The sequence below is a fragment of the Vipera ursinii genome, assembly GCF_947247035.1.
Source record: "Vipera ursinii genome assembly, chromosome: 4".
In the NCBI taxonomy this organism is placed as follows: domain Eukaryota; kingdom Metazoa; phylum Chordata; class Lepidosauria; order Squamata; family Viperidae; genus Vipera; species Vipera ursinii.
In genome coordinates, this window is record NC_139514.1 from 17,855,057 (window position 1) to 17,968,388 (window position 113,332).

General features: G+C 40.7%; 4 protein-coding genes across 4 annotated transcripts; all 4 read right to left on the minus strand.

Moving 5' to 3' along the window:
• Positions 1 to 460: 460 nt before the first annotated feature.
• LOC310640393 (vitelline membrane outer layer protein 1-like) lies at positions 461 to 64,278 on the minus strand (the record flags this gene model as incomplete). The annotated part of the gene is made up of 3 exons (XM_083362602.1): positions 461 to 761; positions 9,615 to 9,718; positions 64,108 to 64,278. The coding sequence occupies 3 exons, from the start codon at positions 64,276 to 64,278 to the stop codon at positions 461 to 463; spliced, it is 576 nt and encodes a 191-aa protein (XP_083218728.1).
• A 13,952-nt stretch (positions 64,279 to 78,230) lies between these two features.
• On the minus strand, positions 78,231 to 81,651 carry LOC310640322 (vitelline membrane outer layer protein 1-like; the record flags this gene model as incomplete). Its single annotated transcript, XM_083362537.1, has 3 exons — positions 78,231 to 78,522; positions 81,076 to 81,170; positions 81,481 to 81,651. 3 exons carry the CDS (start codon positions 81,649 to 81,651, stop codon positions 78,231 to 78,233), a joined length of 558 nt encoding a protein of 185 aa, XP_083218663.1.
• A 15,493-nt stretch (positions 81,652 to 97,144) lies between these two features.
• On the minus strand, positions 97,145 to 99,189 carry LOC310640323 (vitelline membrane outer layer protein 1-like; the record flags this gene model as incomplete). The annotated part of the gene is made up of 3 exons (XM_083362538.1): positions 97,145 to 97,436; positions 98,467 to 98,564; positions 99,019 to 99,189. The coding sequence occupies 3 exons, from the start codon at positions 99,187 to 99,189 to the stop codon at positions 97,145 to 97,147; spliced, it is 561 nt and encodes a 186-aa protein (XP_083218664.1).
• Positions 99,190 to 105,254: 6,065 nt separating this feature from the next.
• Positions 105,255 to 106,673, minus strand: LOC310640324 (vitelline membrane outer layer protein 1-like; the record flags this gene model as incomplete). Its single annotated transcript, XM_083362539.1, has 3 exons — positions 105,255 to 105,543; positions 106,095 to 106,189; positions 106,503 to 106,673. The coding sequence occupies 3 exons, from the start codon at positions 106,671 to 106,673 to the stop codon at positions 105,255 to 105,257; spliced, it is 555 nt and encodes a 184-aa protein (XP_083218665.1).
• Positions 106,674 to 113,332: the final 6,659 nt, after the last annotated feature.

The following is a 113,332-nucleotide window of genomic DNA, read 5'->3' on the forward strand; positions in this document are numbered from 1 at the left end:
TGAATAAGGAATTGATTAACTGGTTTGTCATTCAAAGCTGATATTGTGGGGCTGAGAGAATGTGACTGGCCCAAAGTCACGTAGTTAGCTTTCATGCCAAGGGTAGTGCTAGAACCCACTATGTCCTGGTTTCCAGCCTGATGCCTTAACAACTAGATCAAATTGGTTCTCAAATTATTTGTTCGTTTATGAGTTAGGTTAATTATTCTGTCTTATTCTGGGAGCTCCAAGCAATGAACAATGCACTTTGTCTTCCATTTCTCCCCACAACCATGATCTCTCAAGTAGGTTAGACTGAGAGAATGTGACTAGTCCACATTTATGGAGTGAACTTTCATAATTGAGGATGAGCCTGAATTTGAGCTCCTGGAAGACAAGGGGGAATATACATCTAATAAATAGAAATAGATTTAATAAAGCTACCTGACAAAAGCACATTATATTTGCATCTGCCGTAGAGTTAACTACAACAGAAAAACCTCACATCATTCAATGCAGTATCATCCTCCATTCCTTGTACTATTTCCACCTTTGTCTGGAGTCCACATATATAAGTTCCAGGACCACAGGAGGAACTCCATAAACCAAATTTCCCCCATTCATGGGAATTACCTACCAATATTTCATTATTACTACACTTGAACTGAATATTGTTGGCTGCGGTATCATCTGATGGCCCCCTAGGTCGTTCCACTCTTAGGGAGAAAGCCACAAGTTTGGCATGTCCTCTGCAATACTTTATGTCAGACCAGGCACCCCATCTGCCAAAGAAAACATTAGTATTAGCTTAAGCAGCTTATCCAGAAGTGGACAAAAGAAACTTCAGAAGGAGTAATCAAGATAATATATTTATTGTAGTGGTGGATCAAAAAATTGGTAGATCAAAAAAAAATCAACTGGCATTCATTTTTATGGTAAAACACAGTACATTCAAAGCTAAGGAACTGTGATAATCTATTCTTAATCCCAGTTTCCAGTGGATATAAGTATTTTTTTAAAATGACTGCTGATATTCAAATCTACCAGCTACTGACAGGAACTGAGCTTTTATTTCTATTTTTGCTTCTTTGCAAGTTACCTGTCTGTCTACGGGGAGTGCAGATGTGAAATCTAAAGAGATGATCAAAAAACACACATCTGAGAGTACTGTAAATTGTTGAAGTTTTATTCAGAGCTGAGAAGAAATAGATTTCTTAGATCCTCCAGCAAATTTGTGGGCAGAGAAATTGACCAGGCCCAATTTTTCTAGGAGAGAATTATTAGCAGCCTTGCTTTGATAGCAATGAAGACAAGAATAGAACAGAACAGAACAGAACAGAACAGAGCAGAACAGAACAGAATAGAGTAGAATCTGGAAGGTACCTTGGAGGTCTTCTAGTCCAGCCCCTTGCTCAAGCAAGAGAACCCATACCATTTCAGATAAGTGACAGCCGAGCCTCTTCTTAAAAGCATCCAGAGATGGAGCCCCCATGATTTCTGAAGGCCAGCTGTTCCACTGGTTAATGAGAAACCAGAGAAGCAGCAGTCTACTCAGATTCCCCATATATTTCACTGACATTCTTTTAAATAATTTTAAAGCAAATTAATTTAATAAGATATAAGAAAATAAGGTATTATTTTCACAAGAAGAGAGTTTGCTGGAGAGACAAAATCACCCACCTTCTCTGCATTTTAAAAAAATGAATTCAAAGTTTTTTTTTTGTTTTTTTTTATTAAATTTTTATACCGCCCTTCTCCCGAAGGACTCAGGGCGGTGAACAGGGCATATAATAAAAATACAAAAATACAAAAGTTAAAATAGAATTAAATTAATGCCCGAAATAAAACAATAAAATATACAAATATTTAAAACCCTAAATTAACTCCCCATCAGGCCAGGCCAGCTTGTTCAAATAGGTGGGTCTTTAACCCGCGCCGGAAGGAGCGGAGATCCGGTGCCATCCGGAGCTCAACCGGCAGTTGATTCCACAGAGCCGGGGCGCCCACAGAGAAGGCCCTCCCCCTGGGGACCACCAGCCGGCATTCTCTGACCGGAGGTACCCTGAGGAGGCCCTCTCTGTGGGAACGCACAGGGCGGAGGGGAGTTGATGCGGGCAGCAGGTGGTCCCCGAGGTATTCCGGACCCATGCCATGTAAGGACTTAAAAACCATCACTAAGACCTTGAACCTCACCCGGAAGACAACTGGCAACCAATGCAGCTCGCGGAGCAAAGGTGTAACATGGGAGTACCGGGAAACTCCCAAGACAACTCTCGCGGCCGCATTCTGTACCAGTTGGAGCCTCCGAGTGGTCTTCAAGGGAAGCCCCATGTAGAGAGCATTGCAGTAGTCAAGACGAGAGGTCACGAGCGCATGAGTGACCGTACACAAGGCATCCCGGTCTAGATAGGGCCGCAACTGACGCACCAGGCGAACCTGAGCGAAAGCCCCCCTAGTCACGGCTACTATATGATCTTCTAAGGTAAGCCGCGAATCTAGGAGGACTCCCAAGTTGCGCGCCCTATCCACGGGGGGTAAAGACTCACCCCCCATAAAAAGAGATGGAACATTTTGAATGTCCCGGGATGCCGGAATGCACAGCCACTCAGTCTTGTCAGGGTTGAGTTGAAGTCTGTTCCTCCGCATCCAGACCCGAACCGCCTCCAGGCAACGGGACATCACAGCGAGGGCATCACTGGGGTGGTTTGGGGTCGAAATAAAAAGTTGGGTATCATCAGCATATTGATGATACCCAACTCCAAAACCACGAATGATCTCACCCAGCGGTTTCATGTAGATGTTGAACAGGAGAGGCGAGAGAACCGACCCCTGAGGAACTCCACAAACGAGAGACCTAGGGGCCGATCTCTGCCCCCCTGCCAACACCGACTGCGAACATCCCAGGAGATAGGAGGAGAACCACCGAAGAACCGTGCCTCCCACTCCCAATCCCCTGAGACGCCGCAGCAGGATACCATGGTCGATGGTATCGAAAGCCGCTGATAGGACTAGGACAGAGGAACATCCCCTATCCCGGGCCCTCCAGAGATCATTCACCAGAGCGACCAATGCCGTCTCCGTGCTGTACCCGGGCCTGAAACCCGATTGGTATGGATCCAGATAATCCGCTTCATCCAGGACCAGAGGGAGCTGATGCGCCACCACACTCTCAACAACCTTTGCAAGAAAGCGAAGGTTGGAGACTGGACGAAAGTTGTTCAACACAGCTGGGTCCAAGGCTGGCTTCTTGAGGAGGGGTCTCACCACCGCCTCCTTCAAGACGGTGGGGAAATTACCCTCACTCAAAGAAGCAGATATCACCGCCTGGAACCAGCCTCGTGTCCTCTCCCTAGCTGCATAAACCAGCCAGGAAGGGCACGGGTCCAATAAACATGTGGTGGAGCTCAGCCTCCCCATAATCCTGTCCACTTCATCAGGGGTCACAGAATCAAACTCCTCCCAGATAACATTGACAAGACCGCCCGTGTCCTGATCGTCAGACTCTGCCCAGCTGGAGTCCAAACCGGTCCGAATCCAAGCGATTTTATCCGACAGATGCTGACCAAACTCCTCGGCACGACCCTGTAAGGGATCCCCCCTCACCTCCTGATTAAGAAGTGAGCGAGTCACCCTAAACAGGGCGGCCAGGCGATTATCTGCGGACGCGATGAGGGTGGAGAAGTAATTACACCTCGCCGCCCTCATCGCTGCGAGATAAGACCTAATATAGGTTCTTAACCGCAACCGGTCGGATTCGGATCGGCTGGACCTCCAGCAGCTCTCTAGGCCCCGTTTCCGACGCTTCATCTCCCGGAGCTCCGCAGAAAACCATGGAGCTCGCTGGGATCTGCACCGGGTCAGGGGCCGCAAGGGTACAACTCGGTCCAGTGCCTCAGTGGCTGCCCTTTCCCAGGCTTCCACTAAGGCATCCGCCGAGTTGTGAGCGACGGAGGCAGGTGGGGATCCCAGCGCTGCCTGGAACCCGTCAGGGTCCATTAAGCGCCTGGGGCGGTACCATCTGATTGGTTCCGTATCCCCACGGCGGGGGGTGGTAAAACGGAAGACCAGCCGCAGGAGGTGATGATCGGTCCATGACAGGGGCATAATAAATGGAGAGCCCCCACCAAGATCATCCAACCATCGTCCAGATAAAAAAACTAGGTCCAGGGTGTGGCCTCCCTCATGAGTTGGTTCAGAAATTACCTGCGTCAGGTCCATGGCCGTCATGGAAGCCATGAACTCCCGAGCTAACTCAGATGACCCTCCCAGGGATGGTAGGTTGAAGTCACCCAAAACTAAAAGTTTGGGGAACTCAATCACCAAACCGGAGAGGACATCGAGTAGCTCAGGCAGGGCTGCCGCTGTGTGACTAGGCGAAACGTACACCAGCAGCAAGCCCAACTGCGCCCCCGAACCAAACCTCAAAAAGAGAGACTCACACCCGGCTATCTGAGGGACGGTGGTCTCCCGCGGACATAAGGTCTCCCTGATAACTACCGCCACTCCCCCGCCCCTACCTTGAGCCCGAGGCTGGTGTAACGCTCGGAAACCTGGTGGGCAAAGATCAACCAAAGGGACCCCACCCTCTGGGCCCAACCAGGTTTCAGTGATACAAGCCAGGTCCGCATGCTCACCCTCCACCAAATCCCGCACAAGGGGAGCCTTATTAACCACGGACCTGGCATTCAGGTAAACCAGCCGGAGCTCAGGAAGCTGCACATCCTCGCTCCCGGCACCTCGGGGAAGAAACAGAGGGTCGGAGCACCTCACCGCTTGTAAACAGCGGGGACGGCCCTCCCGATAACGATACGGCCCTCTGTCCATACGCCTGCTGCCATACCCCAGTGTCGTGGGAATCGGTAATCCCACGACCCGCTCCAGAGCCCCAGATGTAACCACACCCCGCTCCCCCCGAACGCAGTCAGACCCAGGCCTGGCCTGCACCATGGTTGTATGGTCACCCCCCATAGTCAAACAACCATTACCCCCCACCCCTCTCCCTAACCCCCTAAAAAATTTAACTAAAAAATTAACCAGGGGCCTCCTATTAAATTTGGATCGAGAGCCCCTGACCTTACCTGGCCATCTCTCAGGGTCCCAATAATTGGGCCCTTCATTGAGACTGGGAGTGGCAAAAAAGGCGGGACGCACCCAGGAGAGGGGGGCACCCCTGAGGGCGAGCAAGTCTGTGCTGGAATATCTGTACATAAGTCCAACAAGTCCAGATAAGGCAGTCCCATAATGGAAAAGTCCAGTAGGAGGTTCTAAAGGAAGGGCGTGAAAAAGTTGTTGTTGTTAGTTGCAAAGTCATGTCCAACTCATCGCGACCCCATGGACAACATTCCTCCAGGCCTTCCTGTCCTCTACCATCTTCTGGAGTCCATTTAGGCTCACACCTACTGCTTCAGAGACTCCATCCAGCCACCTCATTCTCTGTCGTCCCCTTCTTCTCTTGCCCTCAATCTTTCCCAACATTAGGCTCTTCTCCAGTGAGTCCTTCCTTCTCATTGGGTGGCCAAAGTATTTGAGTTTCAACTTCAAGATCTGGCCTTCTAAAGAGCAGTCAGGGTTGATCTCCACTGGGACTGACCAGTTTGATCACCTTGCAGTCCAAGGGACTCGGAGGAGTCTTCTCCAGCACCATAGTTCAAAGGCTTCAATTCTTTGGCGCTCAGCCTTTCTTATGGTCCAACTTTCACAGCCATACATTGCAATTGGCAAGACCATAGCCTTTACTATATGCACTTTTGTTGGCAGGGTGATGTCTCTGCTTTTTAGTGTGCTGTCTAGATTTGCAATGGCTTTCCTTCCCAGGAGCAAGCATCTTTTCATTTCTTGGCTGCAGTCCCCGTCTGTGGTGATCTTGGAGCCCAGGCAAATAAAATCTGTCACTACCTCTATTTCTTCCCCATCTATTTCCCAGGAATTGAGAGGGCCAGATGCCATGATCTTGGTTTTCTTAATGTTTAGTTTCAACCCAACTTTTGCACTCTCCTTCTTCACCCGCAACAAGAGGTTCTTCAGTTCCTCTTCACTTTCTCCATTAGAGTGGCATCATATGCATATCTTAGGTTGTTATTTCTCCCGGCAATCTTAATTCCAACTTTTGATTCATCTAGCCCTGCCTTTCTCATGATGTGCTCTGCATATAAGTTAAATAGGCAGGGTGACAGTATACAGCCTTGCCGGACTCCTTTCCCAATTTTGAACCAATCAGTGGTTCCATGTCCAGTTCTCACTGTTGCTTCTTGACCCGCATATGGAGACAAATAAGATGGTCTGGTACTCCCATCTCTTTAAGAACTTGCCACAGTTTGTTGTGATCCACATAATCAAAGGCTTTAGCATAGTCAATGAAGCAGAAGTAGATGTTTTTCTGGAACTCCCTAGCTTTCTGCATGATCCAGCATATGTTGGCAATTTGATCTCTAGTTCCTCTGCCTCTTCAAAATCCTGCCTGTACTTCTGGTAGTTCTCGATCCACATACTGCTGAAGTCTAGCTTGTAGGATTTTAAGCATAACTTTACTAGCATGAGAAATGAGTACAATGGTGCGATAATTTGAACATTCTTTGGCACTGCCTTTCTTTGGAATTGGAATGTAAACTGATCTTTTCCAATCCTGTGGCCACTGATGAGTTTTCCAAATTTGCTGGCAAATTGAGTGTATAACATTTACTGCATCGTGTTTTAAGATTTTGAATAGCTCAGCTGGAATACTGTCACCTCCACTAGCTTTGTTGTTGCTCAGCTTTCCTAAGGCCCATTTCACTTCACATTCTAGGATGTCTGGCTCGAGGTCAGTGACCACCTCATCATGGTTATGAGGGACGTTAAGCTCGTTCTTGTATAGTTCTTTGTGTAATTTTTCCACCTCTTCTTAATCTCTTCTGCCTCTGTTAGGTCCCTGACATTTTGGTACTTTATCATGCCCATTTTTGCATGAAACGTTCCCTTCATCTCTCCAATTTTCTTGAAGACATCTCTAGCCCTCCCTATTCTATTGTTTTCTTCTATTTCTTTGCACTGTTTATTTAAGAAGGCATTCTTATCTCTTCTAGCTATTCTCTGGAATTCTGCATTCAATTGGGTGTATCTTTCTTTTTCTCCCTTGCCTTTCACTTCCCTCCTGTCCTCAGCTATTTGCAAAGCTTCCTCAGACAGCCATTTTGCTTTCTTGCATTTCTTTTTCTTTGGGATGGTTTTAGTTGCTACCTCTTGTACAATGTTGCAAACCTCTGTCCATAGTTCTTCAGGCACTCTGTCTATCAAATCTAATTCCTTAAATCTATTTGTCACCTCTACTGTATATTCAACAGGGATATGATTTAGTTCATACCTGAGTGGCCTAGTGCTTTTCCCTACTTTCTTCAGTTTAAGCCTAAATTTTGCAACAAGAAGCTCATGGTCTGAGCCACAGTCAGCTCCTGGTCTTGTTTTTACTGACTGTATAGAGCTTCTCCATCTTTGGCTGCAGAGCACATAGTCAATCTGATTTCTGTGTTAACCGTCTGGTGATGTCCAGGTGTAGAGCCATCTCTTGGGTTGTTGGAAAAGAGTGTTTGCTATGACCATCGTATTCTCTTGACAAAATTCTATCAACCTGTGCCCTGCTTCATTTTGTTCTCCAAGGCCAAACTTGCCTGTTATTCCGCTTATCTTTTGGCTTCCTACTTTAGCATTCCAATCCCCCATGATAATAAGGACATCATTTTTGGAGTTAGTTCTATAAGGTGCTGTAGAGCTTGATGGAAATTGTCAATTTCATCCTCTTCAGCATCGGTGGTTGGGGCATAGAGCTGGACTACTGTGATATTGAATGGTTTGCCTTGGATTCGAACTGAGATCATTCTGTCATTTTGTGGATTGTATCCCAGTATTGATTTTCCTATTCTTTTATTGACTATGAAGGCTACTCCATTTCTTCTGAGGGATTCTTGCCCGCAGTAGTATACCTGATGGTCATCTGAGTTAAATTCACCCATTCCTGTCCATTTTAGTTTGCTGATTCCTAAGATGTCGATGTTCAGTCTTGTCATCTCTTGTTTGACCACGTTCTGCTTTCCTTGATTCATAGATCTTACATTCCAGGTTCCTATGGAGAAAAAATCTTTACAGCATCAGACTTTCCTTTCACCACCAGATACATCCATAGCTGAGCATCCTTTCGGCTTTGGCCCAGTCACTTCATTCTTTCTGGTGCTACTAGTACTAGCCCTCTGCTTTTCCCCAGTAGCATATTGGATGCCTTCTGACCTGAGGGGCTCATCTTCCAGCGTCATATCTTTTTGCCTTTTGGTACTGTCCATAGGGTTTTCATGGCAAAGATACTGGAGTGGGTTGAAATTTCCTTCTCCAGTGGATCACGTTTTGTCAGAACTCTCTGCTATGACCTGTCCATCTTGGGTGGCCCTGCACAGCATAGCTCACAGCTTCATTGAATTACGCAAGCCCCTTCACCATGACAAGGCAGTAATCCATGAAGGGGGAATTCAAAGTACTACCACGTTCTGCTTTCCTTGATTCATAGATCTTACATTCCAGGTTCCTATGGAGAAAAAATCTTTACAGCATCAGACTTTCCTTTCACCACCAGATACATCCATAGCTGAGCATCCTTTCGGCTTTGGCCCAGTCACTTCATTCTTTCTGGTGCTACTAGTACTAGCCCTCTGCTTTTCCCCAGTAGCATATTGGATGCCTTCTGACCTGAGGGGCTCATCTTCCAGCGTCATATCTTTTTGCCTTTTGGTACTGTCCATAGGGTTTTCATGGCAAAGATACTGGAGTGGGTTGAAATTTCCTTCTCCAGTGGATCACGTTTTGTCAGAACTCTCTGCTATGACCTGTCCATCTTGGGTGGCCCTGCACAGCATAGCTCACAGCTTCATTGAATTACGCAAGCCCCTTCACCATGACAAGGCAGTAATCCATGAAGGGGGAATTCAAAGTACTACCTCAAAAAACAAAGGAGCCTCATTTTGCTTAAAATGATACTGTCTTTCAGATGAAATTGATAATGTTCCAATTCATCTGTTTATATGTTACCATTCTGGATATTACAATGTTAAGAGGAGCAAAATATTAGATAATTTTCATTCTAGTACATGATCTGAAACAGATAAGATCTGATAGCTATAACATTTCATATCAAGATGCTGAAGACGAAGCATACTTCCAGATTTATCATTTTGTAAGACAATCCTCCCCAATTTAATATATCACAGATGTACCAGGATTCTGACTCTTTCAACTGTCCAGGCTCAGTGGATACTGCTTGGTTGGAAGGAATTCTGGGAGCTGTGGCCCCCACAATGTAGAAAGAACATGTAGAAGATAGTTATAGGGACTGTAACTGTGGTTGACCTGAATGCCTAATCCAGCTCAGTGATATGGTTGACATAATTGGGATGCTCTCTCATTTAATTCAACCAATCCCTGACTAACATTGGTAATAGGGCTACACAACATACAGGGTTACACGTGTTTAAACAGTGATAGTGATAATTCAGAAACCAGAGCAGAGCAGAGCAGAGCAGAACAGAACAGAACAGAATAGAATATTCTTTATTGGCAAAATGTGATTGAACACACAAGGAATTTCTCTCCGGTGCATAAGATAAGATGATACTCACCTCCCAACAACAGATGAAATAAACTTTTTATCATTACAGAACAGGCGTATGCCATTCAGGGCTGTATCATCCTCATGACTTCTGCCACCTTGATATGGCTCAACCTAGTGCAGAAAAGAGGGGGGGAAACCAGATCAAAATAACAAGCATACTTTAAGACACTTCTTTTAAAAATAATGCCACCCTTTTTAAAGCAGACTGTGGAGATACTGTAGAGCAGACATGTCAAACACAAGGCCCGGGGGCCGGATCCGGCCCGTGAAGTGGTTTTATGCGGCCCGCGAAGCCATCCTGGAAACAGTGAGGGAACGGCCCCCACTGCCTTGGCCCTGGCCCAGAGACCCTCCTCCTGCCAGAGACCCTCAGATCTGTCCCACTCCTGCCCAGGCCCCTATAGGCACCCTTGATGCGAACGATGTAGAGCTGGCCACGCCCACCCAGTAGGCCATACGCACTTTAGCCACGCCCACCCAGTAGGCCATGCCCACCCTGGCCATACCCACCCGGCCCCCTGAGGGCAACCGCAATGCTGATGCGGCCCTCAATGAAATTGAGTTTGACACCCCTGCTGTAGAGAAAATTGCCCTTTTCTCTAGGAGTGAAGCTCTGTCCAAAGACCTGTTCTATTTTCTTTTTAATTTAATTTGCTTTTTCAAAATCCTACAGAGAAATGGATTTTACTGTATGTGGTCCTTCAGCAGAAGGTATCTCCCCAGGACTAATCTGTAGCCTTCAAAATATCCCCAAGTCATGTCCTTAGTATTTTGTAGCACAGTCAATGATTTTCAGAGACACAATTTTTTATCCATTTAAAATATTGAAAAATATGTGTGATATTTCCTAAAACCTAATGGGTAAAATTTATATTACTTCTAAACACTCTCAAAAAAACATCTCATTCCATCTGCCGATGACATAGAATCTTTGAATCCAGACACCTCAAATTTCGACATAGTCTTTTACAGAAGTGTGATTCCACCCAAGACTACGACAGGAGCCAATAAAAAATCTAACAGTTCCAATGCCAGAGCCTAGTTAGTTAGTTAGTTAGTTAGTTAGTTAGTTAGTTAGTTAGTTAGTTAGCTTTTGTTTTTCTATTATTTTGTTTGTTCCACCAAACCATCATGGCTATCAAACAACAAGTAAGGGCAACTATTACAATTTGTGGGGTAAAAATGTATAACTGGTTACCATCCACATATCAATGATTCTTATAGGTGAACTAATAGATGCAGAACACATACATTAACACCCACTAGCAGTCAGAAGACATGGTAAAAACTCTAATTTTCACAGCACAATGATATACTTAATTATAGTTTTAACTGGGAAACTTGAGCATCTTAGACCAAACCAATTTGAAAATGGTAGAGAATTCCTGGAAGCCTGGCATTCAGACAAATCACCATCAACAGGCACATAGACATAGATAACATCTACATACCATGCAAAAGAGACAATCAAGCTAAAAGGGGAACAAAAACATCAAAGCAGCTCCCCACCCTCAATCAATACCCAAATGTACATAGTTTAACATCAAGATTAATATCAGACCAGCAATCAAAAAACAAGCAATACCCCAATCAAGGAACTGACAAAAAAAGCTAACAGTAAACAGCCCAACCAAAGAACCACCTAGGTTGCTCCCAGCAACGCTGACAGGGCAAGCCACTAGAATACAGTATAAAGCCACTAAAATTGATGGTGTTACCTATTTTGGGTAATGAAATGTCTTCATGAAAACATCAAAGCTCAGAAGGCACTAAGAACCCTTCATTTCATTCCTGAGCTACAACTATTCTCCTCTGTTAAGGTAAAGGTTCCCCCCGCACATGTGTGCTAGTCGTTTCTGACTCTAGGGGCTGGTGCTCATCTCCGTTTCAAAGCCGAAGAGCCAGCGCTTGTCTGAGGACATCTCCGTGGTCATGTGGCTGGCATGACTAGACGCCAAAGGCGCACGGAATGCTGTTACCTTCGCACCGTAGTGGTCCCTATTTTTCTACTTGCATTTTTACGTGCTTTCAAACTGCTAGGTTGGCAGAAGCTGGGATGAGTAACAGGTGCTCACTCTGTTACGTGGCACTCGGGATTCGACTTGCCAAACTGCTGACCTTCTGATCGACAAGCTCAGCGTCCTAACCCACTGAGCCACCGCGTCCCTCTGTTAGCAATGGATAATTTTTCTCAATGCTTTCATGAAGGTGTTAATCAATAATAAGTGTAAAAAAAACCTGGTGTCTGACATCTCACACAGCAGCAGTAAAGGAATTCATAATTGTGTTCCTCATCAACTAGTTCAGGAAGAAGTAGAACCACTGTAAAACAACACCTTCTTATTTGCAACTCTTTTAGTTAGTCCAGAAAGATGTCATGAATAATGACAACAAACGCAAAATTATAATAGGACTTGGACTAGGAGTCTCCAGTTTTTCCACCCAAGTTCAGATGAAGGACTTCCACAAAACTGATTAATGCACTTTCTATCCTTCAGCCAACTCTGGAGCTCAGCTCAGAGGGAATCAAATAATTTGCCTCCTCCAAGGTTTTTTTTCTGCAGTTTTTGCTCTACTACTTTCTCTAAACTTTTCTCTAAGAAGGGGAAATTGGATTTCAGTATATATTGTCCAGCAGTTAGGTTGGGAGTTGGGTTCTTCAAGAGTGAATGCACCACTGGTTCCTTCAAGGTAGTAGGAATTCCACTCACTCATAGAAACAGTAACCATCTCTCAGATCACCCTAACCCTGCACTTCATTGTCTCTGTGATCAAATACCAACAAGACATATGGCAATGTGTCCTGTCAGATCCCTAAGAAAATACCCAAGTACCAGCTAGGAATATATCAGATCAATCAAGAATCTAATACTAGAATTCTAATCAATCCCCAACTTGTTCAAAGGATCCCAGCCATAGATTCAATCCAAATTTGCCTTCCTGTTTAAAGCCATTAATTCATTTCCTCCACTCTGGCACAGAACAGTACTTGACCATCGGCCACATAATCTCCTTTCAGTGTTTGAAGAATGCTATCATCTCCTCCCTCAGCCTTATTTTCTTAGGACTAAACTTACCCACCTTTACAGCTTTTGATTTATTGACCCTAGTTACCCTAATTTCCCTTCTCTGAATCCTAAGTAACATTAATGTATATTTCTCAAGTTCTAAAACTATTCCAAAGCATTAATTAATGTATAAGCCTCTGAGAACTATGCAGAGTTTTGCAGAAGCTTCAGTGATAATGGGAGGTACTTGCTGTTCATCAGAAAGCTGTTTGAGGAAAAAAACTGGTACAGTAAGGACAAGTACGGTGTTTATATTTGTGTTTACCTTCAATACAAAACCAGAAGCGTGGCCGCTTGGACAAAATTCTTTTCTTCCCCAAAAGCCCCAGGGTCCTCCATTTTCCACATAGATGACAGAGTCATGAGCTTTTGCCCCTTCATCCCTGAGACAGCAGGAGAGGATCAGAAAGACCACAACACTGATGGAACTTTCCATTACTAGGTAGTCCTCTCTGTAACTGTGGAAACAGCATTAAAGAATAGCAACTGTAAGAAATAATAATTTTGAACACCTAGAAGCAAGCAAAGTTATAACCAGAAGCCAACATGGGTTTGTCAAAAACAGTTCATGGCAAACAAATCTTATTTCATTCTTTGACATAGTGATTAAATTAGTGGACCAGCAAAACGTTGTGGACATAGTTCAATTTCAGTAAAGTATTTGAGAAGAGAGAAAAACATGGGATAGATAGCATCATCACTAGGTGGATTTGTAACTCGCTGACACATTACATTCAATGTATAGTCCTTAATGGAACTGCAACTACATGGAAGGAAGGAAGCAGTGGGGTACCCAAAGTTCTGTTTTAGGCCCAGTACTCTTCAATATCTTCATAAAACATTTAGATGAGGAATTAGAAGGGGAACTAATCAAATTTGCAGATGACACCAAACTGGCAGGGATAGTCAACACCTCAGAAGGTAGGGTTAAGATCTGGATGGATAATGACAGACTTAAACAATTGGTCCTATCTAGCAACATGAAATTTAATGGAGAAAAAAGTAAGGTTTTACACTTAAGCAAGAAAAACCAAATGTACAGGTAAAGATTAGATCAAACTTCACTCAATAGCAGTAACTGTCTCTGTGTTTTATTCTTGCCCTGTACACCGCCCTGAGTCCTTCGGGAGAAGGGCGGTATAGAAATATTAATAAATTAAATTAAATTAAATTAAACTGCAAGAGGAATCTTGGAGTGGGAGTGGTTCCCCCGCACATGTGTGCTAGTCATTTCCGACTCTAGGGGCTGGTGCTCATCTCCGTTTCAAAGCCGAAGAGCCAGCGCTTGTCCGAGGACGTCTCCGTGGTCATGTGGCCGGCATGACTAGATGCCAAAGGCACACAGAACGCTGTTACCTTCCCACCGGAGTGGTCCCTATTTTTCTACTTGCATTTTTACGTGCTTTCGAACTGCTAGGTTGGCAGAAGCTGGGATGAGTAACAGGCGCTCAACTCTGCTATGCAGCACTCGGGATTCGACACGCCAAACTGCCGATCTTCTGATCAACAAGCTCAGCGTCCTAACCCACTGAGCCACTGCGTCCCTTGGTAGTGGACAGCCACTTAAATATGAGCCAGCAGTATGCAGCATCAGCCAAAAAGCCAATGCAATCCCAGGCTGCATTAACAAAAGGATAGAATCAAGATCACACAAACTGTTAGTATGCTTTATAAGGCCTTGATAAGACCACACTTTGAATACTGCATTTAGTTTTGGTCACCATGATACAAAAAGGTGTTGAGACTCTGGAAAGAGTACAGAGAAGAACAATAAGGTTCATAAGAGGTGGGTGGATAAAACATATGAAGAACAGTTGCAGGAATTGGGTATATCTACTTTAGTGAAAAGAAGGAGTATGGGTGACATGATTGCAGTGTTCCAATATTTGTGCCACAGAGAAGAGGGGGTCAACTTGTTTTCCAAAGCAATAGAAGTCAAAACAAGAAACAATGGATGGAAACTAACCACGGAGAGAAGCAACCTAGAACTAAGGAGAAATTTCCTGACAGTGATTGATTAATTAATCAGTGAAATGGCTTCTCTCCAAACGTTGTGACTGCTCCAATACTAGAGGTTTTTAAAAAGCAATTGGACAACCATTTGCCTGAAATTTTTTATTTATTTATTTATTTTTATTTTTATTCCATTTATATCCTGCCCTTCTCCGAAGACTCAGGGCGGCTTACAAACTTAGCAGTAGCCTTCATTCTATGTATATGCCTGCTTATTAGGGCTTTCACACACACCCCAAGCGGCATTATTACAAAGTCAGCTTAATTGCCCCCAACAATCTGGGTCCTCATTTTACCTACCTTGGAAGGATGGAAGGCTGAGTCAACCTTGAGCCTGGTGGGATGCGAACCTGCACTAATTGCAGGCAGCTGGTGTTACTTAAGGAGGCATTAGCCCACTGCTCCACCAAGGCTCTGTGTATAGGGTCTCTTGCTTGAGCAAGGGATTGGACTAGAAGACTTCCAAGATTCATTCTAACTCTGCTATTCTGTTAAAAACAGTAATAAATTTGGTTATTTATGTGACTGACCCAAGGTCACCCAGCTGACTTTCATGTCTGAGACAGGACTAGAACTCACAGTCTCTTGGTTACTAAACTGATGCCTGACTCTTCAGGTATCTAATGCCAACTGCACACGGTCAGCCCTTCCATGAGGTGGAGTTGATATTTTAACCTGCAGATCACATTCTTCACCACACCCTACAAAGCCAGAATTACTGCGTCGCTCTGAAGAAGGAATCTCAAGTTGTCTCTGTTTGTTTTGAAAAACTGTTGTGGGAAGTAATGCCAGACTCAAATACCTCACTCTTGGTGACATTCCATGGAGCAGTATTGGACCCAATTCCTCCTTTTATCACGCCATTTTATCCAGTGAGATACCTTATTTTTTACCAGTGAATTGGCTGTAACAAACTTGGCCATCAAAAAAACATTAGGTGCTTTTCCATTTTAGACCTAGTCTCACTATAGTGCCAGACAGTCTGTCATATTAAACAGGTCTCTTGGTTTATTGCACAACTTTTTTAAAAAATGAAAAAGTCTGTTTGGGGTTATATATTCATCAGAATTATCATCTTGGTGGAAAAGGAATATAAAGTATTCCTCACGTTCTACAGTCCTGACAAAAATCAAATATCATTTTCATTTGAAGGAAATCTGTGTTTGTGAGGAGCACTGGCTGAACAGAATGTGGCAGAGCATTTCCATTGTCCCTTTAGAATAGGGGTAGGCAATCTTGGCTCTTTTATGACTCGTGGACTTCAACTCCCAGAATTCCTGAGCCAGCATAGCATAGCTGGCTCAGGAATTCTAGGAGTTGAAGTTCACGAGTCATAAAAGAGCCAAGGTTGCCTGCCCCTGCTTTAGAACCTTATTCGGGTTGCCATTTTTATTTCATGAAAACTGACTCTGTCTAGTTATTTTATTGCAACTTTCCAAACATTGTTCCGCTGTACAATTTATTTTACAATCCTATCCTTTGGCTCTGGAAAGACTTGGGATCCCAGTTCATTAAAAGTGTTAACATGAAATAATTAAAATAAAATCTGCAAACAAGGAACACAAGGTTCTGCTCTGACTGATCAAAAAGTTGGACCACTCACTGTTGTGCCTCTTGACAATCTGAAAATTGCACCTGTGGAACTCGTATTTCCTTTTAGAACATTGCTTCTAGATATATTGTTTCTAAAAAGAGAAGTTCTCACAGTAATTATTAACTATAAACAAGCATTATTTGAATAAGCAATTTTCTAACGAAGGAAGGGGTGAAGATCAGCCTGAAGATGAGAGGCAGGATGAGTGTAGAAATCAGATCCCTGTCACGTACAATATTCTATGGGCATATATTGTATGTAAGGGGATCCATTTAAGATTTAGTTTGATAAAATATCAACAAAGGGGTGTATCAAATTTATGTTTAGCAACCAGGAGACTGGGTAACCAATAAGGTCATAGAAGGCCCCATACCAGAACCACACTTTTGAACGAAGCTTTCACAGTATACATATACTGAGAGAGAGAGAGAAACATGGAGTTTTGCCATACCATCCTCCAGTGCTTTTTTTGTAAAAGAAAAAGGTGCCGGAACTCACACATGTTATACAACCTGCCTTGCCTACCCTACAAGGTTCCATCCAAAAAAGGTGCCGGAACTCCGTTCTAAGCGTTCTATGAGAAAAAAAGCCCTATCATCCTCCATTCCATTTGTCACTCAGCAATAATATTCTTCAAAGGCAATATCTAATCCCCATAGTCGTTGCCTACTTAGATTTTAAAAAAAACAAATGGTATGGGATGCTTTGTGATGCTGGACCTTGCAGAAGAAAATTTCAGCCAAAAACTACTCAGCCCAAGCCAGCCAAGGGTTGAGTGTTGAGCATGCCAGATAATCAGTGTACTTTTTAAATTAAACTTGCCTGTTGCTGAGTTTACTGCCTGAATCTTGAGTTTCCAAGACTCCAAGAACTAAACAAAGGCCCTTTTGTTTTCCCGCATAGAAAGAGAAATAAATAAGTTGCAGAGTTCATGTATTGCATTGCTTTGGGAAACTGAAAGCATTCCCACCTAGGGGATGGGAAGGGGTGGTGCCAATTTGCTTGAAACACCAGCAAATGCACTAAGAAGCCAGAGAACCTTTCATTCTTCAGTGGTGCCAGATCAGCATTGCAAGTGGGGCAAGTTAGCTTATGAAATGATATAGCAACAAAACAAGAACAAGTTCCATGCTGGGAGATTCCATTAGAGGTTCTTTCCCTAACCTCTGCTGAGTAAAGTGAGAGAAGTGCTCTCTCTGTGTGATTGTTTTTGTGTGCATGTGCATCACTGGCATCCGTAATCAAATGAGAAAGAAAACATCCACCAATCAGGATTGCCATTTTGTGTTGTGAGTTTTATCTATAGTAGAAGCGTGGTAGGAAAGGTAAAAACTAATTCTGCAAAAATTGTGAGGGACTGGAATTTTCCAACATTTGAAAAAAAGCAGCTATGATTTACTGATTTGCTCCAGTTCTTAAGAATCTTTTATGTTGTAGTGGCATGGTAAAATCAACAAGGAAGCCCACTCAAAACCACAAGTCTGCAGAATATTATCCATCTCTATATTGTAGTTTCATTTTACGTACATTATAAAAAAAGTTTTTCTTAAAAATGAAAACAATAAAAGGTGGTAGCTGTCTTGATTCTTACTAAAGATCTGAGCTAACTAATTTACACTGTTTTTGAAACTATAAAAGAAAAGCTACATATTTAGGATAGAAAACTCCCAAATAGCTTAAATACTTCCACTTCGATAAAATTCCCATTAATCCGGCAACATGGCAACTTAGAAGTCTTTTGAAAGTGCATTTAAAATAACAATGGCAATATAACGCTTAGGCTGATTTATGTGAAATATGCAGTTGAACATTATTTGATCTGCAACCAATTTAAAAATATTTTCAGACCTTAAGAGCAAGAAGCATTAAAATAAGGAATGGTGTCAGTGAAGCACTTCACATGAATAGTGTTAATTATTTAATCATGTTTTACCCAGCTGAATTTCAGGAACTCAGCCTGGCTTAAAGTAAGAAAACATTTTAAATTCTACCTAGTGTTCCATTACAGAAAACCTCTGCTTTGAATTATCTTTATGCCATAAATTTTTTGTATAATATGCTACAACATAATAAAATTCTTTGTGGTTCAGTACGTTGTGAGAACTAGTAATAGGTTTACTCTGTTGTATGAATGTGGGCATTAAGCCATAATATAATCATTGAGTGGAAGGGTGTCACAGTATGTTATATGCAAGCAACAATTGTGAAACCTCTAAATAGGAGAAAGCTTTATGGTATATGTTTGTTGATGTAAAGAACGCACGTGCACTTAAAGTATATTACACAAATATAGAGTTGATTGCTGAATGGGACCAGAGCATATATAATAGAAATTTAGCATTTCTAAAATAAAAGGGCTGCTTAGCAAGTGATTCAACACTGAGTAGGGAGTAAGTCAATGATATATAATATTCTTCTGGTTGTTTAATGTATTTATGGATAAATGTGTAATGGATGCTTGTAGTGACATTAGAAGAGTGTTGGTTGGGTTCTTTAATTGCATATGTTGTTTATGGCACAGGAAAGTAATAGAATCAAGACTGGTTTGCACTGATAGAAAAGATTACTTCTTTTCAGAATGGACAACTTTAAGGAAAGAAGAGAAAGTTGTTAGTAATCAAGAAGATGTTAGTAAAAGAAATTAAGAGAAAGGGGAAAGAGAAAATTACTTCCACTAAATCTGAACTACACCAACACCATTCATGTATTCTTCCATAGCTTTCCATCTTTCCAATGTATTACATTGTTGGTAATACAATGATTATTATGGGATTGTGGTAAAATTCTCAACCAGAATCTTGTTTACCTGTTCAATGAGTAGGATAAAAGAAAGCATGATTTCACCTTCTCGATTTTTCTTATGACTGAATGTTCTTGGTGGAAGGTTTGCAAAAGACCATAACTGCACATATAACTATAATTTATGTACAAGTATTTCATGACATAGAATCTCATTTTTGCAAGGTTTCCAGTCATGGCTAAATATAGATAGGTCAGGTGCAATTAACTTATAGTATTTATATGCCTACCACACTATTAATGGCATCTCTAGAACTTCATTATTATTCATTATAATAATAATAAATATATTATATAATATACAATATATATTATAAATCAGTGGCAAAAGGAGAAATAAAAACACAGCAAAACAAGATGATCTCTCTCTGTTTGTAATTTTTCTTACCCTTCTTGTAGGCTTGTCATATTTACACAAATAGATATAAAATTTTACACCACTGTTTCAGTCAATGGCCAAATTTCACTGTAATTGTCCATACATAATCTATGTCTGTTATCAGCTCATGATTAATTTTCAGATCACATCAGATCTTCATTCCAGAGTAACTAATAAATCTTTCTGGCCTCTGAATGACCAGTCTCTTAATTTCACAAAGACTGCTGAATTATCACGAGGTGTTTTTGAGGGGAAGGGATCTGCAAACTTAATTTCTTACTGAATTCTTACATGTTTCTACAGAAGTTGATAAGATCTATTAATATCATGAAATTTCAGCCTTAGTTTTTAGGTTTTTGGAAACCCCACCATAATGTCCAAGATTAGATTAATACCCTGGGTTGAACATGTAAAGGTGGGGACCAAAGAACATATCAGTAGTGACACTTAGTATGATCCCTATGTCTTTTACTGCATTTAACAGAACTTACATGACAAAGAAAGCATACTTATGAAGCTCTTTAAAAAGTTAAAAGCACTACTAAAGGTAAAGGTTCCCCCGCACATGCGCTTCCGACTCTAGAGGCCGGTGCTCATCTCCGTTTCAAAGCCAAAGAGCCAGCGCTTGTCCAAGGACGTCTCCGTGGTCAAGTGGCCAGCATGACTAGATGCCAAAGGCGCATGGAACGCTGTTTCCTTCCCACCGTAATGGTCCCTATTTTTCTACTTGCATTTTTATGTGCTTTCGAACTGCTAGGTTGGCAGAAGCTGGGACGAGTAACAGGTGCTCACTCTGTTACGTGGCACTCGGGATTCGACCCGCCAAACTGCCGACCTTCTGATTGACAAGCTCAGCATCCTAACCCACTGAGCCACCACGTCCCTTCAAAAGCACTACTAGGACTATGCAAAGAATTTGAAAGGTCACTTTCCGAAATGTGAACCAAATGATTTGCCACAAAACACTGAGGCTGCTTCATCTTTGAGGAGCAGTCCCAGGGAATGGGCTGCCTGTGCATACACTGATGAGCTGCAAGAGCAACTTTGCTGAACCTTGAAGAGGACACAATTATCAAACTTCACAAAGCACTGCTTTGTAATGCTTAGAAAGGTATAATTATTTAAGGAAAGAGATTTCCAGGTGTCACTTCTTCAGAAACAGATAAAACATCATCACCATAGGGATTGTTTGCTGTCGACCTTCTTACATCCCACATTTCCCTCAACAGAGTCTGTTTGTGAGTCACTTGGCTTCACATAAATGCAAAATTTCATACAAATGTCAAGTTTTCCCCCATGTTACAAAAAGTCATGCATACTTCTCAAATAGAGAAAGGGGTTTTTTTGTGCCCCCTTCCAATTCCATTCTCTTAACTAGAATAGGACCAAATACTGTGTGTGTTAGGGGGGAAATATCAAGTTCAAAAATTATCCAAATTCTGCCAGGAGCTGCAGAGAAAAAATATTCAGATAATATTCCCTCAATATATCTCAAGAAAGAAATAGTGGAACAGCAGCTCAGCATATTGTCAACTCTGTCCTCCTTAATTAGGGGTCCAAAAGAATTCCAGAAACAATGGTCTTCAAGCTTTCTGTAGCTTGCTTAGCCCTTCTTTAAGTGACCCATTTCTTTACCTGCTCCAGGGAATATTTAGGCTTCAACAGATTGTTCTCCCATCATCTTAGAACCTATTAAAAGAAAGAGAAACCCACAGTCATCTTAGTTCCAAAGAGTAAGTTATATTGTCAGACTGCTGTGTGGGTTTTTCCCCCTGGATTAATAAGTTTTCTAAAGACAACATCAGGAGAAACAAAAGCTGGAGATCTTTGAGATTTTCCCAGAAAATCTGCCATAACAAGTACAGGGACCCCGACACTGAATGTGAGCATTCCACTTCTTTTTTCACACTTAATGGAACAACCAGGCCTTGTCCTCCTACTCTTTGTCAAAGTTATCTCATACTGCAGAGTGAGAACAGGTAGCCAGTAGAAAGATATTATAAGAGACAGCTCCCACATAGACTGGCATGCTGGTAACATATAATCCTTTTTTTTTTGTATGAAACCTTTTCTCAGGGGATAAAGTACCTTTTGACTATTTGTACATCCTTTTGAAGTTACTCCTCCTTATTCTGTGTTATTTTAGTACAGATGAATATTCTGTGTTATTTTAATACAGATGAGTCTCTTTGTGATAAGAGGAGCAATGGATATATCAATTCTAGGAAGATAGATCCCAAGTAAATCTCAACACTATCAGCAGCTCAATAGTGTATGGGGGTGGTGGTTCCCTTTTAATGATTGTATTCAAGCTGAATTAGATGGTCATCTGTTTGAGGTGCTTTGATTCGCATTCCTGCACTAAAAAAAGATTGGTTTCACTGACCTAAGTGAACTTTTTCAACTCAGATTTTAACTCTTTTTATACAAAAATATTTTCCCCTAGTTATGTCACCTGAGTCAGACTTTCCTAATTCTGACCCCCTTTTAATCTTTGCTCCAAATAACACTGTGCAATCTCTCTACTTACAATCTCTCCAGGTACCTGCAGGAAAATGTGCGACTGTTCTGAAGAACAGGAGTCCCTATGCTCTGCTAAATCTACCGTTTTCAGCTTTAATTAAAAGGGGGAACAAACACTTGATTTTTGGAAAGGAATGAGTTACAGGAGGGATTTGAATTCATCATAAGGATGATCTAGTTTTTAGAAAGTTGTGGTGGGTTTCTAGGCTAATATTCTGGTTGGCATATACAAAGGCAAAGGGATCTCCTCCATAGCATACTTGTCAAGAGTTGACAGGCTACTGAGGAAGGACTTACTCAGCTTTGTATTTATATCTGGGCAATCTGTTACAGATTCTGATTGATCTTTTTTGTAAGTGGGTAATCCATTACAGATTCTGGGCATTCTGATTGATCTTTCAGTTGAACAGACAAAGAGTTGTCCATGTCACCAGAATCTAAAAAATGCTGGTTCCTGGTTGGTTTTTTGGTCCAGGTAAGCTTCAGATTGGTTTATTTTGAGGAAATTCTAAGAGAATTAATTCCTGATTGACCTTTCTTTGAAACACCTACTGATTGGTTTTCTTGTATGTGAAGCTTCCACAGACTCTTTTGCAGTTGGTTAATTAAGGGCTGTTCAATCTTGGTGTAATGTAAAGTTGGGATCCAAATTTTGTTGACTTTCAAATTCCCTTTCTTCTTGTTCAAGTTGTGGGGATGTTATGTATCTCAATAGTTTCTATGTGTTATCGTATGTCATGGTCTGAAGTAGTTGCCAAAATTTATATGTTTTTGAATTGAATTTTCTGTCTATTATGAATCAGGACATGTTCCATTACTGAATGTTCAGCCTCTATTGAAAAGGCAATGCCTTTCATATACATTCAATAGAATATTTCAAAGGGCTGCAGTGGCTCATGTGGTTAGAACACCAAGTCAAAAGACCATTGAGATGTCAACAGCTCAGCCGTTTGAAACCCCATATGATGGAATGAGCAGCTATAAATTTGCACCAGCTACTGCCCTTGCAAATGCAAAGCACATAAATAGGTACCACCAGAGGGAAAATAACAGGGACATGAAAGAACTCCCCTTGGGCATCCCCTGGGCAATGGTGGTGTCACCAGCTAATCCTTTCAGCCCAGAAATACCTTGGAAGGTCCTGACATGAATGTAGTAGTAGTAATAGAATATTAATGCTACATTTTGTGGTTCCAATATATACCTGTCCACAACTACAGGATATGTGGTAAAGTCCAGATAATTAAAATGGATTTCTGCCATCTATGGGTAATGGAATGATTTCTTAGATTTTCTTCATTGTTTTGAAGATGGTTTTTAGATTGTATTTTGTCTAATAATTTTATTCAATTTGGTCTGTAATGATCTCAATATAGAGATCATTTACATTATTACATTTCCATTGGTAGTGCTTTATCCTTGACTATATATTTATTATTGTTTATTATTTTGGATTGCCTCACCTGTCATTAAACTAGATTGTGGCCATACAGCCCAGAAGCACGTCACTACTTGATTGACATCAGCACATCTGCCTTTAATGGCTTTTAAGAAGGGAAAGCACACACAGGAGCAGTTTAGCATTCAAATAATGAAGTAAGCAGCCAAGTGGCCATCTGGAACCAACTTTCCTGGGATTTGATACATTTCTGTTTAAATCTCGGTAATTATTTTTAAATGTGCATTTCTACCTAGGCAGTTCTTGGTCTGTGGGTTACAGATGTTACAGATGTTTCATGTACCTCATTGATCCTCTCTCTCTCTCTCTCTCTCTCTCTCTCTCTCTCTCTCTCTCTCTCTCTCTCTCTCTCTCTCTCTCCCTATCCCTATCCCTATCCCTATCCCTATCCCTATCCCTATCCCTATCCCTATCCCTATCCCTACCTCTACCTTTGTCTGTATGCATGTCCATGCTTGTGTGTTTTGTAGGGATGGAAAGGTTAAAGGAGCAAAATGCAGAAGCTTAAGGTATACACTTTGATCCTTAAGGCTACCTCAAAATCAGGTTCTTTTCCATTTTGAGAATCAAAAGGAATGCTTTGAGACTCACTGAAAAAGTAAAACATTTTACTTCAGGTCAGTTTAATGACAGCAGCCTCTAAGTCAGAGAGAGGGAGAGAAAAATATGTAAAAATTGAAACGCCTTTGAATTATCCACTGGTATATCCTTTAGATTAGTTTTAATTCTATTAAATGGCCATTCAGATTAATCCTTGGCAACATACAGAAGAACAATAAAACAATCTTCAAGAAAACAATAATATCACCTCTATTAAACATACAATTAGGTACAAGGGCTCCTTTTTCAAAAAGAGAGCATGAAGCATACATTTTTTTTTAAAGTCAGGTAGCATGTATTTTGGAGAATTCCAAAACAATGATACAACACTGAGAAGGGGTTACCTTTCTTCTTGGGCACTACCCCAGTGATCTGCACCTTCTACTAAAACCACAAATAGGGTCCATCCAATTGATTGAAGACATGAAATTAAAACTATTACAGAACTGGAATGTTTTGATACATTTCTTAAAAGTGTTCATATTTCCACTAGTGCTTCTAAAAAACTTTTTAAAGATTAATATTACGATCCCATACTTTTATTTCATTTTTGCCATCTAATCCAAGAGCCAATGGCTCATACCATTTTTGGCTCCACATTTAATTATCGATAATGTTCACTTCAACAAACCATCAAAATGCAGGTCACTCCTTGGAATTCAACTAACTTCTAGTTCAAGCACAACAGAGGAATTTCACATCATTCAGTCCTGTTGTATCAGTGTTGCCACTGAATAGTTCCCCATCTCCATTAATGCATCTTTGAAATTTTTGTAGTTAAAAAAAAATCCTGTTAGGCTGGCAATATAAAGTACTATTATTTGTTCTTCACTTATTTTAACCCTTATTCCCATACTATCTTTATATTCATATTATATCATATCAATATTGTAATACCAAATATTTTTATTTTTAACAGGCATAATAATTTTAAAATATAGTACAAATCCTGCTTCCTCTGAATCAAGGCATACATTTTAGTGACCATTTTTACAATATATGTTAGTCTATGACTAAAAGATTTCATTTGTTATTTCAGAGTAACTTGTTAGAGAGATGGACAGCATACAAATTTAATAAATAAAGTATTTACAATCTATACAAAATATACTGTACATCTTTCTATAGGTTTAGGAGCCCCATGTATGAGGGTTATTTATTTCTGATCAGCCACAAAATATCTAAAATGTTCCCCTTTCATTAGAACAAACCTAGATATTTTTTAATCTATGAAAGGATTTAATTGAATAAATAAAGTGTTGCTATTTTTTTTCTCCTTTTGAGTCTCAGTGTCTTCTTGATTTCATTTTTTGCAGGAAAATAATGCTGGAATAAAAAACAGACAATTCTCTCTCACGTTCCTCAATGGCATTTTAGTTGTTGTGGAGCTCTCTAAGCTTGGTTGTTTTAGTAGTTCTTAAGAAGACCAACAAAAGTGCTTTGATTAACAGACAAGACTGGTAGAGAATTTGGGACAGATTCCTTTGGGGTAACAGCAGCCATCACAGCCATCATCTTTCCTATGTGTGAGCAGCTGGACTATCATCTGGTATATAAATGCACAGTATTTTCTATGCCAGTTTTGGAATGGCTAAACTAAAGCTGGATTTATCTATAAAACTTGGGTTAACCAAACAGTGACTATGTTACATGCTATGCCTGAACTAATAAGCCATATTAAATTGGATCAAATCACTGTGCTTTAGTCAATGACCAGCTCAGTTGTGACACTGGGGGAAAATATTCAGTGATAACCTCTTGAGTGGTTCTGGATAATAACCTCCAGGACTTTTGGCTCATCCATGTGCAGACCTGAAGCATGTACACCATAAAGCCAAAAACTACTTAGAACATAAGAATATTGTGAATGAGTCTATTTATTTTATTCCACAAGGAAGCAATATATGTTTGAAGATCTGATCCAGTTCATTAGACATGACTAATGCGTCAAAAAGCAAAAAGGTTATTTTTTTTCATCCACATTGGAACTTAATAATTTTTTGGGTGGACAGAAAACATCCATGGCTAGCAACTATAACTACCTAGTTCCATCCAAATAGGGAGGTAAGCACTCTCTGGCTGTGTAGTCCCAGTCATGACCATTATAATTGTTCTCAAAGCAAGGTTGTATTTCAGGCCTTCAGTTTGGTATAGTGGTTAAAATGCCAGCCTAGAAATCAGGAGATTGTGACTTGTTTTTAGGGAGTATTCATTATGCCCCAAATTTTACTTGACCCTTCACCAATTTGAGCCACTCCTCCTCCTTTGAGGCCAAAGTCTGTAAAATAACTTTCTGTCTATCTTCACAATGTGACGCTTTCTTTTGAACAGCTTTTTTTAATAGTAATTCTGTTGTTCCTTTTGTTCATTTCCTATGTCCTAATATCAGGTTACAAGACTAATACCAGTAAGCATGAAATAGTATTTTTAATCGGTCCTCATCTGAACAAACTCAGATATTGAATCAATTAGATTTTAAAAGCATTAACCAGCATGAAAACTTCTAAAGCATAAAATTATACACCAGCCCACATCAAACTGTTAAAGCAAATTACAATTCCTTAATGACTAGCATTCAAGTAGATAGGTAAATGCAGCTAAAATTGTCATGATAATCTAAAATTGCTGTTAGTAAAGTACCTATTTTTCTGACTTCCCCCCTCCCCATATCATACCTTACTGCAGATTATATAGAGAGGTAAAGAGCTGGAAGAAAATTGCAGTATGCTTCATGTGACACAATAAATTTTGCCCTAAGAAAATTTTCACATTGTCAGTGGATTGTATGAGGCACCACAAATTTTTAAATATACTGTATACTTTTATAAAAACCCAACAGGTTCTGATTATTTCTTGACAATATCTCATCGCTGATTTTTTGCCATTTTGCTTCATGATGGTGCAGTAAAGGAGATGACCAAGCTGAACCCAAGGGAGGGATCAAACATGTCATCAGTCACGAGTTCCTGCACACTTCCAAGAGATCTAAGTCCAGCTCACCTTTAATTTCTTTCTATCCTTAACTTCCACAAATTTCCCTTGACCATTATTAGTTCAGATTTTTTTAGAGAGCTAAACCTTGCAATAAATATTTACACTCATTTGAACTGCCTGAATCCCCTAATTTCCCCAGCAATTGACCTTCTGCGAGTCATTACTTGAATTATTTTAGTCCCTCAACATCTCAATTTAAGTTCTCAAATTACAGTGCTCAGAATCCATTGAAGGAAGCCAGATCATGAAAACTGGTATAAGTATTATGTAGTTCTATGATACACAGGTAGACCTTGACTTACAACCATTCATTTAACAATGGTTCAAATTTACAATGGTGTTGAAAAAGGTGATTTATGACCTGTCTTTGAAGTTACAACCATTGCAACTCCCATAGTCAAGTGTTTGCAATTTGGGCACTTGGCAATCAGCCAACATTTATGAGGGTTGCAGCAGTCTACAACTATTGCAATTTGCAGCCTTCCTGGCCTCCTTGCAACAAGGAAAATCAATGGGGAAGCTAGATTAACATAACAATCATGTGATTCACATAATAACTTCCTGATTTGCTTAATGTCTTTGGTGATTCACTTAACAGCTATGAAAATGATCATAAAATCAGGACCAGTCATGTGATAAATTAATTAATAACTGCATCAGTTAGTAATTAAAATTCCAATCCCAATTATGGTTGTAAGTCAAGGACAACCTGTACATTTATTTAAAAAGCAGGATTTTTTTTAAAAAAAATGTCCAGGCAGTTGTAGTGATAGCACTTAGATTTATACCTCTTCATAGTGTTTTATAGCACTTTCTAAGCAGTTTAGAGAGTCAGCGTATTTCCTTCAACAGTCTGGGTCTTCGCCTGAGAAGGATGAAAGGCTGAGTCAATCTTGAGCCAGTCAGGATCAAACTCCAGGCTGTAGGCAGAATTAGCTTGCAGTATTTGTGGTACTATTAAAAAAAGATTCTCATTAGGTAAAATCCTTCAGATGTATGATTAATTGCATCTTAAACAAGTGTACCAAATTCAAAACATCTTAAAGCTGCCAAAGTGGAACAGTTTCCTTTCTGTTGTTTTGAAAACTAGGAGAAAACTATAAGAATTAATGTAATTTGCTAAAGTTGTTTTCTAAGTTGTACCTTAGAAAACCCTGGCAAGTTGGAGTTATTGCTAGTCCATGATATCTCATTCACCCTGAAATATCATTTCTAGATCTGTAAATAGTGAAAAAGGAGCATATCTGTCACTCATAGAGATTGTGGGGTCCTCCTGGACCTGTAAGTTCTCCTTGAGCAGCATGTAGGTCTTATACTGATTTACAGCCTCACCCGACCTAGAAAGCATTGGTGACAAGGACACATCCTTATCATCACTCAATATCCCCTCTAGAGGACTTCCCTTGAAGGGGAAAGGAAAGTTTATAGCAGATAAAGAATTCAATAACCAAATTCTGGTAGGCAGATCTTACCTTGACAGAAAAGATATCATTTTCATATCAGTAGGCTTCCAGGTTCAATTCAAAGTGTTGATTAATATCTACCAAGTCTAACATTACATGACACTGGCTTACGCTGGAGTCTGCCTTACCCAAAATGATTCTGGCTATTCTAAAAGGAATATCCTAAAAGGAGCCTTGGTGGAGCAGTGGGCTAATGCCTCCTTAAGTAACACCAGCTGCCTGCAGTTAGTGCAGGTTCGCATCCCACCAGGCTCAAGGTTGACTCAGCCTTCCATCCTTCCGAGGTAGGTAAAATGAGGACCCAGATTGTTGGGGGCAATTAAGCTGACTTTGTAATAATGCCGCTTGGGGGGGCCCAAAAGCCCTAATAAGCAGGCATATACATAGAATGAAGGCTATTGCTAAGCACATTGGTTTGTGCTTAAATTGTAAGCCGCCCTGAGTCTTTGGAGAAGGGCGGGATATAAATGGGATTAAAATAAATAAATAAATAAATATTCTATCTTGTTATCTAGAAAAGGCCTCCTTAAGATCTCTCCGATATGGATCTTTTAAAAATCCATATCTTCTGGGTAGAAGGAAAATCTTCTTGGTTGTGGCCCCTACCCCAGGAGTCCCCAACCTATGGGCCGTGGCCCATTACTGGGCTGCAATCTCTTGGCCAGTGGGCCGCGTAAATGGCTGGCCGGTGCTAGCCATGGCTAGCTGCCCACTCGCGCTAGTGCCCTCTGCCCCATTTGCGCATGCACACAGGCATAAATGGAACCGCTAGTGCTGGGCGAGTGTGCACAGCCCATTTGCACATGCATGAACAGGGCTGCTAACGCCGAGAGGGTTGCATGCCCATTTGCACATGCACGAACGGGGCTACTAGCCCAGGCAGGTGTGCGGCCCATTTGTACATGTGTGAACAGGGCTGCTAGCATGAGTGTGTGTGTGCAGCCTGTTCGCACATGTGCAAACAGGGCCGCTAGCACCGGGTGGGTGTGCATGGCTCATTTGCACATGCGCATGGTGCCAGTGCATGCCACATGCACAAATGAGGCCACTAGTGCCGCACCATTTACATGCGCACACATGCACTAATTTGAAAGCTGCTCTCCGGAAAAGACCTCTGCCTTAGAATGTATACAGCTGTTGTGAAACATTTATTGTTCAGTGAGGACAGAAAACCTTTACATCATTAAGAGCTGTTGCTCTCATTCAAATTCATGTCCAATTTAGTTTGAATTTTACATATGGCACCAGATTTGCAGTGATTGCTCCATGGACCAAAAACACCCAATCAGTTGAGGAGTCTGTCAGTAGAGGTGAACTGAATATTATTAGCTGCTGTATCCTAACCAGCTTCTCATGGTACTTCTACATGTAAAGGAATGTCAATGCCTGACATTCCTCAGGCGTTGACCAATATCAGTGCCAATGTCAAGAAAATGTATATGTATAGCCGTCTAAATAATAATAATAATAATAATAATAATAACAATAACAATAATAATAATAAAAGATGGAAGTGACCATGGAGGTCATCTAGTCCAACCACTTGCTCAGGCAGGAAACCATATACTATTTTGGACAAATGGCTGTCCAGTCTCCTCTGAAAAACTTCCAGTGTTGGAGCATTCACAGCTTCTGGAGGCAGGTTGTTCCACTGATTAATTGTTCTGACTGTCAGGAAATTTCTCCTTAGTTCTAGGTTGCTTTTCTCTTCGGTTAGTTTCCATCCATATACTGTAGAGAACCTGTTTGGCCTAGTGATTAATGTGCTGGCCTAGCCACCCGAAGACTGAGTTCTAGTCCCACTTTAGGCATGAAAACTGGCTGGGTGACTTTGGCCAATCACTTTCCCAGCTCAAACCACCTCATGGGTTTGTTCTGGAAAAAATAGGAGGAAGACGATGAATTATGTATATTCTTTGCTCTGTTACTTATAAACAAAGGCAGGATAAAAATCTAATAAATACATAGGTACATCCTCTGTTTTTCAAAGTCTTCAGGTAAATATACTACATGGAAATGCATACAAGCCTCTGCACATGCATAGGTCATCTTAGATTTTTGCACATTTAATTAAAGTCTACAATATGGGCTTACAAGTGCATTTAGTTTAATGAACATCCATTCCACATAAAAAGAAACACATTTTTCATTTTGAACACAGGATTGCTTTCTGTAAGCAAGAATGGTCTTTTTTGAAAGATGTAGTAATATTCTTCACTGTTCTTCACTGTTGGTATAGTATACTTTGGGTTATGTTGTTTTTTAGGGACGCGGTGGCTCAGTGGGTTAGGACGCTGAACTTGTCGATTGGAAGGTCAGCAGTTTGGCGGGTCAAATACCGAGTGCCGGGTAGCAGAGTGAGCGCCTGTTACTCGTCCCAGCTTCTGCCCACCTAGCAGTTTGAAAGCACATAAAAATGCAAGTAGAAAAATAGGGACCACTACGGTGGGAAGGTAACAGCGTTCCATGTGCCTTTGGCGTCTAGTCATGCCGGCCACATGACCACGGAGACGTCCTCGGACAAGCGCTGGCTCTTCGGCTATGAAACGGAGATGAGCACCGGCCCCTAGAGTCGGAAACGACTAGCACGCATGTGCGGAGGAAGCTTTACCTTTACCTTTTTATGTTGTTTTTGCACCAAACATACTTCTTGGAATTATAGCCAACTCCTGCCTTGGGAAGGGAATTGGACTAGATAGAAGTTCTCCAAGGCTTCTTCCAGTCTTACGATTCTATGAATCCATGAGTCCATGATCAAATCAGACCATAATATATTTTCCCAGAAGCTTTTGTAAAACCTAATGTTGTTTTTTGAAAAATGTAGATTGGCTTGGATGTTTTTCTTTGTAATAAAAAAGCTTCAATCTTGTCACCCTACCTTCTAGCCAGACATATGTAGAATATGGGAGATTGTCGTCACACATAGTACACAATCAATATTTGACATAAACTACTACAGCGACTTTAGTAGGCCTCTTAGCAGCCTTAGCAGTTTTTACTGACTGTATAGAAGCTGTATAGAAGCTCTATACAGTCAGTAAAAACAAGACCAGGAGCTGACTGTGGCTCAGACCATGAGCTTCTCCTTGCAAAGTTTAGGCTTAAACTGAAGAAAGTAGGGAAAAGCACTAGGCCACTCAGGTATGAATTAAATCATATCCCTGTTGAATATACAGTAGAGGTGACAAATAGATTTAAGGAATTAGATCTGATAGACAGAGTGCCTGAAGAACTATGGACAGAGGTTCGCGACATTGTACAACAGGTAGCAACCAAAACCATCCCAAAGAAAAAGAAATGCAAGAAAGCAAAATGGCTGTCTGAGGAAGCTTTGCAAATAGCTGAGGAAAGGAGGGAAGCGAAAGGCAAGGGAGAAAAAGAAAGATACACCCAATTGAATGCAGAATTCCAGAGAATAGCTAGAAGAGATAAGAATGCCTTCTTAAATGAACAGTGCAAAGAAATAGAAGAAAACAATAGAATAGGGAGGACCAGAGATCTTTTCAAGAAAATTGGAGAAATGAAGGGAACGTTTAATGCAAAAATGGGCATGATAAAGGACCAAAATGGCAGGGACCTAACAGAGGCAGAAGAGATTAAGAAGAGGTGGCAAAATTACACAGAAGAACTATACAAGAATGAGCTTAACGTCCCTGATAATCACAATGAGGTGGTCACTGACCTCGAGCCAGACATCCTAGAATGTGAAGTGAAGTGGGCCTTAGAAAAGCTGAGCAACAACAAAGCTAGTGGAAGTGACAGTATTCCAGCTGAGCTATTCAAAATCTTAAAAGACAATGCAGTAAAAGTGCTACACTCAATTTGCCAGCAAATTTGGAAAACTCAACAATGGCCACAGGATTGGAAAAGATCAGTTTACATTCCAATTCCAAAGAAAGGCAGTGCCAAAGAATGTTCAAACTATCGCACCATTGCACTCATTTCTCATGCTAGTAAAGTCATGCTTAAAATCCTACAAGCTAGACTTCAGCAGTATGTGGATCGAGAACTACCAGAAATACAGGCAGGATTTCGAAGAGGCAGAGGAACTAGAGATCAAATTGCCAACATACGCTGGATCATGGAGAAAGCTAGGGAGTTCCAGAAAAACATCTACTTCTGCTTCATTGACTATGCTAAAGCCTTTGATTGTGTGGATCATAACAAACTGTGGCAAGTTCTTAAAGAGATGGGAGTACCAGACCATCTTATTTGTCTCTTGAGAAACCTATATGCGGGTCAAGAAGCAACAGTGAGAACTGGACACGGAACCACTGATTGGTTCAAAATTGGGAAAGGAGTCCGGCAAGGATGTATACTGTCGCCCTGCCTATTTAACTTATATGCAGAGCACATCATGAGAAAGGCAGGGCTAGATGAATCAAAAGTTGGAATTAAGATTGCCGGAAGAAATATCAACAACCTGAGATACGCAGATGATACCACTCTAATGGCAGAAAGTGAAGAAGAACTAAAGAGCCTCTTGTTGCGGGTGAAGAAGGAGAGTGCAAAACTTGGGTTGAAACTTAACATTAAGAAAACCAAGATCATGGCATCTGGCCCTCTCAATTCCTGGCAAATAGACGGGGAAGAAATGGAAGTAGTGACAGATTTTATTTTTCTGGGCTCCAAGATCACTGCAGATGGGGACTGTAGCCAAGAAATCAAAAGACGCTTGCTCCTGGGGAGGAAAGCCATGGCAAATCTAGACAGCACACTAAAAAGCAGAGACATCACCCTGTCAACAAAAGTGCGTATAGTCAAGGCTATGGTCTTCCCAGTTGCAATGTATGGCAGTGAAAGTTGGACCATAAGAAAGGCTGAGCGCCAAAGAATTGAGGCCTTTGAACTGTGGTGCTGGAGAAGACTCCTGCGAGTCCCTTGGACCGCAAGGCGATCAAACCGGTCAGTCCTAGAGGAGATCAATCCTGACTGCTCTTTAGAAGGCCAGATCCTGAAGCTAAAACTCAAGTACTTTGGCCACCTAATGAGAAGGAAGGACTCACTGGAGAAGAGCCTAATGCTGGGAAAGATCGAGGGCAATAGAAGAAGGGGACGACAGAGAATGAGGTGGCTGGATGGAGTCACTGAAGCAGTAGGCGTGAGCTTAAATGGACTCCAGAAGATGGTAGAGGACAGGAAGGCCTGGAGGAATGTTGTCCATAGGGTCGCGATGGGTCGGACACGACTTCGCAGCTAACAACAACAACAACACTACAGCGACTTTAGTAGGCCTCTTAGCAGCCTCTCAGACCAGTTTTTTTCTTGTTTTTTCATCAATTTTGGAAGAACATCTAGTTCTTGGTAATATCACTGTTGTGCCATATTTTCTCCCCTTGTTGATGAGTGTCTTCACTGTGATCCATGTTATACCCAATGCCTTGGAAGTTGTACCTTTCTTCTGACTGGTATCTTTCACCAAGAGCCTTGGTGGAGCAGTGGGCTAATGCCTCCTTAAGTAACACCAGCTGCCTGCAATTAGTGCAGGTTCTTATCCCACCAGGCTCAAGGTTGACTCAGCCTTCCTTCCTTCTATAGGTAGGTAAAATGAGGGCCCAGATTGTTGGGGGCAATATGCTGACTTTGTAATAATGCCACTGGGGGAAGGGGCGAAAGCCCTAATAAGCAGGCATATAAATAGAATGAAGGCTATTGCTAAGCACATTGATTTGTGCTTTAAATTGTAAGCCGCCCTGAGTCTTCGGAGAAGGGCGGGATATAAATGGGATTTAAAAAAAGAGATCTCTTTAATGCTTTGTAAGCTCTTTGCAGCCCAAGACCTTTGTTGTTAGAGGCAACTAAATAAATGTCAAAAGTATCTTACTACAGCCACTGAACTTTATATGGGATTGATCAAAGTCACTTTAGTTCAGAGGTCTCCAACCTTTCCAGGCTCACAGCCCAGAGGGAAGGAGAACAGCTTCCAAATTAGTGCACGCATGCACACGCAAATGTGGCTGTGTGCACTGGTGTGGCACTAGCAGCCCTGTTTGAGCATGTGGCATGCACTGGTGCCATGTTCATGCATGAATGGGCCATGCACATACCCACGCTAGTGGCCCCATTCATGCATGCACAAATGGGCCACACACACCCGCCTGGGCTATCAGTCCTATTTGTGCATGCGCAAATGGGCCACGCAATCCACTTGGCACTAGTGGCCCCGTTCACGCATGCGCAAATGGGCCATGTACACCTGCCAGGGCTAGCAACCCCATTCACACCCACATGCAAGCACAAATGGGGCTGTGGGCACTAGCGTGAGTGGGGGGCTAGCCATGGCTAGCACCAGCCAGCCATTTTGGTGGTCCACTGGCTAAGAGATTGCTGCCTGGTAGTGAGCCATGGCCCATAGGTTGGGGACCCCTGCTTTAGTTGATTGAAGGTATGTACTATTATTTAACTTTAGTTTGAATGTGGTTAGTTAATTCTGAACACAGTGACATCCCTACTTATAAGAGGGTATGCACACTTTTCAATCATAGTCTTTTAATGTTATAAGTTTTTTATTGTTACTTTTTCCCCTCAAAGATTTTTTGTTTGTTTTTCAATTAAATATACAGCTTATACATTATATTAAAGGTACAAAAAAATCCAAAGTGATTTATATTGGTCTGATTTTTTTTACCTCTTAAAAACCTGTCATTTTAACAGAGGTGTGCAGACTTTTCATATCCACATATGTGATTTATGCTTAGACATTCATTTGTGTTAAAATTCTTGACACTGCCAAGACCTCCTCCCATTAACATCACTTCATTATGTTTCTGCTAAAACCTTTTCTGCCCTCATTCATGCATTTACCCTTGTGTTGGGTGGGTGTTCCAATAATGCATCCCATCTGCCACTTACTTCCCTATGTGCAATAGCTACTACTGCTATGATAGAGTCAAAATGGCCATTAATATCTTGTCCTATCTACTAAAAAGGACCTCTACAATGCTAGAACCAAAGTTGAACATATTAGATTACACTGAAGATGGTGCACTCCTCAGCCCTGGGATAAATTTTTAACCTGGGCAAACCTAATGGTGCAACTAATGACGAATGCCAATAAATACTCTAGAGCCATGATGCACTCTACCTCTTTTCTGTGCTAACCATACATATTAGAAATCCAAAAAGATGGAAGAGATGCTTTCACTGTACACAAAACATGAGATAAGAAACTAAATGTACTTAGTGCTCACTAATAATGGTCTACAAATGTATGAGCACATAAAAGCATTTTCACTCAATCAGAATAAATTGCTAAGCACATTTGATTTGTGCTTAGATTGTAAGCCGCCCTGAGTCTTCGGAGAAGGGCGGGATATAAATGGGATTAAAATAAAAAAAATACAAATATAACTGGAAGAGACCTTGGAGGCCTTCTAGTCCAACCCCCTGCTGAAGCAGGAGACCCTCTACTGTGGGAACGGCCAGAATTTGGTCTCCCAAGAATTTGGTTTTTCACCTTTCAGCCTTTCCGTGCCTCCCTAGTTGGGCCTCTCTGTAGCTTCAGTGTAGAGCACAATTCTGGCGAAGAAGGTGGGATCCTTCTTCTTCGGGAGAGCTGAAAGTCACTAAGGGGTGAGGCCAGCAAGCGCCTGGTAGGGAATGTGTTTTCCCCCCTCTCGGTCGGCCTAGCATGCAATGCTAGCGACCACCAGCCCTGCGGACCAGTCCCAGGGCCCCCGAAGAAGCAGGTCAAGGAAGATGAGAAGCCCAAGCTGTGAAGACTTCCCGAGATGGCAAAAGTCAGAAAGCTTGAGGAGTTTGATGTCATTCACCCAGAGAGATGTCCATCATACATCTCCAGGGTCAAAAACTACCTCCGCACCAACCAAGTCACCAAAGACAGCCTGAAGGCCACAATGCTCCTGTGTGTCTGCGGGCCTGCAACCTTCGATATTGCGGAGAACTTGGTCACACCAGTGCAGCTGGAGTCTGTAACATACACGGACTTGAAGAAATGGCTCAGCGACCATTTCCAGCCCATTGGAAAGCATTGAGACAAGCTTCATGTCTGTGCCAATTTTCTGACTTAGAAGAAAGGCTTTGAGACCAACTCATCTGTGGATTTTGGAGCAGAGAGCTGCAGCAGAAAGAGACTCTGTCACTCCAGGAAGCCTTGAAAGAGATCATGGTAGGCGAAGCCGCTGGCAGGGCCATGAAACCCATGTGGCCCGCCAAAACCACTCAGCACAAGGAGGCTGTCCACCACAAGAACACCGAGCTCCCAGAAAACATCGACTGCAGCCACGAAGTGGACAAGCTTCACCGGCACAACAACAAAGAACAAGGGACTACTTACAAGGCAGTTCCCTTTCCTCGGTGCCCAGGTTGTGGCGGCCAACGTATGGACTGCAGGTTCCAGACAGCCACGTGTCAGGCCTGCGGGAAGACCGGCCACATTGCTTCAGTCTGTAGAGGTTGACAGAAGGACGCCAATTGGACATTCCGATCAGGAGAGGTACCGGGGCCCCAGGGCAGCTTAGCATAGGATTTTGCTCCAGCTGTCAGAGCGTTTGCTGCACGGGAGCTTGCTGCCCCCTTAAGCCCAAGTGGTGACTTCAAGTCAAGCTGCAAGGCATCCCTTGCAAGATGGAACTGGACACTGGTTCAGCCGTGTCCATCATTTCCCTCAAAACCTTCCATTTATATGCAACTGCAGCAAGAGGTGGGCCAAGCTTAGGCCATCCGACATCATCCTGACTGACTTCCAAAACTCTCGAGTTGCCGTCAAAGGTGAGGCCACATTGGCTGTCAAGTTCAAGGGGTTTTTCAGGGCCTCTGGACATTATTGTGGTGGAGGGCCAGTGAATGAGCTTAATTGGGCATGATTGGTTTGATGCTCTGGGCATCCAGGTCATCAGAATACACCGGACACAAGCGGCAAACTTGGCATCAGTATGCAAGGAGTTTGCGGACATTTTTGACACTACCCTAGGAACGTACAAGGGTCCTCCGATAGCCTTTAAACTTGATCCTGCTGTAATGCCTATCAGAATCAAACCCCGCAGAGTGCCATTTGTGCTTAAACATAAGATTGAGGCAGAGCTGGATAAGCTAGTTGAACAGGGGGTATTACAGCCCGTAAATGGAGGTGAATGGGAAACCCCAATTGTCACGCCACTTAATGCCAACAGGGAGGTCAGGATTTGCACTGATTGCAAGTGCACTATAAATAAGGCACTTAAGCAGCATGCGTACCCGGTGCCAGTCGTTAGCCACATCTTGACATCATTGCAAGGGGGTACTGTTTTTGCAAAGTTAGATTTGGCACAGGCTTATCAGCAGTTACCTGTGGACAAGGCCACAGCAGCTGCACAAACCATTGTAATGCACAAGGGGGCTTTTAAAGTAAAGCACCTCCAATTCAGGGTTAGTGTAGCCCCTGGCATTTTTCAAGGTGTTATGGAGCATACACTCAAGGGCATTCCAGGGGTTTGCCCCTATTTTGATGATGTGCTCATCGCCGGTGAGTCCACTGAGGTGCTCGCAAGGAGGCTCAAAGCTGTCCTTCAATGGTTCCATGAAGCGGGCCTTAAACTTAAAAAGAATAAGTGTAGCATTGGGGTCCCCTCTACTGAGTTCCTGGGTTTCCGTACTGATGCTCAAGGCATCCACCCTACAGAGTCCAAGCTGAAGGCCATTCAGCTGGCACCTAGCCCCAGGTCAAAAGGAGAGCTTCAGGCATTCCTGGGTCTCCTTAATTTTTACCATGTATTCCTTCCTAACAAGGCCGTAGTGGCAGAGCCGTTACACTGGCTCTTAGACAAAAACACCCCATGGAAGTGGACCAAGGTTCACAAAAACAATTTTAAGGCAGTAAAGTCACTACTGTCTTCCAATTCAGTGCTCACCCACTTTAAAGAGTTATTGCCTGTATGCCTTGCAAGTGACACATCCCCTTATGGGGTAGGGGCCATTTTAAGTCATTTGGAAAAGGATGGGACTCAAGTCCCAATTGCCTATTACTCAAGGACATTGTCCTCTGCTGAGCGCAATTATGCGCAAATTGACAAAGAGGCCATGGCCATTGTGGCCGGGGTGAAGAAATTCCATGATTACTTGTATGGCAGGGAATTCACGGTCTTCACTGACCATAAGCCACTGTTGGGGTTATTTACTACAGATAGGCAGATGCCCCAAATTCTGTCCCCTAGGATGTTAAGACGGTCCATTTTCTTGTCAGCCTACAGCTTCAGGCTGGTTCACAAGCCCGGCAAAGACATGGGCCACGCAGACGGCCTTAGCTGGTTGCCATTGCGACAGATAGAGCCAGATCTGGCTCCTGCAGCTCGCATTTTGCCAATTCAGGATTTGCTTGAGTTTCCCCTCCATGCTGGGGATATGGCTGCAAAAACTGCTGAAGACAAGGTTTTAAGCAGGGTGCTGTCCTGGCTTGAAAATACTCCTGGACCCGAGTTCCAGAGCTACTTCACATGTAGACACGAGCTTTCAGCTCACAAGTATTGCATTTTATGGGGGAGCAGGGTCATTGTCCCCAGTTCATTAAGAGATAAGGTACTTCAATCTTTGCATGAGGGACATCCGGGCATAGTCTGGATAAAGGCATTGGCACGAAGCTCCCTATGGTGGCCTGGGTTAGATAAGGCTATCGAGGCTCAAGTACACAGGTGTTACATGTGTCAACAGTCCAGATCTGAAATGCCATATGCTTGTGTCCACAGATGGGAGGAGACTCATATCCCTTGGTCAAGGATTCATATCAACTTCGCTGGGCCCTTTCAGGAACAGCAATTTTTGATAGTGGTTGACAGCCATTCTAAATGGCAGAAGTTATTCCTATCACAAATATGACTACTGCTAGGACCATCCAGGTGCTTAGAAAGCTTTTTGCAACACACGGGCTGCTGGACGTCGTAGTATCCGATAACGGGGCCCAGTTCACAGCGGCAGAATTTCAAGCCTTCTTGAGGACTAACCTCATAAGGCATGCTACCTTGGCTCCCTTTCACCCCTTAACTAATGGACAGGCCAAATGGATGGTGTGCACCACAAAGGATTTTTTTGCTTTGCCAGCATACTACGCCTTGCACAGCAACAGGCAAGATCCCAGCAGAGCTTCACTGGGGAAGAAGGCTCATCACTAAACTGGACAGGTTGCATTCAGACCGGGTGGCAGCAGATACCTATCGCCCAAAGCCTCCGAGGGGGATGCAAGTGAGTGATGGGGTGTGGGCCCGGAACTATGGGCATGGGAACTTGTGGGTGCCAGGTAAAATTGTCAAAGTCTCAGGCCCCCTCTCCTTCGAGGTGGCTCTGGATAGCGGATGAGTCATTCGCTGCCATATTGATCAGCTGTGGAAGCAGTTCCCAGAACGGCCACAAAGCAAGGACCTCATGAAGGGTCCGCTCCTAGAGCCAGAAACCAGCAGCCAAGCCGGGTAGTTCACATGCTCTGAGGCCTCCACCAGTCAGTACAATGGGGAGGTGGTTATAGATGGGCAAAGCCTGGGAGTGCAACATGTGTCCCCTGATGGGAAAAGTCAACCTGACCAAGACAGCTGCTGTGCTAACTCTGCACCTACATTGGACTTTGGTCTGGGCCAACCTGGAATGGCCAGCCAAAGGGACTCGAGTCAGTCTAACTCTTGTGGACTCATGAGTCCTGGTCTACCCAGCTCAGCAGGCAAGCTGGTAGACTGGGAGTTGCCTGGATCCCCCAAGTGATCTGCAAGGTCACATAGATCTCCAACCTATTTGCAAGATTTTGTTCTGAAGTGATAGTGTTATTGCAAATAATTGTATCAGTGCTGTACTTTATTTTCAACTATTTTTTATAATGCTTGTACATTCTAGGAGGGAGGGGTGTAATGTATTGGGCCTGTTTCACTTGAACTGTACCACATTTCTTTGAATGCTGTTTGAGATTGCTTAATCAGGGAGTCTGTGTAACGGTCACTGGCTTCTCAGACAGGCAGTCTCCAGAACAACCACTGATAGGCTCTAGGGTGGCAGTAGGCTCCGTCAAACCTATTGGCTGCCGCCTAGTGGCCAGCAGTATAAATAGCTGCGTAGAAGCCTTGGTTACTAGTTCAGTTCCTGTTATTCAATAAAGCATATTACTGCCTGAACTCTCTCGCCTCGTCTCCTGCTTACAAAGAACCCAGTACACAATAGATGTTATCTCATTTTCTTGCTTATTTTAATTTTTATTTCTAGTCTGTCTTTTATTGTTAACTTTTTGGTAGGTTAGGCTACTGATGCAAAGAATGAATTAAGCAGTTCTGCTTTCTCTCTGCTTCCTATTACTTCCTTGCCATCTTCTCTCTTTAGTGGGCCTACTGTTTCCTTTATTTTTTCCCTTGTTATTTGTATGTTGAAAGAAACCTTTTTTTATTATCCTTGACTTTTGTTGTAACTCTTTGTTCATTCTCAGACTTTGCTTTCCTGACTTCATCTTTGCAGGTAATGGATAATGGGGATCCAAGATGGTGGCAGCAGTATCAGATCATGGGGAGATAAGTTACCAAACTAAGTAGGAAGGTACTAGGAGAGGGGGGGAAAGGAGGGAAGAGAAGCAGAAAGTTAGATAAGGAAGATAGAAAGGATAAATGAAAAGAAGAAATTGGGCCAAGGAGGAAAAAAAAACAGCAAACAGGAGCCCAGTGAATGAATGGCTGCACATGGAGTCGGAGGCAGCCGGCAACAGAGAATGAGAGAGCCAGCTCTGGAGCACAACCAAGCAGCCCAATGCTGGGGTGGGGGGTGGGGGGAGGCAACTGAGAGCAGCGAACCAGCAGCTGAATAGCAGACAAGGAGGCAGACTGTTGGAAGCAGTGAAGCGGTGGGTCACAGCATATTCTGTAATTGCCTAGGCTCACACCTAAATCAAGGCAGCCCAGTTTGAGGGGTCAGCCAGGCAGCCCAACCCAGGGCCCAGCAAAGTAGAGACAGCCCGACTACTACTGCCCTCTCCCTGCCTCCTTCCAGCTCCCCAAACCTCCCCAGTGGAGATTTGCCCCAGGTGAAAAACCAGACCAGCATTCTCTCCCCAGGAAGAACAGCAGCCCCCTCCCCTGCCTCCTGCTATCCTAGTATGGCAGCAGACAAAAGGCCTATAGCAATCTGTCAGCTGTGAGGAATCGGTGGTGGCAAAACCTGAGGACTGGAGAAATGCAGCAGCAGCAGCAGAAGAAGGGAGCTCTGATCTCTGAAGCTGAGTGGCCGGCTGAGAGGAGCAGACCAGACAGCAGAGCTGACCCAACCAGAAAACTAAACAGAGACCTCACCAGAGCAGAGACAACCCCCAAAAATGAAAGGAGCCAGCAGAGAAAACAACAACAGGCTAGAGCATTGAACAATTGAAGTGAAGGCAACAATTAAGTTTGAAGTCGCAATAGGAAGGGAGGAAAGACCCCCCCCAGGAAAGAATAAAAAGGAATTGGAACTCAAAAACTTTTTTTAAAAAATAGAGGGAAGAAAAGGATAAATAAAATTAACATAATAGTAAGAAGGTTAAATAAATAACAAGGTAGAAAAACGAGCACAAACAGGCAGAAAAAAGAAATCAGGCTACCTTCTGATATACTGCCTTAGTTATGTGTCTTTCTTTCCCTTTTTTGTACTTGTCCTTTTTTGTCTTTCAGTTTAACAGATTTCTTGCTTTTCTTTTCCAGTGGTATTGTGCTGGACTGGGTTCTTATGATCATATCCTTCTCCCGAAGGACTCAGGGCAGTGTACAGGGCAATAAAATGCAATAAAAATACAATATACAAAAGTTAAAATGAGAATTAAATAGAATAGCCCAATTGCAGTAAAAAGTTAATTAAAATTACAATTAAATACCCCAAACCCATCAGACCACGCAGCCTTGTTCAAATAGGTGAGTTTTCAGGTCACGGTGGAAAGAGCGAAGGTCAGGAGCCATCTGGAGCTCAACTGGTAATTGATTCCAAAGATCTGGCGTGCCCACAGAGAACGCCCTCCCCCTGGGGGCCACCAGCCGACACTCTCTAACCAACGGCACCCTGAGGAGGCCCTCTCTGTGGGAGTGCACTGGACGAAGGGACGTTGATGCCAGCAGCAGGTGCTCCCGTAAGTAATCCGGACCCATGCCATTTAGGGCTTTATAGGTCATTACCAGCACCTTGAATCTCACTCGGAGGGCAACTGGAAGCCAATGCAGCTCGCGGAGTAGAGGTGTTACATGGGAGTATCGGGAGACCCCCAACACAACTCGCACAGCCGCATTCTGCACCAGCTGAAGCCTCCAAGTGGTCCTCAAGGGCAGCCCCATGTACAGAGCATTGCAGTAGTCTAAATGTTGAATTCCAATATGACATGGTCACTCTCACCCAAAGTTCTGGCAAGTTCAAGTCCTTTATATCACTTCTTCTTTATTACTAAGAATTAGGTCCAGTATAGCTTTTCCTCTAGTTCCCTCCTCTATCTTTTAGATGACAAAGTTGTCAGCTAGATTGGCTAGGAATCTGTTTGATCTCCCACTTGCTACCGAGTTTGTCTTCCAGTTGATATAAGGGTAGTTAAAGTCTTCTATTATTACTGTGGTATGTTTCCTAAAAACTTTCATTAATTGATTAGCACCTAGTTTCTCACCTAGTTTCAGTAATGGCAACTATATCCAGTGGTGGGATTCACACCACTTTGGCAGAACCAATAGCTAATGTTTTGTTGCCCAGGCACAGAATGGACTTCTGGAAATGGCATCCACACAGAGAATCAGTTATTCACATATCTGAATCCCACCACTGACTATATCATACATATTTTGCTTACAAATATGACATCATGCCCTTTTTCCCATTGGTTCAGGATCTCACTTTCGGTGAATTTGCTATAGCTGAAGTTCCCAGGAAACATAAACATAGCATAATGTGAGGGAAGTTTGTAAATATGCAGGGGCTTCAGGAAACATGATTTTAAAAAGAGACATGCAGCTTTTTAAAAATTTCAACTGTAAGGGTTTTAAAAAATGTTCTATATACTTGCATACACCCAAACGTTGTTCAGTAACACATCAGTAAAGCTTAAAAGATAGTTGCATGATGAAACATCTAAGTTTCAATCACAACAGACAAACTGCACATCATTAAGCCCTGTGTTATCAGAAACAGGTAAAGTACTCAAAGGCTCAATCTTGGTCTGGATACCACATATGGCCCCAACTTTGCAGGAATCACTCCATGGACCATAAGTACCCCAATTATTTGAAGAACCTTTCAACACTTGCCGATTTTGGCAAGTGAACTTAATATTATTAGCTGCTGTGTCATCACCCGGTCCTTGAGGCGCTTCCACCTGGAGAGCAAAGGACATTAACTTGCCATCGGAACACTTCTCAACATCTCCCCAAACTCCAAACCTGTAAGAAAATACAATATTCAGAAGAAACATAGAACATAGAAGAGTTCTCAGAGATCTTCTAGTCCAACCCCCTGCTCAAAGGCAAGAACTTTATACCAGTCAAATGGTTGTCCAGTCTATTTTTCATCATCCAGTGATGAACAACTCTGGGAGGCAAGCTATTCCATTGATTGATTGTTCTCACAACCAGAAAATTTCTCCTTAGTTCTAAGTTGGATATCTCTTTAACAAGCTTTCCCCCCCCATAACTTCCTGTCCTGCTCTCTGATGCTTTGGAAAATAAGTCAATCCCCTCTTTTTTGTGACAGCTCCTCAAGTACTGGGAGACAGTTATCATGTATCCCCTAATCCTTCTCTTCGTTAAGCTAGACATATCTTGCTCCCTCAATCATTTACCATATATCATACTGAAGTTTTGTTCTGCATAAATTTAGTGTCCTGGAGCACTGTACATCATGGGTGACTACTCATGATTTGTGATAATAAATCAGCACCAAAACTTTCTGTATAACTAGCTGTTCTCATGGACTAAGAATACGGTGGATTTTTTGCTCCTCAAATTCAGCTTCATTTTTGACAAGCAATTTAACATTGGAGTTGAGGAAGACAGTGATTATTGCTTTCTCTGTCTTATTTTCTTTGGATTTATAATATTAGCACAGACCAGAGAATGCCATGACTAAAAATTATCCTATTTTCTCACATCAGTTCATGTAGCATTACATATTTCTTCCAACCCTACAAAGTCAAACAGAGAGACAAATCTAAAAGATACTTACGTTCCAGTAGCAGACTGAATCACTTCACCCTCTGTACAATAAAGACGGATGCCATTAAGAGATGTGTCATCTATAACACCACCTTGAGGTGGCTGAACCTAATACAACAGAAAAAAACAAGACTGCAGATAGTCCTCGACTTATGATTGTAACTGAGTCCACAATTGGTCATAAGTTGGTCATTAAGCAGGTCATCACATGACCCCACCTGATTTTATTACCTCTTTTGTACCAATGGAAGCTGGGGTCATTAAGTGAACCCACTGTTCACTCTGGGGCATTTTTTTCCGGAAACTGAAAATAAATACCGATTTATGGCAAAATGTTGTAAAGCAAGATAATGTGATGGCAAGATGCTGCAAATGGCCATAAATATGGTCACATGATCCCCAGGGGGGGCAGCTATTATAACTTTGAATCCAGGTCATAAGCAGAATTTTTGAGGTCCCTCATAACATTGAATGCTCAATAAGTAGCCAGCCATACATTGAGGACTACCTATATTATGAAGCAAACAAAGTCATAACTAGTAGCTAGCATGGTTTTGTTAAAAACAGATCATACCAAACCAATCTTATCTCATTCTTCAATAAAATGACTAAACTAGTAGATCAGCGAAATGCTGTAGACGTAGTATACTTAGATTTCAGTAAGGCATTTGACAAAGTAGACCACAACCTACTCTTTGGTAAGCTAGGAAAAGGTGGAATAGACAACATCACCACCAGATGGCTCTGTACCTGGTTGGCAAACCCTACTCAATGAATAGTCCTCAATGGCACTACATCCACAAGGAGAGAAGTAAGCAGTGGGGTACCACAAGGTTCCGTCTCAGGCCCAATACTCTTTAATATCTTCATAAATGACTTAGATGAGGGAATTGAAGGGGAACTCATCAAATTTCCAGATGACACCAAACTGATAGGAGTAGCCAATACCGCAGAAGAAAAACTCAGAATCCAAAAAGATCTTGACAAACTTGAACAATGGGCCCTATCCAACAAAATGTGGAAAAAAGCAAAGTCTTACATTTAGGCAGGAAAAACCAAAGGTAGAAATACAGATTAGGTGAGACTTGGCTCAAAAACAAAAACTGTGAGAGGGACCTTGGAGTCCTAGTGGATGATCACTTGATTATGAGCCAGCAGTGTTTAGCAGCAACCAAAAAAGCCAATACAGTCCTGGGTTGTATAAACAGAGGCATAAAATCAAGATCACGTGAAGTATTAGTACCGCTTTATAAAACCCTAGTAAGACCACACCTGGAATACTGCAGCCAATTTTGGTCACCATATCACAAGAAAGATGTTGAGAGTTTGGAAAAAATTCAGAGAAGAGCAACTAAGATGATCAAAGGCCTGGAGACTAAAACATATGAAGAACGTCTACGGGACTTGGGTTTGGCCAGTCTAAAGAAAAGAAGAAATAGGGGTGACATGGTAGCAGTATTCCAGTATCTGAGGGGCTGCCACAAAGAAAGGGGATCACATTGTTCAACAGAGCACCAGAGGGAAGGATGAGAAACAATGGTTCGAAACTGATCAAAGAGAGAAGCAACTTGAATTAAGGAGAAACTTCCTGACAGTGGAACAGCTTACCCCCAGAAATCATGGGTGCTCCATCACTGGAGATTTTTAAGAAGAGACTAGACATTTACCTGTCTGAGATGGTATAGGTTCTCCTGCTTGAGCAGGAGGTTGGACTAGGAGACCTCCAAGATCCCTTCCAGCTCTATTCTATTCAAAACTGATTCTGTGGTATCTAATTAAGACCTTTAGCAAACTAAGTGGAGAAATTCAATCTTCTACTGACTTGTCAAGATGTCCCCAACCCCACACTATTTCCTTGGAGCAGGGAGCTGGAGGCCTGAAACTTGCAATGAAGCATCATATCTGAGTTGGATTACTTCATACTTCAATGTAATCAGGAATTGGGATCTCTTTTGGGGGGAAGGGGAGGCAAGGAAATTTCTACTGCCCTTTCCTATCTACCCAACACCAAGTCCTGATTTGTGGTGATTTTCTTTTCTTTTAAATATAGTGAAGTGTAATGCTGTCCTTTGGGAATTGACAAAAAAGTATTAAGTTTTTTTTTCCAGAACAGTTTTATCTTTTATTAAAAAAATCTCACTTGAAGTTTCCATGTTTATTTATTCCACTTGAGCTTGCTGTTTTAAAACCAACTGAAACAGCAATCAGAACTAATACATTATTAACTTTCTTCTATTTTCTGTTGCCATAAAACAATAAACTGATGTGAAGTAATAAAAAGGGTAATTAAGAGACTATTACTCAGTAATCTTAATGTTATGCTCAGAAAATGTGCCTCTAGGTTTGCCACCAAATACTGATGATATAATCTCTGGAGACTACAATGAAAGAAGCTTAGGATCATGAGTTATCTATTCTTCTCACATGAATGAATGAATGGATGAATGAATGAATGAATGAATGAATGAAAATCACCTTAAGAACAAAGTTACTAATTACAACTGCAGAGAATCTTGGCTAGAGTGGACTGACCAAATATAACACAATAATATTGGCCAAGTGAATGGCAATATAGTATAATCTACTTTTTAATGTTGCTTCTAGAGGACAATGAAAATCAACATTATTAGAAAGCAATGAGTAGTGTTCAATAAATTACGGCATCTTGAATAGTCTCTAGATTTCTTGCAGCCATTATGCCTGAATTAGGTACAAAGAATGAACAAATGGAACATAGCTACTTCCATCAGACCTACAGCTGATCTAAATATTTGTAGCAAAACACTTCATCTGACTATCACTCAAAACTTTTTCTTTTCCTTTACTTACCTCCCCATTTTTAGTACTATCACATCAAGTTCCATGATTTAGTTTCCCCAAGCTTGAGGGAAGTTTTAGCGGATCCCAAAATGGATTAGGACTACTTTAGAGAGACAACTGCAAGAGTGTTTTAGCCTCATGAGGTCTGAATAGGACAGGGGTAGGCAACCTTGGCTCTTTTATGACTCGTGGACTTCAACTCCCAGAATTCCTGAGCCAGTGTGGCTCAGGAATTCTGGGAGTTGAAGTCCACGAGTCATAAAACAGCCAAGGTTGCCTACCCCTGGAAGAGGGTAAGACCCGGAGACTTTTACCTTCAAGGAGAATCCATTTGCATGGCCTTTTGAACATATGGCCATTTTCCCCCATTCTCCCCACTGTCCGCCATTTGGCACTCTGAGGACCAAGTTATAATCTCGACATTCTGCATTCCAAAGCCAAGAGCAAAGGATCAGGAACACTGCAGAGCTGAAGTAGGGGTCCATTGTCAGACAATTCTGTGAAGATCAAAATAAGAAATAATACTTATCAAGGTTTTGAGTGTGCAGCTGATGAGCAGGTTAGCTTGCCCACTCAACAGTGAGACACTGGTGAAGTGGGCACAGCAGTACCTGCATTTTCTGTGTCGTATCCTTACCACTTTTTACAGAGGGACAATTGAAAGCATCCTGTCATACTGTATTACTGAGTGGTTTGGAAGTATTACTGTTTTGGACAAGAAGGCTTGCAGACAGCAGTGAGGATGGCAGAAAAGATTATTTGAGGTTCATTTCCTTCTATCCAGGACATAGCACTGGTTGACCAGGGTCCTCAGTATTGTCTGGGATGTTACACATCCTCTCCATCACCAGTTTTCTTTGTTAGCTTCTGGGAGGAGACTTCACAGTGTCTGAAGCAGAACAAACAGATTCTGTAATAGCTTTATACCATATATAGTACCAACCATGTTTATTCTCAAGATTCTTTTTTTCTGCAATGTATTCTGTAATTAGTTTGTGTGTGTGTGTGTAAGTGTGCATGGGCATGGTATGGGTATGGTGTATATATATTCTTTTGAGAATTGTTGTTGTTGTTAGCTGTGAAGTCGTGTCCAACCCATCGTGACCCTATGGACAACGTTCCTCCAGGCCTTCCTGTCCTCTACCATCTTCTGGAGTCCATTTAAGATCACGCCTACTGCTTCAGTGACTCCATCCAGCCACCTCATTGTCGTCCCGTTCTTCTCTTGCCCTCAACCTTTCCCAGCATTAGGCTCTTCTCCAGTGAGTCCTTCCTTCTCATTAGGTGGCCAAAGTATTTGAGTTTCATCTTCAGGATCTGGCCTTCTAAAGAGCAGGCAGGGTTGATCTCCTCTAGGACTGACCGGTTTGATTGCCGTGCAGTCCAAGGGACTCGCAGGAGTCTTCTCCAGCACCCTTTTGAGAATAGGTATCAGAATTTTATTTTTTAATGTATGCTAGTGTGTTCACAGAAAAAAGTGACAATAAAGCTTATCTCATCTCATCCTGTCCTTTCTCTTATCATCTCTTATTTCATCATCTCGTCTCTTGTCTCTTATCTCTTGTCTCTTATCCATTATTCATTATCCATTATCCATTATCCATTATCTATTATCTTAATAAAAGAATCAGAGCTTTCAAAATGTATAGCCTAGATATTTTAGCTGAATCTCTGGTTCTACTTTATTTAACTTCAACCTATCTTCTTCCAACCCACAAATCTTTTCTCTACTCAGACACAAGTTTCCTCTTTTCCTTCCATCCCATTGGTAATGTTGTTCTCCGTTCATTGCTTACTTTACTTTAGTACGTACTCATCTTAACCTCCCTTGTTTAACCCTCTTTCTTTAGTCCAGTGTTTCCCAACCTTAGGAACTTGAAGATGCGTGGACTTCAACTCTCAGAATTCCCCAGCCAGCATAGCTGGCTGGGGAATTCTGGGAGTTGAAGTCCACGCATCTTCAAGTTCCTAAGGTTGGGAAACGCTGCTTTAGTCCATATCCCTTTATCAGAGTCTTATTCTCAGACTCTACCTCATTGTTTCCCTTCTGCACCTATAATCCAGGGCTGACATGATACCCTTAGATCTTAAACCATCTGCAAACCCTGAGGTTTTTTTTCCCACTGTTTATTGATAACACTACCTTTCAACCCTATGGAAATACCATGCCTTCAGATGCATGGGTTTCTTTTGGGATTGGTCATGCCCACATGGCCATCACTTTGTGAATGCGGGAGATTCCTAAGCCAGCTATTTTGAAAGTGAAGAACTGAAGAAGTAATCATACAAACAGGAGAACAGAAAGAGAAACTGGATCAAGAGAGTGAAGGAACCGCCAGAGAACAGAGGATTACGAGATCAACTAGGCCTAAATATAAATAATTGAAATGGAGAAAGAAAAAGGAATTTTTTCCAGTGAATATAAATGAACTAAACCCACCATCAAAAAGAAACAACATTTTTAGAAAGCTACAGAAAATAAATATAGATATAATTTGCTTGCAACAGACACATATAAAAAGACAATATTATAAGCTGTTGGACTACCCCAAAATTGGGAACCTTTACCATGCATCAGCACAACAGAAAAAAGAGGTGTTGCTACAATAGATTCTAAAATGATTTATTCAGATGAAGAAAGAAGAATTGTGATGGTAGAAACATACTTACATCAAAAACAAACATTGTTGGTAGTAATCTATGCACCAAATAATAACCAGGAAGAATTCTATAGAAATCTCCATAGAAAAATAATAGAAATGGAGTACCAAAACATTTATTTAGTAGGAGACTTTGATGCGATAGTGGATGGGACATTAGACTATGAAAGTAGTAAAACAGGAAAAACTGGAAGAAAAAGATTACCTAAGACCTTTTTTAATATGATAGAAGAAATTGGAGTACAAGATGTTTGGAGGGAAATCAATCCAGGAAAATTACAATACACATTTTATTAAAACAGTCAAAAATCCTGGTCCAGAATTGACATGATCTGGATGACATCTGAACTGAGGGCAAATATGCAGGAAATTGAGCCAGAACCATGTACATGAGCAGATCGCAACCCTTTAAAAGTGACATGGAGAAGAATACAAAAAAAAATCAAGATGGACTTTGAACCAATCTATATTAAAAGAAAGAGATGGAGTTTTTTTTCCAAAGAAAACAAAAAAGAAGATACAACATTACAAAATGTATGGGATACAGCCAAAGCATATTTTAGAGGTATAGCTACAACATACATGTCCCAAAAAAACAGACAGCAATATATACTATTTAAAAGAAAAATTTGAAAAACTAGAATTAGAACTGCAAACAAACTGGCAAAAGAAGATTCTGAAAAGAGAAATGGAAACAATAAATTAAATCTGTTGCATTCAGAAAAATTGGCACAGCAAATAAAAAGAGCAAAACAAAACTTTTTTTGAAAATGAAAATAAACCAGGAAGATGGTTAGCTTATAAACTTAAAAGACAGGAGAAGAAGAAAATGATAAATGATTTAGTAGATGAAAAAGGTTGCCTACATAAAAAAAGATAATTAAAGAATATTATAAGAAACTGTATGACACAGAAGAAATTCCAGGAGAGAGAATGATCCAATATCTGGAAGAAAATAATTTTCCAAAAATTTCAGAAAACTGTAAGATTATTTTGGAGGAAAAAATAACAATGATGGAAATAACAGAAGCCATAAGAAGACAAAACAACAACAAGAAAACCCCCGGGCCAGATGGACTAGCGGCAGAGTTATATAAAGCTTTACAAGATATACTAAGTGAACTGCTGAAAGACATTTGCAATGAACATTTGTTGGAGGCTAAACTCCCAAATACATGCATAGAAGTAAATATTACCTTAATACCAAAAGAAGACTCAGATTTGACACAGATAAAAAATTATAGACTGATATCGTTACTAAAAGGGACACGGTGGCTCAGTGGGTTAGGACGCTGAGCTTGTCGATCAAATGGTTGGCAGTTTGGCGGGTCGAATCCCAAGTGCCGCGTAGCAGAGTGAGCGCCTGTTACTCGTCCCAGCTTCTGCCAACCTAGCAGTTCGAAAGCACGTAAAAATGCAAGTAGAAAAATAGGGACCACTACGGTGGGAAGGTAACCGCGTTCCGTGTGCCTTTGGCGTCTAGTCATGCCGGCCACATGACCACGGAGACGTCCTCGGACAAGCGCTGGCTCTTCGGCTTTGAAATGGAAATGAGCACCGACCCCTAGAGTCGGAAACGACTAGTCAACATATGCAGGGGAACCTTTATCTTTACCTTATTGTTACTAAATGTGGATTATAAAATAATGGCAGACAGACTGAAAAGATTCCTAACTGAATTTATACATTCAGACCAAAATAGGGTTTTTTTGCCAAAGAAATTTATTTATTTATTTATTTATTTATTTATTTATTTATTTATTTATTTATTTATTTATTAAATTTTTATACCGCCCTTCTCCCGAAGGACTCAGGGCGGTGTACAGGGCAATAAATATCGAAATACAAAATACAAAAGTGAAAAAAAAGATTAAATAAATATGCCCAATATAATACAGTAATTAAAACTATGCTAAAACCAAAACCCAAACCCCCAAACCCATCAGACCAGGCCAGATTGTTCAAATAGATAGGTTTTTAGATCGTGTTGGAAGGAGCGAAGTTCGGGGGCGATCCGGAGCTCAACCGGCAAGCGGTTCCATAGGTCTGGTGCGCCCACAGAGAACGCCCTCCCCCTGGGGGCCACCAATTGACATTTTCTGATCGGAGGCACCCTCAGGAGGCCCACTCTGTGGGAGTGCACTGGACGGAGGGAAGTTGACGCCGGCAGCAGGTGCTGCCATAGGTAATCCGGACCCATGCCATGTAGGGCTTTATAGGTCATTACCAGCACCTTGAATCTCACCCAGAGGGCAACTGGCAGCCAATGCAGCTCGCGGAGCAGAGGTGTAACATGGGAGTATCGGGAGACCCCCAACACCACTTGCGCGGCTGCATTCTGCACCAGCTGAAGCCTCCGAGTGGTCCTCAAGGGCAGCCCCATGTAGAGAGCATTGCAGTAGTCCAAACGAGAGGTCACGAGCGCATGAGTGACTGTATGCAAGGCATCCCGGTCCAATTTAAGAGTGATAATGGATGTATTGGAATATTATGAACTTTCCATACTCTATAGATTCTTTGTCCATTTCTTTTTCTTTGCCTTAAAGTCTCAGTCTCTCCTTCCTTCTAAACCGTGAAAGCCATCTCTCACTTTTATGTTCACACTATACACAGAGCAAGAACAGTTATCCATATTCCACTTGAACCAGGTTTTCTACTTTTCCAAACTGCATGTGTGTAATTCTGACTCAATCACAACCCCTTCCCAGCTCCCAGCAACCCACTGCAGCTCCACTTACCGTCTTCCTACAGTCAATTGTCTCACAGCCAGAATGGAAAAGACTTTAAATGGAGACCTTTGTGTAGGCAGGACAAGAAATATGGGCAGGGTCATGAAACCCGAGCACCTTCTATTGCCTTCAGTGGATGGAGCCAGGAAATAAAAAAAATGACTGTGGTTGCTAACTGAAAACAAGATCTAGTTTATTTACATTTTGCTTTAGTGCATTGAATGCTTGGCTAGCACTTGGTTTAATTATATTTTAAATTAATTACATTTATTAAAGATGCTGAACAATATCTAAACAAGGTATGGGCGGTCTTTCAGTATTTATTTATTTATTTATTTATTTATTTATTTATTTATTTATTTATTTATTTATTTATAGTGAGACTTGTATGCCGCCCTAATCTCCCGAAGGACTCAGGGTGGCTAACAACAATAAAATACAATAAATACAAATATGAAAAAAGAATTAAATTATGTCGAAGTCCCACTAAAACCAATAAAAATATTTAAAATCATAATTAAAACCCCATTATCATCAGTCCAGGTCGGCCTGTTGGAAAAGATATGTCTTAAGGTCACGATGAAAGGACCAAAGGTCTGGGGCCATCCGGAGCTCCTGGGGGAGCTGATTCCACAAAGTAGGTGCCCCAACAGCAAAGGCCCTCCCCCTGGGGGTTGCCGGCCGACATTGTCTGGCCAACGGCACCCTGAGGAGGCCCTCTCTGTGCAAGTGCACAGGGCAATGGGAAATCATTCCTGGCAGCAGACGGTCCTGCAAATATCCCGGGCCTAAGCCATGTAGGGCTTTATAGGTAAGGACCAGCACCTAGAATCTCACCCGGAGGGCAACCGGTAACCAATGCAGCTTGCGCAGGAGGGGTGTAATATGGGAGTATCAGGATGCTCCCATCACAACCCGCACGGCCGCATTCTGCACCATCTGAAGCCTCCAGGTGGTCTTCAAGGGCAGCCCCATGTAGAGAGCATTGCAGTAATCTACACGGGAGGTGACGAGTGCATGAGTAACCGTACGTAAAGCATCTTGGTCCAGATAGGGTCGCAACTGGCGCATCAGGCGAACCTGTGCAAATGCCCCCCTGGCCACGACTCCAACGTGGTCTTCTAAACTGAGTTGTGCATCCAGGAGGATGCCTAAGTAGCTGTGAACCATATTTAACATCTAGCAAGGAAGGGGAGAGCTCCATATTAAGTATGCTGCTGGTGGTGGTGGTGGTGGTGATGATGATTATGATGATGATGCAAAGTGAGTAGGAATGAGGCCATTATTTGTGGAACAGAAGATAACATATTTGTGTAGATGCTTATTATTTGGTATATTATGAGAACCCAGACTATTAGTTTTACACACTAAATTGTGCTTAAAATGATCACACATGGAGATCTTATACAGTTACACCCTTGAAATAACAGGAAATCAAATTGCAAATTTTTAATAATTACAGTCAGAAAAGACTTGAGAATCCCACAAACGATGGGGGAGCACAAGTTGCCTACTTCTGCAATAAGCCATAGTCTGCTCAACACAACAGTAGTCCCCATAGCACTAGCTCAAACAAACCATATTATGGGTTACCACCATGCATGAATCCAGCCACTAGAAGGCATACATTTCCTTCTTTTTTACTAAATCAAATAAAACACACAGTTTTGTGTGTGTTGTATTTGAGGGAAGACAACATTATTAATCATGTGTCCATGCTAATGCCACTATTGCATGGTTATTCCAGGGATTGCTGCAGAGATGCAGCAGACTCAACAGCTACTGTATAACTATGCAGACTGTTTTTGCTAGAAAAGAAAAAGTGTGTAAAATTCCCTGGAATTCTTGCGCATTTTCAAAACTAAAAGCTCCTTTATCCCATTAAGTTCTTAATTTTGAAAATGTGCACATATTTATTTATTTATTTATTTATTTATTTATTTATTTATTTATTTATTTATTTATACTTGTCTCATACAGTCTTGGTATCATAGCCATTCAGTTCAACAATTTGCATATCTTGTTCTAGAAGTGGGGTGTCTATACAGGTCTTTTCCTCTGGAATAGTTAAACAAGAAATTCTACTGACTCTACATTTACTGCCTTTAAGTTTTCAAATGGATTATCTAAGCAGATCTAAAATAAATACTGAAGCTAACTGTTCAAACTATGTTTTTTTAAACAAATTGCTGAAACTAATTGCTGAAATGATTTTAAAAAATTAACCGTCAGAACAAATTGCTGAACTATCTCATGGTGAAAGCAATAATCTCATGGAAACTTATTTTTTATCAGTTTAAGTCAATCTGCCATATTTAGTGTAACTTATGACCTGAAGAGAACATGCCCTAAGGTCTTGTTCCAATAAATATTTTGTTTGGATTGCATCAACTTCTGCAAAAAACAGCCTAGCAATGGCATTTATCAATAAGAGTAGATAATCACCAAAACATTCTGATGGCAAGTGTTGTTGTTAGCTGTGAAGTTGTGTCTGATCCATTGTGACCCTATGGACAACATTCCTCCAGGCCATCCTATCCTCTACCATCTTCTGGAGTCCATTTAAGATCACGCCTACTGCTTCAGTGACTCCATCCAGCCACCTCATTCTCTGTCGTCCCCTTCTTCTCTTGCCCTCAACCTTTCTCAGCATTAGGCTCTTCTCCAGTGAGTCCTTCCTTCTCATTAGGTGGCCAAAGTATTTGAGTTTCAACTTCAGGATCTGGCCTTCTAAAAAGCAATCAGGGTTGATCTCCTCTAGGACTGACTGGTTTGATCGCCTTGCAGTCCAAGGGACTCGCAGGAGTCTTCTCCAGCACCGCAGTTCAAAGGCCTCAATTCTTTGGCACTCAGCCTTTTTTATGGTCCAACTTTCACTGCCATACATTGCAACTGGGAAGACCATAGCCTTGACTATACGCACTTTTGTTGACAGGGTGATGTCTCTGCTTTTTAGTGTGCTGTCTAGATTTGCCATGGCTTTCCTCTCGAGGAGTAAGCGTCTTTTAATTTCTTGGCTTACAGTCCCCATCTGCCGTGATCTTGTTTGCTTTTGTATCTTTCTTATATACCTTATGGATCCTTGAGCTGTTAATAATAAGCAATTAAATATTAGTCAAGCACCTTTATGCTACTTGTAAATGGATTCATTCTGACTGAAAAGTCCTGGTTGAATGGAAAGTCCATGTCTGTCCTGAAAGTAACAAAGATACTGAAGAATCTTTTCATAGCTTTGGAACAACTCAGGAGATACCGTAGTTCTCTTAGTGTTCTAATGTTGACAAATGGACCTTGGAACTTAAGCCTTATTCAACAGTGGCATGGCTATAAAAAAAACTTAGAAGAAACCCTGGAGTGGTCCTTCTAAGTTTTTGGATTCTAATTCAGTTCCCTGCCTGGATCCCTAGCGTACCCTGGACAGATGGCCATCCAATCTCTGTTTAAAATCCTTCAGTGAAAAAGTCTACAATCTCTCAAGCAAAGTGGCATTACTGCTTCATTTGCCATTTAGGAAAATCCTCTTCATAATATAAACTCATTATTTCTTGTATCCTCTTATACAATTGTGGGAAGTCACACACACACACACACACACACACACACACACACACACACACACACCCAAGAAAGAAATATTCTTGGAAATATTTAAAAGGCAGAATATATTTTCCTAAAGGATTTTAAAAGCAGAAACCAACCCCGCCCCCAAGTCTCTCTGTCCCAAACAGAAACCAAGTCTGCAGAACTGCAGATGTGATCATCTTGTCAGAAAGACTGGAGTCAGGAAACTGGGATTAGGAAGAAAGATCCCTAGAATCAACAACCCCTCACACCAAAAATCTAAGAGTCATCAGCCACAGCCACAGGGAAGCAGGATTAACCCACCACCATCAGAATACCAGAAGGCCAGCAGTGTTGGGGTTGGCCTTACTTCAAAGGGAATGATGTTCCAAAAGGCAGGTATCATGCAGAAGAAATTCTGTTCATGGTCCCACCAAATACAGTTCCTTTACACCCCACTATTATCAGTTGTTATGCTTATTTCATTTCAGCTCAGTTTCCTTTTGTGAAAAAGAACTTTTTATTTATTTTATTTTATTTATTTATTTTAATTCCATTTATATTCCGCCCTTCTCCGAAGACTCAGGGCGGCTTACAAGCTTAGCAGCATTTTAAAATAATGGTATAATCAACAATTCCCTTTTTGTTGTTTTCCTTAGCTTTCTTTGGCAATTTGTGTCTGTTTGTGTGTTTCTGTATGTGATTTAGCCTGTTATGCTATCTTGATGATTACACCCATCTCTTATTTTCTATATACTGTATATATCCCTTTTAAATCAATTCCTTTAGCCACATGGCCAATCAATCAAGAATATACTTCTATAATGTAGCAATAATAATTGCAGAATGATTATTAAACTACACTGCTTTGAACATAATTCCAGATACATCATACATTTTAAGATGTATATTAAACATTTGCCATGTTGGTGTGTACAGATAAAAACTAAACAATTCATTTTTAATGTAATTAACCATGCTATTTACAGTAGAACTGTTAAATCGCATAAAACTCCTAGTTTAAGGTTAAGATTAATTGTGCTTGGATTCATTTCAGACAAATCCAGTAGAGCACAGGCAGATGCACTTTAGTGGTCTCAAAGACTCAAAGTCTCAAACACAGCAGAAAAACTTCACATCACAGAGTGTTGTTGTATCATCTCCCCGTCCTTGAACTTCCTCAGTCTTTGCCTGCATTCCACATATGGAGCCAACATGGCAAAGTTTGCTCCATGGACCAAAGTTTTGCCCATTATGTGATGGTCCCATTAGTACAGTTCCTTTTTCACAACCAAATTTGATGTTTTTAACTGCCATATCATCAAGTAAACCTCCATGTTCGACCATATTGAGAGCAAAAGAAATGAAGTTGCCTCTGGGGCATTCCTGAAAATCTGTCCAGTTGCCCCATCTGTTAAAAAAAAAACATTTCAAAGTGAATTAAGATCAAGAATCTGTGAATCATTAAGAAGCAGAAATAACATGAGTCCCGTGTAGATCCACTTTTCTTAATATTTAGGGCTTAATAATGTACACCATGATATCCTGAAGTTTAACTTCAAAGGTTTGGCTGAAAATAGGGATCAAATATGCCTCCATTAGCTTCAGTGTCAATGTAACAATCAGAATGTATATAAGCTTTCCTGGGTATAACTGCATATGTGAACTGCATATCTTAGGGAGGCTTGCATCAGGGGATGGCGGTTCCATTCTGCCAGCATGTTGCATTTTTTTCTGACTTTCCATATTTTCTGAGCAAGCCTGAAAAAAATGTACTTTTTACTATTATAACAAATTTGTCTTCCCTTTAATCATGCAGCAGTATGTAGCATACTACCACTCTTTAAATATAAATGAAAATGAAGGACAAAAATATTGTGATTTCATTGCAAATATGTAGGGTAGTAGGAGAAGAAAAATAACCCATTATTGGAACTGGGTGTTGTGATTCAGGGTCAGCCTGTGGGTTCGGCAGTTGGGTCGGATGACTCAGAGGAGGAGGGGGGTGTTGAAAAGCTTGCTGAGGGGGTTGAAGATCTTGCTGATGAGAGCCCTCAGCCAGGCCCCTCCCACCTGGTCACAACGGAGACCCAGCTGTGTGAGCCTGACAGCGTGGATGAAGATGACCCACAGCTGGCCCTGTTCAAGGACGCCCGACACAGGAGGCAGTCAATCAGGAGTAAACAGAGGAAGGCAATGGGGCACCTTGGAAGGAGGCAGAGAGAAGCCACGCCCTGAACTGTATAAAAGGGGAATGCGTGGGAGGGCTGGTTTGCTGAAGGCAACCGCTTGATTAGTTCCTGTTTCATAGCTCCTGTTTCATGGTTGGTGTTTTGTTTTGCTCTGCTTTATGTTAATAAATTTGGCAGGCTTAATTCCAGCCTCTTGCCGTTTGTAAAGGGGTTGTCCCTGCCTTTTCTGCAGGGCCGGTAGCAGGCTGGTACAGAACACTGGGTGTGGCCAAATGCAGTTGACATTCCTGAACAGAAAACATGTATGCTTAGGTTGCAGAGAAGAAGATTGAGAGGAGAGATGATAGCAAGGCTAAAAAAACTAAACCATTGTCATATAGAGAGACTACATTGGTTCTCTGGCACCCTATAGAACAGGAACATAGACACTGGATCAGAAAGAGATAATGTTATCGAGTTTCTCGGAGAAATTTTCTGATGGAAAGAGTTCAGCCAGTGGAAAAGGCTGACTCATAAAGTAGTAAGTTTTCTCTCACTAAAGGTCTTCAAAACAGAAGCTAGACACCCATTTGACCAAAATACTTGGTCAGATCATGTCCCAAGAAGGAAATGTAGATGTCCAGCTCTTTGCTTCTGTAATATTTCCTTGAACAATTAAAATAGAGAGGAAGATTATCAAATGTCAGCTATGTGACAGTTACCTAGTAGTTGTAGCCATTCTCCTCCCAGACAGTAGAAAAGAATATAACTACTGTTGCCAAGTTCAGTTTGAACATTGGCAGATATTCATTTTCTTATATTACTCAGAAGATATTTCACCAATAAATAGCAGCTGTGAAAACCTACACTCTATAAAATAACCATTGGTAGACTCCAGTCATTCAAAAGCAATCAGAAAGATTTGGGACTAGTATCATTTGCTTTTCAATCAGCAATGCTGATTTTCCTTTAACCTCCTCTTTCTATCCATTTCCAGGAAAACAAAGTCAGCAAAAGAAATGAAGTAAAACCAATTTACCGTCCACTCTTAGTTTCAATGATGGTCCTATCAGTACATTCAAGACGAACACTGTTGACACCTCTTATATCGTCACCCCATATTGTTTGGGATGGTTGGATCTGATGGAAAATAGGAAATGTCAATTAAAATTTCTGCCCTGTCGGATACTGATGGTAATCCTACAACCAGGCTACATCAAGAATGAACCTTATTTTTTCAAATCATATACACATTATTGGGATACAAATGTGAATGTGTATGTAGCTCAACTGTTTTGCAATAATATATTCTTTGCTTCAAAGATGCATGAAAATGCAACTTTTCTGTGTACTGATCTAGACGTTCCACCACCTCTTCATATGTCTTTATGCAAGAAATTTTTGAAACTTCAAGATGCTGTAGTCAGAAAGCTTCCAATTTTATTCCAAATAGAATGTCTTCCACCATTCTAATTTCAGATTCTAAGATTATTTCAGTTGCTTTATGAAGGAATAAGAACTGCCATTTTTCTTTCCCAGAATCCTCCTGGAAATATGCCATATCCTGATACGCTAAGGAGACATACTATACTGAAAGAGAGAAAAAGTGCATTAGCCATTTAGAAACTATTTAGAAATGCTAAGCAATTCTTATAAGTGATTGATTTGTTAGGATCTGTCAAAAACAAAGACAGAAAAAAAAAGAATTGCTAGCAGAAAATTCATTGATTAAAAGCCTTTTCCCGGACTTTTCACAGACCTTTGCCACATACTGCCCTGAAATGAGCAGTGGTTTGTTCCCAAAATCATCACCAGCCCATTTCTACTAAAATGTTCCTGAGTTGAACAATAAATGAAACTTAATTTGGGATGCTTTCAACTCAAATTGCTATTATGCTTTCTTAAAATTTGTATGCGTGTGCCTTTAAATCAGTTTTTGATTCCTGCCAGCTGCCTGGACCTGCAGTTCTCCTGGCAAGTTTTTGAAGGTGGTTTGCCATTGTCTCCTTCCTAGGGGTGAAAGAGAGGGACTGGCTCAAAGTCACCTACTAGCTTCATACTTAAGATAGAACTAGCACTCTCCAGGTTTCTAGTCTGATGCACTAACCACCGCACCAAACTGCCTCTCTCTTGACTCTTTTATGTTGCTTTCTACATCTGATTTATAATGAAGTATTATTTCGCTCTCAAAATCTATGCTTTTAATCAAACAGTTAAAAAAACCATAACATTTTGTGTTTTCCCTCTTTGATACTTTGTTCCAGTTAGTGCTTCTTTGGCTGGAATTTGTTTATTGTTTCTTTTGATGCCTTTGAGTCAGTCTTGACTCCTCCACAACTGTCTCTGAAGTTGGCTTGGCAAGATTTCAGAAGCAGATTCTCACTGATTGCTTCCTAGGACTGAGAGAGAGTGACTGGCCCAAAGTTGACTTCCGGGTTTTGTTCCTAAGGTGGGCCTAGAATTCATGGGTTAGTTTTCCGTTATTTCCCAATTAAGATTTCTCTCCCTTCACCAAAAAAGAATCAGAGTCCTCAAACTACAATACTGGAAACAGGCTGGGAAAAAGTCTTCTATTTATTTTATTTTACTTATTCAATTTCAGTTCAGCCTCCCAACTCAACCAAGAGATTATCGATAATTATTATTGATTATTAGTAAGGTCACACCCAAAATACTACATCCAGTTTTGGTCACCACATTACAACAAAGATGTGGAGACTTTGGAAAAAGTGCAAAGAAGAGCAACTAAGATGATGAAGAGCGGTTGCAGGATTTGGGAATGGCCAGTCTAGAGAAAAGAAGAAATAGGGGAAACATGATAGCAATATTCCAGTATTTGAGAGGAGGGGGTCAAGGAGGAGGGGGTCAATTTATTTTCCAAAGCATCAGAAGGCAAGACAAGAAACAATTGATGGAAATTAAGGAGAGGAGCAACCTGGAATTAAGGAGAAACTTCCTAACAGTGAGGACACTTAACCAGTGGAATAGTTTGCCTTCAGACATGGTGGGTGCTTCATCACTGGAGGTTTTTAAGAAGAAACTGGACACCCACTTGTCTGAAATGGTATAGGGCAAGGGTGTCAAACTGCCGGCCGATAGGCCGGACGCATCACGAGGAAACTGTGCCCACCCTATTGCCAGCAATGGGGGGAAAGTTCCGATACGTTACACGATGTCACGTGACGTCGCGAGTTTGACATGTCTGATATAGGGTCTCCTGCTTGCTCTATTCTGATTGATTGGTTAATTGACTGATTGATTGAAGCAAGGGGAATATGAAATGGAACATCCTGTGGTCTAGGGTAGGGGTAGGCAACCTTGGCTCTTTTGTGACTTGTGGACTTCAACTCCCAGAATTCCTGAGCCAGTATGGCCCAGGAATTCCTGAGCCAGTCCACGAGTCATAAAAGAACCAAGGTTGCCTACGCCTGGTTTAGGGTATCAGCAGGGGCACTCAAAAGAAGTCTAGATACTGCCACAATGGCACAAGACTAAAAAGTAAGAGACTTTAATCAAATGATCACAGCCACCATTTGACTGTTTTTTTATTGAAAAGTTTTAACATACAATTTTCCTTTAAAAATCCCCCCTTCCCCCTCCATTTGACTGTTTTGACCCTTCCTGTGGACACCTCAGTCAATGGTACTACTAGATAGAATAGTGCTGTAAGTGCCCATTTAAACAGCTGTGTGCCTTATAGCAGAATAACCACTATGCATTTTGGAAGAAAATTACATTTTTAAAAAGAAAAATAATGGAATGGGCTTCTGTAATTCTATGCATGCCTCTCTACATGTTTTAAAAGTGAAAAGAGAATGAAAAACATTGGTTTGAGTCTGCCAATGTTTCATTTGAGCTGTCATGTTCCTGCTGTTTTATTGTCTGGTTTGAAGATAAGTAGTTTAATATTTTCTCTAATTGTTTTTCTTTAAATTGAAAACTATGCATATTGTTCATGTTCATATCTAAAGGACTACAAGGTGAAAAACAGCATAAAATAATGTTTCAACTGTTAATGTTATTCTAATTTTTACTGTCAGCCCATGTCATGGAAGCCAAGTCTTCATATTTTTACCAAAATGCTTGTTACTCTTTGATGGTCACATAGATGATCCCAGGTTCCTCAGATTTTGCTCTAAGTCCAGTGCAAACCACTGCTACATCTACTACATCAGAGTATTTGATCATTTATATTATCTCTGTTCTGACTTACTAAAGTCACAAAATAGAACTTTTCCCTATGTGATATACCTGAAGATACCATTAATTGTGGGAAGCCTTAGGCAGGCCCTTGACAAAGGCTTCCAGAAGTCATCAGGACAGCAACGGAAGCAGAAGAATCATGCGGTACGTCCAGGGAAGTGGGAAAGTATTAGAAAAAGACTCAGACTGATCCCCTTGAATCCCACGAGTATAAAAAAAAGGAAAAGAAAACACAAATACAGGTAATCCTCGACTTAAACCATTACAATCATGAATATTCGAAGTTGTTAGAACAGCACTAAAAAAAAGTGAGTTATGACTAGTCCAGGCACTTATGATTATCATAGCATTCCCATGGTTGCATGATCAAACTTTGGACATTTGGCAACCAGCATGTATTTATGATGGTTGCAACATCCCAGGATTATGTGATCATCTTTTGCAACCTTCCCAACCAGCTTCCAACAAGCAAAGTCAATGGAGAAAGTTGGATTCACTTAATGGGGCCATGATTTACTTTGCAGCCACAGTGATTCACTTAACAACCATGGCAAAAAAAAAATTTGTGAAATCAGGCACAACTCTCTTAACAACTACAGTACCTTGCTTAGCAATGGAAATTCTGGTCCCAGGTGTGCTTGTATGTCGAGGACTACCTGTAATGTATAGTTCTAGCTTTCTTGTGGAGTCAGTTTCCTGACCTGGTCTACCATAGGACTGACAGAAGATGCTCAGAATTTCAACCTGCCACCTTATGCTTGCAAAAACATTTCTGCTCTATCACTATATTTATATTTATTAAATTTTTATACCGCCCTTCTCCCGAAGGACTCAGGGCGGTGTACAGGGCAGTAAATATTAAAAAGCAAAGTACAAAAGTTAAAAACAAATAATTTATGCCCGATCTATACAATAGTTAAAACCATATTAAAAACCCAACCCCAAACCCATCAGACCAGGCCGGATTGCTCAAATAAATAAGTTTTTAGATCCCACCGGAAGGAGCGAAGGTCGGGGTCCATCCGGAGCTCAACTGGCAAGCGGTTCCACAGGTCTGGCACGCCCACAGAGAACGCCCTCCCCCTGGGGGCCACGAGTCGACATTCTCTGATCGGAGGCACCCTGAGGAGGCCCTCTCTGTGGGAGCGCACTGGACGGAGGGAAGTTGATGCCGGCCGCAGGTGCTGCCGTAGGTAATCTGGACCCATGCCATGTAGGGCTTTGTACTAGCCCTTTGTTCTCTTCTTCCTCCCTTTGTCCCCTACATAATTTTTGTTTAAGTTATTATGCCATTCTGTATTTGGAGGAACATGCTCATAAACCAGAAGAGTAATAGGGTGGCAGAAGTAAAATACCTTCAGTGCAAAGCCATTAACATGTCCTGTGGGACATAATATTATCTCTCCCCAGGTACCCCATCGTCCTCCATTTGGCACCTTAAGGATGGCTTCATATTTTCGTGTTTCTGAATCCCATGGCCAGTAAAGTAGGATTAAGAAGACCCAAATACTAATGGTGAAGTCCATGAGTATCTTCTGGATCCAGAACAAGAATCTTAGGAAAGAAGAGTATTATTTAAGCATGATCTGAATACTTTGCTTCTTCCCCCTTTTCCTCCCCCTATAATTTTGATTGTCTCTCTTCTACTTTAGTTAAAATCCAGATTTTGAGATATTGGCACTGAAGAGACATGCAACTATTTTGGGTTGAGATATTTTTTGGGGAGTAAGATCATTGAAAAGATTTTTTTATTACAATAAGATGTTTCTAGGAAGCTTAGAGTGACCGGACAACTGTTTTGGAATAATTCCAACATTTTGTAAGCACTTTGGAGTAATGGTGATGGATGGATCTTCCATTTTTTGGAAGATTGCACTTTTTAGAGATCAGTGCCATCCCAGATATTTATCCAGATATTTATATTTATCCCAGATCTCTTTTTAGGGGAATATCCTCAGATGTCATCTTCAGGCCCCCAAATTATATTTTTCACAATTATAAGTTAGCAAAATGATGCAATCTTATCTAAAATGTCTGGATGATCTCACAATATTTTGAGTAAGAATGCAAATATATTTCACTTCAAAACATTCCTGACACCTGGTAGCTCTGTCTAAATCTGTCCCTAATGGGTGAAGCAGTAAACAGTTTTAATTTCAACATTCATTCAGATGCTCTTTAGGAATATATAGCAACTGCAAAATACAGAAAGCCAACTTTGTTGCATTTGAAACACTTTCTTCTCTTTCAGCTAAAGATGGAGAAAGCCTGATTAAGCCTGTATAATTCGGTCCATATTCTTGCCCTTCCCACCTACCTTGTTATTATCTTTTTAACAGACTGCTAATAATAAAACAGTGAAGTTCTACTTACTCTTACACAGGACTCAGTACAACTAGCATGAGGAGAAAATTGGACTGAGCAGTGATATATGAATGTGGGCAGAACACTGAAGAGGAACAATTAAGTAGATTGGTATTTATGATGAGCCGTACCTCCTGCCTGAGGGGGAAGATGAAAAAGGTGGAATGAAAGACATGAAGACATGAATCTACTGTATTAAATGACGACTACATTTAAGAACAGTAACCCTTTCAACATTAAGTTCTTAACTTTCAAAAACCATCAAAAATAGTATGCCTGGAATGCTCACATCCCAGTAACAACAACAACTTTTATTGATTAGCTCTTGGGCCATATCAAAGTACAAAGTTCCAGCAACAAACCGTCACCAAAACTAGATAAAAGCAATCCGAAATGGAATTTGATAAAATACAATTTAAAATGGAATTAAAATACAATTTAAGTTAAAATAGTAATAAAATGCAAATTTAAGATATAGATAAAATATGGAAACATTATATTTCGGAGTCGCCCTTACAATCTACCCCAATCAGTCCCACATATGCAGATCTTAACTGGATCATTTTGTTCAAATATTGTGCTACGTTGGATGTTATTTTCAAGTTCTGGCCGGACATAAGGTAAGTTATTTTGATATGGGGATCCCAATGGGTCATTCGTTTGGTATATAGACCAAGATACCTGTCTCTCACCCTCTTATACAAACAACAGTCAAATAGGATGTGAGCCAGGTCCTCTACCTCTGCCGCTCCGCAAATGCAGAGACGCTCATTGTACGGTATAGCATGAAATCTCCCATATCTGACCATTGTGTCAAGCTGTTCAAATCTTGCTCTCGTAAATATCTCCCTAAGATGTTTTGGAAGTTGTGACTTCAAATAACTGTCCACTTGAAAAGTACATTTGTATTTACTCAGCCATTTCAAGTTACCCACCTTACTAAGGATAGCTATATCAGTTTGTGCTTCTATATCCTTAATTCTTTGGGCAACTCTTTTTTTAGATTGTTCTCCTGTTACGCAAGAAACAGGAAGGCCACAGCTTCTTACAAAATTTGTTAGTTTGGTGATCCAGGAGATTTGTGATTGTAGTTTTATTTGCTCTAGTAGGCATAATTTGGGGAGTCTATCAGTCTCCATTTCATTAACTTTGCACCAGTAGTTATAAGCTCTAATTTTAGATAATGCCTGAATTGTATGAATTCCCAATTCAGCTCTAACTGCTGCAGCAGATGTTCTTGGATCTACACCCAAAATGCATCTCAGATGCTGGGACTGTGTTCGTTCTAAAGCTGTGGTTGAATAAAGACCCCAAATTTCTGCTCCATACAAGAGCATTGTCGTAACCTTAGCCTTATAAACTTTGAGTAGTGGAGCTAGGGACCCTGGGTAACTATGATTCTTTAGTTTGAGCAATAAATTCAAACAGGCTTTTGCTCTAAATGTACTTCGTTGATGATGGCAGGCCCAAGATCCAGTCTTGGAAAAAGTTACTCCCAAATATACAAAGGTATTAACCTGTTCAATTGGTTCACCGTCTAATTGCCACATGTCTCTGATGGTTTCTTCCAAACACCATTATTTTTGATTTGGATTTGCTAATAATTAGGGAGTTATCCTGGCAATAAGAGCTGAATCTTCTTAATAGCCTACGTAATCCTACTTGTGAGTATGATAATAAAATCATATCATCAGCATAAAGCAAGCTGTTACAGTAAGTATTTAGGATCATCGACATGTGTACCATGGTATCCTTCATTAACCCTGGCAAATCATTGATGTATAAATTAAATAATAATGGGGCCAGGATACACCCTTGCCTTATCCCTTTATTTATGTGAATCCTATTAGTCAGGGCCCCATTAACCCCATACCGCACCCTCAAACAGGTACTTGTGTAAAGGGCTTTAATCAAAGCCAGAAGTCTGGGTTCTAGTTTAAGAGATGTCAATTTACTCCATATTACGTCTCTATTTACCATATCAAATGCTGCTGTAAGGTCTATAAAAGCAGCAAACAGGGGTCTCCTCTTATAGGCATATTTGGCAATTAGATGGTTCAAAACAAAGCAGTTATCAATAGTAGATCTGTTCTGTCTAAAACCTGCTTGTTCTTCTGTGAGGATGTTGTTTTCCTCTACCCAGATTTCAATTCTGTTCAAAAGGTACCTAGCATATATTTTTGCTACAATGTCAATAAGGCTGATGGGCCTATAATTACTAGGATCCTTTTTATTCCCTTTTTTATATATAGGGACAACTATTGCCATCTTCCACCCGTCTGGTATATGGCAGGTGTTATTTATGTGTGTAAAAAGACCTGCTAATACAGGGCCCCACCAGTTGGGAAATTTCTTAAATAATTCTGCTGGTAAAAAATCCTCGCCTGGGGCTTTATTGCTCTTTAAGCTTTTAATGATGGACTGTATCTCCTTTTCTGAAACTGGTGGCCAAGGGGGGAGGGTTCTAGGATTTACCAAATCACTGTTTAAAAATAATTTCTTTACCGGTTCGGTAGGGGCAAACAAGCAGCACCACACAGCAGCACGGTGTCCCGTTTTGCACCCCACAGCACAGCAGTGGCCCATTTTTGCACTGCATGGTGCAGCATCCTGTTTTCGTGCCCCGCAACCACAGTACTAGCACAAGCAAGGGATGCACACACATGTGCGCACACTGGCCAGCCTATCCCACTACCCACAGGTTGGAGACCTGTGCTCTAGGACTTAAGACAGAATGCATAATGGGAGAAATTAAATCTATGCAATGTACAAATATAGGCTTCATTATCCAGGGTCTTCTCTTTAAAAGTTCAAGATCATTAAATCCAATTACATCAAACCAGAAGGAAAAGAAGTGACAACATTATCTTGTTTTCCAATCTGATATATTTTAAATGAGCCATTGGTCTGTCTGTTCCCCTTGTTCCTCTGAGTGTGGAATTGGAAATAGAAATCAGCTATATACATTTACTATGAACTAAGTTCCATATACAATTAGGGTTTCTCTGCTGAACTCTGACATTTGAGGATGTCAATTTAATCTCATCCCTTTTCCATCACCTTAGTAAAAAAAAAAAAGCAAAATGGAAGAGATGTCAAGATGCTATCAGTACTTTTTTTTTAATTGAAAAGTTTTAAAATACAGTTTTCCTTTAAGAATCCCCCTTCCCCCTCCCTCCTCCCCCCTCCCTACCTCCCCCCTCCCCCCCTCCCCCCCGACTTCCCAGAGCTAAATACAAGGTATATATATAAAAAGCAATCATAAACAATCATATACTAACAATTATAAACTCTAAAATCCATCACTCTCTAGCTTATATAGGATAAAACAAATAATAATAATATTAAATATGTATAAAAAGAAACTAAGATAAGAAAAGAAAAAAAACGAAAGAAGACTTATTCAAATGCTACATAAAACTTCTTAACCCTATACTTGTTCTGGATAAAATCAATCAATTTTCTCCATTCCATAATATAGCATTCTTGCGAATGATCTTTCAAATAGTCCGAAATCTTCGCCATCTCTGCCAGGTCGGAAACCTTTAAAGTCCACTCCTCTATGGTCGGCAATTCCTCTTTCTTCCAGTATTGGCCTATCAAAAGTCTTGCCGCCGTAATTAAATTCAACATCAACTTGGTGTCCACAACTGTGGCATCTGTAATTATTCCCAACAAAAAAAATTGCGGACAAAACTTTAACCTCTGTTTAAAAATCTTCTGCATGTTCCACCAGACTTTTATCCAAAAAGCCTTAACCTTTTTACAAGTCCACCATATGTGAAAATATGTTGCGTCTTCATCACCGCACCTCCAACATTTAGGCTGATAATTCGGATACATACTTGCAAGCTTTTTAGGATCTAAATGCCATCTATAAAACATTTTGTAAAAATTCTCTCTTAAATTTTGAGCTTGTGTAAATTTTACGTTCCTCACGCAAATCTTTTCCCACGTGTCCATTGTGATGACTTCCTGGATATTTTGGGCCCATTTTATCATACAATCCTTAACAAGCTCTGCTTCTGAGTCAATCTCTATCAATGCAAGATATATCCGTTTGATATGTGCTGGTCCCTGATTCCTAATTTGCTTTATCAAATTTTCATCAGTCATTGTAAATCCATTTTTCTGGTCTTCTTTCCACCTGGCCCGTAACTGAGTATATTGAAACCAATTTTGAACAACCTTCTCTTCTCGCAAGAAGCTATATGATTTCAAACACCAAACGTTTCTTTCCAAACTGAGAATCTCCTTGTACGTAGTCAGATCATGTTTGAAGCCAGCATGTATATTTTCTATTGCGTGTTTTGGAATTGCCCACAATGGTATCTTGCAACTTAACTTATGTCTATACTTCTTCCAAACTCTCAGCAATGCCTGTCTTAAAATATGCACCCTAAACACGTTGTCTACCTTCTTATCATACAACAAATATGCATGCCAGCCAAACAACAAATAGTGGCCCTCAAGATTTAATAACCTCCCTTGTGTCAAATTAATCCAGTCACTTATTCCTACTAAGATGCTATCAGTACTTTAAATGAAGATTCGGCTACACTATTATTGCCATCTAAGAATTGATGCTAGTTAGAAATGTGCCCTATCACAGAATAAAACCATGGATTTAATATGTGTAATTGAGAATTAATAATAATAAGTTGGAAGGGACCTTGGAGGTCATCTAGTCCAACCCCCTGTTCAGGCAGGAAACCCTATATCATTTCAGGCAAATGGCTGTCCAGTCTCCTCTTAAAAACCTCCAGTGTTGGAGCATTCACCACTTCTGGAGGCAGGTTGTTCCACTGGTTAATTGTTCTAACTGTCAGGAAGTTTCTCCTTAGTTCTAGGGTGCTTCTCTCCTTCACTAGTTTCCATCTGTTGCTTCTTGTCCTGCTTTCTGGTGCTTTGGAGAATAGCTTGACTCCCTCTTCTTTGTGGCAGCCCCTGAGATATTGGAACACTGCTATCATGTCACCCGTCACCTTTCTCTTCATTAAACTACACCAGGGGTGTCAAATTCAATTTCATTGAGGGCCGCATCAGCATTGCGGTTGCCCTCAAGGGGCCAGGTGGGTATGGCCAGGGTGGGTGTGGCCTACTGGGTGGGTGTGGCTAGAGTGCTTATGGCCTACTGGGTGGGCGTGGCCAGCTCTACATCGTTCGCATCAAGGGTGCCTATGGGGGCCTGGGCAGGAGTGGGACAGATCTGAGGGTCTCTGGCAGAAGGAGGGTCTCTGGGCCAGGGCCAAGGCAGCGGGGGCCATTCCCTCACTGTTTCCAGGATGGCTTTGCAGGCTACATGAAACCACTTCGCGGGCCAGATCCGGCCCCCAGGCCTTGTGTTTGACATGTCTGAACTACACATACCCAGTTCCAGCAACCGTTCCCTATATGTTTTAGCCTCCAGTCCCTCAATCATCTTCGTTGCTCTTCTCTGTACCCTTTCTAGAGTCTCAACATCTTTTTTACATTGTGGTGACCAAAACTGGATGCAGTATTCCAGGTATGGCCTTACCAAGGCATTGTAAAGTGGTATTAGTACTTCACGTGATCTTGATTCTATCCCTCTGTTAATGCAGCCTAGCATTGTGTTGGCTTTTTTGATAGCTGCAGCACACTGCTGGCTCATATTGAAGTGATTGTCTACTAGGACTCCGAGATCCCTCTCACAGTTACTACTATTGAGCAAGGTACCACCTATACTATACCTGTGCATTTGATTTTTCCTGCCTAAATGTAGAACCTTACTTTTTTCACCATTGAATTTCATTTTGTTAGATAGCGCCCAGTGTTCGAGTCTGTCCAGATCCTCCTGTATTTTAAGCCTATCTTCTGGAGTATTGGCTATTCCTGCCAGCTTGGTGTCGTCTGCAAATTTGATGAGTTCCCCATCTATCCCCTCATTCACATCGTTGATGAAGATGTTGAAGAACACTGGGCCCAGAACAGAGCCCTGGGGCACCCCACTACACATTTCCCTCCATGTAGATGCAGTTCCATTGAGGACCACACGCTGAGTATGGCCTGTCAGCCAGCTATGAATCCATCTGGTGGTGATGTTATCTAACCCACATTTTTCTATCTTATCAAGTAGTAGGTTGTGATCTACTTTATCAAATGCCTTACTGACATCCAAGTAAATTATATCTACAGCATTCCTCTGGTCCACTAATTTTGTCACTTGGTCAAAGAATGCAATAAGATTTGCCTGGCATGATCTGTTTTTGACAAACCCATATTGACTTTTAGTGAGGACTTTGCATCAAGGTGTTCGCTGATTTGTTTTTTGAGTATCTTTTCCAGAATCTTCCCATGTATTGAGGTCAGGCTGATAGGTCTGTAGTTTCCTGGATCTATATTTTTCCCCTTTTTGAAGATGGGAACTACATCAGATCTCTTCCAGTCCTCTGGTAGTTCCACAGTGCTCCAGGATCTTTGAAAAATATAGTTCAGCGGTTCTGAGAGCACGTCTGCCAGTTCCTTGAGAACCTTGGGGTGTAATCCATCTGGTCCTGGTGATTTGAACTCGTCTAGGCTGGACAGGTGCTCACTTACCATTTTCTTGCCTATCTTAACTTGCATTTCTATTCTGTTTTTTATGGCACTGGTTTTGATAGGTTGGACTGTTTTTTCCCTTTGTGTAAAGACAGATGCAAAAAACGAGTTAAATAGTTCTGCTTTCTCCCTGTTGCTTGTCACCTTCTTGCCATTTTCCCCCACTAATGGACCAATCATTTCCTTAACTTTTTTCTTGTTTTTTATATGTTGAAAGAAGCTTTTTTTGTTATTTTTGACTTTGGTCGCAAGCCTTAGTTCATTTTGAGCCTTAGCTTTCCTCACTTCATCTTTGCAGGCACGGGCTATTTGCTGATATTCTGCCTTAGTCATGTGCCCCTCTTTCCACTTCTTATACTTGTCCTTTTTATAAGTGGCAGTTTGATAAAAGACCACAAAACAAAAGAATGCAGGACAGGTCCTGATATTCCTAATTAAAATTCAACTGAATAGATACTTTCAGTACAAATGATCAAGGCTAAATTACTGAGGAAGCGCCTCCAGTCATTGTTACTGGAGACCGAAGTGATCTCCACTGTAATAGGAGTACCTATTGCTAATTTTGGTTGGATCAATGGTGCCCTCTCTTGGATAGGATAGCTAATTATAATTGTTCATACACATTTAGATTAATATAATGTATTTTGTGGGAGGCTATCAGTATGCTTCCTCTAAAAGTTGCTCCAGTGTAGAATGTGGTATATTATAAAGGTAATGGTTTTCCCTATCCAGTGATATTTGACTCTAGGGTCAATGCTCATTTCCGTTTCTTAGCCGAGGGAGCCAGCATTGTCTGAAGACATTTCTGTGGTCATGTGACCAGCATGGCTATATGCCAAGGGACACAGAATGTTGTTACCTTCTTACCAAAGTTGTACCTATTTATCTACCTGCATTTATATGCTTTCAAACTGCTAGGTGGGCAGTTGGCATAAGTAACCAGAGTTCATTCATTACACAGTGCCCAGTTCACAAACCCAGGTTGTCTGCTGAGCCATCAATCCTCCCCTTGTGGTATATTAAATGTATACATAAATTCATAGGGAATAATCTAACAAGCTTCTAGTGATACAGTTTTTGCTTGTAAAGCTCCCAATTGACAAAGCTATGCTAGTCAGTTTTCTTAAGAATACAGAAAAAATTAGCTATTACAGGTACAGCAGAGATCAGTAACAACCTGCTAAACACATCATATGGAGTCAAAATTTTCTTGCCTGTGATTTGTGAAATAAGCCACATTTAGTTGAATTCATACAATACACTGAGACAATAGTTAAGCAAAACATTATTCCTCAGCAGAGTGTGTGGCAATTTGAAAAGATATTGATGTGCACTGTAAAAAAATGTCAAAAGCATTATTTTACCTAATAAAGACGTAATAAACAATAACAATAACAATAATATTAGATTGGCACTAACTTAAAGAATGTGTTAAAAATCCAGGACCCATTACTACTTTAGAAATTAAATCCCCATGTTTTGAGAACTGCTCACAAAATTATGACCATTGCAGCATCCCTGTGGTAACATGATCATGATTTCCAATGTTCCCTGCTGGCTTCCCACAAGCAAAATCAATGGAGAAGCCTGCAGGAAATGAGACATTGCTTGGATCCCATTGCTTTTTTGCCCACCCATGGTTATTCTGTTTATCTCTTTAGGTAAATAAATATTGACTGATTATGTGTGTGGTCATAGCAAAATCAAACAATATGATAAGTTTAGCTGACCATCTCTCCCCCTATTGCATATAACAGGTGTTACCCCCTGTTGATAGGGCCCGCAACTTGGGTGTCCTCCTGGATTCACGGCTCAGTTTGGAAGATCATATAGGAGCCGTGGCCAGGGGGGCTTTTGCCCAGGTTCGCCTGGTGCGCCAGTTACGACCCTATCTGGACCAAGATGCGCTACGCACAGTCACCCATGCGCTCGTGACCTCCCGGCTAGACTACTGCAATGCTCTCTACATGGGGCTGCCCCTGAGGACCACTCGGAGGCTTCAGCTGGTGCAGAATGCAGCCGCGTGAGTTGTGATGGGAGTCTCCCAATACTCCCATGTAACACCTCTTCTCCGCGAGCTGCATTGGCTTCCGGTTGCCCTCCGGGTGAGATTCAAGGTGCTGGTGATGACCTATAAAGCCCTAAATGGCATGGGCCCGGATTATCTAAGGGAACACCTGCTGCCAGCACCAATGTCCCATCGTCCTGTGCGCTCCCACAGGGAGGGCCTCCTCAGGGTACCGCCGGTCAAGGATTGCCAACGGGCAATCCACAGGGGGAGGGCGTTCACTGTGGGCGCGCCTGCCCTATGGAATCAACTGCAAACAGAACTCCGGACTGCCCCCGACCTTTGTTCATTTTGCCGGGACCTAAAAACCTGGCTTTTTGAGCTATCTGGTCTGGACTGAGGGGTTTAATGTTTTTAAATTGTGATTTAATTTTTGCGGCTAGACTTAATTTAATTTTATTTTAATTTTATATTGGATTGTTTTTAAATTTTGCCTTGTAAACCTCCCTGAGTCCTTTGGGAATAGGGCAGTATATAAACCGAACAAATAAATAAATAAATAAATATAAAATTTGGTCCCTTTCTTTGATTAGATTGAAAAGAGCTAAATATTCCTATCAGTTCCTTCATGCTAATAAAAATCATACTACTTTATTAAACTTGTATGTTGTCAATTCTCAATTATTCTGTGGCAATGTTAGTGTAGCGCTACCCCTGAAAGGGCCACTGGAGTTTGGAACCCTCTGTTCCTTTCTCCAGGCAATTAGTTTCTTCCCCACTCTCAGTCACTGGTGTCTCGGTGTCTCTTGTTCTGCCCCTTGCCCTGGCTGTCATCCCATCCTGGTTGCTTGCACATGTGCCTCCACTCACCTGGCTTAATTCCCCTCTGATCTACTGTGGCACATCCCGTTGGCTTGCCCACTCACTTGGATCAGCCTTCTGCATTCCTTTGGTGCCTCTGGCACGCCTTTTGGTCACTGGCTCACCCACTGCCTGATTCATCTCACTCTGCTGTCTTCTAATGCATCTGGCACCCACTCTGGTCACTAGATTGCCCACTTGCCTTCTTAGCACTCTCTCTCTCTCTCTCTCTCTCTCTCTCTCTCTCTCTCTCTCTCTCTCTCTCTCTCTCTCTCTCTCTCTCTCTCTCTCTCTCTCTCTCCTCAGTCACTCATTGTGCAGTCCCACCAGCAGAGACCACACTGTGGTATGGTTGCAGGACAGGTCAGTAAGCCTCTCTTCTCCTCTTGTCTCCTTTGTTATGCTATCTCCCAGTCATTCTTGGTCCTGTGCTGTATTCTCCCACCTCTCACTCTCTCTCTTCTCCTCTTTTTCTATTTACTTTGCCTCCTACTCTGCTTGCTATTCTGCTTCATTCACCGTCTCCTTTCCTCCTCCTCCTCCTCCTCTGTCCTCCTTTATCCCCAATTTCTCTTTTTATTCTCCTCTGGCCTGTGCCACCTCTTTCCTCCTCATTTCTGGAGATTCCCTCACCAGGTGTTCATCCCAGGATGCCCCAACCGGTCACAGGCCACACCTAGCCTGTGCCACACCTCAGGTGACTGCATCCAGTCACTGGCTGACCACCACTGTCCCAGGAAACCTGATTAGTTGTGCACCACTGCCAATCTTGCAATGTATGGCAGTGAAAGTTGGACCATAAGAAAGGCTGAGCGCCAAAGAATTGAGGCCTTTGAACTATGGTGCTGGAGAAGACTCCTGCGAGTCCCTTGGACTGCAAGGCGATCAAACCGGTCAGTCCTAGAGGAGATCAACCCTGACTGCTCTTTAGAAGGCCAGATCCTGAAGCTAAAACTCAAATACTTTGGCCACCTAATGAGGAGGAAGGACTCACTGGAGAAGAGCCTAATGCTGGGAAAGATTGAGGGCAATAGAAGAAGGGGACGACAGAGAATGAGGTGGCTGGATGGAGTCACTGAAGCAGTAGGCGTGAGCTTAAATGGACTCCAGAAGATGGTAGAGGACAGGAAAGCCTGGAGGAACATTGTCCATAGGGTCGCGATGGGTCAGACACGACTTCGCAACTAACAACAACAACTGCCAATCTTGAGATCAGCCAGCTGCTACCCAACTGACCAGCTGTTGGCAGGGGCTCCGGCAGAGCTCTGATGAATGCTGCCACTCTGCTTTCCCCCCCCCCATACTACATCAGTATTACAATCTTACCATTATTAATCACACACCTCTCATTCTTGGGGCAGGGGGGGGAAATATCATGTAAAGCCACACTGAGTTGTTGAGTGCAACTGACCAGGGTATATGATATTAACTATGTTAATATTTATATCTATGTTAAAGTATGTATATTGTTTTGTTTTCTTTTTAATATATTGAACATAGATGTTTTAAACTGCTCTATTTAGCTAGCATTTATTCACTAACCTCATCTTTACTCAAGATGAGGTTTATGCATCTACTCTGTTTCCCAGCTGTTCACATTTTTAAGTTTTGCCAGAATTTTTGCTTGCAAAAGATCCAGAAAGCCCCCCAAAATAAAAATAAAGATCTCCTATTTGGTAGAAGAATTTGCTTGCAGAGATTCATGTGGATGTTTTATTTGATAGTGTAATTTCTGCATAGTGTGTTCATACACCATGTTTTAATATCTAACAATATTATCAAACTTTGATAAAAAATTCAGAGATCATGGATTAGATTTCAAGTTCATCAAGCTTAGAGGAATGGTATTGGAAGCTATGGTTTGGGTCTAATCCAACACAATTAGCTTGGGGAGGGTAATGTGAAAGTTGATATTGTGAAAGTTGCTGGTGATTACCTATAAAGTCCTAAATGGCATGGGTCTGGACTACTTACAGGATCACCTGCTGCCGGCGTCATCTTCCCTTCATCCTGTGCGCTCCCACAGAGAGGTCCTCCTCAGGGTGCCGTCAGCCAGAGAGTGTCGGCTTGCGGCCCCCAGGGGGAGAGCATTCTCTGTGGGCGCACCAGCCCTTTGGAATCAATTACCAGTTGACCTCCGGATGGCTCCCGACCTTCACTCTTTCCGCTGGGATCTGAAAACCTATTTATTTGAACAGGCTGGCCTGGTTTAAGGGTTTGGGGTATTCTTAATTATTTATTGTTAGGGCTTAATTAATTTAATTTCATTTTAACTTTTGTATGTAAAGCTTTTACTGCCCTGTACACCGCCCTGAGTCCTTCGGGAGAAGGGCGGTATAGAAATTCAATTATAAATAAATAAATAAATAAATAAATAAATAAATAAATAAATAAATAAATAAATAAATAAATGAATGAATATTACTCAACCTCATAATAACTTGTTTAGACAGCTGCAATCCACACTGAATCTATGTGGGTCTGCTTTCAAAACCATAGAGAATCTTTAGTTAGTACAGAACATCATGCTCATATGGTTGTCAGTTTAAAAAATCTACTCCAGTTGAACCAGTGAAATGTCAGCCTTAGGAAATACCAAACTTTGAATACCTGAAGCTGAACACAGGCAGCGTTAGGGTAGCTGGAGAAACCAGGTGATGCAGTACAGCCTCCAAGCAAAGACTATCAATTGGGGTCCTTCCCAAGCAAAATCATGCCTATTTTAACTAAAAAAAACAGAATGGGGCCTTATTGAAGAGAAGCTCTGACCCATGTTTTCTTATTGGAAACAATTCTCTGATCTCCTGAGTTTCATATAAGAAATTGCAATTCTGCTGGTTGATTTATTGCAGATGTTTCATTATCCAACTAGGAGACATCCTCAGTGCTTCAGTGCTTCTGTTTACATACACTGATCCTGATTAGGTTGGCATGAGTAGAAATCAAATCATTAAATACATAAATAAAACATTCAGAGCAAATGAAAGGCATGGGTTTGGAAGAGAGATTCTTTTATGTAAGTGTTGTGTGTGTGTCATGTATGTGTTTCACTTTGAGAGCGGACAGCTAAATTTCATTTTTGATGTGTGCCATTGTACCCACAGTAAAAAAAAGACAATAAAGGTTATCTTATCTTATCTTAAGTTATTATTTCTAGGCTTTGTCTAAGAGGAAAACCCTCTTGTAGCTCATCTTCCATATCTCATAAAAAACTCAAAACTCCTTCAGGATCAATTGTTTTTGGTTCTTAACCAACTCTGGCCCAGTTATAGCATATTTTCTTTAATATTTCTGTATTCTCTAAAGTGAAATGCAGAGTACAAGAATAAACAAACCCAAGGCAATATATGAATTACTGTGGCCCAAGCTAGCTCCTCAAAAGAATCCAATGGCTTTGAAGATGCAATATAATTTTATTTACATGCTTCCAAACAATAATATGGTATTACATTTTGGTGCTGTGAATTGGAACAAATGGATGAGATGGGAGACAGTCAATCATTTGCAATGCTTGAGTTCTGCCACTGCCCTTCTACCTCTCCAATCCTTGGGGAGGGAGGTACCTTATATCATGACATTAGGTACAAACATATCCTCCATTCTCAAGTTAATATTTAACTATAATTAACATTCTTTGAAAAGCCATAGTAAAAGGATACTTATAGGTGAGGAAATATGGATCAGCCATTAACAGCAATAAAACTTCACATCATTGAGTGCTGTGTCATCACCAATGCCCTGTTCACACTCCACCTTTGTTTGGATCCCACATATCCCAACCAATGGACAGCGCTTGCTCCATGGGCCAAATTCACCCCACATCATGCCAGTGCCATGCAGGACACCACCATCACTGCAGTTGAATTGGATGCTGTTAGCTCCTGTATCGTCACCACTTCCTTGAGCTCTTTCCACTCTCAGAGAAAAAGAAACCAGGAAACCTGTCTGACAAGACTTCTTTGGGTTCCAGTATCCCCACCTGCAAAAAAATACCCCAAGATTTGGGTGTCTAGATTTGTCATCAGTCCAAGAGATTCAAGGATAATCTCTTCATCTAGGAATTGGGTTGGAGTCTACTTTGGGCTATAAAAATTCATTAAATAACTCTGGACCGATAGCTGACATTCAGCCCGATTCATTGACTATTATAGGGGGGGGGGCAATAGGAGGAAGGCGGTCTTGTGGATGCTACCATAGGGACCTAAGAAAATATGGTATAAAGTATACATTTTTATCCCAAACCTTCCTTTGACCTCTTTCCCAATACATGTCATGTTCATAGTGCATTACAGTAGGGGCTTCTCCTTCCACAGATTATTTTGCACTATTGTAAGTTCCATTTCCCCTGAAAAAGAAGACTTCCTTCTATTACCCTGGAATGAATGAATTACCATTCATTCATTCATAGTGAAGAGGTGAGTTATTATTCAGCAGCAAGCCCTGGGTGGAAATCCAGTGCCTCGTTTTTTCACTGGAAGTCTGAGGTTCTACTTCAGTTTCCTTGGCTACTTTAAAAAATGGCAATCCACAGGAAAACAGAATGTCTCCTCTGGCTGCCATGTAATCAATCCCCATGGTGTTATTTGGGAAGAGGGGGCTTTACAATAAAGAAAGTTGGAACAACATTCTCAATCAGTGTTGACAAGAAGTAACATGTCTAGCCCTCATCCACTGTTGGCTGGGTCCCACAGGTCATGGTACTCTCTCCACTTCTGTTTAACATCTGCATGAAACTGCAGATCACCCAACACCATGGGCTGAGATATAATCAATATGCTTATGGCATCCAGCTGTATGTCTCACACTTTGGTGAGCTAAGTATGCCATGATCTCTCTCTTACAGTACTTAGAAGCTGTTAAGGATGGGATGAGGAGCAATGGGCTGAAACTGAACCCGGGAAAAACCAGGTGGCTCTGGGGTTGGGTTTCCTTGGTTCATGAAGAATTGCCACCTGTGGTCTTGGCTGGGGTGGCACTGTCTCAAACAAACCCAGTATGTAATCACTACTCCTGCTTAAGGAGCAGGTGGCAGATGTGGCCAGGAGGGCCTTTGTGCAACTATGGGTTGTGTGCCAGTTACACCCTTATCTGGACCAACAATCTCTGCTCACAGTCATTCATGCCCTAGTCATCTCCTGTCTTGACTATTGCAATGCACTCTATATTGGGTTGCTGATCTAGAAGTTTCAAGATGCAACAGACCCAGGTGTGTGCATGTGTTACCTTTCCTGTGAAAGCTGCATTGGCTACCAATTTCCTTTTGGATGCAATTCAAGGTGCTGGTTTTGGATGCAATTCAAGGTGCTGGTTTTTACTTTTTACTTTTAAAGCCTGGAACAGGTTATCTGAAGGATCCTCTCTTTCTTGGTATATCCACCCAATTCACTAGAGCAGGGGCCTTCAAACTTGGCCCTTTTATGACTTGTAGACTTCAACTCCCAGAATTCAGCATGGCTGGCTGAGGAATTCTGGGAGTTGAAGTCCACAAGTCATAGAAGGGCCAAGTTTGAAGACCCCTGCACTAGAGCATGAGGGCAAGAAATGTTGTGGTTCCTGTCTCCTAATGAAATTCATCTGGCAGGACCCAGAAGAAGGTTCTTTTCCATGGTAGCTCCCTCCTTTTGGAACATTATCCCCGCAGAGATTAGAAACTGGCCCCCAGTTTCTCTTTTGCTCTTTCACTCTTTCACAAGTCCCTGAAGACCTGGTTCTGCCAATGGGCCCGGGGATGGAGCACATCAAGTAGCTCCTTCGATTTCTTGTTGTCATCAGCAGGGCGAAGAGTTATTGTTTTTATGCTTTTCATATTGAGTTTTTATTGTTTGTAAGTCACCGAGAGTAAGTGGGCGGCCATATAAATACAATAAATAAACAAAAACATAAATATCTCCTATGGCCCTATACTGTCCTAATCCTGGTTTGAGGCATTTTAATTGCTGAGGCCTTCATTTGCAATTAAACCAATTAAATAATCTGATAAATAGGTAAATGTAGGCAAATATACACATTTATCAACAGTGCTTAATACAGCAACAAAAATATTCCCTGGCATAGTGACTGAATTGTCTGGGATTGAATATTAAAAAGATATGTCCATAATTCAAGGATATGACAATAATAACTACACTGCTGTAGTTGTACAAGTAGCTCAGCCCTGCAGTCCATGTATCCCAAAAAGAAGAGTTATTGATTCATGAATAGCACAATTAGAGAAGTGTGTGGAGACTAAAGTCCAAATGGAGTATTGTTCGAGTGAATGCATGTCAAGGAAGAACAATGGAAGGGAGCAAAATAGATACACTTACTATGGCCCACAAACTATTTCTAGCTATTTTTGCACCATGCAGGAATACAAAAATCTTAGCATCAGCTGCTTATTCAGAGAGGCCCGTAAGCCTTTCAGTGCCTTCCCCTTCTGAAATCAGAAAAGCTGACTTTCAAGGTTAGATAGCAGTAAACTAAGCACCAGTCATCTCCTCTCCCATTCTTCATGACAAGAAAAGGAAATATGGTAAGAAAGTCAGTTACTCACGGTCCAACACTAGACTCAATTGTTGAGCCATCATTACAATACAAGCGGATTCCATTAAGAGCTGTATCATCACCTGACCCTTGGGCAGCCTCCACCTAAGAAAATACAATCCTGATGAAATACAATACAATCCTGATGAAATTCTAGATTTTCCCCTTGCTGTCCTTCAAACATCATTTCTCAGAATTTCCAACATTTACCCATAAATACAGAAGAACCTGAAGACTAGATCAACCGTACAGTATCACACCAAACTCAGTGCCTTTCTTTAATTACAGAATCAAAAGTATTAAGCATCAAGATAATTATTTCTTGATTGCCTTTCTTAACAGATAGTCAAAGCTGAAGAATTAATTTCAAGGGAATATTCAGAAGTAAAAGAACATCTAAAAAGTAAACTTTTACCTTCAGGGAGAAGCCATAAGCATAGCCTTTTGGGCAAAAATTGTTTGAGCCCCAGGTACCCCGGTCACCCCCATTTGGCACCGTGAGCGTAGCTCCAGCTTTGCGAGCTTCTGTATTCCACAGGTAGCAGGAGATGGTCAGGAGAAGAATGGCACAGAGAGAGAGTTCCATGGGAAAGGAAACCAGTCTGCCTCTTGACAGAGAAATGTCTTCCAAATTTGCAGCCTCCTAGACACCAGGGATCATTTATAAAGTATCTGTAGTACTACCCACATGAAATCATGCTTTTTAATTATTTTGTTGCGTACCTTTGAATCAGCCTCAGTTCCTGGGAACTGCCTGGAGTAGACCCTTCAGCTTTCTTGGCAAGATTTCAGAAGAGGTTTGCCACTGCCTTCTTCTTCCTGGAGCTAAGAAAGAGGGACTGGCCCAAGGTCACCCAGTTGGCTTTGCACCTAAGACAGGACTAAGCACTACACCAAACTGGCTGTCTCTCAGTCCTAGCAAAAATAACAACAGCAACAAAACCTCAGTTACTATAAACATCTCATCCAGCGTCTGAATCAATATGCCAGATAATATTAAGGTTTTTTTTAAAAAAAAATGTTGTAACTTACTGAGTTCAGAAATTACATCCTCTATAATTAACAGCTTAGAGGATTTCTGGGTGATACAAAAAAAAACCCACCAGAAATTTAGGTTAATAGTAAACTCAAATAGATAGGGTTTCTGGCCTTGCGGGAAACATTAATTTCTATAAAATCAGTCTGAGTTGCCAAGCTGAGACCGAGAAAGATATGCTGAGAAACAATCTGCATTATTTCCACAATTTGTATAATTTGTTGCCAGCCACAATGCATTCCATCCTTGTATTAATGGACATATTTCTGTTTATCACCTCTACATTGCCTATAGTGGAAATTTCAGACACGAAGAGTAACAAAAATGTGTAACAGAACAGATCCTTGATATTTGACTTTTAGATGCAAACAGAATCTAACTTTGAATGAGAGATGAAAGCAGACTGGTCTTGAAGGAGGGAATTTCTATATAATATTAACATGTAACATATAACAAAGTACAGCATTAATAATAAACACAATAAGTGAACCCTAAAAGTAGTAAATATATAATCACTGGATGATTTTGAACCAGTTAGTCCCTCTCACCTCCAGATTCCTGCCAAGACTGTTGAAAAAAAGTTGAGGAAAGGTAAGCCATTAGGGAACTCCTGGTGGAAGGAGAAGCAATAGATAGATAGATGATTGATAGATAGATAGATAGATAGATAGATAGATAGATAGATAGATAGATAGATAGATAGATAGATAGATAGATAGATAGCCTGGAATTCCTGGTGGAAGGAGAAGCAATAGATAGATAGATAGATAGATAGATAGATAGATAGATAGATAGATAGATAGATAGATAGATGATAGATAGATAGATAGATAGATAGATAGATAGATAGATAGATAGATAGATAGATAGATAGATAGGCTTCCTTTAACTGGATAATGCCCCTTAGTCTACTCCACAATCCACTTCTAGGATCTGCCATATAAGTAACATGAAAAAGAAGTGGGGTCTTTTCTGTTATAACTGCTTACAACTCCAAACATCACTAAATATATTTGATGTCCACTGATCTGACAGTGTAATAACTATAAAAGCCACCTGTGCACAGCTTGAATTCTCTTTGGAGGACCTCTAGAGGACCTATAATCTAGAAGAGTCTTCTTCTCCATTAAATGTGCAGTAACAGAATTCATTCTTACTCTGCAAGGAGACACCACGGTCCATGATTGTCAATAAAAGAGTGAAAGAAGGACACTTATTCCCTGAAAAAGCCAAATGCTAATCTCTAATTCTTCTAGCAACTAAGAGATCAGTCAAAAGAGGCTGTGCCTGTTCAGTTCTGCTCCTGCTTTTCAGTGCTGTCGGCCAATTAGTGAGTTTTCCTAGCAATAACTGATGGAGAGGCCTTGCTTGAAATACCAGGCTAATGCTGGACCATTAAAAAGTGCTCTGAAGCGGAAAGGAATGGTAGTATTTTCCTCCAAAGATGAGATATAAGAGAAAAAGCACAAATTTGCATGACTTCCAAATCAAATCTTTTTCAAAATTGACTGTTCTCAAATTCCAATCACTGTAAAGTTACTTCATGAATGCAAGCAAAATCCATCCTTGTTTCAAATATGCTACTGAAGCAGAATGGCGGCTAAGAGGCTGTGCAAGATGCCACAATCTTCTGCCTACAAAGGGGAAGGGGAATCAATTTTTTAATTTAATTTTAATTCCATTTATATCCCGCCCTTCTCCGAAGACTCAGGGTGGCTTACAAGCTTAGCAGTAGCCTTCATTCTATGTATATGCCTGCTTATTAGGGCTTTCATACCCCCCGCAAGCGGCATTATTACAAAGTCAGCTTATTGCCCCCAACAATCTGGGTCCTCATTTTACCTACCTCGGAAGGATGGAAGGCTGAGTCAACCTTGAGCCTGGTGGGATGCGAACCTGCACTAATTGCAGGCAGCTGGTGTTACTTAAGGAGGCATTAGCCCACTGCTCCACTAAGGTTCTGTGGAGCAGTCCTATGATGCTATCCCACCTCCTGATGTGAGAATCCTTGTGATGATTTCACTCAAAATTATTTATATACAGCTTATTTAAAATGTTTCAGATGGGTCGTGATAAGGTTTTCTTTGGAGAAATGCAGTCTGCACCTGTGTTTGTACATCCATATACAGACGTCAAATGGGAGTCATATGAGGGGATAGAGGTATGATCGCTGATTTTTAAAATTTCCTAATTTAAAATCACATGGAGTAACAATTTAAAAATTATTTATTATTTAATTAATTATTTTTAAAAGAGCCTTGGTGGAGCAGTGGGCTAATGCCTCCTTAAGTAACACCAGCTGCCTGCAATTAGTGCAGGTTCGCATCCCACCAGGCTCAAGGTTGACCCAGCCTTCCATCCTTCCGAGGTAGGTAAAATGAGGACCCAGATTGTTGGGGGCAATAAGCTGACTTTGTAATAATGCCGCTTGGGGTGTGTGTGAAAGCCCTAATAAGCAGGCATATACATAGAATGAAGGCTACTGCTAAGCTTGTAAGCCGCCCTGAGTCTTCGGAGAAGGGCGGGATATAAATGGAATTAAAATAAAATAAAATAAAAATTTAATTAAATATGCATCACACACCCCCAGCTCTGTAGAGACAGAACAAAGATAATGTTCTCATGTTAAAGATCGGGTAAAATCTTCTTTGATTTATCCCAGACATTGACAGCGAACAAGTAAGGATTTATAACTTGAGGTCAAAGTCCTGCAGTAACCGTGGGTATTTTAAAAGGATCTGAGTGCAGAGAATTCTTTTTTTTCCCTCCTCCATCCAGTGGAGCAACAAATATACCCCCATTTACCTCATTCAAAGGGATAGAAGCCCATGGTTAATGCAGAGCTTCCCAGCAACTTTTCTTGAACAAAATCTCCTTGGAGGTCTTCTAGTCTAACCTCCCTCCGGAGCAAGAGACCCTATATCATTTCAGATAAATGGTTGTCCAGTCTCAGTGATGGGCTTGCATAAATAAATCATCAGCTGATCTGATTGGCTGGATTGCCATTGCCTAGCTAACTGCAGAGGAACCTCAGGCCATGAGGTGCTAGTCCCTCAGCAAAGGGACAGATGTACCCCACTTCCTTCTCTGCTGGCCTCAAAGCACTGCTTTTAGGCAGAAAATGTCACCAGGCTTGGTTTTGCCATCAGTGGTTCCTCATTCTTGATTTCTTGCTACTTTCCAATTCTCTACTTGGGGAAAAGCCATCGGTCACTGTGTACTAAAATAAACTGTTGATTTAACCAGTCAATATTTAAGGATTTTTAACTAAGATAAGGGTTATGCCAGAAATCAATGGATTTCTCTGTTCTCATCAAGAATGCACATACTGGTGCAATGTTTCTCAATCTTGGCAACTTTAAATACTGCATTCAATTGCCAGAATTAGTCAGACGCAGGAATTCTGGGCATTGAAGTATACCAGTTTGAAGTTGCCAAGGTTGAAACACTGAGCTAATGGAAAAAAACAATTCTACGATGTAGTGGGACAGGATCAGGCTAGTGTAATCCTGGAGTGGTGGATTTAGTCCCTTTCAAGTTATCTATCTGATACATTGTTTGACCATAAAGATGGTCCATAGCATTGACTAGTCCAGGAGTAGGCAACCTCGGCTCTTTTATGACTCATGGACTTCAACTCCCAGAATTCCTGAGTCAACTATGCTGGCTCAGGAATTCTGGGAGTTGAAGTCCATGAGTCATAAAAGAGCCAAGGTTGCCTACCCCTGGACTAGTCATTTGTAGATATTCCTGAACAATCTCTTGATCTAAACTGAGAGTTCAGATAACAGTCTCAATGGAACATAATATAAATAATAACTTAAATGATCAGTTTTAACCTCCATAAAAATGATGTTCCTGCAGAGAATGGCCAGGATCTATTTCACCCAGAATAATGCAAAAGATGCAGTGTAAAAGCTTCTGTCTATTCTGAGGTGTGACTTTGAAGCTACTATTGTTCTTTAAGTTACGATAGAAGTTCAAGTCTTTTCATAAAGCATTCACAGTACAAAATTTTTTAGTACTTTTACCCTTCTCCACTGGTAGCTCCCAAAAATGGCTGGAAAAGTTAAGTTAATTAAGGTTCAACCCATTTCTAAATTAAATGTACTAATTCTTAAAGCATGTTGTTCAACCTTAATTCATTGCCATTGCTCAGAGTTTTGCACTTTTGACACCATAGAAAACCACACTCCAAATATGATTTGTTCATTTGTGTTTTGTGTTTCATTTATGTTCACATTTATATCTCAGCACAATACAAAGATGCATGAAAGCTTCCATGTTATGAAGAATGAACTAAGACACCCAGGGTACATTAAGCAAAGCAAATAAAATCTGAATGATATAAGTTATAAACCAAGAAAACATTTCAATTCATATTATAGAAACAACACAAACACAAACATGAAATAAGATGGATAAAATATATTTCAATGTAGCTGATTAAATTCATTTGCTCTCCAGTCTTGTTCCTATTTGGATTCACAGTTCTTACTCTATCCATACAAGACATCCATCCCAAAAGACAGTGAGCATATGTGCATCAGATTCCATAACATTCATCTGAGAAACAGATAAGACGTTTCAGAAAAAGGTGTTTTAATAAATCATCCAATTCTTACCCTTGATTTTATATGAATGCTGAAGTTCAAAGAGCAGGGGGTTCTCCTTCCATTCCTTCCTTTTCTTTAATTCCCTTATTAAATTTGCTTTTTTCAAAACATTATCTTTGGTCCATATCCCTTTATCAGAGTCTCGTTCTCAGGCTCTGCCTCATTGTTTCCCTTCTGCACCTATAATCCTGGGCTAAGTGAGATTGATATCCTTAGAGAAAAAATGAATCCAGAGACCCTACTCTGGATGTTACCTACTGACTTTTTTCAAAAGATCACCTGTAAACCACTTGCAAACCCTGAACTTAAATACTACCATTGGACCCTATGGAAATACCTAGAAATCCTAGAAGGCCAGTTTGCCTTCAGATGCATGGGTTGTTTTGGGATTGGTCATGCCCACATGGCCATCACTTTTTGCATGGGGGAGATTCTCAAGCCAGCGATTTTGCAAGTGTGCCCATCATAGATTTTCAACATTCTAAATTGGCCGATGGTCCAAAAGATTCCTGTGGCTAAAGGTAAAGGTAAAGGTTCCCCTGCACATGTGTTGTAGTCGTTTCCAACTCTAGGGGCCGGTGCTCATCTCTGTTTCAAAGCTGATGAGCCAGCACTTGTCTGAGGACATCTCCATGGTCATGTGGCCAGCATGACTAGATGCCAAAGGTGCACGAAACGCTGTTACCTTCCCACCATAGTGGTCCCTATTTATCTACTTGCATTTTTACGTGCTTTCGAACTGCTAGGTTGGCAGAAGCTGGGATGAGTAACAGGCTCTCACTCTGTTATGCGGCACTCGGGATTCGACCCGCCAAACTGCCGACCTTCTGATCGACAAGCTCAGCGTCCTAACCCACTGAGCCACCGCCTCCCTTCTCCTGTGGCTACCTTAATGCATTTTTCTCCTTTCTTATTCCATAGCTTTTCACATAACTATAGACTCTTTATCCATTTCTTTTTCTTTGCCTTAACGTCTCAGTCTCTCCTTCCTTCTAAACCGTGAAAGCCATCTCTCACTTTTATGTTCACACTATACACAGAGCAAGAACAGTTATCCATATTCCACTTGAACCAGGTTTTCTACTTTTCCAAACAACTGCATGTGTGTAATTCTGACTCAATCACAACCCCTTCCCAGCTCCCTGCAGCCCACTGCAGCTCCACTTACCGTCTTCCTACAGTCAATTGTCTTACAGCCAGAATGGAAAAGACTTTAAATGGAGACCTTCGTGTAGGCAGGACAAGAAATATGGGCAGGGTCATGAAACCCGAGCACCTTCTATTGCCTTCAGTGGATGGAGCCAGGAAATAAAAAATGACTGTGGTTGCTAACTGAAAACAAGATCTAGTTTATTTACATTTTGCTTTAGTGCATTGAATGCTTGGCTAGCACTCGGTTTAATTATATTTTAAATTAATTACAGTTATTAAAGATGCTAAACTATATAAACAAGGAATGGGCAGTCTTTCAGTAGATGTGAACCACACTTAACATATGGCAGGGGAAGGGAGCACCCCATATTAAGTGGTGATGATGGTGATGACGCAAAGTGAGTAGGAGACCATTATTTGTGGAGGAGAACCTAGGGGCATTCTTTTAAAGTGTTATCTATTCTAGATGTTTATTGTTTGGTGTATTGTTAAAAACCAGAGTGTTAGTTTTACTCACTAAATTGTGTTTAAGGAGATCTTACATATTTAAACCCTTGAAATAACAGGAATTCAAAGTGCTAATTTTTAATAATTATGGTCAAAACAGTCTTGGGAATCTCACAAATAATGGGGGAGCATGAGTTGCTTACTGCTGCATAAACCATAGGCTGCACAGCACAACAGTAGTTCACATAGCACTAACTCAAGTAAACCATATAACGGGTTGCCTCCATGTATGAATCCAGCCACTAGAAAGATTAGATTTCTTTCTTTTGACTAAATTCAGTAAAATGCACAGTATGTGGCATTTGAAGGAAGACAAAATTATTAATCATGTGTCCATGCTAATCACATTATTGCTTGGTCATTCCAAGAATTTCTGCTGAAATGCAGCCAACACAACAGCTGAATGTTTTTGCTAGAAAAGTAGAGAGAGAAAAGGTGTAAAATGTCCTGGAAAACGTGCACATTTTCAAAACTAAAAACTCCCTTAGCCCATTAAGTTCTTGATTTTGAAAAAGTAGACATTTTTATTTAGTTAGTTATTTTTCCTACTTATCTTATATAGTAGTGGTTTCTGTTATATGGGAGCCGTGGGGACACAGTGGTGAGAATGCAGTACTGCAGGATAATTCAGCTCACTGCCAGGAGTTTGATCCTCACCAGCTCAAGGTTGACTCAGCCTTCCATCCTTCCGAGGTCGGTAAAACGAGAACTCAGATTGTTGGGAGCAAAACGCTGACTCTGTAAACTGCTTAGAGAGGGCTGTAAAGCACTGTGAAGCAGTATATAAGTCTTAAGTGCTATTACTGTCGCTAATCTTGGCACCATAGTCATTCAGTTCAACAGTTTGCATATCTTGCTCTAGAAGTACAGTATGGTATCTATACAGGTCTTTTCCTCTGGAAGAGTTAACCAAGAAATTCTACTAACTCTACATTTACTGTCTTTAAGTTTTGAAATGGATTATCTGGGCAAATCTAAAACAAATACTGAATTGAACTGCTCAAACTTTTTTAAAAAAACAAATTGCTGAAACTAATTTCTGAAATGATTCCTAAAAATTAACAGTCGGGAACAAATTGCTCCACTATGTCATGGTGAAATAATCTCATGGAAACTTATTTTTTTATCTGTTTGAGTCAGTCTGCCATATTTAGTGTAGCTTATGATCTGAAGAGAACATGTCCTGATGCCTTGTTCCAAGAATCACTGTGTTTGGATTGTAGGGACTTCTGCAGAAAACAGCCTAGCAATTGTATTAGCCATGAAGAGTAGACAATCACCAAAACATTTTGATGGCAAGTGAGGAAGGTGCAAAGTAGGTGGGACCAGGAGTGAATGCTATTATTTTGTTAACAAGGAATGGAAAGGGGTAAAATTGAGAAGTGTTTTCTTTATGATGCAGAAAAGCAAAGGAAATTTATGTTATGCTTTATGTTATATTTTTCATGGATTTTTGTCCTCTGTTGCTTTCAAAATGTGCAAACCCATCTTCCTGCATCTTCCTTAAGCTCTTCGTCTTTCTGCATTCTTTATTTAAGATCAAAAGTCAGTCATTGGAGTACCTATCTTAGTTCCTAAACTGCTGTGGACATTACCAGAGGTTTCTTCAGCCATCCTCTCTGTATTATCTCCTTTTTCTCCAAATTGTCAATTTTTATCAAACTATTTTTTTAACAGTAGACACCCAATAATTCCCCCCCCCCCAAAATTAAAAAGGTACTGTGAGTAGGTCAGGGTTGTTTTTAAAAATATGGATCAGTTGTCTTCCATTCCTCCTTTTTTTCTTTAGGATACTGCTTTATGTTATATTTTTCATGGATTTTTGTCCTCAAAATGGCAGGAAGTAATGCCTCTGATTTTCAGTACTTGTGACTGGAATTCCCAAATGTTGATCCCAGACCACAAAAAAATGGTTTCAAAATAAATTCTAAGACTACGGAACAAGACTTAGATGATCTGTCTTTATTATGCCATTGTTTTATAATTTGTTTGAAGGCCAGGTTGAAAATGTTGTTCCTGACATTTAAATATGAACATTTTGAGACCCATGTGTTTACATGAAGAGCCTAGGATCACATGATGAGGCACTGTCCAGAGCAGGGGCCTTTTATGACTTTGGACTTCAACTCCCAGAAATCCTCAGCCAGCGTGGAATTCTGGGAGCTGAAGTCCATAAGTCATAAAAATGCCAAGTTTGAAGACCCCTGCTCCAGTGGCTCCTAAGTGAATTACATAATGGTGAAACAGCCATGAATTGTTAATTATAAGGAACAGCAACAACAGTGTTATATAGTCCATGTTAATTGAGCAGACAAATCAGAATCCTCACTTTTCACAACTGCAACAGCAGTACCGGGCAAATATTTCATCAAGATGCTATCAGTACTTTAAATGAAGATTCAGCTACACTATTATTACCATGTAAGAATCAATGATAGTTAGAAATGTGCCCTATCACAGAAAGAAAACATGGTTTTAATATGTCTAATAAAGAATTGAGAGCCAATTTGGTATAAAGGCTACAAAACAAAAAGTAAAGAATGCTGCACAGGTCCTGATACTGCTAATTAAAATACTATTGGATAGATACTTTCAGTACAAATGACCAAGGCTAAATTATTGACGGAGCATCTACAGTCATCCTTAGTGGAGACCCAAGTGACCTCTACTGTAATAGGAATACAGTACCTATTGCTAATTTTGGTTGGATCAGTGGTGCCCTCTCTTGGACAGCATAGCTAAGTATAATTGTTCATACACATTTAGATTAGCATAATGTGTTCTATGTAAAAGCATCAATATGTTTCCTCTGAAAGCTGCTCAAATGTGGGATGTGCTATGTTAAACATAGATTCATATGTATTAAGCTAAAAAAACTTCTAGTGACACAGTTTTTGGTCCTAAAAATCCCAATTGATAAAGGTATCCTAGTGCATTTTCTTAAGAATAGAGAAGGAATTAGCTATTAGAGGGACAGCAGAGATCAGTAACAACACATCACATGGACTTTCTTGCCTATAGTTTATGAAATAAGCCACAATTAGTTGGATTCATGCAATACACTATGACAATAGTCAAGCAAAACATTACAACTTAGCAGAATGTACAGAATTTTGAAAAGTTATGGATGAGCACTCCAAAGAAAAGCAAAAGCATTACGTTCCCTAATAAAGAGGTAACAAAGACTAACAACCCAACAACAAAAAGTTTAATTGATTCATTGTATTTGATTGAAAGCCATTCACAGTTCATTGAAAAATTCATTGACTATACAAATGTTATTCATTTTTTCTGCAGAACCCACTGAATAGTTACCTGTCCTAAATTCGTCAGCTGTTTTTTCTTAACATGGTTGACGAGATCAGTTAAAGATCGAACATGTACATTTGAACACTACTGTAACGTGGAAATTAAATTTACTTAGGCTTTTTGTAGCTTAGCATTTTGTGAAACCCAGCCAATTTTATTTCAAAGTATTTTGTGAGTCTAGAAAACAAGATAATTAGAGAAACAATTGTAATAAACAACAGAAGGAAGTATGAATTAAATTTATAAAAATTACATCAAGTTATAATGTAAAGGAAATTTTGTATAAAATATTACTTATATATAAATCCTTAAAAATATCTGAGAAGGACAAATCATACAATAATAAAAGTTGGAAATACCATAATATAAAAGAAATATTTCATCACATCAGCTGGATATTTAAAAGGACTCAATAGTATTAGAAAGACATACATAGTATAATGTAGAAATGATTAAATGTACATAATCAAGTATATAATGCATATAATGATTAGAGATTATATTAAAACCACTAGCAAAACAGGAGTTATAAACTGGTAAAATTAATTTCAGGTTGATCTTATAACAAAAAACATTAGTACTTATATATCATGTACAAAGTCTAATATCGCTAAAGAAAAATCAGCAATGACTTTTGCTGCACCTGAAGGCAGGACAAGAAGCAACGGATGGAAACTAAGCATAGAGAGAAGCAACCAAGAACTAAGGAGAAATTTCCTGACAGTTAGAACTAATTAGAACTAACTAATTAGAATTAATCAGTGGAATGACCTGCCTCCGGAGGCTGTGAATGCTCCAACACTGAAGTTTTTAAGAAGAGACTGGACAGCCATTTGTCTGAAATGGATTCCTGCCTGAGCAGGGGGTTGGACTAGATGACCTCCAAGGTCCCTTCCAACTTTACTACTATTACTTTGCAAATTAAAAATGATCTAGAATAAAAAAAATAGTAAGAGGAAAAAGCAACAGGGTGAATGCTCTACTTAAAAGATGTCCCCCAATTTTAATATTTTTAGATTTTTTTCCCCCCTTGTCTAGCCATCCCAGAAATTTCTATCATGTTTCAAAAGAAGCTACTGGTTTTATTTTATATTCTTGACTATCTAGATTATTGGCTTTGAGGTTCTTCATTTGGAATATTCTGGGCCATGCTTGGATTGAGCTGGCCATTCGACCAGCTAACTAGCATCTGGCTGATAATTATCGTGCTAAGAATAGACAATAAGAACCAGCAGCACATTTCTCTATAGATCTAAACTTTGGTAACTTTTGAACAAAGAGCCCAAGACCATTCTACTTCTCATCTAACAAATGCTCATTCTTGGAGCATGAGGATATTAGTACTAAGATAAATTGCAAAGAAAGTCAAACAAAGTCAAACAAATTAATTCACTCCTTACCCCTGAAATAAGGGGATAGCTTCAAGAATACTTAGCAAACATAATTTGTCAGAAATTGTTTCATTCATAAAGTTTTTACTGCCTGAAACATTATTAAAGTTTATCAGTTGCATTATAAGCTGAAATAACCACAGACACGACACACTGAAAACTATTGTGGAATATTACCCCTCAAAAGATGATCCATGACTATACAGATAGTCCTAGAGGTATGAGTGCCCATTCCATTCGTAACTCAAAAGCTCATAGAAGGAATCTCGTTCGAGGTACAAGATTACTCCCTTCCTCGTTAAAACACATGCTGCTTGTTAAGCAAACATGAGATATCTCAGCATGGGGAAGGCCATGGAGGGCATAGTGCTGGAACAGGCCCCAAAGGCCTCCCCGACCAAGATACCGCATGCTTCCTCCTCCCTTCCTGCCACGCCGAATTCACCTGGAAAAGATCTGTCTCCTCACTGCCATGGTTTCTGCTGCTACTTGGATTGGAGGCTGGAGAACATTTCCGTGCACCCCTGTGGCCCAATGTGGGCTCTGGAAGCCTTTTCCAGGCCGTTGCCACCAATATTTGAGGCCAGGGAATGCTTCCATGCACCCCCGTGGCCCGATCCAAGCTCCAGAGCCTTTTTCAGGCCTCTGCTGCCCAGATTTGAGGCTAGGGATTGCTTCCGCACACCCCCTTTGGCCTGATCTGGGCTCCAGAGGCATTTTCCAGGCCCGATCAGGCCAGGGGAGGTGCGGAAGCATCCCCTGGTCTTAGATCCAGACAGCAGTGGCCTGGAAAAGGCCCCCAGAGGGCTGTGAGGAGGTGTGCAGAAGCATTCCCTAGCCTCAAAACAGGGTGGCAGCGGCCTGGATAACACCTCCAAAATACGGATCAGGCCGCGTGAGGAGTGCAGAAGCATCCCCCGACCTTAGATCCGGATGGCAGCAGCCTGGAAAACACCTCCAAAGCCCAGATCGGGCCATGGCAGAGCATGGAAGTGTCCCCCAGCCTTAGATCCAGACAGCAGCAGCATGTTATAAAAGATTGGTCCTTGCCATCTTCCAGAAAGAAAATCCATCAAGGTTTTTTTTTTTGTATTTACAAGCCTTTAGTGTCACATCAAATTTACCATACATTAAAAGAGTTTTCAGAAAGAATGTTAGTGTCCCTCTGTGCAAGAAAAGAGGTAAGCAGAAGTTCAACAGAGAAAATGCAGCAAAAACTGACTTTGAACCCATAAAATTATGACGTCTGGCTAATCAATGTCATCAAGGACTGCCAAACAGCTGGCTCTCAGATTGGCAGAATAGATTCCTCTTCAACACACATAAATAATTTAACAATAAAGAGGTTAATAAATTTGCAACAGATAGCCCAATATTTTAAAGAAATGTTGTACATATTGTATAAAATGTCCATGTTTTTCAGAACTTTTGAAAAAGTTGTGGCCATGGCAGCATTCATATGGTCAATGTTCCCTGCCAGCTTACCACAAGTAAAGTCAATAGGAAAACCTACAGGAAATCAGAAGTTGCTCCACCCCCACTGCTTTTTTTGCCTGCTCATGATTATTCTATTTATCTGTTTATTTATTTATTTATTTATTTATTTTATTGCATTTATATACCGCCCTTTCCCTGAGGACTCAGGGCGGTTTACAGGGAGTTAAAAATCAACCATACAAAAGTTAAAACCCAATTTAAAAAATATTAAATCAACCCTGTACTATTAAAAACCCCAATTAAAATGAGTGTCTCCTCAGCCTGGGCCCGAGAGCTCAAAGAGCCAGGTCTTCAGGCCCCGGCGGAATGATCGGAGGTCGGGAGCAGTCCTCAGCTCCACCGGCAGCTGGTTCCAGAGGGTAAGGTAAGTAAACACTGACTTATTAATGAAGTTCATTTGCCATTAGAGTTATTTTTCTGTTTATGATATGTACCTCCTTAAATGATCACAAAACTGAACAGCATTGCAGTAAAAAATATGGTCAGTTGAAAATTAAAGGTTTATTCTGATCACATTAGACCAGGCATGTCAAACTCGCGACGTCACATGACGTCGCGCGATGTATCGGAGCTTTTTCCCCATTGCCAGCAATGGGGTGGGTACGGTTTCGTCATGACACGTCCGGCCCGCAGGCCGGCAGTTTGACACCGCTGCATTAGACTGACTCCATTTTCTCGAAAAATGGTCCAATGGGTCACAAGGTTGCTTACACTAAGCTGCAAACACACATAACCCACCATTACGACCATTACCAATCTTTGCCTCTCAAAGTGCAACCATCAGGTGCATCAACAACTTAGTTAAGCAAATTGATGCAACAGAACCTCCAAGCCCTTGGACGAGAGAAACAGCAAAGACCTCAACAAAGGTCCTTCAAAAGCAACTCCATGCATGTCTTAACTGAAAATAATTGAACTGGGCCTTATTGAAGAGACAGCTGACCCATATTTTCTTATTGGAAACAATTTTCTGATCTCTTGAGTTTGATGGAAAAAAATGCAGATGTTTCATTACCAACTAGGAGACATCTTCAGTGCTAGAAGGCAATGGGTTTGATGGTGGAGGTGTAGTTTTCCTCTTGGAAGTTTATTGATCAAGCTTTTGCTTAATGCTTGTCTGATTTGGTACTTCCTTGCTTGCTGATTCATTGTTGGTCTAGTATTATTGCTTACTGGTTCATTGTTGGTCTAGTATTAATACCAGTTAACAAAAGGATACATCTCCTTAGTGCAGGGGTGTCAAACTCGCAACATCGCGTGACGTGTCATGACGTATCGTGACTTTTTTTCCATTGCCAACAATGGGATGGGCGCAGTTTCAGCATGACGCATCCGGCTCATGGGCCAGCAGTTTGACACGACTGCCCTAGTGGAATCAGCCTTGAGGTCATGTTGGAATAAGCAGCTGATGGTTCCCCATTTTCAGAAAATCAAGGGGGCTGATTGTCTTTCACTTCCAGACCCCTAGAAAGGCCAGCTCTTTGAGATCAAATCAACTCCTAGCTATCTTCAAGAAGAAGCTCAGGACAGACAATTTATAGAGAATGTTTGGATCAGTGCAACACATTCTTTTGTTATTTATATTTAGGCATTTTAGCTACATTTTTTATTACAAACTGGATTTTTGTCTATTTGTAGGCAACCAAGAGTCTGATTATGTTGGCATGATGTAGAAATAAAATCAATAAATACATAAATAAAAATTTCAAAGCAAATGAAAGGCATGGGATTGGAAGAGAGATTATTTTATGTAATTGTTTAAAGAACAGAAAAGGGATATTTGGGATAAGTGATTATTTGTAGGCTTCATTTAGGAAAAGAATAAATAAACCCAAAGAAATAGATATGTATTGCTGTGGCTCAAACCTGGCTATTTAAAGAAAGAAATGCCTTTGAAGATGCAACATAATTTTATTTCCATGCAAGCAATCAGAAACATGATGTTACAGTTTGGTGCTGTGACTTGGATCAAAACCAAGATGAGAGGGGAGATAGTCAATCACTTGCGATGCTTAAGGTTTCTGCTACCTCCCTTAGGCCTCCCCAATCTGGACTGTTTGAAGAGGTAACACCTGGGGGGGGTGTTACCTTGTACTACCACATTATGCCCAAACACACCCTTTATTCTCAAGTTAATAAAGGTAAAGGTAAAGGTTCCCCCGCACATGCGTGCTAGTTGTTTCCAACTCTAGGGGCCGGTGTTCATCTCCGTTTCAAAGCCAAAGAGCCAGCGCTTGTCCAAGGATGTCTCCATGGTCATGTGGCCAGCATGACTAGACGCCAAAGGCGCACGGAACGCTGTTACCTTCCCACCGTAGTGGTCCCTATTTTTTTCTACTTGCATTTTTACGTGCTTTTGAACTGCTAGGTTGGCAGAAACTGGGACGAGTAACAGGCGCTCACTCTGTTACGCGGCACTCGGGATTCGACCCGCCAAACTGCCAACCTTCTGATCGACAGGTTCAGTGTCCTAACCCACTGAGCCACCGTGTCCCTCTCAAGTTAATATTTAACTATAATTAACAGTCCTTGAAAATGCATAGCAAAAGTACATTTATAGATGAGGAAACATTAACAGCAGTAAAAATTCACATCATTGAGTGCTGTGTCATCACCAGAACCCTGTGAATCCTCCACCCTTGTTCTTATCCCACATATGCCACCTGAGATGCAGCAATCACTCCATGGGCCAAATTTACCCCACATCGTGCCATAGCCTATCGGCCTAGTACCATCACTGCATTTGAACTGGATGTTGTTAGCTGCTGTATCATCATGAATTCCTTGACGTGGTTCCACTCTCAGAGAAAAAGAAATCAGGTAGCCTGTGGAGCAGTATTGTTTTTTGGTCCAGGTTCCCCACCTATCAAAAAAGACAAACAGATTCAGGCATAATGGCTAAAATATTGGGCTAGGAATCAAGTTAAAGTCTATATTTGGTTATCAACATTCATTAAATAATTCTATCAATAATAGTTGACATTCAACCTAACTCTTTGGGCTATTGTAGGGGGAAAAATTTGGAATCAAGGGGTCTTGTGGCTGCTGGCATAAACTCCTAGGAAAAATGGGATAAAGAATACTATATCTCTTTCCCAAGACTTCTAATCCATGTCATGTTCAGAATCCATTACATCAGGGGCTTCTCATTCTACAAATTGTCTTGCAATATTGAGGCACCCTTTCCCCTGAAAAGAAGACTCTTGCCTTCTATTACCCTTGAATGAATTAATTCCCCCCCCTAGTGAAGAGGTGAGTCATTATTCAGCTAGCAAGGTCTCTGGAAATTCAGTGCCTCATTTTCTTACTGGAAGTCTGTCTCATTTTCCCTGGTTACATTAAACATGGCATGCCACACGAAGATTGAGTGCCCCCTCTGGCTGCCATGTGGCCCTTCCCCATGGGGAGAAAGGAGTTTGCAATAATATCCCATATGTCCAATGCTGCCCTAATTTCACATATGACATTAATAACAGCCACACTTCTGTCCTTCAGAAACAGCACAGCACTGCAGCCCATATCGCCTGACAAGGAGAGTCATAACAACAGCAGACAGATTCATAAACTGTACAGTGGGAGAGTTGTGTGGAAGACTAAAGTCCATAAGATCTCTTGATGAAGTGAATGCATGTCAGGGAAGAAGAACGGAAGGGAAGGGAAGAGATACACTTATTATGGCCCACAAACTATTAGCTACACCACTGCACCACTCAGGAACACAAAAATTTCTAGTCCCAGTTTCAGCATCAGCTGTTCATTCAGAGAATGAGCTTCCCCTTCTGAAACCAACAAAGTTAACTTTCAGGGTTGGGTAGCAGTGAACTAAGCATCAATCATCTCTCCCATTTTTTATGACAAGAAAATGAAATATGATCTGAAAGTCAGTTACTCACGGTCCAACTTTAGACTCAACTGTTGTATTGCCATCGTTACAGTACAAGCGGATTCCATTCAGAGCTGTATCGTCACCTGCCCCTTGATTTTGTTCCACCTAAGAAAATATGATCCTGATAAAGTTCTAGATCAGCCTTTTTCCCCTTGCTGTCCTTCAGATTTCAATTCTCAGAAATTCCAACATTAACCTGTAAATATTGGAGAATGAATTGGATCCAGATGAAATCTGCCACACAATAATACTCCACACCAAACTCAGTGGTGCGATTCAGCCAGTTCGCATGAGTTTGGCCAATCCGGTAGCTAATTTTTTGTTGCCCAGGCCCAGAATGGACTTCCAGAAGTGGCTTCCACACAGAGAACCGGTTGTTCACATATTTTAATCCCACCACTGGCCGAACTCAATACCTTTCTTTAATTATAGAATCAAAAGTGTAAAGCACCCACACAATTACTTCTTGATTGCCTCTTTAAAAAATAATGAAAAGCTGAAGAACTAATTTCAAGAGAATATTTAGAAATAAAGGAGCATCAGAAAAGTAAACTTTTACCTTCAGGGAGAAGCCATGAGCATAGCCCTGAGGGCAAACCATTTTTCGGCCCCAGTCACCCCAACAACCCCCATTTGGCACAGAAAGCACATCTGAAAACATTCGGGCTTCAGTATTCCACAGGCAGCATGAGATGGTCAAGAGAAGAGCAGTGCTAGCAGAAAGATCCATGGAAACCAATCGGATTCTTGAAACAGAAATGTCTTCAGAAATTACAGCATCCTAGAAACAGGAATCATTTATAAAGTATCCACAGTACCACCCTCATGAAATCATGCTTTTAAATTCTTTTGTTTTATACCTTTGCATCAGTCTTAATTCCAGGGAACTGCCTGAATTTGAGCCTGCAGTTTCCTAGGTAAGATTTCAGAAATGGTTTGTCACTGTCTCCTTCTCCTAGAGCTGAGATAGAGGGACTGGCCCAGTTGGCTTTGTACCTAAGACATGACTAGAGCACCAGTCAGTCCCCAGTCTGGTGTCTTAACCAATATACTAAACTGGCCTCTACAATTAGCATCTTAAAGGATTTATGGCTCATAGCAAGAAATCAGAAAGTGAGGTTAACAATAAATTCAAATAAATAATTTTCTGAATCTTGCTGCAACTTTAATTTCTACAAAATAAGTCTGAGGTGCTGAGCTGATACTGAGAAAGATATGTCAAGAACCTGTTTGCATAATTTCTATAATTTGAACAATTTGTTGCAAGTCAAAATGCCTTCTATCCTTGCATTAATGGACTCATTTCTGCTTATCTCCTCTACATTGCCTTTTAGTACAAATTTCACACAGTAAGAGTAAAAAAACCGGTAATAGAATGGATCCAAATTTGATATTTGACACCACACAATAAGTAAAACCAAAAATTAGTAAATATATAATCACTGTGTGATGTTGAGCCAGTTAGTCCCTCACATCTCAAGGTTCCTGCCAAAACTGTTGGAAAAAATGAGGAAAAAGCTATTAGTTAAGCCATTAGGAGCTCCTGAATGGAAAGAGTGGAAATAACTAAATAAGTAATATGACTGGCCCATCGAACTGAGTAAATACTGCTTTTGGACTCTATGTAAGTGCCTAGAAATCCTAGAAGGCCAGTTTTACCTTCTGACCCATGGGTTCTATTGGGACTAGTCTTGCCCACAAGGCCATCACTTTGTACATAGAGGAGATTGCCAAGCCGGCCATTTTGCAAGTGTGTCCATCACATATGTCATGGAAAAACCCAATGAAAAACGCAAAACAATAATTCTTACTTTAAGATTCAGAGGTTTCTTTCAGCAATAATTTGGAACATAGACAAACATCACAACATCACTTACATTAGCAACCCATTGCAATGAGAACCAATGACATATCAGTTCCAACAAGGACGGCTATTGGCCAATGGCAATAGCTCTGGTCCCAATCTCTTATACCCTTTCCCATCCTAAAACTGCAGACAGCAATCTTACACTTTCTGCTGATCCTCTGTTGAACATAACTTTCCACATTACGTACATTGGAACTCACATCCATCAGCTACTTTCAGCTCCCTATTTCTCACAGTTCCAGTCCTTATGTTCTAAATATATTTAAAACAAGCAAGCTTAGCAAAATCATATTAAGTAAAGTACAGTTGCAATTGGGATTACAAATATCTCTTTCGGATTGTAAAACTGAGCATAGCACAAACATTTGGTTCAATACTTTTTTCATGAGTCCTGATTTAGTTCACCTGGGCTTAAACCTTGCATAGAAAAACAATAGCCAATATTTTCATTTTCCACACATGTTTCAGCATTCCAAATTGGCCCGTGCGACAAAAGATTGTATTTTGCAATCTTTATGTTGTTTTCTCCTTTCTTACTCTGCAGCTTTTCTATTTCACATTCTATAGACCAGGGGTCTTCAAACCTGGCCCTTTTATGATTTGTGGACTTCAACTCCCAGAATTCCTCAGCCAGCCATGCTGGCTGAGGAATTCTGGGGATTGAAGTCCACAAGTCATAAAAGGGCCAAGTTTGAAGGCCCCTGCTATAGACTCTTTAGCCATTTCTTTTTCTTTGCCTTATTTGCTCAGTCTCTCCCTCCTTCTGAAAGAAGAAAGGCATATCTCACTTTTATGCTCTAATACTTAGAATAAGAACAGTTATCCATATTCCACTAGAGCCACTTGTACTTTCTACTGTTCCAAACAACTAGATGTGGGTAATTCTGACTCAATCACAACTCCTGTTCTCCCTTCCCTGCCCTCTGCAGCCCCTCTGCAGCTCCACTTACCGTCTTCCTGCAGTTAATTTTCCTACAGCCAGAATGGGAAAGACTTTAACTGGAGACCTTTGTGTAGACAGGACAGAAGTAAGGGCAGGATCATGAAACCTGAGCACCTTCTGCTGCCTTCACTGGATGGAGCCAGGAAATAAAAAACTAATTGTGCTTGCTATCTGAAAATAAGGTCTAGTTTATTTGCATTTTGCTTTAGTCCACTGAATGCTTAGCTGATGCTTGGTTTAATTATATTTTAAATTAATTACATTTATTAAAGATGCTGAACCATACAAACAAGGTATGAGCTGTGAACCACATTTAACATCTGGCAGGGGAGGGGAGAGTCCCATGTTAGGTATGGTGGTGGTGATGATGATGATGATGATGATGATGATGATGATGATGATGATGATGCAGAGTAGGATTGAGACCATTATTTATGGCAAGCTTAGTGGTATTTTTTTATAGTATTGGTATATTACATAAGGTATATTGTGAGAACTTAGAGAATTTCACTCACTAAATTGTGCAGAGAGATTTTATATATTTCTACCCATGAAATAACAGGAAGTCAAAGTGCTAATTTTTAATAATTACAGTCAGAAGAGGTTCGGGAATCCCATAAATGATGGGGCGAGGGGGCACAAATTGCTTACTTCTGAAATAAGTCATAGTTTGAGCACCACAACAGTAGTCCTCATAGGACTAACTCAAACAAACCATATCATGGCTTACCACCATGTATGTATTCTGCCATTAGAAAGAATAGATTTCTTTCTTTTTACTAAACCCAGTAAAACACACAGTATTGTGTGTGGTATTTGAGGGAAGACAAAATTATTAATCATGTGTCCATGCTAATCATATTATTGCATAGTAATTCCAAGAACTGTTGCAGAGATGCAGCAGACTCAACAACTGTGACTGTGCAGAATGTTTTTTGCTAGAAAAGATTTTTTAAAAGTGTGTAAAATGCCCATTAAGTTCTTAGTTTTGAAAATGTACACATTTTTATTGATTTAATATTTTTTATATTTATCTCATATATATCTCTTTGCATGACAATATGTCTATATAGATCTTTTTCTCCAGAAGAATTAACCAAGAAATTCTACTGAATGTACATTTACTGTCTTTAAGTTTTGAAATGGATATCAACTCTATAATGAGCATGGCTGCAGCCATTTTTTCTTCTCACTCTAGGCTGCCACATAGAACAGAGGGAGGGGGGTTGCCCAGGTGCTTTGTTGGTCAAAATAATCTTTCGTCCCGTGGTAACCAAGGTCATCTACTCCTCCTGCGACCAGGGACTGGGTGTTGCATAAAAAAGCCCACCAAATGAAAATATTGGCAGATGTAGTTGCTTGCATAGATTTGTGGGATGGGACATTATATTTTGTAATTGGGTAATTGTTACTTGTGTATTCAGACTTGGTTTCACTTTTGACCGTGCTGATACTTTGTAACTAATAAACATGTTCTTTGAAGAATTTTCAAGCCTCGGAGTTCTGCTTTACTCATCTCTGTCTGTCGGAACCATGACAATGGATTATTCAGGTGGATCTAAAACAAATGCTGAAACTAACTGCTCAAAGTATATTTTTTAAACTAATTGCTGAAACTAATTGCTGACATGATGTCTGAAAATTAACTGTCAGAATGAATTGCTGAACTATCTCATGGTGAAATAATAATCTCTGGAAACTTTTTAAAATCAGTTTTAGTCAATCTGCCATATTTAGTGTAACTTATGACCTGAAGAGAACATGCCCTAAGATCTTGTTCCAAGAAACATTTTGTTTGGATTGTATGGACCTCTGAAAAAGCCTAGCAATGGTATTTATCAAGAACATTTTGATGGCAAGTGAGGAGGGTGCAAAACAGGTGGCACCAGCAGTGACTGCTGTTATTCAGTTAACAAGGAATGGGAAGAGGAAGGATTGAGAAGTATTTTCTTTATGATGCAGAAAAACAAAGGCATTCTGCTTCTATTGCTTTATATTTTTCTATTTGTTTGGAAACTAGTTGAATTGACAAGAGTAATTAATGTGCAACCCAATCCTCTTGGATCTTCCTGAAGCTCTTCATCTTTCTGCATCCTTTATTTTAGTTCAAAAGTCAGTCATTGGAGTACCTATCTTAGTTCATAAACTCTAGGCATCACCAGATGTTTCCTCAGACATGTCAAGTTTCCAACGGAATGAGCTTTTCAAAGGACTCTGAGGCATTGTTTACCTTAAAAGTCTTATATTAGCCCTATAACATCGACAAAGCTTGCTAAGAGAAGCTGGAGTCTGAATTCCACTCCCCTTAGCACAATATGTTAACCACAATTCTCCTCCTTTTCATTGCTGTCATAAACCACATTCTCCAATTAATTTGAAGGGTCAGTTTTCCCTTCTGTTAGACAACCCGCCAAATTCTTATCTTCTCTTATTTCATAACGGCCTTGAGAGACATTCTTCCTCCTCCCTCCCAGCAATAACTAATTCTAACTTTAACAGTAACACACAAGTTTAACATATGAAATAGCTGCTTCTTCATCTTTTGTCAAAGCAAGAACATTCAATGTTAGCAACGTTGACACTCTCAGTATTGTCTCCTCTTTCTCCAGACTCAAAAATACTTTTTATCCAACTTTTTTTTTAACAGTAGATTCTCAACAATTCCCCCAAATTTAAAAAAGCTGTTCCACAGCTGTGGGATGATCAGAGTTTTTCTTTAAAACAATCAAGACACAAGGTTTTCTCCCCTTCCTCATTTTTATTTTTTCTTTCTTTATGTTAGATCTTTTATGATTTTTTTCCCCTCAAAAATGGCAGAAACTACTGATTTTCCATAGTTCTGACTGGAATTCTCAAAGGTTGCTCCCAGAACCCAGAAATAGTTTCAAAATAAATTCTGAGACTATGGAACAGGGTTTAGATGATCTGTCTTTGTTATGCCGTTGCTTCATAATTTGTTTGTAGGCCGAGTTGAAAATGTTGCTCCTGACATTTAAACATGAACCTCTTGAGACCCAAGTGTTTACATGAAGAGCCTAGGTTCACATGGTGAGGCACTCTCCAGAGGCTCCTAAGTGAATTGTGATATATGACAGTGAAACAACCATGTTAATTTTCCACAATGTTTTCCAGACAGAGGCAACATCAAAGCTAAGCATTTGCTCATCAGGATGGCGCACAGCTTTGATACCTCAAATCTTCCAAAAAAATGTGTTCAGCTCATTTAAGAAGTCTGTGCAGCCCTTGCATTTCAATAGAGACACTGTGATGGCCTGGATTCCTTGCCACATCCACCTGGTGTTTGTTGGGTCCTGAAAAATGTTCTGAACTTTCTGACAACAGGCTTGCTTTGCTTTTTTTATGGTGTTTTTCAAATTAGCCCCTGGCTGTTCTAAGTGCCAGCATATCACGGATTTAAAAGCCACATTCTGTGATATTTGGTTTAAATGATTATTTGTAGGCTTCACCTAAGAAGAAAACTCTCTTGTAGCTCATCTTCAATATCTTATAAAAAAAAATCAAAAACCTTCTTAGCATCAATTCTCTTTGGTTCTTAACCAATCCTGGCCTAGTTATAGTTTATTTTCTCTAATATTTCTGTATTCTTTCTAATGAAATGCAGAGTTCAAGAATAAATAAACTGAAAGAAATGCATATGTATTATTGTGGTCCATACCTGGCTCATTGAAGGAAACCAATGACTTTGAAGATGCAACATAATTTTATTTGCATGCAAGCAATCAGAAACATGATATTACAGTATCATGAGAAGGGAAACAGTCAATGCTTGAGGTTTCTGCTACCTTCTTTAGCCCTCTCCAATCTGGACTGTCTGAAGAGGTAACACCTGGGGGTGGTTACCTTGCATGACCACGTTTTGCCCAAACACACTCTTTATTTTCAAGTTAATATTTAACTATAATTAACAGTCTTTAACAATACATAGCAAAAGAATATTGATAGATAAGGAAACATGTATCAACTGTTAACAGCAGAAAAAATGCACATCATTTAGTGCTGTGTCATCACCAATGCCCTGTGAATCCTCCACCCTTGTTCTCAGCCCACATATGCCTCTGACGCAGCGCTGGCTCCATGGGCCATATTCACCCCATGTTGTGCCTAGGCCAATCAGGGTAGCACCATCACTGCAGGTGAACTGGATGTTGTTAGCTGCTGTATCATCACCGTCTCCTTGTGGTGGTTCCACTCTCAGAGAAAAAGAAATCAGGTAGCCTGTGTAGCAGTATTGTTGTTTGGTCCAGGTTCCCCACCTACCAAAAAAGACAAAGATGGATAAGTGTCTAAATTAAAACACTTGACATCAGTCCAAGAGATTGAGGCATAATGGGTAAAATCCTGGGCTTGGAATCAAGTTAAAATCTACATTTGGTTATCAAAGTTCATTAAGTAATTCTGTCAATAATACTTGACATTCAAACAAACTCTTTAGACTATTGTAGAAAAAGTAATTGGAGGAAAGGGGTCTTGTGGCTGCTGGCATAAACCCCTAGGAAAAATGGAATAAAGAATAATTTATCTCTTTCCCAAGACTTCTCCTAATCCATGTCATGTTCAGAATCCATTACAACAGGGGCTACTCATTCCACAAATTGTCTTCCAATATTGTAAGCACTATTCCCCCTGAAAAGAAGACCTCTTCTTCTATTACCCTTGAATGAATGAATTCCCCAATAGTGAAGAGGTGAGTCATTATTCAAAGTTGACTTTCAGGGCTGGGTAGCAGTGAGCTAAGTACCAGTCATCTCTTCTCCCATTCTTCATGACAAGAAAATAAAATATGATCACAAAGTCAGTTACTCACGTTCCAACTTTAGACTCAATTACTGTGCCATCGGTACAGAACAAGCGAATTCCATTCAGAGCTGTATCATCACCTACCCCTTGCTTTTCTTCCACCTAAGAAAATATGACCCTGATAAAGTTCTAGATCAGCTGTTCTCTACTTGCTGTCTTTCAGACTTCAACTCTCAGAAATCTCAACATTTACCCATAAATATTGGACAATGGATCAATCTTGAGGCAAGATTAGATCTTCCACACAATATTCCAGACCAAACTCAATGCCTTTCTTTAATTATAGAATCAAAGAGGACTAAGCATCAATGCAATTACTTCTTGATTGCTCTTCTTGACAGATAATAAAAAGCTGAAGGACTAATTTCAAAGGAATATTCAGAAGCAAGGGAGCATCTGAAAAATAAACTTTTACCTTCAGGGAGAAGCCATGAGCATAGCCTTTCTCGCAAAATCTACTTTGGCCCCAGTCACCCCAGTTACCCCCATTTGGCACACTGAGAGCAAGTGTATACTCTCGGGCTTCGATATTCCACAGGCAGCATGAGATGATAAAGAGAAGAGTGGTCCTGGCAGAGAGATCCATGGAAATCAGTTGGATTCTTGAAACAGAAATGTCTTCAGAAATTGGAGCATCCTAGAAACCAAGAATCATTTATAAAGTATCCACATTACCACCCTCATTTCAATTTATATATATATATATATATATATATATATATATATATATATATATATATATATATAATTTGAATAATTTACACACACACACACACACACACACACACACACACATATATATATATATATATATATATGTGTGTGTGTGTGTGTGTGTGTGTGTGTGTGTGTGTGTGTGTGTGTGTAAATTATTCAAATTGCTAATACAGAATTTTGGGAGGCTGATATGATCATTTCGAACTCTTTATGTTCTCATCAGTCAGTCATACCCTTTATCTGAGATTCGAACCTGGGCTGATTATATATTAGACGGTTGTTTTAACTTCCTGAGCCACAGGTTCTTTCTCTCTTTTATTAGCTAGAAGGCAAGGCAAATGTGTGTTAAGTATTTGTCAAGGCTTTTTGAATGCACCTTGCTAATTAACTCTTTCATTCCTGTTTTGGCCTGACTCAAGGCTTATCCACAGGATATTTGATTTGATACCTCAACTTATGACAGCTCATTATTTGTGTAAATTATTTAAATTGCTAATAAAGAATTTTGGGAGGCTGATATGATGATTTTGAACTCTTTATGTTCTCATCAGTCAGATATATATATATATATATATATATATGTGTGTGTGTGTGTGTGTGTGTGTGTGTGTGTGTGTGTGTGTGTGTGTAAATTACTAACAAAGAATTAAGGGAGACTGTTAGTAGTAGTTAGTTAGTAATTTACACAAATATATGAACTGTCCGGTGTTGGTATTTGACTTATAGATACAAGCAGAATATGACTTTGGAATGAGAGATGAAAGCAGACTGGTCTTTAAGGAGGGAATCTATATATAATATTAACTTATAACATGTATCATATAACAAAATATAGCATTAATAATAAACACCACTATAATTAAAACCAAAAAGTAGTAAATATATAATCACTGGGTGGTTTTCAGCCAGTTAGCCCCTCTCACCTCAAGATTCCTGCCCAGAGTGTTAAAAAAATGAGGATATTAGTTGAGCCATTAGGAGTTCCTGAATGGAAAGAGTGGAAATAACTAAATAGGTAATATGCCTGGCCCATCAAACTGAGTAAATACTGCTTTTGGACTCTATGAAAATGCCTAGAAATCCTAGAAGGCCAGTTTTGCCTTCTGACACATGGGTTGTATTGGGATTAGTCTTGCCCACAAGGCCATCACTTTGTACATAGGGGAGATTGCCAAGCCGGCCATTTTGCAAGTGTGTCCATCACATGTTTTCAACATTCCAAATTGGCCCATGTGACAAAAGATTGTCTTTTGTTACCTTAATGTGTGTTTATTTTCTCCTTTCTTACTCTCTAGCTTTTCTATTTAACATTCCATACACTCTTTAGCCTTTTCTTTTTCTTTGCCTTATTTGCTCAATCTCTCCCTCCTTCTGAAAAAAGAAAGGCATATCTCACTTTTATGTTCTAATACCTAGAGCAAAAACAGTTATCCATATTCCACAAGAGCCACTCATACTTTCTACTCTCCCAAACAACTAGATGTGGGTAATTCTGACTCAATCACAACTCCTGGTCTCCCTTCCCTGCCCTCTGCAGCCCTCTGCAGCTCCACTTACCGTCTTCCTGCAGTTAATTTTCCTACAGCCAGAATGGGAAAGACTTTAAATGGAGACCTTTGTGTAGGCAGGACAGAAGTAAGGTCATGAAACCTGAGCACGTTCTGCTGCCTTCACTGGATTGTGACACAAAATAAAAAACTAATTGTGCTTGCTATATGAAAATAAGATCTAGTTTATTTGCATTTTCCTTTAGTCCACTAAATGCTGAGCTAATGGGGGGAAGATGAGCCCCATATTAAGTAGTGTTGGTGATGATGATGGTGATGATGATGAAGCAAAGTGAGTAGGATTGAGGCCATTATTTGTGAAAGGGCACCTTGGGGTATTTTTTTAAAATGTTGTCTATTCTAGATGTTTATATCTTGGTATATTGTGAGAGTTGGCATGGCAGTGAAAGTTGGACCATAAAAAAGGCTGAGTGCCAAAGAATTGAGGCCTTTGAACTCTGGTGCTTGAGAAGACTCCTGCGAGTCCCTTGGACTGCAAGGCGATCAAACTGGTCAATCCTAGAGGAGATCAACCCTGACTGCTCTTTAGAAGGCCAGATCCTGAAGATGAAACTCAAATACTTTGGCCACCTAATGAGAAGGAAGGACTCACTGGAGAAAAGCCTAATGCTGGGAAAGGTTGAGGGCAAGAGAAGAACGGGACGACAGAGAATGAGGTGGCTGGATGGAGTCACTGAAGCAGTAGGCCTGAGCTTAAATGGACAATGGTAGAGGACAGGAAGGCCTGGAGGAACGTTGTCCTTAGGGTCGTGATGGGTCAGACATGACTTCACAGCTAACAACAAAACTAATTGTGCTTGCTATCTGAAAATAAGGTCTAGTTTATTTGCATTTTCCTTTAGTCCACTGAATGCTGAGCTGATGGGGGGAAGACGAGCTCCGTATTAAGTAGTATTGGTTTATGATGATGGTGATGATGATGAAGCAAAGTGAGTAGGATTGAGGCCATTATTTGTGAAAGGGGACCTTGGGGTATTTTTTTTAAAGGTTGTCTATTCTAGATGTTTATAGAGTGGCATATTGTGAGAACTCAGACTATTAATCTCACTGACTAAATTGTGCATAAAATAATCACACAGAGAGATTTTACATATTCCATTCTTGAAATAACAAGCAGTTAAGGTACTAATTTGTATAAGTTGTCTACTTCTGCAATAAACCATACTTTGTGCAACACAACAGAGGTTCACAAAGCACTAACTCAAATAAATCGTATTATGGATTACACCATGTATGAATGCAGCCATTAGAAAAAATAGATTTCCTTCTTTTTACTAAACCCAGTAAAAACACACAGTTTTGTGTGTGTTATAGAGAAGACAAAATTATTAATCATGTGTCCATGCTAATCACACTATTGCATGGTCATTCCAAGGACTGCTGCAGAGATGCAGCAGACTCAACAACTGTGACTATGCAGATTGTTTTTGCTAGAAATGAAAAAAAAGTCTATAAAATGCCCTGGAAAATTGGCATATTTTCAAAACTAAGGACTCCTTTATCCCAAGTTCTTAATTTTGAAAATGTACACATTTATTTATTTAATTTTGTTTTCTACTTCTCTCATATAGTCTTGCCACCATAGCCATTCAGTTCAACAATTTGCATAACAATAATGTCCATACAGGTCTTTTTCTTCAGAAGAAATAACCAAGAAATTCTACTGACTCTACATTTACTATCTTATGAAAGTTATGAAATGGATTGTTTAGGTGGATCTAAAACAAATGCTGAAGCTCAATGCTCAAAGTATATTTTTTAAGCTAAACATGAAACTAATTGCTGACATGATGTCTAAAAATTAACTGCCAGAATGAATTGCTGAACTATATCATGGTGAAATAGTAATCTCATGGAACTTTTTTTAATCAGTTTCAGTCAATCTGCCATATTTAGTGTAACTTATGATTTGAAGAGGGCCTTCTCTGTGGGTGAGCCTGCCCTTTGGAACCAGCTGCCCGTGGAGCTTAGGACTGGCCCCGACCTTTGTTCATTTCGCCGGGACCTGAAGACCTGGCTCTTCGAGCTCCCCCGCCCAGGCTGAGAGTTTTAATTGGGGTTTTTTATATTCTTTCAGGGATTTAATTTAATCTTTTTAATTGTTTTTTTAATTTTTGTATTGATGTTTTAAGTACCTTGTAAACCGCCCTGAGTCCTACGGGAAAGGGCGGTATATAAACTCAATAAAATTCAAATTCAAGAGAACATGCCCTACGTCTTCTTCTGAGAAATATTTTGTTTGGATTACATCAACTTCTGCAAAAACAGCCTAGCAATGGTATTTATCAATAAGAATAGATAATCACCAAAACATTCTGATGGCAAGTGAGGAGGGTGCAAAACAGGTGGGACCAGGAGTGACTGCTGTTATTTTGTTAACAAGGAACGGAAAGGATTAAGAAATTTTTTATTTATCATGCAGGAAAACAAAGGCATTCTGTTTCCATTATTTTATATTTTTTCTACTATGTGTTTGGAAATTATTTGAGTCGACAAGAGTAATTAATGTGCAAATCAATCTTCTTTCTGCATGCTTTATTTAGATCAAAAGTCAGTCATTGGAGTACATATTTTAGTTCATAAACTCCTATGGGGATCATTAGATGTTTCCTCAGCCATGCTCTCAATATTATCTCCTCCTTCTCCAGATGCAAATGTCAATTTTTATCCACCTGTTTTTATCAGATGATGATGATGGTATAATAATAATAATAATAATAATAATAATAATAATAATAATAATAATAATAATAATAATAATAAAAGTTGGAAGGGATCTTGGAGGTCATCTTGTCCAACCCCCTGCTCAGGCAGGAAACCCTATACCATTTCAGACAAATGGCTGTCCAATCTCTTCTTAAAAACCTCCCATGTTGGAACATTCACTGCTTCTGGAGGCAGGTTGTTGCAGTGGTTAATTGTTCTAACAGTCTGGAAGTTTCTCCTTAGATCTAGGTTGCTTCTCTTCTTGATTAGATTCCATCCGTTGCTTCTTGTCCTGCCTTGAGGCACTTTGGAGAATAGCTTAATTCCCTCTTCTTTGTGGCAGCCCCTGAGATACTGGAACGCTGCTATCATGTCACCCCTCCTTCTTCTTTTCATTAAACTAGACATACCCAACAATTCCCCCCAAATTTAAAAAGGTGCTCATCTAAAGTCTCTCCAGAACTCTGGGTTGGTCAGATTATTATTTTTTTTAAAATGGAGTGACCTGTTTTCATTCCCTTCCTCTTTTTTTCTTATTTCCTTCTTTTTTCTTTCTTTATTTTATACTTTTCATGAATTTTTGTCCTCAAAAATGGCAGAAACTACTGATTTTCCATAGTTCTGACTGGAATTCTCAAAGGTTGCTCCCAGAACCCAGAAATGGTTTCAAAATAAATTCTGAGACTATGGAACAGGGTTTAGATGATCTGTCTTTGTTATGCCGTTGCTTCATAATTTGTTTGTAGGCCGAGTTGAAAATGTTGCTCCTGACATTTAAACATGAACCTCTTGAGACCCAAGTGTTCACATGAAGAGCCTAGGTTCACATGGTGAGGCACTCTCCAGAGGCTCCTAAGTGAATTGTGATATATAATAGTGAAACAACCATGAATTGTTAATTATAAGGAGTAGCAAAAACAGTGTAATATAGGTTTTAAATATAACCGATGTTAACTGAGAATCCCCACTTTTCGCAAACAGCAGAACAGAGAAAATATTTAAGTAATTGCTACATCAATGTTTTGTCTTTGTGTCAATCATAAAGATATCAGTTGCCTTAGTAGTGACAGACATTATAAGTTCTAAGATTACTGGTACCACGATCACACACAAAAATTCTAAATATCTGTCTATTTTTAATCTACTATAGGTAAAAGAGGAACTAAAGAGCCTCTTGTTGTGAGTGAAGAAGGAGAGTGCAAAACTTGGGTTGAAACTAAACATTAAGAAAACCAAGATCATGGCATCTGGCCCTCTCAATTCCTGGCAAATAGATGGGGAAGAAATGGAGGTAGTGACAAATTTTATTTTCCTGGGCTCCAAGATCGCTGCAGATGGGGACTGTAGCCAAGAAATTAAAAGACGCTTGCAAATTGGGAGGAAAGCCATGGCAAATCTAGACAGCACGCTAAAAAGCAGAGACATCACCCTGCCAACAAAAGTGCATATAGTAAAGGCTATGGTCTTGCCAATTGCAATGTATGGCTGTGAAAGTTGGACCATAAGAAAGGCTGAGCGCCAAAGAATTGAAGCCTTTGAACTATGGTGCTGGAGAAGACTCCTGCAAGTCCCTTGGACTGCAAGGCGATCAAACCGGTCAGTCCTAGAGGAGATCAACCCTGACTGCTCTTTAGAAGGCCAGATCCTGAAGATGAAACTCAAATACTTTGGCCACCTAATGAGAAGGAAGGACTCACTGGAGAAGAGCCTAATGCTGGGAAAGATTGAGGGCACTAGAAGAAGGGGACGACAGAGAATGAGGTGGCTGGATGGAGTCACTGAAGCAGTGGGTGTGAGCTTAAATGGACTCCAGAAGATGGTAGAGGACAGGAAGGCCTGGAGGAACGTTGTCCATAGGGTCGCGATGGGTTGGACACGACTTCGCAACTAACAACAACAACAACATAGGTAAAAGTCTTCTAAAAAACGCCAAATACTTCAGTGGCTTCATTATGGTGTTTGTTCCACTTGAAAGCAGACCTTGGAATATGCAATGTCTCCTAGAGGTAACAACATAAAATCAAATACTGCCACTGCGTTGGTTTGCTTTTATATATTGCTCATACTGTATACCTTATGGATGCTTGAGATTCTTATAACAAGCAATTAAAAGCTGGTTAAGAGCCTTTCTACTACTTGTAAATGAATTCATTACCACAGTAAAGCCTTGATTAAATAGATAGCCCAGACGTTTCCTGAAAGCTGGAAAGGTGCTGAAGAGTCTTTTCATTCATAGCTTAGGAACAACTCAGGA